Source organism: Caretta caretta, chromosome 3, assembly GCF_965140235.1.
Source record: "Caretta caretta isolate rCarCar2 chromosome 3, rCarCar1.hap1, whole genome shotgun sequence".
Classification (NCBI taxonomy): domain Eukaryota; kingdom Metazoa; phylum Chordata; order Testudines; family Cheloniidae; genus Caretta; species Caretta caretta.
In genome coordinates, this window is record NC_134208.1 from 180364669 (window position 1) to 180508847 (window position 144179).

Consider the following 144179-nt stretch of genomic DNA (forward strand, 5'->3'; position numbering starts at 1 on the left):
ACCTTTGTCTCATTAGTTATCTACTTTGCTACATTACTTCTGGCAGATTATACGAAAAAGCACCATAAAGGGAATGTTTACTTAAGCTATTGTTTGTAATGTTCACTTGTAATGTAACCAGTGCACCTTTGGCTGTTCATAGAATCATAGAATATCAGGGTTGGAAGGGACCTCAGGAGGTCATCTAGTCCAACCCCCTGCTCAAAGCAGGACCAATCCCCAACTAAATCATCCCAGCCAGGGCTTTGTCAAGCCTGACCTTAAAAATATCTAAGGAAGGAGATTCCACCACCTCCCTAGGTAACGCATTCCAGTGTTTCACCACCCTCCTAGTGAAATAGTGTTTCCTAATATCCAACCTAAACCTCCCCCACTGCAACTTGAGACCATTACTCCTTGTTCTGTCATCAGCTACCACCGAGAACAGCTCAGCTCCATCCTCTTTGGAACCACCTCTCAGGTAGTTGAAAGCAGCTATCAAATCCCCCCTCATTCTTCTCTTCTGCAGACTAAACAATCCCAGTTCCCTCACCTCTCCTCATAAGTCATGTGTTCCAGTCCCCTAATCATTTTTGTTGTCCTTCGCTGGACTCTTTCCAATTTTTCCACATCCTTCTTGTAGCGTGGGGCCCAAAACTGGACACAGTACTCCAGATGAGGCCTCACCAATGTCGAATAGAGGGGAACGATCACGTCCCTCGATCTGCTCGCTATGCCCCTACTTATACATCCCAAAATGCCATTTGCCTTCTTGGCAACAAGGGCACACTGTTGACTCATATCCTGCTTCTCGTCCACTGTAACCCCTAGGTCCTTTTCTGTAGAACTGCTGCCGAGCCATTCGGTCCCTAGTCTGTAGCGGTGCATGGGATTCTTCCATCCTAAGTGCAGGACTCTGCACTTGTCCTTGTTGAACCTCATCAGATTTCTTTTGTCCCAATCCTTTAATTTGTCTAGGTCCCTCTGTATCCTATCCCTACCCTCCAGCGTATCTACCTCTCCTCCCAGTTTAGCTCATGTGTCTGAAGCTCAGTGATGGGGACCCATTTCAAGCCACCCTTTGTAAAGGTCACTAATGTTGTCTACATGCAGTCCTAAGCAGTCCTTCATCGGTGTCTAAAACACTGTTTTTCTTCTCTTACTACAATATGGACAATAGCACCTTAAGAAAAAGAGAGAGATTTTACTGCAGTACCTGTACTTTCTCTGTCTCTTGTTTGTAGTGATTACCTGATGCGACTTTAGATCTCAAACAATACGAACATTTTATATACTAAGCACCAATGCCAGGGGTGAAAGTAACTTAAGGGACTTACCGGTATGCAGGGATGGGGTCCTGAGCAAGGGGTGAGGGCCTCAACCGGAAGGGGCGGGGCCTCGGGCAGAAGGGCGGGGCCTTTAATCCCCAGGCCCTTTATATTGCTGCCGCTACCCTGGGGCTCTGGCTGTGGTAGCGGTGGCTGGGAGCCCCAGGCCCTTTAAATCACCCCTGGAGCCCCATGGTAGCAGTAGCTGCAGTGGTAGTCAGGAGTCCCGCGGCTCTGGCGGTGATTTAAAGGGCCTGGGGTTCTGGCTGCAGTACCTTCCGGCTGTGGTACCACCTTCTACTCATATAAATTTCTATTTCTCACAGCCCACTGAGGATTATAATCTACAGAGAGGTCTGATTAGTGTTGTATTCTGATATTTCCTGACCTTTTTTTGCATAGCTTCCCTAGGTTAGTATATATTTTCAATTGTGAAGCAAGAGCAGGAAAACTTTGCATATAGTAACATGTTGTTATCTCTTACTTATTGTTATTCTCCAAATGCTAGAATATACAAGACCCAAGTTAAGATAAGGATTAGAGTTGCCTCTGTGCATTGGTCATTTTAAGTAATACTGTCCTGCAAAAAAGGGTAATTACAGCCCAGCACACATGTCAGTCATTTAGGAATGAGTGAATACTTTCACTAATAATTGTAATCTAGATTATAGGTGTAAACCAGCTCAACTCCATGGCATTTTCATTAATTCTGCAGGCATGAGTTGAGGCTGAATTTGGCCTATATTCTCTTTGTACCACACAGATCCTGCTCTGAGAGTTTATAATATATACAAATATATACATTTGCCTAAACCTTTTGGGAGGGAAACTCTTTCCCCAAATGGAAGGGAGGAGAGTTCCAGCTCTGTGCCTTGTTCTTTCCTCCACTCCCTGATAACCCAGGAAATGCTGCTCTAGTGGGGTTCCTAACGGAATGTGCTCTAGAAGGTTTTGTAGCTGGAAGAAGTAGACTGGCTGAACTCTGTGGACCCCTTCCAGATCCACTCCATCTTGTTCCCCTCTGTCACTCTTGCTGTGCAGCTGAAGTGGGGCTCAGCCAAAGCAGCTGTGTTGCTGTTGACTGGAGACCAGTCACTGGAGGTATGAGAAGGGGCAGCTGTCCATATCGATAACTTCCACCTAAGTGGACCTAGGAACCACAGGTTTGGGAGGCCTTGCCTCTTGCATACTTGGTGGTACCCACCTTATGGAAAGCTTTACAAAGTTAGCCTGGTGGAGTTTTAAGGCCTCCCTGTCCCCTTCCTTTGGTTTCTCGGTAGGGTGGGTCTATTGAAATTCCTCACAGGCGCTAAATGCCTATTGATGTCAACGGCAATTTTAATGAATCAATTTCTTGTGCAGCTATTTCTCCAGATATGAAGAATATTTCTTAAAAAATCCATACAAAAAGTGTTAGGCACCCTGACAATTAGTTAGTCTAACAAGAAATGATGACAAGTTTGGGCCCTGAGTTGCTAGCACAACCATGTAGTGGTTTTTATCTTGGTCTTTTTTACTAGCAACTTCATTGTTCTGCTGCATTGAGGTTCTAATAAAATTGGTCTATGAAGGCTGGAAGCTTAACCCAAAATCGATTTTTCTATTTAATTTCTATCAGAAATATAGAGGTTGACCTTGGCTATTATGTCTCCCGAGACTAGTTTAGTAATGCAGGTCTTCAAAGTCAGGAGTTGCAGATGCAGCCTACTAAGGTCACCAGATAACTACCTAAAAATGTATTAAACTCACATTTGGAGGCAGAAGGAAAAAAAGTAATAAACAAACTAAAGAATAGTTGCATTTAACCGGAGCAGGAAATATAGGTTTACACCACAAAAATATAAGTGAAAGTCATTTGAAATGGTACTTTAAGCTACAGTCAGGGATACTGACAATTCTATTTTAGGCTGACTATGTGTGTGTGCACATGTGTCCAACTTGTTGTTTTAATTTGATGGATAAAATCCCTGGATTGCAAATATCTGTTCTTGTGGTCATTTTGGGGGAATAATCCTTTTATAAAGTTTAAGGGAACTATTTGATGTGGGAACTGCCTTCCTAACGAAAAGAAGTTATCACGGAATTTAGGGTCTGTTTCCATCAGGATGAGATAGGGAGGAAGAAGAGAAAAGGCTGGAGTCTGAGCAGGTACAAACTCCTTTTTATGAAGGATTTTTTGAGGTATTTAATAGCTGGGTGGAGGCCAGGATAGACAAGGGTCCCGATAAATTGTACAGCAGATGGTCTGATCCTGGGAGGTGGTGCTGAGTGCCATCATCTCCCATTGACTTTAACAGGAGTTCAGGATAGTTAGCACCTCCTAAGAAGTGCTCAATACCTGCTGAGATTGGGCCCTTACTTAGGATCCACCCTTAACTATATTTATGACTTGTGAGCTACTTGCCCAGCAGGAAAAATGTCATTAGGATCTTTGAATAGAGTTGATATTGTGAATTGTTGGCCAGTATGTTCTGTATCATAGCAGAGGAAGAATTATCCAAGACGTGAAGGACAGGGAAGTCCTTGGTAGAAAGACATGCAAAGGGATCTATGGACAGCAGAACCTAGAAAGGGAAATTTTAGAGCAAGGCTCTGTTCTTTCTACCAAAGGACTTCCCTGTCCTTCACGTCTTGGATAATTCTTCCTCTGATATGATACATGGATGACTGGAGCTGCTGAGCAGGAGAGAGAGAGAGAGAGAGAGAGATATCATTTATGTATAAACACATAGAAAAAAGTAACTACCAAGTATCTACCTATGTGGTCCTATCTACCAAGTGAAAGAGAAACTCAAAATGATGAATAGCAAACTCTAAGTAATCTTGAGATTTTCAGTGTTTCTTTTTGGGAGCCCTTGACAAAGAAGTGCTCAGCTTTTTTATAGCTTTTTGTTTAAGCTTGATGCTCATCAAAGGTCCAGATCACTTTTTCCACATCTAATCCCGTCAGATAGATAGATTTCCCCCTTTCCGCCCAGGTCAAATATTTGCCAGAACTTTACTTGTTTTCTTTTCTTTCCTTTATTAGTATAAAGAATTTCTTGGTGCTGTTTGTACCTTGGCTGACTGTCCCTCTTATTCACTACTGCCATGGCTTTTATTTATTGCCTCTAGTGATTTCTAGTAGTTCTGGATATTCTCTTTTTTTTTCTCTCCTCTTGACAAAATGGAGCACCTTCAGTGAGCTCATCTGCTGTGGAACTCATTTTAACATCTAAATTTTCCATATGGCTCCAAGGTGTCAGTAAATTATTGTGGACCACATAGACTCAGTTACTTTGAAAGTAATGGTGTGTAACTATCCAAATAGTTATCCTGAAACTGTTGAGTCTCTAGATAGAATAAAGCTAAACTGAAATATCTCTGTGGAACACAAACAGGTTCCACAGCTGTAACATGGCAATTTATGACAATGCAGGGCATATTAGGTTTTCTTATTTACCAGTGCAGGAGAAGGTACACAAACTGAATAACTGTAATTACAATAGGACTTTTGTTACAAAAGTCTTGGGCTACAAAAACCTTCATAAAATGGGGATGCTGGGGAGGAGAACGGGGGATGGGAAATAACCTCCATGGACAGCAATATTCCGGACAGTATTTTGAATTAGCTTTCTAAGTGCAAGTACAACTGTAGTACAATGATGAATACCAAGGGTATTGCATGCAAATGGTCTCTCTAGTCTATCTGTCATAAATAGAAACACTTCATAGAGTGGTATTTCATAGAATATCAGGGTTGGAAGAGACCTCAGGAGGTCATCTAGTCCAACCCCCTGCTCAAAGCAGGACCAACCCCAACTAAATCATCCCTGCCAGGGCTTTGTCAAGCCTGACCTTAAAAACCTCTAAGGATGGAGATTCCACCACCTCCCTAGGTAACCCATTCCAGTACTTCACCACCCTCCTAGTGAAATATTGTCTCCTAATATCCAACCTAGACCTCCCCCACTGCAACTTGAGACCATTGCTTCTTGTTCTATCATCTGCCACTACTGAGAACAGCCAAGCTCCATCCTCTTTGGAACCCTCCTTCAGGTAGTATGATCCAATAAGGCAATACCTCTATATAGGATTTAAATTGAACTTGAAAATCATTTGCTCTCCAGGGACCATCTGTCAAATTACTAAGGAGGGCTTTCTCCAGCCACTAGGAGAACCATACACTCGCATTACGTAACTTATTACATAACTACCAAAGCAACCTGCTAAGTAAAAACATTTAATGAAATTTTGTTTTAAAAAATGCCTAGTCTTCCACTACAGAGATCTCTAACACAGATCGCTAACTTTTGGTCTTTTTATTATTAGAACTGCTTGGTTTAGGCCCTTTTGGGTAGGGTGAGGAGGCAAAAGTAATTAATACTATTTTTTCTTGTATAAGAAACTAATTGTAAATAATACTACAGGCCATGATATTCATATTCAGTATGATTGTGCATAAATAGTATTTGCATGCACAAATGTTCAGCTAGTGTTTGTTCATGTGCAGGTATCACTATTGTGCATGCTCTCTCACTAGGGCCCTGCAAGAATTAAGCAAACATGCAATTGTTGTTTGAAATACTAGTTAGTATACATTACTAACAGTCTTCCAAACACTCTTGTAACAGGTTTCAGAGTAGCAGCCATGTTAGTCTGTATTCACAAAAAGAAAAGGAGTACTTGTGGCACCTTAGAGACTAAAATTTATTTGAGCATAAGCTTTCGTGAGCTACAGCTTACTTCATCGGTTGCACTCTTGTAACAAGCTAGATGGGTTCCCTTTTAGCAAGTGCTGGAACCATTTTGGGAGATGCCACCTGGCAGGTGCAGTTCTTGAGCACATCTTGGATATATGGGAACCAATCCTGGGAAGTAGACTTGAGCTGGAGTTTGTTGTTTGTTCCCTTGTTAATAAAGCCAAACCCCAGGAAAGGCGTGAGTTTGGGAGAGAAGTGGGAATGCCATATGTTCACAACTCTCATCTAGGATACTGAAGCAAATCCTGGCCATGACTGTTCTGATGGCTCGGAAGCAGTTCCATCATTCTGAGACCACATGGCATAGGCACTCCAACCGGTATTTATACCTTGGGAGAAAAAATCTTGTCCAGCAGCTGGGGGTATAACTATCAGTAGTGAGTACCCTTCCTCACCCATTGTCAAGAGAACAGCCCAAACTGCTGGGAGGGGGCGATTCTGCTGGGAAGGGGCAAATAGTGGCTATGTTACATGACTGCAGTGATGTCATTGCAATTACAGAAAGAAAACAATTGCAACAATAGCTGTGCCATACAGCTGGAGCTTCTTTCCTAAAATAGGGATACAGCTGGCTTCCTAAGTGGGACATAAATGGCTGCCATTGGAAGGCATAACTTGCATATGTGTGGAATAGCAAGTGGTTAAAATATACAATAGTAAGAGTACTGTACAATGAACATAAAGTAATTGTTTATGAATAAATATTGATGTCCAAAGAGACCCATTTATGGTATCTGTGATTTGGAATTTATACATAGCCTCTCTCTAACTTACCGCAGTGTTATTTTTAAATGTTATCTTTTATTTACATAGCAAAAAAAAAAGTTAAAAGATTGTCACTGATTTCTGAAGAACATCATGTTCTTGTGAAAATTTTCAATTGTCTGCTGCAATCATAGGGATCCCAAGCTGTAGGGAACCCTAAGAAAATGCCAGCATTGTTTTTAAGGCATTTCCTCAATATTTTCTTTTTCTCCCCACAATTTACAGCATAATCTGTTTTATACATTCATTCACATGTTAAGATGACTGTAAATACTGATGAAACAGATATTCTACCATTCTGAAATTTTATGATGATTATGTTACATACAGGCTTATAACACCTCCAGTTAAATTTGAAATGTAATCTTTCTATAATTTTGTCATTGGGTTGTATAACAAGTTGCTCATCATATAATGAGATTTATTCTTAGATGGTGGAAGACAGTAAAACCACTCTCTCTATTTTTGTCTCTCTAAAGAATTTTCTCTTCTTAGGAAAGCTGGCAATGCAGGTTAATGTTGCCCTGGGAAGCTGACTCTAGAAGTGGTGGGATGCATTATATAGACCCCAGAATCATCAAGAAGGAGTTAATGAGAGCCTGTGGGTTCAATCATCCCTGAGCTGCTACACCTGCGGGAGGTTTTAAACCTGGAGGGAGTCATTAAAATAGGGAAAGTGCAGCGCACTTGGAGCTTATTAGGAAAGGAAGTGGGACCTTTTGAGCTAGCTTCCTAAAAGAAGACTTGGCTGGGGCTAGCTTCTAGCCAAAGACTGCTAGATACCAGAGCCTCCCTAGGGTATGTAGGTTTGGCATGGGACTCCTATATTTCCTTTGTTTCTCATGGCTAATGTAGTCTTTTCCTTTTTATACCAGAAAGGTTGAGTTTGTTGCCTTGTCTGGGCCCTATGTAAGGTCAGAGTCTGACTGTGATAACCAACAGCTACCAGTAATAAACCTGTGTTGATTTGACCCTATCAGAGCCCACATAGTAATCTGCTACTTGGGGCCAGCAACACTTTAGAAAGATAGGAAATGGAGAAGTGAGGGACAAGAGTAGGTTATAATAATCAAGGTGAGAGATGATCAATGTGTTTAAGAAGCTAGAGGACTTACAAGCATCTGGATGTGGGAGGAGAAGAGACAAGTAAAGGTGATCCAGAAGCTGAGAGCCTCAGAGATGGGAAGAATAGTGGAGGTAGAGAAGGAATGAGGGAGATAAAATAAGAAAAGTAGTTCTGGGTAGACAGAACTTAATATGGGTGGTGTACAAAATCAGGTATCAGAGAGGCTTGTGAGGCTGGATGGAGGGTGAGAGTTAAGGTGGAAGAGGTAAATTTAGGAGCCATTGCTATAGAGGTATTAGATTTGAAACCACAAGCACAGATGAACCTCTAAAGAAAAAGGGTACACAGAAAGAAGAGAACTATGAATGGAACCATGGGAAATAGTATAGGAGAAGAGAGAAAGATGAGGAACCATTAAAGATGGTGCTGTGGGAGCAATAAGTGATGCAGGAGGAGAATCAGGAGAACTCAGAGTTAGAGAAGTCAAGTGAGCAGAGGTAGCAGAGTACGAGGCTTAAGAAGGTTGAAGGGAAATGGATAAAGAAGTATCTCTTTGATTCAGTTGGGTGGAGGTCATTAATGACCTTGGGGAGGGTGGTTTTGATGCAGGGCAGCGGGCAGAAGCCAGAGTGGAAACAGTCCAAGAAAAAAACTGAAGGAAAGGAAATTGAGTTACAATGAACAGTGAGACATTTACTGAAGAAAAGCACATGAAAATGCATATTATGTTAAATATACATTAATAAGCCCAAGATGTAAAAAGCTATTCTGTATAACAAATGATCACTTATTTAACAGTACTTAAACTGTCTATGATCCTGTAGATATGTGGACTGCCTTCAGCTAGAGCTACTGTAGAGCAGCAGCAGAAGTGAATGTAGGCAAGTAATCAGACAAACTTTGAGTTTTTCCTGTGGAGTAAATATAAACTGTGACTTAACGTGATGAAGTATAGCGCCTGTGCAGCAGCAGCCACCAATGGGTTAATATGGCCAGAGAAGCTGCTTCCCACCTGTGGCTAATTATTTGACCAGCAGTAGCTAGAATAAAAGGCTGCAGCTCCGCTAGAGAGGGGTAGCTACCAAGGACCCTGAGGGGAACTCTGCAACAGCTGCTTGCTGGGAGCAAGCAGAGAAAGAAGCCAGAACCTTCAAGGACACAGCCCTGGAACTAGATTCTTTTAAAGAGGGGTTTGGAGGCACATGAAGGTAGGAAGTAGCCCTGGGAAGCAACAGTGAGTCTGAGGTAGCAGACCATAGCTGCTTACTACAGGGTCCTAGGCTAGAACTCAAAGGAGAGGGAGGGCCTGGGTTCCCCTACCTGCCTTAAGGAAGGGGATGTAAAGCCCTCCTGAGTCAAGAGGGCAAGGACTATTGAGTCCAGGGTGGGGATGAAGACATGGCATAAGATTATTGGACTGTGTGTTTGACTCTTTTTATTACCCTGGAAGGGATGGGAACTATAAGCAACCTAGCTGGAGAGCTGAGTTATGAGAAGGGGCAAACTACCACAGGCTCGGAGTGGCTATTGACAGGAGGTGTCAGAATTGAAGAGGCTGTTACACTAGGCCTGGCCATGATGGGTGCTGTGGCTGGTGACGGACTCTCCTACACCTAATTAATAAGCTATGTTGGAAACTGTATAAAATAAAAGTGTATCCCGAAGCCTGTTTGTACTTCTAGCACTTTTTTGTCTATTCATTCCACTTCTCTCTGATGTGAATACAAAATGAGAGCATTAGTGTTGTCTCAGCTGCATGAAATGTGCCATGTTTATTTGTTATGGTGCAATAAATTGTAAAGGCAGTTATGACCAGTCCATGTACCATGTTATTAAACAAAGACCTAACTAAACATAGGTAAAGCCATTAATGAAGACACAGTAGATGGGATATATAAACTTGAGAGACAAATTACAAACACATGCTATTTATTAGTGTATGAAGATCCAAGAGGTGTGCAAGACCCATTGAAAATCAATAGGGATGAAATGTACATCTTGTTTGAAACAAAGACCTATTTGTTAAATAGAACAGCTCCATTATATGTTTAACATTAATTTCTTTGGAACATTAGAAGAGCCTTCAGGAGCTAAAATTGTGTTTGCATGTGTAAATATATAGTGTAATGCTTGCCACTCTCACATTAGCTGGGCAGCAGCTGGCTGTGGTTTGGAAGAGGCTGGAAGAATAGAAATTGACAGTGAAAGTTTTGGGCATAAGGCTGTCCACAGCCAGTTCTACAAGTGATAGGCCCTGCTACATGAGGACCCGGAGTGCATTAAAGCCATGTTAGATTTTAAGATAATGTGGCCTCACCTCATTCATTTATATAATACTGATGTTACACTATATACACGGTGTATGTGTATACAGGATAACTGTTTTCAGAGTAGCAGCCGTGTTAGTCTGTATCCGCAAAAGGAAAAGGAGTACTTGTGGCACCTTAGAGACTAACAAATTTATTTGAGCATAAGCTTTCGTGAGCTACAGCTCACTTCATCAGATGCATTCAGTGGAAAATACAGTGGGGATATTTATGTACACAGAGAACATGAAACAATGGGTGTTACCATACACACTGTAATGAGAGCTATCAGGTGAGGTGAGCTATTACCAGCAGGAGCGGGGGGGAACCTTTTGTAGTGATAATCAAGGTGGGCCATTTCCAGCAGTTGACAAGAGCGTCTGAACGGAGGGGGGGGGAAGGAAGGGGGGGAATAAACATGGGGAAATATTTTTACTTTGTGTAATGACCCATCCACTCCCAGTCTTTGTTCAAGCCTAACTTAATTGTATCCAGTTTGCAAATTAATTCCAATTCAGCAGTCTCTTGTTGGAGTCTGTTTTTGAAGTTTTTTTGTTGAATTGCCAATTTTAGGTCTGTAATGGAGTGACCAAAGAGATTGACGTGTTCTCCGACTGGTTTTTGACTGTTATAATTCCTGACGTCTGATTTGTGTCCATTTATTCTTTTACGTAGAGACTGTCCAGTTTGGCCAATGTACATGGGAGAGGGGCATTGCTGGCACATGATGGCATATATCACATTGGTAGATGTGCAGGTGAACGAGCATCTGATAGTGTGGCTGATGTGATTAGGCCCTATGATGGTGTCCCCTGAATAGATATGTGGACACAGTTGGCAAAGGGCTTTGTTGCAAGGATAGGTTCCTGAGTTAGTGGTTCTGTTGTGTGGTGTGTGGTTGCTGGTGAGTATTTTCTTCAGGTTGGGGGGCTGTCTGTAAGCAAGGACTGGCCTGTCTCCCAAGATCTGTGAGAGTGATGGGTCATCCTTCAGGATAGGTTGTAGATCCTTAATGCATTGGAGAGGTTTTAGTTGGGGGCTGAAGGTGATGGCTAGTGGCGTTCTGTTACTTTCTTTGTTGGGCCTGTCCTGTAGTAGGTAACTTCTGGGTACTCTTCTGGCTCTGTCAATCTGTTTCTTCACTTAAGCAGGTGGGTACTGTAGTTGTAAGAACGCTTGATAGAGATCTTGCAGGTGTTTGCCTCTGTCTGAGGGGTTGGAGCAAATGCAGAGCTTGGCTGTAAACAATGGATTCTGTGGTGTGGTCTGGATTAAACCTGGAGACATGTAGGTAGGCATAGCGGTCAGTAGGTTTCCTGTATAGGGTTATGTTTGTGACCATCGCTTATTAGCACCATAGTGTCCAGGAAGTGGATCTCTTGTGTGTACTGTTCCAGCCTGAGGTTGATAGTGGGATGGAAATTGTTGAAATCATGGTGGAATTCCTCAAGGGCTTCTTTTCCAGGGGTCCAGATGATGAAGATGTCATCAATGTAGTGCAAGTAGAGTAGGGGCATTAGGGGACGAGAGCTGAGAAAGCGTTGTTCTAAGTCATCCATAAAAATTTTGGCATACTGTGGGGCCATGCGGGTACCCATAGCAGTGCCGCTGATTTGAAGGTATACATTGTCCCCAAATGTGAAATAGTTATGAGTGAGGACAAAGTCACAAAGTTCAGCCACCAGGTTAGCCGTGACATTATTGGGGATTCTGTTCCTGACAGCTTGTAGTCCATTTTTGTGTGGAATGTTGGTGTAGAGGGCTTCTACATCCATAGTGGCTAAGATGGTGTTTTCAGGAAGATCACTGATGGATTGTAGTTTCCTCAGGAAGTCAGTGGTGTCTCGAAGATAGCTGGGAGTGCTGGTAGCGTAGGGCCTGAGGAGGGAGTCTACATAGCCAGACAATCCTGCTGTCAGGGTGCCAATACCGGAGATGATGGGGTGTCCAGGATTTCCAGGTTTATGGATCTTGGGTAGCAGGTAGAATACCCCAGGGCGGGTTTCCAGGGGTGTGTCTGTGCGGATTTGTTCTTGTGCTTTTTCAGGGAGTTTCTTGAGCAAATGCTGTAGTTTCTTTTGGTAACCCGCAGTGGGATCAGAGGGTAATGGCTTGTAGAAAGTGGTTTTGGAGAGCTGCCAGCAGCCTCTTGTTCATATTCCAACCTATTCATGATGACGACAGTACCTCCTTTGTCAGCCTTTTTGATTATGATGTCAGAGTTGTTTCTGAGGCTGTGGATGGGATTTTGTTCTGCACAGCTGAGGTTATGGGGCAAGTGATGCTGCTTTTCCACAATTTCAGCCCGTGCACATCGGCGGAAGTCCAGTCTGTTTCGACCTTCAGGAGGAGTCCACCCAGAATCCTTCTTTTTGTAGTCCTGGTAGGAAGGTCTCTGTGGGTTAGTATGTTGTTCAGAGGTGTGTTGGAAATATTCCTTGAGTCGGAGACGTCGAAAATAGGATTCTAGGTCACCACAGAACTGTATCATGTTCGTGGGGGTGGAGGGGCAGAAGGAGAGGCCCCGAGATAGGACAGATTCTTCTGCTGGGCTAAGAGTATAGTTGGATAGATTAACAATATTGCTGTGTGGGTTAAGGGAACCACTATTGTGGCCCCTTGTGGCATGTAGTAGTTTAGATAGCTTAGTGTCCTTTTTCTTTTGTAGAGAAGCAAAGTGTGTGTTGTAAATGGCTTTGTCTAGTTTTTGTAATGTCCAGCCACAAGGAAGTTTGTGTGGAAGGTTGTTTTTTTGAGAGTATCCAGTTTTGAGAGCTCATTCTTAAAGTAAAACTATTTCCCCATGTTTATTCCCACCCTCCCCCCCCCCGACACTGTTCCTCAGATGTTCTTGTCAACTGCTGGAAATGGCCCACCCTGATTATCACTACAAAAGGTTCCCCGCCCCCCCCGCTGGTAATAGCTCAGCTTACCTGATCACTCTCGTTACAGTGTGTATGGTAACACCCATTATTTCATGTTCTCTGTGTATATAAATCTCCCCACTGTATTTTCCATAGCATGCATCCGATGAAGTGAGCTGTAGCTCACGAAAGCTTATGCTCAAATAAATTTGTTAGTCTCTAAGGTGCCACAAGTCCTCCTTTTCTTTTTGAGGATAACTGTTTATCACCAGTTTATTTCCACTTCTACAGTGTGTCAGTGTAATGTACGAAATAGCAATACCACTAATGTGTAATTTAAGGTTCTTAAATATATGAAGAATTCTGTATCATTCATGGAAAGGTATTGGATTAAATTTTCCAAAACACTTAACTCTTATTTTCAAAAGGGGCTTAGGCTGCTAGTCCAAGATTTTTAAATGTATTTTGGCATTGCTCTGCTCAGTAAGTGACTTAGGCATTGATTTTTCCATGAGACTTAGGCTCACAGTTGTCTCAGGGTATGGCTACAGTACAGCAGCACAGCTATGGTGCTGTAGCTCAGCTATTGTCACACTGTAGAGTAGACGCTTCCAACACTGACAGAAGGATTTTTTCCAGAGATGTAGTCAAACCACCTCTGAGAGTTATTTCATCCACCTAGCTGCGTCTACCATGGGGGTTAGATCAACCTAATTGTGTCACACACTGTACGAAACATTCCACAGCCCTGAGTGATGTAGCTTGGTCAATCTAATTTTTTGGTATAACCAGGCCCACCTCACTTTTTTGGAAAATTATATGTAGGGTACATCTGCAGTGCTGAAAATCAAACCAAACAACCAACCCTTGGCAACAAGTTTCAGGGCTTAAGTCAACAGGCTCGCAGGTCTCGCATTACGGGTCTAAAAACAGCAGTGTAGGTGTTCCTGCTCAGGCTCGACCATGGGCTCTGAACTGAGCCAGGTGGATTTCAGAGCCCAGGCACCAACCAGCCTGAGCAGGAATGTCTGCACTGCTGTTTTAAGCCCAATAGTGTGAGCCCTAGTCAGCTGACCCAAGCTCCGAGACTTACTGCCAAGGGTTGTGTGGTTGTTTTCGTTTTTTTTTTGCTGTGTAGACATACCCTTAGGCTTCTAAATCAATCAGACCTTGAAATACGGAGTGGAACAATGGCTAAATACATTTAAGAATCTGGGCCTTGGCCTGTGTCTCACTGAAAGTCATTGGGACTTAGACTTCAAAGAGATTAAGGATTTAGGAGTCCAGGAAATTTGTACTCTGTGTCTGAACGGCATATACAGAGCTTTTGACAGTTTAGCTGGAAACTTTTTTGCTTTCTTAAACTATTTTTGGTTCACACATACATAAGCAATCTTATGTCAATATTGCCAAAGGGCAGGTGAACTAAAATTAATAGTACTTTCTCTTCAAAACCACTGTTGCTTTAATACATTTTATATGTTGTTGGCATGGAAACATGATACTGGAGCTTTGAGAGCTCATCTGTGTAGGCAGACTTTCCCAGCTTTCCCTCCCCTTCCCCTATTTTATCTGCAGTCTGCAACTACATCCTAATTAGTGACAGATTGGGGCTGGTTTCAGCAACGAAACTCTCCAAGCTTTGTAATAAGTAATACAGTAGGTAATAAGGGAGAAAAGCTGGGGTTTGTACAGGAAACAATGATCTAGAATATAGAATAACACCTTCTTTTCTCAACTACTGTTATTTGGCTACATCAACAGCAGTTTCTACCCAGTTTCCATGTCATTATGGCAACAATATATATTTGACTCATATATGCTTTCAGTGCTTCAATTACTACAATAATAATCTGCCTAAGCTAAGAATTGATTTATCTGGGTTCTTTGGTCTCAAATAAATTGGTATTTGTATATTTTGCAAAGTGAGTTAGAGGCTGTTGAGAGCAATGCTAATGGACTTGCAGATATTCGTTGATTCTTTGTATTGCAAAAAGCCTTTGACTGGATATTTTTATTAGATCTTATTGCAATGCTTTAATTTACAGTTTAAAGTCACTTTCCCTCTAAGGACCTGATCCAGAAAAACACTTACGACTAGTCACATGATTAAATGTAATAACCTAGAGTTAAGCATGTTCTTAAGTGCTTTTCTGGACCTTGAGGCCTGAAAGAAGTAAAGCTAAATGCAGTTCACAGTACATCCTTAAAAGATTTCTCTCCATCCATAATATTATCTTGCTCTTTTCACCTTCTGTATTATCATCTCTTTTCTGTGAAATAATAGCAAAACAATTCTGAATAAAGCTGATTTCCTCTGCTTTGCGCACTTCACTTTTCATAAGGTCTTTAGCAAGAGATTGTTAGCATATTTGTGTGAAATATTTGCCCAAATATTTCAAATTATTCTTTGTCCAAAAACCTTATCCCAGGAGCTCATTTCTTGGTCAAGTTTCAAGAAGACAGTCACATCATGTAATCCACTACACATTTGATGCAAATCAGTGCAATTGACAGTCTTAGTTTCAAACTGGCCCTTAGTGGCAGAAATAGCCTTTCATTCTAGCGGAATAGTGTGATTATAAGGACACAGCCCTGGAACTGTATAACTCCGTTGGCCCCATTCTGACGATAAAATAGATGTTCAGCTTGCAATGGGTTCTGTACACCTCATTAAATGTAACCCTTTTCTCATAGCTGAAGTGTGGTTTGAAATGCACTTTTACTGTATATTAGTACATGACTATTTTTCAGTGTGAGATAACTGTCATTTTGAAAATTCAGATTGGTATGTGAGCTACTTCATTTCTCTCTTAGCCTTCTCCAATGTCCTCCTATATCTGGAACAGGCATTGAAGCCAGTTGGCAATATCATGGAAAAATGGATATAAACATCTGGCCCCAGCCCTACGTGCTTTACAAAGGCTAACTCTTCAAGGATTTATTATTTTGTGCCTATGTAACATAAATACTTGTGTCTTTGTGACTGAGAAGCATTAAAATCACAAAAGAGAAATTTGAAATGAGTATACATATAAAACATGAGGGGCTTATATGTGCAATAAGAACAAGGTTTAAAATATGTAGCCTTTCACTCGCATTCAGGTCGGGTTTGCCTGAGAGTGCACATTTAATGTATGTGCAAATGATTCTATCTCTTCAAGCTAATTTTAGCAGGGAAGTGCTAAAGACTGACCACAAATGAACACTTGCAGTCAGATTCTGACATCATTACACTGATATAAATCAGAAATAACTTAATTGGCTGAAGAGGAGATATTTCAGATGGACACTGGTGTAATGAAATCAGAATCCAGCCTTTCGTATTCAGCAGCAAGAACAGAAAAAGCAACTTCCTTCAAGTGGTTGGCTTAATAGACCAGGACAGGGCTGTCTCACCCCAGTCCACTCGCACTGATGCTTCTGATGCTGCCATTTCAGATGCTTAAATGGCTCTCACTGTTGTCACTGCACATTGCTGAGAGTTGGGTCAACTGTCATGCTCTGAATTTTTTTATGCCAAGAAACTGGAAACAAATGTAGACTTGATGGAAGAGGTGGTGGCGGATAACAAGGGAGGCTTGAAGCAAAGCTCTATTAAAAAAATACACTGATGTAGAAAGCAATATTTTAAGGGAAACAAAATGCAGTTCTTAAATGAAATCAAACTTTACCTTTTATATTAATAAAAACAATTCTATGAGAACTTGCTGGTATGAGGAAAAATGCCCATCTGATAGCTATATAACATTGCTCAAGAACAACTGGTTCTTGTATAAAGATTTCCACTGTAACAGATTCAGTATTGGTCAGGCATCGGTTTATCTTCCAGGTAAGGTCTGGCTGAATGAATTAATGCTGCAGCTGGCCATCTTATGCTTGAGATCCAAACACTTTCAAAAACTGTAAAAGCTTGGGGGGGGGGGGAACAGGGAGAGGGACAGAGCAATTTACTTGGTAGGGTTGGATTCCTGCGTCTTTACAGGGTTTGTTGCTGTTGTGTATAAGATGAGTATCCCATTCCATCTCACAACCTGAAACTCTGCTTGTTTTTTCCACGTTAGGTGAAAATCAGATTCCTAAAGAAGGTAAAGACCATGGGTCTGATTTTGATCTCTCACCATGTAAATCAGAAATAAGTCTATTGATGTCAATGGACTCATACTAATGGAATACGAGTATAATGGGAGAACCTGGCCTTTTGTATCTGTTCTGATTTCGCTGCATGATGTTAAGCAAGCTAACCTTTCAGAAACTTGTAGCTGTGCTTTTGCACTGGACCAGTCTTGTGTAATTGCACTGCAGATTTTTAATTCCATATGGATCAGATCCTCAGCTGGTGTAAATGGAGCTGCATTGAAATTAATAGCGCTATGCCAATTAGGCTAGCTGAGGATCTGGCCCATAATGTCTGTCTGGACCTTTATAGATGTGTTCAATGTAAATACAGAAGCAAATAAATGGACAATATTTGTAAACAAAGTTTGAGTTCCTCATAGCCAGCAGGCTGAGCATTGAAGCTTCCAATTCAGCTCCTAGTTGTGTTTAAAACCTTAAAGCTTCAAGGCTTGACTAGGCATTAAGAAACCAATGAAACAGATGCCCTGATGTTTGAGAATAAGCATTGGATAGAACACCACAAATGTTTTCAGTTCCTTTTTAAGGTATATATCCCTTCAAAAATACCTAATACACCTTTGTTTGCCTAGTTTATTTGCTTCTGGGCCCAATGCAATTGCCTAATCAATACTCAATACTAAAAAAACAAACACCCCTTATCGTGCATACAATACCATTACTCCTAATATTTGGCCACATAAACCAAACAGACATAAAACAGTTAAACCATTTAACCCACAAACTGCAAGGAGGAAAAAAAAGGGAAGTATTATTAAATTCTCTGGGATTGATGCCCAGAATTTGTCTGTTACAAAGGAAACTGTTACCAGACTATGCCCAGTGACTAAGTCACACAGAGTTTGCTTTTTAACCTCTTAAGTAAGTGCTTGCCACACACACCTCGAGACTCCTGGCTGGCTCACCAATCTGTTGACCTGAATTTGATGGGTTAGTTGTTGTGGCTCATCACTGATCACATCCAACCAGAAGATTTGTAGGTTCTTATCCAACTCAGAGTTCTATATCGGAAGAGGATTCTTGGGGTGCTTGGTATTGATAAATTGATAAAATCTTTATTGAAATTAACAAAAAAATAAGAAATGTAATGAAACTTATAACTGCAAAACAGTAAAAGAATTCCAAAACTCCTGGTGGTACCATTTCTAATATAAGTAGCTTAACCTAACATACTCACAACCTTCCTTGCGGACCCGGTAATAGGAAGTGAAGGACCAGCCTCACCCCTGGCATGCCCTATTACATGATGGTGCTGGCTTTCCCAATGGTTAGGAATGTTGAGTAGTTGTACTATACTGCACAAGCTGAGCTGATAGTGTGATAGAAGATAGTTTATAGAGTATAGGAGAACTGGAAAAAGCACTCCAAGAAACTGAAGCTTCAGGAGTTAGAAGAGCTTAGAATTTAGAAGAGCTGAACCCAGCAGAACCAAACTACTAAGACCTCTCTTACAAGGTATTTTATAGGCTCCTGACCTATGTAATTCAGGCCCTACCTACTATACCCAAATCTTATTTCTGTACCCTAAGAAATTTATGGATACTGTGACAAAGTTCCTCCTCTACCTTGGTGGGTCCTGCACTTATTGGTGGATTTTGCTCGCCTTAGAGATTCACAGTAGCCCTCAGTTATCTGCCATTCACTCAGATAACCTCATCACTGGCCAGCATGGTGGAGAAGGAAGGAGAACAATCCACACAGTCTCTGCTGGTCCACTTAGTGGGTCAGGGGACAGGTCAGGGACCTTCCCCTCTGCTGGGACCCACAGTCCAAGTCAACTTCTTCTTTATCCAAAGGGGAGTTGGGGGGATGGGGGGAACCTGGGCCCACCCTCTACTCTGGGTTCCAGCCCAGAGCCCTGTGTATCACAGCTGTCTATAGTGTTTTGTGTAACACCTGTGTGACAGGTGCAACTCCCTGGGCTACTTCCCCATGGCCTCCTCCCAACACCTTCTGTATCCTCACCACAGGACCTTCCTCCTGATGCCAGATAGCATTTGTACTCCTCAGTCCTCCATCAGCATGCCCTCTCACTCTCAGCTCCTTGCGTGCACCTCACTAACTAGAGTGAGAGCCTTTTTAAACCAGGTGTCCTGATTAGCCTTAATTAATTCTAGCAGCTTCCCAATTGGCTACTGGTGTCCTAATTAGCCTGCCTGCCTTAATTAGTTCTAGAAAGTTCCTGAGTGTTCTGGAATAGTCCCTGTTATTTTACCCAGGGAAAAGGGACCTGCTTAACCTGGAACTAATGTATCTACCTTCGACCACTCTTTTGTAGCCATCTGGCCTGTCACAGTACCCTTCTCTTATAGGTTAGTGGATTATGACACTTACTTTCTAAATATATTAATAAGGATTATCACATTCCTAAACTGCCAACCTAGTCTCTCTTGATGACCTCCAAGTTGTGGTGTATGCTGCGGTTACCAACCAGTTGTAGAAGCCAGATAAACCTGTGATGTGATGTGGATAGTTCCTCCCTTTGGTTCCCCAATGTTCAGGGACCATTCTAATCTGTGCCAAAGGTTGCCAGCCTTTATGCTGACGTATTCTTAACTGATTATACTTTTTGCTATACAGCAGATCTTACCAGATTTTACAGGCCGGTAGGCTTCTTGCATTTCAGCAAAACTTCTTATTATGAAACACATGCCCCAACACATCCTAAATTCCAAGGAATTAATACTGATAAAATATAAGAATAAAATGGATTAATTTCAGAAAAAGAAACATATTAATTGATACTGCTGGCTGGATTAGTAGGATATAATAGCTAGCAAAATAATCCTATGGGCTACACCATATGGTGCTCCACTATCAACGTATAGCTCTTCATATATTTTTTTCAGAGCCGAAATATAAACATTTTCGGTAAAGAGTGCTTAAATGCTATTCTACAAAGTGATGTAACCACCTCTGGGTTACAGTTACAAGACAGCACCAAGTTTAAATGGAAAAAACACATGAATAGATTTCCTACTTCCTCTTCCCTATTGACCATATCTTCAGTTGGTGTAAATGGATACACACACACACAGAGTGAGTTATTGAGCTGTGTGTGTGTTTTTTAAATGTCCATTTAAATTGCAAATGTTTTTCTAATGTTGCCCTTTTTTACATGTGCAAATTTCTTTTTTTTCCCCTAGCTGGGCTTTTCTCTGATGTGAAGTGTTTTTTTACACTTCAAGTATATAGTTACATCAAAAACCTTTCATTTTGAAAAACAGCTTTAAATTTATAATGAGAACAGAGTGAATAGTTTGCAAAGAATAACTTATTAGAGTTTAGCCTCTTTGAACTAGCAGTGTATTTACAAGTACATTTTGACTTGGAAGCTTTCATTATTTGAATTTTTTTCAGTAAACATCTTTTTCAATGTTTATGGTGAATATTCGGCATTTGGGCTCTGTGCCTACATGCAGTTCATCAGAAGCATCACATGATCTTGTTTTTTCTCCTGGATTGAATGAATGCACAAGCACTTTGGCACAGATACTTGTGGGGGTGAATCGGAAGTTTGGTTTCTGTTAATGCTCTTGCATGTGTCTTTAAAATTTGCTTTCCACCAACATTTAAGACAGTAAGACTAGGTTGCTTGTTGTTTGCAGAAGGCCAAGAGCTCAAACATGACTGAAACTAATTTATTTAAAAAATCAAAACAAATAATTGTGGACATCTCTTCATAGCTCTAATTCACCCAGCACTATTTAGAACTAAGCAGACAACTGGAAACTATGCAGGACCAAGTTACTGTATCTACAAGAGCAATAGTATGAATTATCACTGTACGGCAACCAACATGAAAGCCAGTAATGAAACTAAATCCTTCTCTTTCAAATTAGATGTGTACTCTGGGACCTCAACCCTGCAATCTGATCCATGTGGGTGGAACTTTCAGCCCACAAGGAGTGTCACTGAAGTAAATGGGGTTCTGTACAGGTGTTGGTGATTCCTGCCTCACCCACCCCCAGGGGATCCGCTTTCAGGATTAAGATTTATAATTGTACATTCTTATGTTTCATTGTTATGTACAACAGAAAACACAGAATACTCTTGCTGGAAGGTTGGAATGCAACATGATTTATTTCTTACAGTGCAGAATGAAAACACACAAGACCCTCAAACCCATAGGTGCCAACTTTTGGATTTCAAAGGAGGTGTTTCACCCCCACTCCACCCCAAGCCCTGCCCCCACTCCACTCCTTCCCCCAAGGCCCCACTGTGGCTGTGCCTCTTCCCACCCTACTCCACCTCTTTCTACCCTCTCCCCGAGCACGCCCCACCCTCATTCTGCCTCTTCCTGCCCCTGCTTCTCCCCTCCAGTGCCTCCTACCCACTGCTAAACAGCCAATCAGTGGTGGGCGGGAGGCACTGGGATGGTGGGGAAGGAGCTGACTGGCAGGGCCTGCTGGTGGGTGCTGAGCACCCACTATTTTTTTTTGGTGGGCGCTCCAGCCTCAGAGCACCCACAGAGTCGGCACCTGTGCCCAAACCAGAGAGATACAAAGTAGGCTGTTCCTAAAACAGAGAGGCACAATCGCCCCACCTCACTTTAAGGTGGCTGGCTGAGTGCTCCTAGGCCCAAATTGCATTCACATTCTTCCCGTTAAAGACCCTGACCCTACAAGCAGGACCAGGAAATGCCCCTGAAACTTAGTCATCTAACACCTAGCACATTTGGACCCTAATCATGATTGGGGCCTGTAAGTAGTAAAAGTCTTATTTTTATGTATTAATTATGATGATATAATTAATTTCCTTGCCTAAGAAAAGGTCAGTAGGAGCTTTGAGACTAGCTTTCTGATGGGGATTTGCCACACAAAGAGGGAAATAAAGATGAAAATAAAATGTGGTATCACTGGGCTGGTAAAATGTGGTATCACTGTTACTTTTCAGGCTCAGCAATGATTCAAACTTGGAATCTGCTCCTTCAAGCTTGTCAGCTTTTTCTCCTGGAGCTCCCTATGTTCATCCATAGGGTTAGGAAGAAGAGTAAGAATTGCACTGCTGAGTCATTGTGCCACCAGGAAACGTCAAACTGATCTAACGGTGGGAGCCAAAATAGCTTCTGTAGTCATACAGTCTGAAATGAAATCTAATCGCTGCTACACATTGTTCTAAATATGATTTTAGTTATGATGATAAGCTGAGCATTGAGCCCCAGAGAGAGGCTGAGTATCAACAAATCACTGTCCACATGAGAGCATGACTACTTTTGGAGTCAGAAGGAAGGTCTGTTCTTTCCACCCCATCCCCAAGTTTTACACTGTGTGTGTGTGTGCGTGTGTGCGTGCGTGCGCGCACACGCACGCATATGCCCACATTAGGGACCTCTCTTACACGCTGCATAAAGTGGTTTGTATCAGCAGTAGAACTGGCTGAATTATGCATTGCAAATATTCTAATTAATGTAGCTGTCTTTTCTCTTCAGAAATTGTTTGGCAGAAATCTGAATCCGTTCTCAACGTTTTTGTTAAGAATTGTTTGCCTGAGTTTGGGTGAACAGTTCTCAACCTGTGTGATATTCACACAGCTTTCACTTTGACTGTTCACAGTGAGGTGGACTCCAGACCGCAGCGAAGTCAAGTGAGCGTTCTGCCACTGACCTCAAAAGGGCCAGGATTTAATTCCATATGACTGGTCATAAGTTGAGAGGTATTGTTTGGTCTCTGGGATTGGACGAATGCAGCATTTTGAAGAGAGGAAAAATTGATGATGAATAAAGACTCACAAACAGCACCTACTCTTTTTCTTGTATCAGATCTATATAGGCATCCCTCCTGTTCGCAGTGAAGTTCCTCTTAAAGACCTGTTTATGTTGTGCTGCTCACAGTGAATCCAGCTGGTTTGTATGTTTAAAGAGAGTCCTTCTGTTCTCTTCCCCTAACCTCTGGCTATGTGTCAGCCTGTCCTCAGAATGCTTGCTTTTTAGAGAGGGGCCATCCCTTCTTGAATATCTGGAAAGTGCCTAGCAAAAAATAATAGACAGCCATTCCCCAAACTGCCATGTGAATGTCTGTGAAGGGTGAGGAAAATGGATGATGAACCATGTCAAACTGAGCAGCCACTCAGAATATCAGATGTTGGAAGTGGATGATTGTTTTGCAGTATTCAACTCATGCTACTCTGTATGCTCTGCTGTCACATTTTATTGCTGCTACAGGCTGTTTTTGATATGGTGGGGCTGGTACAGCCGTCAGAAGAAGATGGGGAAGTCACCTGCCCCAGCTTTAGTGGCCCTTGTAGAAGATTCCAGGAGGAGACAATCATCCTTATATAGGTTTGCCTCAGCCACATATCCTCTCCCGTTTCCTTGGCTCACCCATCTGCTCCATGCTTAGAATGGTCAGAAAGGAGTCTGTCACAATGTAGGAGCAGCAGCTTTGGTAAAACAGTGCTTAAAGTTTGCCCCTCCGGGACCTGACTCAATTTTTTTGCAGTGTCTGTCACCTCTTGCGGACTCTCCCCTCCCCCCTATTCTAAGCACTGTTGCTTCTGTTGTGGTGGTCCACCTCCTGGCACAGGCAGCAGCTGGGAGCGCTCCTGGAGGTGTTGCAAAACTGGCTCTGTGTCTGCTCTATAGGTGCCATGCGCTGTTGCTATTCACTGAGGGAGGAGGTTGTGTAGCTTGCACCTGTCCCATGAGCTTACTTGGAACAAGGGGTACTAGGGATATGGTGAAAAAACTGGCTTCATGAACTTTGGCCTGATCATTCGACTTTGTGAGTTAATGCTTAGGTGTTAGTGCTCTAAAAGGTTGCATGAATGTCTTTGCACTTATTTAAAAGGAGGTTTGGATGAGGCCCCTCTGAAAAGCAGGCCCATTATTTTTTCTCTTGAGTTCATTTGCCAAATTGTGGCAGCTAAAATTGTCTTCCTCACCCATTGATCTGACCATAAAGTTTAAATTCTCATCCTTGGCTTAATAGCCCTCCATAACTCCAGGCCTGCCAGCCTAGCCAGTCTAGTTGCTTGAGTTAATTTCTCTATCACCCACTCTTCTACACTGCTAAGGATGCTAATTTCATGCCCAGTTTTTCCACCTCATGCACAACCATCTCTGTGCCTTTTCTTTTATCCCCTAGGCATATAATGCCTTCATACATTTGGTTTGACAAGCTACAGCACTCTCCTCTCCTCATTTACACCCCTCCTTAAGACTTGCACAATGGCAACCAGAAATGAGTTAACCGCAATGAAACCCAAGCTACTTACTGAACAACCAAAACTTGTGCATACCTAAACTGAGAAACTGAATGGCCTTGCTGCACACTTTGTCCTGCCTTCTCATCCATTTCCTACTGCTTCTTACCCCCACTAATTGCATCCCATCTAAAACTAGATGGTAAGCTTTTGGGAGCAAGTACCATGGGTTTTTTTTTGCACTGTAAAGCACCCAACGCACTTTTGGGACACTGCAGAAGCAATTGTATATACAGTGTTTTATTCTAAGGTATAATGCTAGGGTACAGTTCCCTGCCACTTCAGTACTGTTGCTATTCTAAGTGGAGCACATGAAAATTAAAACATAGTTAAAGAGTATATTTTCATATTAGGCATTAAAATATGCTTATTTAAAAAAATTAAATGATGTGGGAAAGAAGGCACTTATGCTTGTTGAATAAATAGTGCAGAAGAGAGACTCTCCAGAGGTACTTAATTTTTAGAGTGCAGTATATCATAATTATCCCAGTAAGGGTTATAGAAAGAGAAAGAGACCTTGGTTTGTCTGGATACATTCAACACACTAGGCTCCAATGTTTGTATCACCATCAAACAAACCTCTCTTGAATCTCAAGATTCTTAGTGCATTTTTAATTCAGCTTCATTCTTAATATGCTTGTGATTTAGAGTAAGCAGGGAATGAGAAGTGGGGGTTGGGGTGAACAGGTTCTCGGAAATTCAAACAGGCAGAGATGCAGTGTCAGTGGAATGGCTGAGAGGGAACTTGCTCAGAAACAAGGCCACTGAGTCAGAATGACATCTCATTCTAACCGTGAACATTTATGGGGCATGCGAGATTCTGTACGAGCCTCTGGCTGAACAAGGGGCGGGGATGGGGAGGTGGCAAGGATATGCAGCTAATATTTGAACAAGGGGTTCCCCCAAAATATTTCCCCAGAAAGAAATTTCTTCCTTAGCCTGTGACAAACTCTGCAAGTATTTGCAAAGAGAAAGGGGCATCAGACTGTTGGTGTTTTCCCTTTTAATTAAAATGTTTACTCATAGCCAAAGAGGAAACAGCACCTGGCAAGTATGAGCTAGATTCTGCCTTGCCCTTTGGGTGGGTGTGGTGGGGAAGAAGGGAACATTGTCTCTTGGCCTCTTTCCTCTCCCAGCCCCACTCCTGCATTCCTGGGAGCCTGGCGGCTACTCCCTCCATGCATCTCCAGAACAAGGCCCGGCATGGCCCCATCCCCTATCTGTACTAGCTGGGCAGATGTGTAGAGGAGAGCACACTGAACCATTGGGCAGCATGCACAATCTTCCTGTGTGCCTGGCACAATCCCTCCCACAGCATCAGTGCAGCTCTGTGTATCTCCAAGTGTGGGCTTATGTGTACATTACACAATCTGTCTCTATGCTGAGACTATGCCTCCACTAACAAAAAAGGGGAGTTTTACAGCAAGATAGCTAATTCAAGACAGGCATCTCTCTGTAAAACCCTAGCAGGGACAAGGACTGGTACTTCTTACATCAATGTAGCAAAGTAAGGTCAAATTTATACCCCCGCCAATGCCCACAGATGATGATCTCTAGCTACATCGAGGTAATAACTACACAGCCTTGTTTCCCCTAGGATTTTACAATGAGATAATGAATGTGAGTTGGCTATCTTACTGTAAAAACACACCTTTTCTGTCAGCAAAGACATAGTCTCAATATATTGATCTTGTTAGGACTTATCTCTGCCACCCTAATTCCATGTGATAAAGTCCTGTGTTCCTATGTGCAGGATAGCAACCATCTTCCTTGGTTTTATGCTGGGATTTCTATTTTTTGTTGGGTTGATTCTGGGCTCTTGAATATTTTTATATACCCTTTGTTTCCATGATCCTAGGAGACATGCTTGGCATGGGATGATATCAAATTCAGAATTCCGGATAAATACTAGCTGGGCACTTATTCTATAAGCTTTTTCCCACTGGAAATATTTTAAATCTTCTAAAAATCAGGAAAGTACACCTGGTATTTCAAAACTTTCTCAGGGAAGCCCTCGTTTTCTAATGTCTCACTGTAGCACCATACAGCCCCTCACATTGGTTTGGGTGGCTGCTTAGCTATCTAATTTATTTTAGGGTTGTCATAAATATAAAGGGAAGGATAACCACCTTTCTGTATACAGAACTATAAAATCCCTCCTGTCCAGAGGCAAAACCCTTTCACCTGTAAAGGGTTAAGAAGCTAGGATAACCTCGCTGGCACGTGACCAAAATGACCAATGAGGAGACAAGTTACTTTCAAAGCTGGAGGGGGCGGGAGGAAACAAAGGGTCTATCTGTCTGTGTGATGCTTTTGCTGGGAACAGAAAAGGAATGAAGTCTTAGAACTTAGTAAGTAATCTAGCTAGATATGCGTTAGATTTCTGTTTTGTTTAAATGGCTGGTAAATAAGCTGTACTGAATGGACTGTATATTCCTGTTTTTGTGTCTTTTTGTAACTTAAGGTTTTGCCTAGAGGAATTCTCTATGTTTTGAATCTGATTACCCTGTAAGGTATTTACCATCCTGATTTTACAGAGGTGATTCTTTTACTTTAATTAAAATTCTTCTTTTAAGAACCTGATTGTTTTTTCATTGTTCTTAAGATCCAAGGGTTTGGGTCTGTGTTCACCTATGCAAATTGGTGAGGATTTTACTCAAGTCTTCCCAAGGAAAGGGGGTGTAGGGCTTGAGGGATATGTGTGTGTGTGTGGGGGGGGGGAAGATGTCTCCAAGTGGTCTCTTTCCTTGTTTTTTGTTTAACAAGCTTGGTGGTGGCAGCATAGAGTTCAAGGACAAGGCAAAGTTTGTACCTTGGGAAAGTTTTTAACCTAAGCTGGTAAGAATAAGCTCAGGGGGTCTTTCATGCAGGTCCCCTCATCTGTACCCTAGAGTTCAGAGTGGGGAAGGAACAAGGACAAAGGGTTGTCTTTGGTACTCGTCACCTTAGTATCTGTGGACTTGTCCACATGACAATTTCTAATGTTTCAACACACATTCCTTAGCACATGTCAATTGTAATGGTGTCTAGGAACACTAGTTCCTTGACTACAGTTCCATTTTACAATCCTGTTAGTGACCATGTATTAAAATACAACCTCTATGTGGTGTACTAACCCTTTAAGGGACAGTCTTGAGCTTAGAGCCAAGACAGCTTGGGTACAATCATGGGGCATTCTGTCAACCTCTTAGGCTGGGCTATATAAACAGGAAAAAGAAACTGAGCAAGGAAGGAGGGGACCAGAAGCCATGCTGACTGCTACAGATTGAACCTACAAGTCACTAACCTGACCTGAGCCTAAGAGAGACTGTTTATCTGACTATATATTTAGTTGCTCTCATTCAAGGCACTGATGCAAACCTTCTATCTACTGGTCTAAGTGGCTCCTCCCTGACCTGATGCCTAAGGGAAAAGGAGAAAAGCCTCTTAGATCAATATGTGACTAGGAACTCTGCCAAGTATGGTGCCCTTTTTAAAGGCAGCATTTATTTTTCCTTAATTTGGTTTTAGTCTTCCTCTTCTTGGATCCTCGACACCCCTCCAAAGTTTGATTTATCAGAGGGATTGAACGCCCACAGCTCTGACAGCCTGTGCCTGGCTACCTTGTAATAAATGTTTGAACCAAATTGTAATAACTAGCTTCATGACAGAAGCTTTCACTTATTCTTAATACATGGGGCTCTGCTCTGGCATAGAGGGTATGTCTACACTGCAGCTGGGAGAGAGCCTCCCAGCTTGTGTAAACAGCCTTGGGCTAGCTTTATTTGATCTGGTGTACCAAAAATAGCAGTGTGGATGTTGCAGCTCTGGTGAAGAGTTGGGCTACGCACCAGAGCTCAGATTTAGGGAGTCTGGTGGGCTTGAGAGCCTGAGCTGCTGCCCAAGCCTTACTGCTCACAAGCCTTAGTGCTATTTTTAGCACACTGTTGCAGTGAGGCCACGGCTAAGCTATGCCTACTGTGAGGAGAGACTGATGGAAACCAAACCAAGAAAAAAAACCCAGAAATGTGGTGAGAGAAGGGGACCATAGGTTCCCTATTTATGTGATTTGCAAGAAGTGTTACCATTACTCAGGGGTCCAAGTGTGTTTAAATGATATACGTTCCTTGTAAAATCCCAAAGCAAGCTCATTTTCATTTCTCATGTAATAATCTCATATACAGTATACACACATTTTTCATTAATTATATGAGTTGAATTTATTATTATTGTTATTATTAGCTAGGTTACTGGTTTTTTTCAGAGTGGAAAATTGTGCTATTTTCAGTGTTGAATGACTAAATGACATAATACTCCCCCAATGTCTGTCACTATGTCCGGTAATTTTGTTAAATGTCCATTGTGCAACATGGTGGTGCCCGTGCTTCAGGGGGACACAGGGTCCAAGGCGGCCTGGGGGGGTTAGTGGTTAGTGAATGACCCGGCCCCAGCCCACTCGGCCCCACCAGCTCCTGGCATTGCTCAGGGGCGGGGGCTTGGGGAAAGAAGCTGAGTGGGGGGGTGGGTGGGAAGAGGCAGGGTAGAGAGGGGTGGGCTTGGGCTGGGTTGCTTGCTGTTGCTGGCGCCAGGCCCCTCACTAATCATCCAGGCCACCCTGGACCCCGTGTCCCCCTGAAGCAAGGGGCCCCCAAAAGCGCAGGGCCCAGGGCGGTTGCCCCAGTCTGACCTATGAACGGGATGGCTCTGCTTGGGCACCACCAGAAATTATAGAAACCTGGCACCCATGCAAGGTCATACATAAAGTCAAGAACTGAACCCAGATCTTCCAAGTCCATCTTATTGATGCTATTGGATAGATCTTGCATGCATTCAGAAGATTTCTTTATTCTCATTTAGTTCAAGACCCTGCTCGTCACATAAGTCACAATTTGTGATGGGGGTAGCTTGAACATATTGTATCCATTTACTATACAGTGCAAATGACTTTTTGAATCAGTGGCTTTTTTGTTTATTTGGAAAAGATCTTTTCTTATCCCCCTGCCACCTGCTTTATATGTGTATCTGTGTGTCCTAGACCGGAAAAGTGTCCTGTTGTACAATGAAATGAGAATTCATTTGTATAATTGCTCAATTATTTAAAGGGGGGAAAATAGCCTTCAAATTACTACTTCCACAAGCAGGAATAGTTTGTGCACCTACATTTAAACAAAATTAAACTTTCCCCTCTTTTGTATGAAATGAAAAGTTTGAGGCTTGGAGAACATAAAATAAATTGTTTACATAATTGATTTGTAAAAGATAACTTCATTGTAACACATTGATTCCTTTCTGTTTCTGCCCAATGATCACACACAACGTGCAGAAAAAAAAGTGACATATGGCACCTATGGAATTTTTGTTTAATACCAAATATGTAGTATCAGAAACATTGCTTACAAAGGGACAGATATAAATAATTCAGAATAACTCATTCAGAGTACACTTGGCTGGGTAGAAGCCATTTTTAGAAAGTTGTTCCTATTTAAGCACTCTTGCATATTGTAGATAGTTACCTAAAGAAAAAAAGGCTAAGATTTCTTGCTGACGATCTAAGGACTGTGAGTAAGGTTGCTGACAGATGGCTTACAGATATCATTCTGAAATAACTTATACTGACAAATAACAGTATGTATAATTAGTACTATGCAGATGGTATGCAAAATGTTCTTCTCCATCCTAGCACAGACCTTTTTTTTTTTTTTTTTTGGTGACAAAGACTATTTTAAGAGTTGAGTTTGGAAAACACTGCAACTCCATTAAGGATTGATCCAATTGCTAGCTGACTGCCAGCACAGTGTACAGTGAGCTCCTTGGGGTGGGGGCTGTCTTTTCATTCTGTGTTTGTACAGTGCCTAGAACTATGAGGCCCCTGGTTTATGACTAGGCCTCCTGGGTGCTACCACAAAACAAACAATATATAAAGGAGGCAAAAGTGAACCAATCTTTGAGTTTTCAGATCTTTAAACAGAGGAGAGTTCAGAGGTAGGACAGTGAAAAGAATTAGTTTTTCTTTCTCTGAATTTAGGAAATTATGTAACAAACTAGCAAAAAACATTTTTGGACTTAATATCCCACCTTTCCCACACTAAGGACTCTACTGGGGTTTTTATGCTGGACCCCCACTGGTGATCCTTGCTGATGTGTTTTTGACCAGGCTGATGGCAATGTCCACTTCTGATACATTCTTTGTGAGATGCTGAGTGGTTAAGGTGCTTAACTATAATCGCAAAGGCTGTAGGATTGTGTTGTGCTTGATCTCATGCCGAAGGACCACCTGTAGTTCACCCAAGTGCAAAATGGGTACCTGATCCATTGGGTTACAGCAGTCAAAGGTGATTGGACTTGATGCTGGCCACACCACTTCCTGGGGCACCATTGGCTATGAAAATTACATGCCTTAACTACAACAGCCAAATGGCTTATAGGCATGGAGAACTTTGATGGCAAAGAATGAACTCCAGTAGTGAGTTTGTATGATTTGTTTATGATTGTATTACCATCACATCTAGAGGCCCCAGTCATGGATGAGGACCCTATTGTGTTAGGCACTGTGTAAACATGGAACAAAAAGAGCTCATAATCTTGACCAATGGTCCATCTAGCCCAGTATCCTGTCTTCCGACAGTGGCCAGTGCCAGGTGATTCAGAGGGAATGAACAGAACAGGGCAATTATTGAGTGAGCCATTCCCTGCCGTCCAGTCCCAGCTTCTGGCAGAAGATAGATACAGATAGATGGGGGAGTATAAGGAAACAATGTGACAGTATTGGTCAGCATGATGAGCAATGGTCTCAGCGCACCAGTAGCCTGGTCAGTGTTAAGTTTTTTGTAGACATCACAGCAAAGGAGAGCTCTAAGGAGAGTTTTGAAGAAGGACTATGAGTTAGTTTTGTGGATGTCTATAGGGAGCTCCTCGAAATGTGAGGGACAGGTTGGGAGAAAGCACGAAGGTACTTGTTTGGAAGATGTTTCAAAGAGGTTGGCATTACTGGCTGATTGGAGGCAGGAGTGGATGTCCTGATAGACGAGCCTTGAAAGTGAAGACCAGCATCTTATGTTTGATGTAATAGAGCAGTGGTTCCCAAACTTGTTCCGCCACTTGTGCAGGGAAAGCCCCTGGTGGGCTGGGCGGGTTTGTTTACCTGCCGTGTGCACAGGTTCGGCTGATCATGGCTCCCAGTGGCTGCAGTTCGCTGCTCCAGGCCAATGGGAGCTGCTGGAAGCCGCGGCCAGTACGTCCCTCGGCCCGCGCCACTTCCAGAAGCTCCCATTGGCCTGATCAATGAACCGTGGCCACTGGGAGCTGCGATCTGCTGAACCTGCAGACGTGGCAGGTAAACAAACCACCCTGGCCCGCCAGGGGCTTTCCCTGCACAAGCGGTGGAACAAGTTTGGGAATCACTGCAATAGAGAAAGGAGAGCCAGTGGAGGAATGTGGAGAGAGGGGTGAAATGGCTAACATTGACAGGTTAGGAAAATGATCCTTGAAGCTGCATTCTAAAAGGATAAGAATAGTGTAAGATTGCATTTGTCAAGGCCAGAGAAAAGGATGTTGCAGTAACTGACATGCAAGATGAAAGCCTGGACGAGAGTTTTAGCTGTGTGGAGGGATTTAAAAAGGCTGCATCTTAGAGATGCTATGCAGAAGGATGTAACATGATGTGAGAACTGAGAGAGAGGTCTGAGTTGATGGTGATGCCCAATATATGGACCTGAGTGACCGTTAAAATGTGTGTGTTGGGGGGTTCTGTTCACTGTGGGGATGACTTGGGTGCGGGTGGGGGAGAATATTAAGACCTCTTTGTTTTAACCATGTTGACTTTTAGCTGACCACTAGACACCCATGAGGAAATGTCAGAGAGACAAGCTAAGATTTTAACTTGGCCAGAAGGAGACAGGTTTGGAATAGAGAGCTATATCTGAATAGTCCTCATAAAGATGGTGGTTACATTTGTGTTTTTGGTGGAGATTACCAAGAGCAGGTATAGAGGGAGAAGAGAAGGAATCAGAACCTCCATAAAAAGTTGGGGCGGGGGTAGATGAGGAGGATTCTCTGAAGGATATACTGAAGGAGGGATTATAGATAGATAGGAGAATCATGAGAGGACAGTAAGGGAAGCCAATGAAGCTCAAGATTTCAAGAGGAAGATAATAGTGACATTGTCAAATGCAGCTGACTACTCAAGGAAGATGAGGATAGAGTGCTGGTTCTAAACTTTGTCTAAGGCCTTCATAGACTTTGGAAAGTGTGGTTTAATTGGAGTCCAAGAAAAGGAAGCCAGATTGGTAAAAGGCTAGGATGGAATTGGAGAGGAAGAATTCTAGTCAGCAATTGTAGAAAGTGTATTCAACTAATTTAGAGATAAATAGGAGAAGAGTGCTGGGGCAGTAGTTGGAGGAGAGGCAAATGGGGTCAAGAGTGTTTTTTTTTTTAAGATGGGAGAGACTAAATCATGTTCCTGTTGTGAGGGGCAGGAGCCAGAGGGGTGTGAGAGGTTAAGGGAAAGTGGGTGCAAGGGAGATCAGTAAGTGGGATGAAATGGGGTCACTGAGGGAAGTGTAGGGTTTAGAGGAGAGGAGACAAGGACGTTCTGTGTCTGTGACAGGGAAGATGGAGGGAGAGTGTTGGAGGAAAAGTGAAGGGATGGGAGGGTGGAGGGCAAGTGACATTTTGACATTTTTTTCTCTCTCTGCACAGGATCTTGGTGACTTCTTTCAAAAGAAGTGGAGGAAGGAGGAGGGGAGTGTTTTGAGGATGGCGTGGCAAAGGGTGGCAAAAGGCATCTGGAATTGTGGGTGTGAGATTCAGTTAAGTGGAGAAGTAGAGTTGTTTAGCTAGTGAGATGGAGAACTGAAAGAGGAGAGAACGAATTGGTAGTGGAGGATGTCAGTGTAGCTATAGAATTTCCATCACAGATGCTCTGCAATGAGAGAGCAGAAGCATAGGAGGTGGATGCTGGGGTATGAGTCAGTGCTGGGAGTTAGCATGGTGAACCTAGATGTAGGAGAGAGGGTCAGAAGAGTAAAGGGTGGAGGAGAGTGAATCAACAACCATTATCAGTGGAAGAAAGGGAAGAGATGGGTGGACCACAGATGACAACAACATTGAGAGGGAGAGGAGAGAGGAATTGGATGGGGTGCAGTTCAGAGGAGGAAGAAGAGGTTGGAAGAGAAGCCAAACACCTCCACCCCAGTCTGATCTACGATGGGGAGTGCAAAAAAAGGAGGGCCTTTGTACGAGGGCTGCTGCAGAGGCAGCATCAGACAAAGGGATCCAAGTGTCTCTGAGAGCCAGAAGCTGGAGGTATGAAGAGGTCAGGAATGGCTAAGATCTTTGAGAGGGAGTGAATGTTCCAAAGAGAGTAAGAGAAGGAGAGGAGATGGAGGAGGATGGTGTGATGGGGTGGACTAGACCCTGCTGGAGGCCTCAGTGTTCTGCCACACCCATCCCAGTAAAGGAGCAATGGAGAGGTCCTCCAAGCGGGCCAGAGTGGCTTCAGAGAAAGCAGCCAATCAGGACCCAAAAGGGCCTGATAAAAGGAGCTGCAGAGCAGAGCAGTAGTTAGTTGCTGCTTGGAGCTGGAGAAGAAAGGACTGAAGGTCTGGCTGCCTGGAAGAGCAGCAGGGCAACAGACAATCTGCTACCAGGGACCGGGGGAGCATGGAGGGTGCTCCTGGCTGGTTGCTAGGACTGAGTAGGGACTGAGCTCTGGGGAGGGCTGGGGGAAGTTAGTGTCTTCAGGGAGGAAGCCCTGGGGATACAGCCCCATAGCAGGGCTGGGCTACTTAAAGACCAAAGCCTAGGGAGGACTAGAGAGAGACACCACCAGAGGGGTACTGAGATCAGTCCACCGGGGCCTTATATCCCAGAAGGGGTTTGAGCTGGTTAACATGCAGTGCGACTCAGCCGGAGTGCTGTGTCACTGACAAACCCATCTGAGAGACACTGAAAGAGGTCACCAGAACTAAAGAACACAGACATGCCCAACTAGAAGGGGGCACTCACAAGAGGTGGGTGTCAACCCTGTTAAAGATGGGTATGAGTCTTCGACTTCAGGGGTTCTCAAACTTCATTGTACCACAACCCCCTTCTGACAACAAATTACTTCATGACCCCAGGAGGGGGGGACTGAAGCCTGAGCCCACCCAAGCCCTACTGTCACAGGCAGCGGGGGCTAAAGCCCCAGGCTGGGGGCCTGTAACCTGAGCCCTGTCACCCAGCGCTGAAGCCCTTGGGCTTTGGCTTCAGTGCTGGGTAGTGGGGCTCAGGCTTTGGCCTCAGCAAGGCTAAGACAGCCCTGCTGACCCCATTCAAAGGGGGTCGTGACCCACTTTGGGGTCCCGACCCACAGTTTGAGAACTGCTGTTCTACTGTATTACCTTGAACTACAGTTTCCCAATGCCAAATTTATTAAACTCACAGTGATGCACCACCTAGTGACCAGCAGGAAATTGTACCTCACCACTTGCGTAAGAATGGAAGCATTAGATAAATCTTTATTCTCTGTGGGCTTCAGTAAGAGTTCTCCCATCATAGGTTTGTTGTGTAGACCACGTCTAAAAGTGCCAGCGATCTGCCAAAATACCTGTGTGTGTGCTACAAATCTCATAAACACGGGCGGATTTGGTTCTTCATCTTACTCAATGCCTACCTTATTGTCTACCTCCCCAAAACCTAGTTCATCAGGGAGCAGTAGGACGAGTAGTTAGTGAATGTGAGAGCTCATGAAAATGAGACTGGAAACAAGGCACTAGAGCAAGGTATAGCATGGATCTGTCTGGCTTGTACTTTAGCATGCAGACAGTTCTAATATTTTATTTCAATATTATCTTGTAACCATATGAGGTTATGTTTAATTTTCACTTCCGAGTGGCCAGGACTGATCGATTTAATTAAATGAGTGCTCAGACCCAGGATATCCTTTTTTGGTCTATTTTTATATCTATTATGCACAGCATTCTTCTTATTGAATACAAGAATGAAGAGAAGCAGCAGCAAAGCTTGTACAGATCTAGTGCCACTTTCAGAATACCAGCAAAACAGCTTGGAGTTCACATTCCCAGCTAGAATCTTGGGCTGTCAGTCAAAATCAGCACCTCTGCAGGTGGGTGGCATGTGCTGCTCATCCTTCCAGAGATTCAAATAGAGCGATTCATTTCATCCCGGTTGTACAGCTGTTAAATGTGGCCTTTCTTCTGAAGCACACTCTATTATGCTGGAGCTGGAGGGATAAGTGATGGAGCAAGTTTGTGGGGAGCCTGAAGGCTGTCTCTGGGCCGAAGGAAATGGGTGACAACCTCAAAACTTTTGAATAAGTTTTGTATACTTACCCACACTTTGAGGTTCACCCAATGCTATTTTTGCATTGTTTGTGAAGCATATTTCTTTATACAGGAATAGCTCCAGGCCTCTAAATGCTGCTGGAGTTATCCAGTTCCATAATAAAGAATAATCATTTATGTTGTATGATTCCAACTTTACAGAAGGTCACTTTAACAATTCAGGGGCTAATATTGGTTGTGTTAAGAAGAGGAATCTGTTCATTGCTGGTTCTACCGGTTTAGTTTGGATTTATATCTAATCTATTAATGTTGATTTCAGTAGCCATGATCTCTCTCTAGGGTAAATTGTAACCAGCTGCTGAAAAGTAATCGATAAAGGAATCAGAACACAGTCTTAGTGAGACACTGTACTTCTGGGATGATCTCAAACTGTTGCAGTTAGGCTAAGATACAAGTACAACTGTTAAACTCTCTTTGCCATGTTCAAATGCATCCAAATCTTCACACTTCTCTAAAATGCAAAATAAAAACCTTTCAACCAAGTAGATGACATTACAATACCCTGTGTATAATGTCAGATATACCTCCACAGAACATTTATTGAGTTTCACTTTGTTAGCAGTTGTGCCGTTGTCAAACTTATCTCTGTTGTTAATAATACCTGCTATTGTGCCTGTTGGTGATGCTGTCATTGTACCTGCTGCCATGTCTGTCCACTTGGTCCCTCATAAATGCTTGACACGCGGCTTTTCAGAAAGCATGTCCAACTTCAGAACTATGACCTTTCTCTTCTAGTAGTTCTGCACTACACAGAAATGCTCCCCCCTCACAATTCACCAGCCAGACCCCCATCCCCACGTCCTGGCCTGTGCTGCTATCTGGCTTTGATGACACCAAGCTGTGCCAGGGAACAAATATGCAAATTATCTTCCCTACTCCCTCCTTCAGAAAGTTTCACTTCAGTTCACCTCCCACCTTCCTTTGTAGATGAGTCACCAGAGGCTGCAGAACCTCAAAGAGGTGAAGAGAAAGGGGTCACCATACCCACAGTGGGTGTGTCACAGTCAGTGCCTATTGCCACAGGAAGCGGTGGCATGGTTACTGTGGTGTTTAGATGCTGCTTGTAATTATTAGAACTGGGAGCACTGGCTGTTGGGAGTCTGAAAGGACAGGAAACAGGAAGGAGTACGGGGGGGGGGAAGGGGAGTTGAGGAGGCAGAGTCAGAGCTACCAAGGGTGCAGCATCTTGGTAAAGAGGTTTCCACTTTAAAAATAAAGTCCTGTTGAAGTTTGTTAGTATCTTGCCTGGTTGCTACAACATTTTGGTGATGAGGAGGGATCTTCTGCCTGTGAACCCACCTGCACCCTTTCTGCAAAGCCCATGTGAGCCTCCAATTGCTTTACTGCCTGTATCCATATGTTTGAGACTTATCTGCTTGCAATCACTGCTACAGAGATTTCTGAAGTAAGAAAGCATGCTCTGCTAATCTACTGCCTTGGAGCAGAAGGGCAGCGTATATTTTACACTTTTTCCCCTTGAAGATGATAAATATGAGATTGCACTCACTGCATTAAAGAACTTTTTTGTGCCAAAAGTGAATGTAGTAGCTAATCGCTACAGATTTCACCAGCATGAGCAAAAAACAGGGGAGACTATAATGCAGTATATTGCTTCCCTGAGGAGTCTGATTGTAACTTGTGACTTTGGGAATATGACAAATGAGATGATTAGAGACCAGTTCATTGAGAAAACAACCATTCTTCATGTAAGAGAACACTTACTTCTAGAACCACAACTTACACTAGAAAAAGCAATAACCATTGCTACTCAGATTGAGTCAGCTACAGCTGAAGCCAAAATAATGAGCATGGATACAGGAGGCATAGTCCAGGCTGTGACTCCTTTGCAGAAAAGTTCACTATCGCTGCAGACAAACAATTACACGAGGAAAACTAATGGAAAACCACCAAATCAGCAAATTCAAAATACAGTAAAAGCATGCTTTCGCTGTGGATCCCCACAACACCTTGCAAGCTACACAGGATGTCCGGCAAAAGTAGCTCAGTGCAATCATTGCAAAAAGGTTGGGCATTTTGCTAAAGTTTGTCGCAGCAGCCAGTTCAGTCAACAGGTGCATGCAGTTATAATACCAGATGTTACTGTGCTGAGCGTGGACAAAATCACTACTGCACATATTCCAGAACAAATAATGTGTACTGTAAATGTTTCCGCCATACCCTCAAGCAAATCACACTCTATTCAGCTAATGTTGGACACTGGCTCAGCAGTATCTAAACTACCTGACGCCATCTATTTGCATTACTTTAAAGATGTGCCTCTTACTGAACCCAAACTTCACTTGGTGTGCTATTTGAAAAACCATATTCCAGTACATGCCTGCCTGCCAGCAATAGTTACTTTTGGTGATTGCTGTGTAACTGCAGAGTTCTACATTGTCCACAAAGGCACTCCTATCCTTGGCAGAGATTTATTGGCTGCTTTAAATCTCAGGGTAGTTAATGAACGAATCGATCTTCCACAGCAAAGCACTCTTGCAGTACACACACCAGTTTCAGCTGGGACCCAACACCAGGTTGAGGAGAAACTTGGCTGTGCTTATGGGTTTCTGCATAAAGTTAAAATGCAGAACAATGTAATGCCTGTATGACAGAAGTTACGGTGCTTACCATTTTCAGTCAGGGAAGCTGTTTCAGAGGAACTTAGAAAACTTGTTAAAAAGGACATTATTGAAGAGATTGACTCCTCGGAATGGGTTTCACCTATAGTAGTGATGCAGAAGAAGGGTGGAGGTATTCGGCTTTGTGTGGACTTAAGGGAGCCAAATAAAGCTGTTGTGATTGACAGCCATCCTCTTCCTCACATAGAAGAAGTATTTGCAGAACTCCATGGAGCAAAGATGTTTTCTACTCTTGATTTGCAACCGCATACTACCAGGTTATATTGCATGAAGATAGCAGAGACAGCATTTATTACGCACTTAGGGGGAGAGGGGTAGCTCAGTGGTTTGAACATTGGCCTACTAAACCCAGGGTTGTGAGTTCAATCCTTGAGGAGGCCATTTGGGATCTGAGGCAAAAATTCAGGATTGGTCCCGCTTTGAGCAGGGGGTTGGACTAGATGACCTCCTGAGGTCCCTTCCAACCCTGATATTCTATGAGGGACTATTTAATTTTAAACATGTTCCATACGGTCTCGCATCTGCCCCAAGTGCCTTCCAAAAATGATGTCGTTGATTCTGAAGAATCAACATGGAGTTCAGTGCTATCTGGATGATATTATTAGAAATACTTCTGAGGAGCATGACAATAACCTGCAGTCTGTACTAAACTGCATCAGCAAAGCAGGCCTCAAGCTCAATAGGTCCAAATGCAAATTTAGACAAACTGAACTCTCCTTTCTGGGGCATACAATTTCACAGGCTGGACTAAAATCTGATTCAGATCATATCCTGGCAATTTCAAATGCTCCTCCTCCAACAGATTTGCAAATCTTATGTTCCTTCTTGGGTCTTACCTCCTGGTATGCAAAATTCATTCCCAATTATGCTTCTGTAATTGAACCATTACAAGAATTACTTCGGAGAAGTTCAACCTTAGTGTGGACAATGGATGCACAAGATAGTTTTGAAATGGTGAAAGACTTGATTGTACATAGTCCAGTACTTGCACTATTCACTCCTGCATTGCCCACAATTGTAACTACTGATTCTTCTGATTATGGACTTGGGGCTGTCCTCAAACAATTTCATGAGGACAATACAAAGAGGACTGTTGCATTTGCTTCAAGGACACTAAGTAATGCTGAAAGAAAATATTCTACAGTTGAAAAAGAAGCACTTGCTTGCGTCTGGGCTACTGAAAAATGGAGAACTTACCTGTGGGGCCGCATGTTCAAATTGTGCACAGACCACAGTCCTTTGACGACATTGCTCACCACGAAAGGACTGGGAAGAGTAGGATATCGTATTGTTAGATAGTCTGCAAGACTACTCTCTTTCAATTGTGAACTGGAATATAAATCTGGAAACCAAAATGTGGTAGCTGATTGCCTTTCTCGCCTGTCTTTGCCTTCACCAGATGGTCCACCGGAGGATGAGGATGTAGTAGTTGCGCTTATTACAAGCACTCTTACTGCAGTTACAAGAGAACAATTTCAAGCTGCTTGTTCAGCATGTCCAATTCAACAAAAACTATGGGAATTTCTGACAAAGTGATGGCCCAATAACAGTAAAAACCTTGACCTAGTTTTGCTGCCTTATTTTAGAGTTCGGGATGAACTTTCTTTGCTTGATGGCTGTGTGCTACGAGGTACAGACCGGCTACTTGTACCAGAAGAATTACAGTCAAAACTCATACACCTGGCACACGATACTCCATCAAGGAGTTGTTGGAACCAAACAACGACTACGGGATCTGTATTGATGGCCAGGGATGGACTCTCAAACTGAAGCGCTCATAAAATCCTGGGTCACTTGCCAAATGCATGGTAAGACAGCAGTGACATGTACCCCTCCATTACAGCCTGTTCCTCTTCCTTAATCTGCATGGGAAAAAGTGTCGATTGACATTGTAGGACCCTTTGATACTGCTCCAAGTGACTGCCGTTATGCCATCACTTCAATAGACTATTTCAGTAAATGGCCTGAGGTCGTGTTTACATCGCAAATCTCTTCTGCTACAGTAATTAAGTTCCTTTCTCCAGTTTTTAGCAGGGAAGGTAACCCCAAAGAACTGGTTTCAGATAATGGTAGTCAATTTACTTCCCTGGAGTTTGAAACTTTTCTAGCAGAGAGGAACATTTTACACAGAAGGTCATCCCTATATTACCCTCAAGCCAATGGGGAAATCGAATGGTTTAACAGAAGTTTGAAAGAGAGTTTGCAAATGGCTAAACTGGAAGGGCGATTATGGATAATCTTCACTACCGATTTCTTGCAAGCATACCAGGCTACACGACATGCCACAACACAAAGATCACCCGCAGAGTTACTGCATGGGAAACAGATGAATACTAAACTGAACATTGCTGGATTGTTAAAGGCATGACCTGATGCCCCAACCGAGGATGATGTGAGGAAAACGGTTGAACAGAACCAAGCAAAGTATAAGGCTTTCACAGACAAGTGGCAGGGTGCAAAGGAAACAAAGTTTGAGTGTGGTTCCTTCGTTAGAACATGAAAACCTGGAATTTTATACAAAGGGGACCATAAATTCACAGCTCCTCTTAAAATCATCGAGAAGAAGGGACCTTACACCTATCGACTTTCTGATGGGCCAGTATGGAAAGCTTCTTATCTTGCACCTGCCTATGCACCAAGAGGAGATTATGCCAACCATCCATTCTGCACTGGATGACTTCACCATAGTATCAACACAACAAGACATTGCACTGGAACCGGGATTTGAGAGACGGCCTGTCAGACCCACCTGTCTGGACTAGAGACTATGTTATGTCGTATCTACAGTGTTTTCAGTGTAATAGTTCTGCCAACAGTATAGTGTCTTGTTTCATATTTGTTCCCATGGTTAGAACAACAATGTTTGTTTTAATTGGGAGAGTTTCTTAAGAGAGGAGGGAATGTGGTGTTTAGATGCTGCTTGTAATTATTAGAACTGGGAGCACTGGCTGTTGGGAGTATGAAAGGACAGGAGGGGAGGGAAGTTGAGGAGGCAGAGTGAAAGCTAATGAGGGTGCAGCAGCAGCTTGGTAAAGAGGTTTCCACTTTAAAAATAAAGTCCTGTTGAAGTTTGTTAGTACCTTGCGTGGTTGCTACAACAGTTACATGACGGGGAGGGGAAATGTGCCTGGATACAGAGGAGGAGGATAGTTGGGTTCCTGATGCCTACACATATTATATACAAGAGCTTATATAACTTAAGTTTGCCCCTGACAGGACGTGCTGGCTCTGAACAGCAAAGATGGCCATTCAGCCCTGGTCTGTGACCACTTTACACTCTCTACACAGGTGCAAGGGGACCACAAGGACCTCGCCAAGAGAATATCTTTGGTTCAGGGGGCCTTCCTGACAGGTGCGGCTTGACAAAGCCCTGGCTGGGATGATTCAGTCGGGGTTGGTCCTGCTCTGAGCAGGGGGTTGGACTAGATGACCTCCTGAGGTCTCTTCCAACCCTAATATTCTATGATTCTGTGACATAGCTGGCTCTACACCACCCTCTTCAGGATGCACAGCTGGGGTGTGCAGGGGCTTGCTGAAGGGGTGGGGATGTCTGGGATTTCTATGCCCAATGTGCCAAAGGGGTCCTTTTGCCTAGATTGCAAATTAGAACAGCCTTCAGGAAGGTGTTCTCTCTCTCTCTCTGTCCCTGTGTCAGGCTTGGTATCAGCTCAGGGCTGAACTGGTCCCAAAGAGACTAAGCAAAGTCAATTGTATAGTAATAACAGCTCAGTGCTCTGACAGCAATCCCACAAAAAATTTGGAAAGCTCATTTTTTTCCCTGTACTAATTTTTCTGCAGCTGAGTCAGTACAGTAATAACATGAGGACAACTTTGTGGACTGGAAAGTGAATGCAGGGCATAAAGGACCTGGGAGTGTGCAACATATCCCAAAACAAAAATAGCTGCATTTTAAAAAATATAGGAATATACTGGAGCATAGCAGAAGCCCAGCTGAGGAGCTCATTACATTTTATGGATACTCAGTCTAAAGACTTTAAATTTAACAATTAAAAAGACACTGGGGAAGAAGGTAATATTCCATTTTGGTACATTAAATGTCTTGTTTGTGTTTCACTTACTGGGCTCTCAATGTCTGCAGTGGCTGCAGCTTAAAAATTGAGGGTTTCCTTCATTTTAGAGGGGAGAAAACAACTGAGGACAAAGCCCTTTAATTGGGGAGCAGGCCAAAATACTTTGTGCAAAAAATGTTAATCCCAGTTGGGCATGGGTAAGAACTTGCACTCATTTGCAAGTGATTCATATCTATTATCATGCAGAAAGTAACTAGTGTGCTATTGAAATAAGGCAAATTCTGCAGTCCTGAATCAGGCAAAATCTCTATTAATTTCAATGGCTTTTGATTGAGTCAGGACTGCAGGATCTGTTCTCTTCTAAAACCATTCATAAAGCAGAATGGATATTGCTAATGACCAAATGTAAAATGGAGGCATAGGACCATTTAATTTCCTCTCATTGGGCTTGATTCTTATCTCATTAAAACCAGTGTAAATCAGGAGTAACTCTGTGGTAATACTCTCTGTCTTGTGGTATGATGGTATAAGTGGGAGGAGAATCAAATCCATAGATCTTGACATCTCTCAGAACCAGGAAATGTCCTCTGTTGTGTTACACCTCTAATCGCCCCTGATTTGAGGGTAAAAAACTGTCTTCTGTGTAATTAGTGTCTTCTAATTTTATTATTTGTATATATTCAGGTGCATCATTGTATGACAGGCCCTGCCACAAAAAGGTTACAATTTAAACTGACAAAGTGAGGGTTTGGGACAAGGTACATAGTATACAACTAGGCTACAGGCACTTGTGGTGACATGTAGTGTATAAGTAGTTACATGCTGCAGTGAAAAACAGGCCGCATCTACTCGGTGGTGCATAGCTATGCACATCAATGAAAGGCTCTGTTACTTTGAGAGCTCATGTTTGCTGATTATCCATTATGACCCCCAAATCTCTGTGAGTCACTGCTTCTTGGTATAGGTCCACTATTCTGTAAGTAGAGTCTGGATTCTTTGTTCCTAGATGTAGGACTTCACATCTGGTTGTATTGAAACCCATATTGTTTGCTTAGTCTCAGTTTATCAGGCAATCCAGAATGCTCTGTATCAGTGCCATGTCCTCTTCATTATTTACCACTCCCCCAAACTTTGTGCTGCCTGTAAACTTTATCAGTAATTGGTTTTCTTTCTTCCAGCTCCTGGATAAAAATATTAAATAGCATAGGACCAAGAACTGATCCTGTAGGACTTCACTAGAAACACTCCTGCTAGATGACAGGTTTCAGAGGAACAGCCGTGTCAGTCTGTATTTGCAAAAAGAAAAGGAGTACTTGTGGCACCTTAGAGACTAACCAATTTATTTGAGCATGAGCTTTCGTGAGCTACAGCTCACTTCATCAGATGTCTCACATCTGATGAAGTGAGCTGTAGCTCACGAAAGCTCATGCTCAAATAAATTGGTTAGTCTCTAAGGTGCCACAAGTACTCCTTTTCTTCCTGCTAGATGGTGATTCTTCTTTCACAATTACATTTTGAGACCTATTAGTTAACCAGTTTTTAATCCATTTAACATATACTATTGTTGATTTTGTAGTGTTCTAGTTATTAATTAAAATGTCATTCAGTGGCAGGTCAACTGCCTTGCAAAAATTTCTACAATTTCTAGCTCCTAATTTATATTCATTACTATCTACTTGCCCTTTATGAATGTCTGAGTGTTTAGTATTGTTATTTATGTACCATAATTTTGATTGATGGTAAAGACTGTCATCCATGGAGGTGATGTTATCCATACATAAAATATGTCAGGCAGGCTTCTTTGCTGACATGACTTGCCAGTGGCAATCCATTTCAACTGAGTTATGCTAGGATAACACCATAAAAGCTGCAGATAACAGTGATTGCATGTCATTCACCAGGGCTAGTTGAGCAGAAGCATACCCACTTCCTGCTGCCTACTTGACCATCTAATTGCCCATTACATTTTAGACTGAAAACTATTGTCTCCTTTTACACTCTTTAAATGCTGTTCTCTTTATTGGAAACAAATTAAACCCCTTTCATGAATTTTTTAAATGCTTTAGCTAGTGTACTCTACTGTTTGCAGTCAAAAGGACTGATCCATTAGATGCAATGAAGCAACCTCCATTATTAAAAAAGAAAATACACAGAACACTATAGTATTATAATGGTATGATGCAGTGATTTGGACCATTACTACTGTAGCATGTTTTATGTATGGGCTGGTGTATCTTTCATTTTGAATTAATTACCTTTTCCCTTATGGGGAAACATATTTTCAGCTGGAACTCTGAGCATTCATGAGAAGAAATCCGATACAAACAGGATCTTCTGATGTTTTTTCTAACCACCTCTTTACCCTTTCCATCATTGCTTTCAAATATGAGAACATATTTCTTGTGTTTGACTTCAGAATGCTATCTGCAAATATGAAGGATAATTTTTCTGACCAAAAAGAGATGGGAAGCACAATACATCTAGAAATCATTTAATTCTAAAATGTGAAGGAAAAATTTCCGCTTTTCACTAGGGGAGGTAGACTGGATATAGTGGATTTTACTGTGGTTGTTCAGATTACAGGTAGGAGGGGAAAATCATCACAAACCATTGGATAGAGAAGAAGGTTTCTTAATTGACCTAATCAACTCATGAAGGCTCTGCCTAACTTAAATTGTTTAAAGCTTTTTTTTAAGATATAGTATATGAGATGCTGTTAGTATTCACCTGACCAGAATTCAATATGAGGGGGAAAAGGACAATTATTTGGATATTGGTAGTAACCTGGAAATATATGGAATTAGACAAATAACAATGGTGATCATTGTCCAAGGTGAATTTACAACTGAATCTGGAGCAGGGGAAGAAACTTTCCCCCATTGACTGGATTGTAGGTGGTGGTCTGTGGTGCACTGATCAAGTGTCAAAATGAGGTAGTGTTATCCCATATGATCTGGGATATGACTATGGGTATGAACAGGCAAGCAGAGGTGGACCACATTTATCTAGCTGCTATCACTAGAGTGTGTAAATATTTCCCAATTCAGTAAACTAGAAATGACAATAGTGTTTCTCTCTTTCTTCCCACCCTGCAGGAGAAATACCCCTATTAGTTCATAGCTGTCCCACAACAAGTTCTATGCACACATCCCTCCCCAGGTCAAAGTAACTATTTTTCTATCTATTTCTTAAAGGGGTTAGTTTCATGGGTGACTTTTTCATCTTGCAGAAGTGAGTTCTGTAGTGCAGATCTGCCTCATGAAAACTATTTTCAATTCTCAGCGGTAGAGTGATGGGGAGACAGTTTTTCCTTCCCATGAAAACTTTCATTAGGTCCAAATTTTGTTCCTATTCTGAATCACAATGAAAAGCCACAATCTTGAAAATTTTAATGAACCAAAAAAAAAACAATTTTTGGAGGGGAAGGGGCAGAGCGGGTGGGAGGAGGCGGTATTGGGTCAATCAAAATGTTTTGTTTCAACTTTGACTTTTTTCTTATTTAACCTTTTAGTCTAATTAGCTTAAGTTTTTAAATGAAAAGTAATTTTGAATTGTAAAAATGCAAATTTTCTTTAGAAAGCATCAAAACAAAACCTTTTGGTGATTTCAAAACTTTTTTTCCTGACTTTTTTTTTGTCAGGAAATTGTCAAAATCAATCCTGTTTTGCAAACAGTGTCAATAAATCATCTTTTTTTTCCCCCCAGCAAAAAATTCCCAACCAGTTTTACTGAGGAGCCCCTTATGTTGATCAATGATTGCCTTGTTCCAGTGGGGATCTTTCAGGTAGCTTGGATCAGTTCCACGCAGGGTTTTGATTATCAAGGTAAAGACTCTGAACTGGACTCTGTATGCCGTGGGGAACCAGCGCAGAGCATAGAGCGTGCTAGCATGATGTGTTCACAGCTGCCTATCTTGTTGATCAGATGTGCTGATGCATTTTGTACAACATGGGGCTATGTTAGGCAGTGTGGCTCCATTCTTAGGTTTTGTTGAATGAACTGCAATTTTCGCTGTATTCTTATGTGTCTTATGACAGAAAGAAGGGGAAACCATCCTCCGTTCTTTAGTGCTTTTGTTCACTCTTTTCCATTGCTGCTTTTACAATGGTCTTTAATCTGTGAATTAGTCAGCATGGCTTTGGTAAAACTCGCATTGATTTTAAGGGGAGCAGAAAGAAGCTGACAATGAGCACTTCTGAAAATCCCGCTATATGCCACTGTGGCAGCATTGATTGCAGCAGAGTTTACGAGTCTATATTTGTATATTTTTTTAATAAAAGTTGCAAAATCTGTATGCTACATTAACCATCTACACTGGACAAACAGGAAGGGGAGTGAACCAAAAAACCTCTTGGAAATTGCTGTAGTCATTCAACCCATGTCAAACACACGCCATTTAAATTCTTTTAGTTAGAATACTTATTCCAATGCTATTACAAGCCACAGTAACTCATTTTACTGTATGTTTTCTCATTCATTTTGAGATACATAGAATTCCTCTTCATCATAGCATTTTGAATGTAAGATCCTTTTATCCATGGAAGAGTTTTCAATTCAAAGGAACTTCCTTTTAGTTGTAAGTTTTGTGCATGCAACCTGCAGTTTGATTCTCAATAGACTGAGAAGAAGGAAACTTGTTGCCTGAAGCAAAGGCAAATGCCAACTGTGGTTTTCATATGCTCTGTATATCACAAACAATTGAGACTTTATGGAAGCTATTCCTAAATATTTACACATGATGATCATTAGCTATTACGTACCTGCAGTGTATCTGCCTTATGTTTATGAAACACTCTCTCTGGAGACGAGTGAGCATTTCAGGGAATCCCAGCTACTAGGGAAGAAGTATTTCGTATGTGCCCAAGCCAAGTCAAAAAGAGAACGTATTCTTTGAAAGAGCTGGCAATAGGGAAAACAAAAGGAAGCTAAAGGATTGAGATGGGGTTGGGAAGGAAGAGTGCAAGCAACAAAGGATGAGGCTGGAAAAAGGTGGGAAGAAGCAAGAAGAAGTGTAGAAGGAAACAAAGTAAGGGTGTAGAAGTGAAGAAAGGAAAGAGAAACAGAAGTGCAAAAAAGAAAGGTATGAGGAGGGCCAAGAACCAATTGCAAAATGGGATGGATGGAGAAAAAAGGGAAAGGATGCAGTGGAGAAGGCTAAATCTTTCTAGTCACTCTGTCTGTAAAGAAGGCTACAGATGAAACAATTAAATGACAACCAAAGCTTCCTGATCATTGCCATTTCCCCCCGACTGTTATTGATAACTCCGATCTACTTGGCTCTGAGAACATGTAATTATACAGTTAGCACCACACTGTCTGCAAAGCATTCATTTGCATTCACAGGGAATACTAATTTCATTTTGATTCAATCACATGATAGCAAACTTCCCCATGTTTCAGTTACTTTTATAGTCGTCTCTTCTCTTCCCAATCTTTGCAGACCTCTGTTTGCTTTTCTGTAGACTGAACTCAGTTGATGAAGATAAAAGAAGTATTAGAAAGATTAGGCAAAAATAATAGGAAAAAATAATTTCAAATATTGGATGGCAAGCTGTCGTCTAAGACCATGATTCTCACTGCAGGTGTGTAAAAGCTTGAAAGAATAATAAATGCCCACACCACACCTAGCTCAGTCAACCATATTCTTTCAAAGTATCACCTGATACTACAGTATCTGTTTTCTCTCAGGCCTGAATGGAAGTAGCACATGGGAAAGTACACATTCATAGCATCTTCTTTTTCCTCTGCATACTATGTGTATGTGGGTTTCTATGAGGTGCTAGTAAGAAATACTATAGTACATTGATTTCATCTGGTTTTTTAGATGGGCAAATTTGGAAAAGTCGCATTCTGGAAAATTGTGGGTATTTTTGAGTTTCTCTGAGCCAAGGAAGTGTTCTGGCCATCCAGTATGGGCTGATTGCTGTTCAGTTATGCCAGTGTGAGAGCCTGATCATGTTGCCTACTAAAGGCAATGACAAAATTCCCATAGACTTCAAGAAGGTCAGGATTGGGCCTCCATTGGCTTCACACTTCAGTAGAGTCATTCTAGACTTACAAGTATGAAACTGAGAGGAAAATTTGGCCCTCTGACTCCACATGGATGTTTCTCCACATGTGAGTGGTTTCTCCAAAGTTAGAGTGAGCAGGATCAAAACTTCAGAGCCAAACTCCATGAACTTTGGATATATTCAGAATCTGAAACCAGATCCAAATGTTGCACCTTGCACCTGTCTCTGTCCAAAAGAAGTGCTTCTGCATTGCACCAACAATAATTGGCTATCATACTCTGATATCACATTCAATAGTTACCTTCACTGGCAGCAAAATTTCAAAAAAATGGAAATTGGCCATAACTTACTGATAACCTGAGCTTTGGAATGTACGGTGGGTGCACTTAAAAACTTTATTATGGTTTTAGGTTGTGACTTCAGCACCTATAGACATACCTGAGTTAGCTTTGATCTAGCTAGCTTGAGTATAAAAATAGCAGTGAAGCTGCAGTTGCCCAATCTAGCTGCTTGAGGTGGTCCTAGTTGGGCTTGCACAGTCCATATTGCCATGGCTTCGCTGCTGCTGCTGTTCGAGCTGGATCAAAGATAGCCTGGTATGTCTACACATGTTGCAGTCACACCTCTGATTGGAGAAAAGACATACTTTATTGCCAAGAAGGCTAATGGCATATTGAGCTGCATTAGTAGGAGCATTGCTAGCAGATCGAGGGAAGTGATTATTCCCCTCTATTCGGCACTTGTGAGGCCACATATGGAGTATTGCCCAGTTGTGGGCCCCCCACTGCAGAAAGGATGTGGACAAATTGGAGCGAGTCCAGCAGAGGGCAAAGGAAATGATCAGGGAGCTGGGGCACATGACTTATGAGGAGAGGTTGAGGGAACTGGGCTTGTTTAGTCTGCAGAAGAGAAGAGTGAGGGGAGATCTGATAGCAGCCTTCAACTACCTGAAGGGAGGTTCCAAAGAATCATAGAATATTAGGATTGGAAGAGACCTCAGGAGGTCATCTCATCCAATCCCCTGCTAAAAGCAGGACCTATACTAACAAAGAGGATGGAGCTCGGCTGTTCTCCGTGGTGGCAGATGACAGAACAAGGACCAATGGTCTCAAGTTGCAGTGGGGGAGGTCTAGGTTGGATATTAGGAAACACTATTTCACTAGGATGGTGGTGAAGCACTGGAATGGATTACCTAGGGAGGTGGTGGAATCTCCATCCTTAGAGGCTTGACAAAGCCCTGGCTGGGATGATTTAGTTGGTGTTGGTCCTGCTTTGAGCAGGGGATTGGACTAGATGACCTCCTGAGGTCTGATCCAATCCCAATCCTCTACAATTCTGTGATTCTATGTAGGGATTTTACTTGTTACATAAATATACCTTTATATTTAAAATGGGGAAAATACATAATGTATCTAGAACTGGAATTAGTTTCTTCACGTGTACTTACTGAATTGAAGGGTAAACAAAAGGTATTCACATAATACTCATCTGCTTCTGCTCTTTTCCTCCTTAAGAGTTCTCCAGTAGCATTAGTTCTGAAAATTACATATTGGATTTCTAGGTTTAATGATATATGTGATGTGCTCTTTACACTGATTGTTTTATTTTTAAAAAGCTAACGGACTCTCTTAGCATTATTTTTACCCCTTTACTTTCTATGTACATTTGAAGTATTACCTCACGTGCTTGAAAACTACCAATTTTAGAAAGCAATATCACACATTTGAAATACTATCATATAATAATGAATTCCTGTAAATAAACCATGCACCTATTCCTTTAATGATTAATTTACTTTTAATTGCAATTTCACTTTGAAATATTAATTCTGTTTACTTCCCGCACTGCGAGACTGCCAAAAGAGAGCATGAAACCTTCAGTTTTACACAAAATATATTGACCAAGGTCCAAAGCACCATGCATCCCTATGTTCAAGGTATTTTCCATGCTATGCTTGTAACTGGGCATTGGCTTATCCTCTACTATAACTTGAAAGGGCAATGGAGTACCAAAACTGAGGAACATAATATATGCTTAGTTACTTTACAGTGCACTATTAAATTGATTATTGACTTTCAGCTTTGCATAAAGACTGTAAAGGATATAAATTTATCTAATGGGAAATAGTAGAGTATGTAATAAAACATGGGAAACTAATGAGTAACATGGTTAATGAATATAACATTTTGATGTGTTTTATGTATCTAGTAAATTACTTGTGTAAAGATATAAAAAGGACAAGTGTTATATATCACATCTCAACTGATGTGTGCTGTTTGTGGCTAACACTAAGATGTTTAGCAGCCCTTTCCTTTAGCTACTAGCAAGATAAATTAAACAAACATTATAAATCTAGTTTGACGTTCATGACAGTCAGGGCTGGAAAGTGGCCGGGAGTGTGTGGTCTCATGGATTATACTTAAGGACACTCTCTCTTCTAAAGCTGCAGGGAAACAAAAACACATTGTGGATTATCTGGCTTTAGGTTAATTTTCACACATTTCCTGTGAAATGTAAGATTTACTTAACTGAATTTTTTTCTGGTGTGGAGGTAACCTTCCTGTCAATAGCATGAACAGAGGTTACGTTATTTTGTTATTCCAGACTCACAGAAAAATGTCACCAGCTAACATACAGCAGTGGCAGAAATGTGTCCTTCGCTGTACCTCATTCATTATTGACTTAGGCTCTGATCCAGGATCCAGCAAAGCAACTTAAGCATGTGTCTAACTTTAAGCAGGGGACTACTCACATGCTTAAACTTAGGCAAGTACGTAAGTGTTTTGGTGGCTCATGGCCTTAATTGAAATGTTAACCTCAAATCTTAGGGACAGAGGACCTAATCCATAGCCCACTGAAGTCAAAGGGAGTCTCCTCACTTGGAGGATGAAAATCAGTTCGAGGCACAGAGAGAAGGGTGCCATCTCCATAGCATCTTTCCTAACCTACTCACTCTCTCCAGTGTGAGATGACTATACTCATTTGGGAATATGCTGTTGAAATGTGCTATAACATGATCACCAGGACTTGTGATATAAAATCTTTGACTATGAAATACCAAGTGGCACATAACACTTCCTGGAGGTTTCGGTTCAGTGATCCTATGGGTGAATCATACTGCTCCTACAAAGTAATATTTTCATTTGTGAGCTATATAATCATAAGGTGCTTATGGTTTCTATTCAAAGCTTCCCATAGCTTTCAATGGCTAGTTTTGCTTTAAAAAAAAATCATTGGCATGATATGGCCCATTGTTCATCTTCTATTTCAAAATCAGTATGTAAGAGAATGTATCCACATAAAATTGCTTAGAAGGAATGGTTCAAATAAATATTCATCAGGCATAGAGCACAATTATCATATGCTTAATCTGGACTGCAAGCAAACTTGAATAAAATGGATAAATTTAGAACTATGATTCTACATATTCAGTTTCTGGTAAGATATCTAGATATAGATATAAATAAAATATGTTGTCTCCAAAAAGTCATTAGGGTAACATGGACTGTATTGATATTTGTTGTCCTGCAGTTAATCAAATGTGATTTTTTTTTGTGTGTGTTAAGATAATTGTTATTTAACAAGAGAAATATTTACCTACAGTAGCATTGGAGCCCTTACTAAATGCATGTGTCGCATCATTGGAAGAATGATCGATGTTCTGCTGAAATGCCAAGGTCTTAATGGCTAATCCTAAACCACATTACCAGATGTAAAATACTGAATAAAATTTATGTGATTGCTTCCTGTTTTCAAAAATAAGACACTTAGTCTCACCCTCATTCTTACTGTCCAATGGGTAACATGGCTTAGTATTAGCTGTTGGCACACAGGAGAACAGTGATTACTCTTTCAAAGCCAGTCACTCTTTAACAGATGGACAATGCTTGTGTGGGTCAACATGACATGACATGGAGACCTGTTCCATATTTGTAAGCCTTTCTGTGAACAAAGGCAAACAAGTAGAGTGCTAAACTAACAACAAAAGGGCAGGGTAAAAGAGGGAAGAAATGAACTTTCATTTAGAGCAAAATCATGGTGTGGAGAACAAAAGTAATCAAGGCACCAAGGGATGTGAAGAGAAGAAATTATTTAATTACCTTTACACCATTGTTAGAAGCCTGGGTAATAAACAAGAGCTAGTGGAATTGCTCATATAGTAGCATATATTCAACATAGCAGGCATAACTGAAACCTGTGGGAAGATTTGCATGAGTAGAATGTTAAAATTAATGGTTATAACCTATTTAGGAAGGATTGATTGGGCAAGAGGGGAGGAGCAGTGGCATTCTATCAAAAAATGGCTTTACTTGCTTCTGAGTCACTGACAACTTGGAAGAAAATGATCTTGAATGCTTTATGGATCAATGTCCTAACAGCTAAAGCACATGATGGGGTACTAGTTGGTATGTGCTACAAACCACCAAATCTTATTGAAGAATAGAATGATGGGCTCCTTGAGCACCTACCTGTAATATGCAAGGAGAGGGGAAAGCTGCTATCATGGGGGAGTTCAATCTGAGTGATATATGCTGGAGGTCTTTGGCTGTCAGTTTCTAAAAATTATAGATGACAATTTCCTAAGTCAGAGTTGCATTGGACTTGGGGAAATTTATATTAGACTTCATCCTGACAAGTAAAGAGGAACTGATCAAAGAACTAAAATTAGAAGTTGCTTAGTTGCAAGTGATCATGACTTAATTACAGTTGTATGCAAACAGAAAAAAAAGTCCAAACCAGTTTATATATTCTTGTTGCTTTAAAGGGGCCAATTTCACAAAACTGAAAACAATTATGAGCCAAACTAGCTGGGGGAAAGAATTTGAACAGAAAAATGTGAATAACTGGGAACTGGTTAAGAATATGTAGTATATGCCCCAAAATCCAATTCCATAATTGAGAAAAAAAACCTGGGTATAGAGGAAGTGAAAACTTCTATAAAAGTAAACAAAATATGTTAAAATGTGAAGAGATATAGGGAAATTAACAGGAATTAAAATATATTACAAGTTAGGAACTGTAAAAAATTGATAAGGGAAGCAAAAGGACATGAGGAGAAATTAATGGCAAGTTGAGTTAAAGACAATAAGAAAGAGTTTTAAAGTATATTAGGAACAAAAGGAATCCTAACTATGATATTTGTCCAGTGGAAATGGCAGAATTGCCAATACTGCAAAAGAAAAGTCAGGAGTTTTTATTACATATTTCTGTTCTGTAAATGGGGGGAAAAAGCCAGATCTGATAGTAACTCAGGAGGATGTTAAACAGCAGCGATTAAATTTAAACATTTTCAGATGACTAGGTGCAGATAACTGGAATCTCTGAGCTTTAAAAGAGATGGCTGAGGAGTTCACTGGACCATTAATACTGAAATTTTTAATAAGTCTTGGAACACTGGGAAAGTTCCACAGGACTGACAGAAAACGGATTTTGTGCCAATAATTAAAACTGATAAACAGGATAACCTGAGTAATGATATGCCTGTCAGCCTCACATCAGTCCCAGGTAATGGAATGGTTGAACATAAGCTCCTAGTGTGACACTGTAGCCAGAAGGACTAATGTGATTCTTGGACATATAAACTGGAATCTAGAGTAAGAGTAGAGGGGTAATATCACCCCTTTATTTGGCACTGCTGAGACCTTTACTAGAATACTGTGTCCAGTTCTGGTGTGCACATTTTTAAAAGGATGTTGATAAACTGGAGAGAATTCACAGAAGAGCTACAAGAATGATTAACAGACTGGAAAACATTCCTTTATAAAGAAAGATTCAAGGAGCTGAATTCATTAGTTTATTTAAGAGAAGGTAACAGGGTAATTTGATCAATCTATAACAGTGGTGGGCAACCTGTGGCCCATCAGGGTAATCTGCTGGTTGGCCGCGAGACAGTGTTTACGTTGATCGTCTGCAGGCATGGCTGCCCGCAGCTCCCAGTGGCCGTGGTTTGCCATTCCCGGCCATTGGGAGCTGCAGCTCTTTAATCTAGCAGACAAGGTATAACAAGATACAATGCCTGGAAGCTGAACCTAGATGTATCAGACTCAAAATAAATTGCAGATTATTAACGTCGAAGGTAATTAAACATTGTAACAATTTACCAAGGATTGTGGCCAATTTTCCAGCAATTGAAAGTTTAAAATCAAGATAGAATGCTTTTCTAAAAGATACGCTTTTGTTCAAACAGGCCTTCGTTCAGGGAAATCCTTTGGCCTGTGTTATATGGGTGGTCACACTAGCTGATCACTGTGGTCCTTTCTGGCCTATGAAAAAGCAATGGCAAAAGCAAGGGTTGAAAAAAATCACTATTTTTGGATTGACATATAAAATATATGGAAAAAGAAAGCCACCATCAAATGAATCACTGTGAACCTTCTGAAAAGTAAGAGCATCACACAAGGTAAGTTATGCCATGAATTGACACCTCTGAAAATTTTCCACTTATGTGAAAGAATCCTGTGAGAAAGTTGAATTTTGGTTCTTGATTAGCTCCAAAACCTTAATCAGTGACAAAATTAGGAAAAGGTGATAGTACATCACGTGCATGCTATTACTGTACTTTCTCCAAATGGGTTCCATTTAGAAGGTTAATATACAATAGAAGGCGACCCTGAGAGCACAGTATTATATCATAGTACATCATCAAATGCCAGGCTTGGCAGTGAATGAGCTGAAGGTCAAGAATTCATCATCCTTTCATTAAATAATCAAAATGGAAATCAAAGAACAATGAAAGAAAATAAGGAAAATCAACAGCAATAGTGGCAGCAGTATTAGAGCTAACGCTTGCAGAGGGATTACTATTAAAGCCTGCTCGATTTTAAATGGCAAGATTGTTAGGGTTGAAGACCATGAGCTATTTTCTTCCAGTGCAGTGACCTTTTGTAGTAATTTTCCTTTCGGCAAACTGAAAGCGGGGAAAAAAGGAGGGGAAGAACCTCAGCCAGTTTGTTGTGACTATTTATATTCTTATTAGAAGCTCAAGATTCTGTTTCATTGATAATCCTTTTTTTATACTTTATTTGGAAACTCATGAGCTATTTAAACTTAATGCTCAGGGAAAACACCAACTTCAATGAGTCCAGTAGTTTGCGTTCTGTGAATAATTGTGTTCTTTCTAAGCAAATATGTAACTATTACCTGACTTATTATGTTGCTGCTTTATTCAAAGAGAGGCTTGAAATGTTAAGCCCTATTGCAAGGATGGGATTTTCATTGACCATATTTTTTAAAAAGTGTTTTAGTTATTTTAATAACACAAGTATGCTGTTTTGGGCTGAAACACACTGAGATACAAAAGAAAGAACAAATCTCTTCCTCTTTGGATCATATAGTGACTAAAATAAACAGATACATTTAATCTGCTGTAGACCTTTTAGCCATGCCTGTATGTGTAATATATACTAAACTTCCTTCCTCATTGCTGAAGTCAGCAATGAGTCCACTTTCTATATAATCTAATCTCTGTGTGAATAAATATACTGGTCATACCATCAATTGGTAGCATAGATGTGTCTAAGAACATATTTACAGCAGAGTCCTAGCTAATCTGGCCAGCAATCCAGTATCCAAATAATTATTGAATATTCTTCTTTCACTGTGTGTTTATTCTATTTCGGGGAACTAACATATTCTTCTTTCTTCTGCACAGTGACAGACCAAGTTAAGAAATATTCTATTAGCTGAGCTAATGGACTGGCTCTTTCTGATAAACTTATGTAGCTCTTTGGAAGTGACATGTTTTGCTTGTTCAATTTCAGTCTGCTTCCTCGACACGTTATCAACTAAAACCAGGTCCCTTCCTCTTATTGTCGTACATTGCAGTCTAGAAGCCTCGCTTGCTGATAATTTATTGTGATTGCACCCACGTAGACACTGGCACTGAAAGGAAATCTGTAAAGGTTTATTTGAGTATGTAAACAAATCAGTTGTGACTGTATTTGGACCCCTTCTAGGATGGGTTTCTCTAGAAAAGTTTTACCAAAGAAATGCTCGTAAAGCACTACATTTGAAGCAAATATTGAATATTTTTGGAAAACAAATTTCAAAATGATGACCAGAAGTATTGCCACTGAAAACCTGGTTCATAAGAAAGCTATTGCAATGATTCAAGTTGGTGCATTACCTTGTGGATTAAAGAGTTCACGAGTTTCCAAAGGCTAAAAAACGTTGGGCAGTGAAACAGTGCCTATTTACACCTTCAGAGAACTTGGCCTGTGTTTATATTGATAGAGCCATCTAGGTGTCATTACTTGGGATGTGCACCATTTGCCCTCAGGGAAATGAGGGACTTAAATGACAAAATAAATGTACTATGCCACAATTTTAAATATATATTGAATTGTTTTAGCACTCCTGTCTTTCTCTCTTTCCTGAGGCTATAGAAGCCCTGCAGTGCTCAAATTATCTGTGAACCTTTGTGAAAATGCATGCTCAAAGCCTCACTATTACTTTTTGTATTAATCTCCTCTTTAATTTTACAGATGCTTTTCTTAAAGGATTTCTCATTCTCAGCCCAGAGTACTCCAGAACATACAATAAGAGAATTGCTAATTGGGGTTGGAAGAGAAGAAAGGTGTAGATCAAGACACAGCAAATGAGGAAGGAAATAACCCTCATTGCTAAAATCCTTTGTACAGCATTCGGTCTCTAGTTGGAGATGAGAGAGACGGAGAGATGCATTAATCATTTTTGACTGGTAAATTTCATCCTTGTTTATTTATGTGCAAGAGAGGGGCAAGGTTTGACTGAGGTGAGGGGAAGCGACCAAGGTGAACTAAAAAATAGCATAAAACCACACAGTCTAGTTTTGGCAACTTTTTGCCCCTAATTATTCTCACATAAGTGAATAGGACTGTAAATGTCTGAATAACATGCACTATTCATCAAAACTATTACATGAGAACTAAGCATACTTTCGCTAACCTTTAATACCTACATGACCGTTTATGGAGCAAAACTGAATAAATGGAACATAAATTGACTATTTTATGGAGTAAAATCGAGAGGACAGATGGTTCAATGGGTAGAATGCCAGCCTAGGTTGTGGAGACATAGGGACAGAGGATTGGAAGGGACATCCTGTGTCACTGAGTCCAGTCCCCTGCTATTGAAGGCAACCCCTTCATATAATCCAGTTAATAAATTTATCAAGATGCGCTTAAAACTAGTTGAGGAGTTTACCCCACTACTCTTATTGTTGTTCCCGAACTGCACTCCTGGAGACCAAGGTTCCATTCCCTGTGTCATTCTGAGTAGGTCATTCACTTTGTCTGTGCCCCATCTGTAAAATGGAGATACCAGCACTTCCCTTCCTCATAGGGGTGTTGAGGATAAATACACCAGAACTGCTCAGGTACTATGGTGATGGGGGCCACATAAGTGCTTAAGAAAGGCAGACAGAATAATAGAAAATTCAGTGGTCACTGGGCGGCCAAAGTTGTCGCACTTTATTGTGCATTTCTTTAGAATAATTTACTGGGTCATATTAGCACTATAAGTATTTTTTTTTTTTTTAAAATAGAATGATAAAAATGTGCTAATGCTTGAATCTACATTAGCTAAATTTCACGCTTGCAAAATCATGTCTCTCATTGATATGGGTGAAAAATGTAAGAGGTTGACAATGCTTTAGATGGAAATTAAGGCAAGCAGAAGAACTATATTCCTTTGGGAAATAATATAGTTTCCCCAGTTCCACATCCTGCTTCTAAATGTACTTTTTATTGTTAGATAAGTTCTTAGACTAGTTTATAGTAACAGTATAAGCAGAAATAGAGCTTCTGGAGAAATTCTGGTAAAAAGAAACAAAATCAGTTACGTGTAATGATTGTAAAGCAATTTAGTTTTGCTCTGTTTATATGTAGTAACTGACAAAATGCAGTTAATTGGTTTAATTGTTTATTTGACAGACTCTGAAAATTCAGCCACATCACAATTAGGTTAGTTTAACTCTGAACTCATTACACAGCAACCAAAAGATGCTGTAGCCGAATCACTGTTTGTAGTGATCACTACTTGCATCTGGTGTATAGCTGAACTAACATCACACAGGGGCTTGGAGGTTGGACTTAATAGTATGAGCAAAATTCTCAGAAAGCCATCAAGCTGGCCCTAGGTTTGTGTCAACAAGGATCTATATACTCTCTATAAAGAGTAGAATCTCCAACTGATATTGGGTCTCCACTATTCATAGGCGCACTGTGAGAGGCTCTGCTGTGAAGAGCTTACAGTCTAAATAGATGAGCTAGGTGAAAGGTGGCAGAAAGGTGTTTTACAGGTGGGAAACTGAAACACAAAGAAATTAAGTGATGTATCCAACATCACACAGGATGTCTGTGAGAGAACTAGGAGTTGAACCCAGATCTCCTGAGACCCAGCCTTAACCATTCATCTGTACCAGATTTGTTTACATAAATCTTGGAGGGGAGATGATCATGCCCCCCAGATCTGCAGATAGAGAGGATAGTCCATGTACAGGTCTCCATTGAAACTGATGTTAGGCTGAGATGGAGATTACAAAGCAAAGATGATACACGTGAGGTGGTTTTACCTTTTCCATGGAGTCATCTCTGTGGTAATCCTCTCTGTCTTTAAAGGGTGTGCCAGTTGTAGCCAGGGGAGGCCCTGCAAGCATGGTCACATCACAGACACTGTCAGGCACTGGGGCTAGAACTTCTGCAATCACAGGATTGGTGTGGAAGCACAAGGCCCAGGTCTTGGATGGCCCAGGTCTTCCACGATATCAGATTATGGTGCATGGAGACAAGATCCAGCCCCTCCAGTGGAACTCCACATGGGATTCTTGTAGACTGTTCTCCTTTGTGGTATCTTACTATGGCATTGGGCAGTGAGGCCTCTTGTATGCAAAGGGATCATCATTTGATTTTGGGCCTGATCCTCTATGCCCAGTGCACCCAAATTCCCATTAATTTACATCACATTTCTGTGTCTCAGGAATGTAGGATCAAGCTGTGTGTGCAAAAGTGAGTTCAAATTTTACGGTTTTTTTGTTTGTTTGTTTGTTTTTTAAAGATGGTCTGTTATATATTTAGGCAAACATACATATTGCTGAGTTTATTCATTTTCATTGTTATACTTTTATATGTCTCTCATAATCTGTACAGAGATACCTAATATTTTTCTTTAATTGGTCCATGTTATAATCCAAGTCAATTAATTAATTATTTTTTCTTTTTGCACTTTTTTTTACAAACTTGCAATTGTTTCTTTAATAGAAAACAAATGCAGAGCATTTCGATTGCCACTTTGATTTTTGATATGCTGTTTTTCAATTTAAACCCTGTGTCTGAAAAAATTAACAAAGCAAAAGCTATACATTACTCATTTCAGCCACAATTTATATTTCAGTCTTTGGCCTCGATTCTCAAACAGTTACAGACACGTTTAACTGTAAGCACATGAGTAGTCCCATGCTTAAAATTAATGCCTTCATGAGTAAGTGTTTGCAGGAGTGGGATTTTTGTATGCTTCAGTGTGTTCACAAAGTGATAGCAAATATGTAGTCATTTTAGGAAGCTTTGAAATCACTTTCATTGCATGAAATACTTAACAATAGCCATTATCTTTGAAAATTCATGGCTATCGGGGGAGGTCCCGGAGGATTAGAAAAAGCAAATATAGTGCCCATATTTTAAAAAGGGAAGAAAGAGAACATGGGGAACTACAGACTGCTCAGCCTCACTTCAGTCCCTGGCAAAATTATGGAGCAGGTCCTCAACAAATCCATTTTGAAGCACTTGGAGGAGAGGAAGGTGATCAGGAACAGTCAACATGGATTCACCAAGGGCAAGTCATTCCTGACCAACCTGATTGCCTTCTATGATGAGATAACTGGCTCTGTGGATATGGGAAAAGCAGTGGATGTGATATACCTTGACTTTAGCAAAGCTTTTGATACAGTCTCCCATAGTATTTTTGCCAGCAAGTTAAAAAAGTATGGATTGGATGAATGGACTATAAGGTGGATAGAAAGTTGGCTAGATTGTTGGGCTCAATGGGTAATGATCAATGGCTCAATGTGTAGTTGGCAGCCAGTATCAAGCGGAGTGCCCCGGGGTCAGTTGGGTGCTGATTTTGTTCAATGTCTTTATCAATGATCTGGATGATGGGATTAATTGCACCCTCAGGAAGTTCGCAGATGACACGAAGCTGGAGCGAGAGGTAGGGATAGGATCCAGAGTAACCTAGACAAATTGGAGGATTGAATAAAAATAAATCTGATGAGGTTCAATAAGGACAAGTGCCGAGTCCTGCACATAGGAAGGAAGAATCTCATGCAATGCTACAGGCTGGGGACCAACTGGCTAAGCAGGAGTTCTGCAGAAAAGGACCTGGGGATTACAGTGGACGAGAAGCTGGATATGAGTCAGCAGTGTGCCCTTGTTGCCAAGAAGGCCAATGGTATATTGGACTATATTAATAGGAACATTGCCAGCAGTTTGATTGTTCCCCTCTATTCGGCACTGTTGAGGCCACACCTGGAGTATTGCATCCAGTTTTGGTCTCTCCACTGCAGAAGGGATGTGGACAAATTGGAGAGAGTGCAGTAGAGGGCAAAGAAAATTATTATGGGGCTGGAGCACATGACTTACGAGGAGAGACTGAGGGAACTGGGGTTATTTAGTCTGCAGAAGAGAACAGTGTGTGTGGGGGGTTTTGATAGCAGCCTTCAACTACCTGAAGTGGGGTTCCAAAGAGGATGGAGCTAGGCTGTTCTCAGTGTTGGCAGATGAGAGAATGAGAAGCAATGGTATCAAGTTTCAGTGTGGGTGGTCTAGGTTGGATATTAGGAAACACTATTTCACAAGGAGGGTGGTGAAGCACTGGAATGGGTTACCTAGGGAGGTGGTGGAATCTCCATCATTAGAGGTTTTTAAGGCCTGGCTTGACAAAACCCTGGCTGGGATGATTTAGCTGGTGTTGACTTCACGCTCATACAAATAAGTAAAATGGGCCTTTGATGGTGGATCCTGAGCATGAGCAAACTTCTCCCTGTGACCCAGGATTTGGATGCATGATTTGTGTAGGGAGCAGACATGCAAAGTCTCTTTCTTTGGGTGTGAGACTTGCACATTGACATGCTATCTCCCTGGCACACAGATTCCTAAGCTTATCTCACTAGTTTTGAGTAAATATATAAAGATTTAAAATATTTTTACTCTGGTGCTGAAAGAGACAACAAACAGTGTTTATAAGTTTGGTCATAAAACAGTTTGTACAGATGTTGGAAGACCAAGGGGGTATTAGATCTCTTGCAAAATGGAAGTTCTTCTGTGCAGCCAGCACATTCTATACTCATGTAGCCAAGCATGCATGTGAGAACCTACCTTTGAATGATGAAATGTTAAAGAGGGCAGCATTTGTGAATTTTGAGATTAGGGAAAACTGCACTTTTGCAAAGGTTGAGCACTTTGTTGGCAGATACCAGCACATGTTCAATCTCTCGCCAACTGAGGTAGAGAAGCTGCAAAATGAGTTTGCTGATTACCAGTTCATTGCAGAAATCATCTATCCCTCCGTGTGTATGGGATGAGGCAGCATTACAAACTGATACAGATAACCCTACCGTGCAATACAGGAGGGACACTGTGTGGGCATATTTTAGCAAGGTCAAAATCCTTAGTGGTCTTTTCAAGTTCCCATTATTGCCAGGGTTGCCAGGCTTGTCTTAGTTTTACCCCACTCAAATTCAGGAGAAGAGAAAGTGTTCAATCTTGTTTAAAAGATTGAGACCCATTCAGACCAAACCTTGGACTAGATGGGACACGATCCTCTATTATCCAAGTGGAGCTGGCAAATCCTGAGCCATGGTTCAAGTTTGAGCCACCAAAAGGAGTTATAAAAGCAACAAAAGGGGCTATGTGGTAATATAACAAAGCACACGAATAAAATGTAAAACCAAATTAGATATTAAAAGGAATGTGGAAACTGAATCCTTATGGTTTGTTAGTTTCAAATTAATTAAATTCCTTTATTTATTTTTACATTCATTTAATGGATCGTTTGGTTATGTTTTATTTTAATTATTTGATTTTAATTTATTTTGCATTTATTTATTTTGGAATCTGATTATTTTAGTTTGCTGTAAATGTAATATGAGAAATAATATACAGAACAAATAGTATTTGTCCTGTAAAGTGTTTTCCAAATAGAGGATCACTAAGACAATGTGATATTCAAAACAAACGTATTGTTGTATTGATAAAACAGTTTTCTTTTTTGTTAGGTTTATATAAAAACAGTTTATTTTTTAATATTTCTCTTCTGGGGGCCTAAAACACCGGTTGTTAACTCTAGTCCTCAGGGATCTCCAACCATTCAGGTTTTTGTTCCAACCAGCAAATAATTGTTTTTATTAAAATCCACTGGTTTGCACTGCATATAGAATTCTCACATGCCCTAGACTTCAGTGTGAATTAGGACATTTAAGTGTTTCATATGTAATATTAAACAGTGTAAAGCAAAACTATTAAAACAAACTATTAAATGTTGGTTGGATTAAAAACCTGGACTATTGGATGTCGCCAAGGACCAAAGATGAGAGTCCCTGTCTTAAACAGTGACCTAACACGCCACCTGGAAAGTCTCACTCTTTTGGCCTTGAATCTCCCTATTTGGGTCTATAAATCTCACTCTTAAGGAGAGACAACCCTTGGCATCTCTGAGTGAGCTGATCTGCCCTTGGACAGTGAGTCTCCTGCCTGTCCAGCCACTCTGCAGTATAGGAATGTTGGGGGTGGGGGGGGACTGATGTTCTAACCTTGAAGTGGGCTCTTCCTCATGAGAGTCAGAAAAGGAAGAACTGAGTTTTGACATATGACTCCTTTTAATCAACTCTCTTCTGGGTATCACCAGAGAAAGGGCCCTGTGGCTTGAAAAAAAATCAACCCTCCGTTGTCTCTTCTCAATACTATGCCTACTTTTCAAGGTCTGTTGCCCTATAAATCTTCTCTTGGACAAGCAGTTTTCACTGGCAGCAGTGGCCTTTCTCTCATTCTGTGGACCTTGCCAAAGTCCCTAGCTATTCTGTCTTTTTGAGTGGGTGAGGTGTTTTGGTCCAGCAGCACTGCAGCTACGGACATGTTTTTTACTGTACATTTTCTTGTCCTCCCCCCCCCCTTTTTCTTTTTTCAATCTCATGTTTCTGCAGTAACTTGCTCAGAGTGGGAGTAAGAACACATTCATTTTCTTGAAGTGTAGCTATGATCTGTATCGCAGGAGGAGAGAGAATATGAGAGGATCTCCATTTCTGTGTTTATAGTCACCTGTCACTATTGATCATTAACTAATCTTGCTAGCAGTATGGCTTCAATTTTCTTTTTTTCACTGTGAATTAAGCAATGTTACCAACATATATTTTTCTCTGTCAGCTATTACAATAAATGTGTGGTGCACAAAAAGGTCAAAAACCATCCCCCTCAGGCACTGTTTAAGACAGACTTTTATTTTAAATGGATTAAAACTTGCATATAGAAACCCTTTAATGGCATTAAAATGAAAATATTACACTTTCAGCTGTCTTAAATGCCTGCATAAAGGCTACAAAATGAACAACATAATTCTTGTGTGAAGATCAGTGGGAGAGCAGTGGTGAGAGCTGAGGAAAGGCAGATATTTGCTTTGGAAAAGGCTGGTGATCCTGCTTGCCGTTTAGACACTGACTGAGGGAACATAGGAAATTGGTGCAGAGGACACTGGAGGAAAGGAAGGTGAAAATGACTTCAGAAAATGGTAGAAAGAAACAGGAAAGCTTTGAAGGCTCCACATTTGGAAGTGAAACTGAACAGTGGTCTACATAAAATGTCTAGAATGAAGGGTATTTTCTACCTGAAAACAAATGTAAGCAATCGTAAGTGTTAGTGGCTCATAGATGAGGAAGTCATGAGACAGTTTGTAACTGTGAATGCCCTTTCCGCTGAGGAATCCAGTCAGTCTCTTATTTTTAGTGTTTTCAAGACTAGCCATATTAAGGGCCAATGCACCCCTCTTCAGTAACCGGCCCGTTGGAAAAATTGCTGCAGGTAAATACGAAGATAATGCTTTTACCTACGAATAATAGATGAAGGATCTACACCAGGGATTGGCAACCTTTGGCATGCAGCCTGCCAGAGTAAGCCCCCTGGCGGGCTGGGCCGGTTTGTTTACCTGCCGTATTCACAGGTTCGGTCAATTGCAGCTCCCACTGGCTGCGGTTCGCTGCTCCAGGCCAATGGGGGCTGTGGGAAACTGCATGGGCCAAGGGATGTGCTGGCTGCTGCTTCCCACAGCACCTATTGGCCTGGAGTGGCGAACCGCGGCCAGCGAGAGCTGTGATTGGCCAAACCTATGGATGCGGCAGGTAAACAAACTGGCCCGGCCCCCAGGGGGCTTACTTTGGTGGGCCATGGGCCAAAGGTTGCCGATCCCCGATCTACATCCTCTTTAACTCATGTGACTTTCCAGCACTATCCAGACAGGAGCTGGAAGAACTTATTAGATCAAAATGTATCACAAAGTGAACTCTCAAGAACCATGGTGTACATGAGCCAGAACATTTCACAATGATTTGTTATGGTCTAATAATTAAGCTTGTAATTGTTCTGAATTTACAGTGTTATGAGGCAGAGGGATTGTAACTAAGACTGTATAAAAAAGTTAGGAAAAAAAAACATTGGGCCCTCTGCTCCCCTCCCTGACAATAATGTGCACAGGGCAGTGAAAGCTGTGTAGGTGTTAATTTGTTGAGTTTCCATGGAGTTTTTCAAGGACTGGGTGTGAAAGAAACCAGAAGTTTCATGTCCAGCACCTGTATATCTGTCCCAGGCAGCACAGATGCACAAACTGCTCACTGCTCCCCCAGCATGCTACAGACCCTGGATAGCATAGCTGCTTTTATGATTTTTCCCAAACTGCCAGCTGCCCCAAGAATCCTCCTAAAGGAGAAGTGAACAGCATAAATTATTCCAGACTGCAGCAACTCATGCTGCGGTGGATTGTGTGTGTGTGGGGGGAGAATCTAGCTAGCCCTCAGATGGGAGCCACAGGCATAGACTTGTGCATGGGAGTCATTGCGACACAGGAAGTAAGGCTAAAAGCAATACTGCAATAATTCTTTGGACTAAGAGTTCAGGCATGGGGTAAGTGTGTGGCAGGCATATTTGTGCCTTGTGTTTGCCCTAGGAGTATGTCCTTTATACTCTGATCTAATCAGTGAAAGTAGTGAAATTTATGATGATACCAAAGCCTTAATTCCATTGTCCCAAGCAGTGCTGAATGGTACACATACTTGTGTCCTCATAATGGCTGTAAAATGTAGGTCCCTTGGCAGAATTAACTATATCGAGAGCAGTGATATGCTGTGACATTTTTAGTAAGGCACGCAATTCTATAGTTGTATGCAAGGTAACCTCACATGTATGGCACATGCAAGGTGAAGCTGTGTGGAGGATACCATTTTGTTTTACAAAATGGCATCCTCCGTGAGTGTTCGGGGACTGGAAAGAATCGTCCCATAGGCACAGCAAGTCTGGAAGTCCTAGTCAGGGCTTTCATAGCATCCAGTGCTTGAGTTGCACACCACTGCTCAAGAGGATGGTTTATGGTCTACACTAAAAAAAAAAAATGTAACCCAGTCCTCTCCCACCTATCCCCACATCCCTCAGCTGATATTTGTTTGTGATTTGTACTCTATAGCAGCTGTGACTCAGCTAAGAGCTGCAGCACTGTCATCAACTGAAATAAAGGGGGAGCACCTTTCTGAGAACTAAGCTCCTTACAGCTGGAATTTGCTTTTCTAGCCTTCAGATTATGCAACCTGAACAAGGAGCTAATGTTTCAACAGCATTTTAGCATAAATGTATAGAGCTAGTAGAAATTCTCACACAGCTGTATTAGTGCCTGGGAACAGACATAAGAAACTGTATGTCAAAGATGAGGGAAAACACTAGATAAATAGAAGATAAATCATGCCCCCAAATAAATAGCATTATAGGGCTGTTACCCAATGGTGAGAAACTGAAATTTGCATATATGAACACAGATCATGTCAAGCTGTTGAAAATTATGGTGAAGTAGATATTATGGTAGACATATCGTTTTGCAACAAGCTATGTTGTAGAGTCAGGATAGACAGATGTCAGGTGTATTGAAAGAATGAACAAGGGAGACCAGAGGTGTAGGATCAATGGCAGTTATGCGATGTACTGAAAAAATGAGAGAGGGAAGATAGAGATGTGGAAGCAAAGCACATCGTTGATAAAGAAGCTGCACTTGCCATTTCTCATAAAGAAACATGAGTCGGCAGAAGTTCAGACAGGAGTAAAATACATCTGAAAGGGGATCACATTAGAAGCAAGCTACATATTGTGTTTCCTCAACATCAGAGGATGCAATAGTTAATAATCAGATAAAGGCATCATTCAAGTGCCAGTGTGAGAACAGGTGGCTTTAGCTCCCAAACTATACATTGAAAATTCTTCAAGGGACATGGTACAAAAGAAGTAGCAGTGGCTGGTGGTTTCATTACTGAGCATGGCATACATAGCCTTGCCAAGAATGTTTCCAGTTGATGGCCAACTGTAAGCAAATTAGAAATGGTGTTTTTTTTTCTCAGGAACAGTGGCAGAAATATTAACTTTCCATTAATCTGGAAAGTAAGACCAGTTGCTGACAAACTTATTGATTGGCCTAAAAATCTAGGTGACATATCAATAAAAGATACTTTAAAGCCAGGCTGGTAGATGTTTATAGCACACCTAAGTAAAGATCTCAAATACAGTCAGTTAGAATAAGTAGGAAATTACTAGCAATAATACTATTTAGTATTTATATAGCATTCTTCACCCATAGAGATCAAGCTTTTAAAAAACTTGGTGTTATTCCTGTTTTGCTGATAAGGAAGATGAGGCACAGATTCATTAAGGTCCTGTCCTGCTCTATAGAATAAGTGACATACTAAGAATTACACAGCAAGACTGCAGCAGAGCTGTCAACATAAACCTGTCATTGAGACCCACTAGACCAGAGAGAGGAGGTGCTTAAGTTATTTTAGACCATTCACAATGGTGCCCTATAGTTAGTCTGTAGGAGAGCACTGTAGGTCAGTGCTTAAAATGGTGTTTATGTGTATGTGTGTAGAGGGGGCAGTGACCAGTGATTGTAAATGCTACTAGCTCAGAAAATGATGGTACAAATTTTATATATCTCCCTCTCCCAGCCATCCTTATTTACAGCTGTCATAAATATAAAGGGAAGGGTACCCACACTTTTGTCCTGGCCAGAGGCAAACCCCTTTCACCTCTAAAGGGTTAAGAAGCTAAGGTAACCTCGCTGGCACCTGACCAAAATGACCAATGAGGAGACAAGATACTTTCAAAGCTGGATGGGGGGAACAAAGGGTCTGTCTGTCTGTGTGATGCTTTTGCTGGGAACAGATCAGAAATGCAGCTCAGAACTCCTGTAAAAAGTTAGTAAGTAATCTAGCTAGAAATGCGTTAGATTTTCTTTTGTTAAATGGCTGGTAAAATAGGCTGTGCTGAATGGAATGTATATTCCTGTTTTTTGTGGGTCTTTTTGTAACTTAAGGTTTTGCCTAGAGGGATTCTCTATGTTTTGAATCTGATTACCCTGTAAGGTATTTACCATCCTGATTTTACAGAGGTGATTCTTTACTTTTTCTTCTATTAAAATTATTCTTTTAAGAACCTGATTGCTTTTTCATTGTTCTTAAGATCCAAGGGTTTGGGTCTGTGTTCACCTGTACAAATTGGTGAGGATTTTTACCAAGCTTTCCCCAGGAAAGGGGGTGTAGGGCTTGGGGGGAAGATGTCTCCGACTGGGCTCTTTCCCTGTTCTTTGTTTTAAAACTTTTGGTGGTGGCAGCATAGGGTCCAAGGACAAGGCAAAGTTTGTACCTTGGGGAAGTTTTTAACCTAAGCTGGTAAGAATAAGCTTAGGGAGTCTTTCATGCAGGTCCCCACATCTGTACTCTAGAGTTCAGAGTGGGGACGGAACCTTGACAGCAGCAAAGCAAAGGGCAGGTATGGTAAAACCAATGCTCCTTAGAGCATGCTAAAGATGGGAAAACTCTCTTGAAAATCAAACATTATTTTGTGAAATAATATCCATGGGATCTCTCACCCCAGGATGTGCAGGATGGGTGCTCCCAGAATCAGTCTCATAGTATAGCTTCCTTCATGGGTCTTTATCCTACACATGAATACACAGGTGTGAAAGTATCTGAGAGATCAGGGACTAAATGTGTACCTCAATGCATTGGGACAGATCCTTCTTCAGTGAAGCTACATGCTTTATACCAGCTGAGGACCAGGGCCACCATCTTTTGCTATCTTCTATTTAATCTTTAGGAGTTACTTCAGTGAATTAAATGTGCCCTTTTTCAAACTATTCCTTGAGTAGTTGCTCAGTGTGTCTAGTTTTTCAGCATTCTATTACCACTGCTCTGGATATGCCCTCAAGATTATTTTAAATCTGATATTATAAATCACTGAACATTGGGTCTTCATCACTTTCTACCCTATTTGTGGTAGGGGGAAGGTGACTTTGTCAGTCGCATCAGGATTGCCAACTACTGGACCAAACATTCTTGTTGTGCACCAGCTCTCATATCATCTATTGCTGGTGGGCTGTGATCTGCTGTAATAGATGTGTCTGCTGCTGCTGCTGTTGTGTTGTCTGCTGCTGCTGGCTCTTCAGGAGCCACTTCAGGATCTTGTATGTTTTCATCCAAGACTGGCGTGACTGACAAGCAGGAGAAGGGAGTTATTCCCCCATCAAGTTTCCCCTGGTCGGGCCTTTCAACATGTCCCTGTTGCTGCCCGCATTCTCCACCACATGCTGTGGGGCAAGTACACCCATCCTCCTTTTGGGGCAGGGTAGGAGTGTGGTAGCCCCACATAAAGTTTGCTGGTCATCCCCAGCCTCGGGGTAGTGGATCTGACTGGCCAAAGTCTATGCAGTCACTGTTCCCAGTAGGGCTATGAGGCCATGTACCAGCCCTCTCCCTCAGGGCTGTGGGGCCCAATGGCCAGTCAATGAGGCTGCCCTTCTCCACAGGGCTGTATAGCTTAGTGGCCAGTTGGGGAAGTGGGACGGCACCCGGGAGTAGGTGGTAGCCGGGGAAGGCCCTCCCTACTCCACCAGGACCCAGCTAGGGCCTTGGCAGTGGTGTGTGTGCACATGTCACTGAGTCAGCGAGGATCCAACAAAAACACACTGACACCACTTGGGACAATGGCTAGCTCCCTGGGCTGCTTCCAGCCCTGTCTCCTGAAGCAGTGATCCAGACATCCTCTGGGTCTCTGAGTTCCTTGGCCTGTGAAGCCTCCCGGCAGCTGAAACCTCCGTGGGTCATCCACAGGTACCTGGGTATCTGCTTGGGTCTCAATGTCTCTGGCCTCTGTGGTCTGGGGCTTCAGCAGCTTCCTGGCTGGAGAATCATAGAATATTAGGGTTGGAAGAGACCTCAGGAGGTCATCTAGTCCAATCCCCTGCTCAAAGCAGGATCAACACCAACTAAATCATCCCAGCCAAGGCTTTGTCAAGCCGGGCCTTAAAAACCTCTAAAGATGGAGATTCCACCACCTCCCTAGGTAACCCATTCCAGTGCTTCACCACCCTCCTAGTGAAATACTGTTTCCTAATATCCAACCTAGACCTCCCAAACTGAAACTTGAGACCACAGCTTCTTGTTCTGTCGTCTGCTACCACTGAGAACAGCTGAGCTCCATCCTTTTTGGAACCCCCCCTTCAGGTAATTGAAAGCTGCTATCAAATCCCCTCTCACTCCTCTCTTCTGCAGACTAAATAACCCCAGGTCCCTCAGCCTCTCCTCATAAGCCATGTGCCCCATCCCCCTGATCATTTTCGTTGCCCTCTGCTGCACTCTCTCCAATTTTTCCACATCCCTTCTGTAGTGGGGGGGACCAAAACTGGATGCAGTACTCCAGGTGTCACCTCACCAGTGTAGAATAGAGGGGAATAAACACTTGATCTGCTGGCAATACTGCTACTAATACAGCCCAATATGCCTTTGGCCTTCCTGGCAACAAGGACACACTGCTGACTCATATTCAGCTTATCGTCCACTGTAATCCCCAGGTCCTTTTCTGCAGAACTGCTGCTTAGCCAGTCGGTCCCCATCTTGTAGCGGTGCATGGGATTCTTCCTTCCTAAGTGCAGAACTCCTTGTTGAACCTCATCAGATTTCTTTTTACCCAGTCCTCCAATTTGTCTAGGTCGCTCTGGACCCTATCCCTACGCCCCAGCATATCTACCTCTCCCCCCAGTTTAGTGTCATCTGCGAACTTCCTGAGGGTGCAATTAATCCCATCATCCAGATCATTGATAAAGATGTTGAACAAAACTGGCCCCAGGACCAACCCCTGGAGCACTCCACTTTATACCAGCTGCCAACTAGACATTGAGCTGTTGACCACTACCCGTTGAGCCGGACAATCTAGCCAGCTTTCCATCCACCTTATAGTCCTTTCATCCAATCCATACTTTTTTAACTTGCTGGCAAGAATACTATGGGAGACAGTATCAAAAGCTTTGCTAAAGTCAAGATATATCACATCCACTGCTTTTCCCATGTCCACAGAGCCAGTTATCTCATCATAGAAAGCAATTAGTTTGGTCAGGCATGACTTGCCCTTGGTGAATCCATGTTGACTGTTCCTGATCACTTTCCTGTCCTCCAAGTTCTTCAAAATGGATTCCTTGAGGACCTGCTCCATGATTTTGCTGGGGACTGAAGTGAGGCTGACTGGTCTGCAGTTCCCAGGGTTCTCTTTTTCCCCCTTTTTTAAAGATTGGCACTATATTTGCCTTTTCCAATAGTCTGGAACCTCCCCCGATTGCCACGAATTTTCAAAGATAATAGCGAATGACTCTGGAATCACATCAGCCAGCTCCCTCAACACCCTTGGATGCATTAGATCTGAACCCACGGACTTGTGCATGTCCAGCTTTTCTAAATAGTCCTTAACTTGTTCTTTCACCACTGAGGGCTGCTCACCTGCTCCCCATGCTGTGTGGCCCAGTGCAGCAGTCTGGGAGCTGACCTTGTCTGTGAAGACCGAGGCAAAAAAAGCATTGAGTACTTCAGCTTTTTCCCACATCACCTGTCACTAGGTTGCCTCCCCTATTCAGTAAGGGTCCCACACTTCCCCTGACCTTCTTCTTGTTAACATACCTGTAGAAACCCTTCTTGTTACCCTTCACATCCCCTACTAGCTGCAACTCCAGTTGTGCCTTGGCCTTCCTGATTACATCCCTGCATGCTCTAGCAATATTTTTATACTTTTCCCTAGTCATCTGTCAAAGTTTCCACTTCTGGTAAGCTTCCTTTCTGAGTTTAAGCTCACCGAAGATTTCACTGTTAAGCCAAGCTGGTCGCCTGCCATATTTGCTTTTCTTTCTGCACTTTCTGCACTTTGGGATGGTGTGTTCCTGTAACCTCAATAAGGATTCTTTAAAATACAGCCAGCTCTCCTGGACTCCTTGCCACCTCATGTTATTCTCCCAGGGAGTCCTGCCCATCAGTTCCCTGAGGGAGTCAAAGTCTGCTTTTCCGAAGTCCAGGGGCCATATTTTGCTACTCTCCTTTCTTCCTTTTGTCAGGATCCTGAACTCAACCATCTCATGGCCACTGTTGCCTAGCTTGCCACCCACATCTACTTCCCCTACCTCGTATACTTCATGCTTCTGATCGGGTGGTCTATAGCACACGTCCACCACGCCATCACCCTTGTTGCTCTCACCTCTAAACTTAACCCAAAGACTCTCAACAGGCTTTTCTCCAGTTTCAAAATGGAGCTCTAATCAATCATACCGCTTTCTTACATACAATTCAACTCCTCCACCTTTCCTCCCGTACTTGTCCTTCCTGAACACTTTATACCCACCCATGACAGTGCTCCAGTCATGTGAACTGCCAATCACATCATAGTTCCTTGACTGTGCCAGGACTTCCAATTCTTCCTGCTTGTTTCCCAGGCTTCTTGTGTTTGTGTACATGCACCTAAGAAAACTAGCCGATTGCCCTACTTTCTCAGTATGAATCAGGAGGCTTCCAGTCTTGTACTCAGGGCCAGCTCTAGGATTTTGGCATCCTCTTTTGGATGATTGGTTCATCTGTCTAATTTATTTCCAATATTTGCAAATGATTGTAGTTTCTGAGCACCAGAATTCCCCTATAACACATTGTTTGTGAGCCCAGTGTTCTAATACCTGAAATAGGGAATCCCACCTGTGCTACCAGTTGTGCCCTTTCCCTAGTTTTCCCATCCAGGTTCATATCCTCCATCCAGAGCTATATTGGTCAATGACTGGACTGACCTGAATATGGAGACAGTATGGTGTAACTCCCATGACAGGATTCAGCTGTGAGCAATTTAGCCCTGGAAAGAAAAGAATACAACACTAACCACTAAGGAAAGCAGGTAACCACAGATGATTCATCCTGCTAAAAGCCCTGGTATCTGCTTTCAATGCTTTGTGGTGGGATGTGAGACATAAAACTGACTATATAGCAAATGCCCAAGTGAAGTATAATTTGTCTCTGATGCATCTAACTTTGCCAGCGTAAACTGAGATGTTGAGTAATGGATTTGGTTAATGTGACTGTCAAAATGCTAAATGACACCACAGTGTTAGCCTATAATTAAATTGTAATTGGAAAAGGGTTTAAATCAACTGTAGAAGAGGCTTAACAGTTAAAACCATGAGAAGAGTTATAATTTAATGGTATAAATTTATTTACTTATCTTGTGCTGCCTATTTGCATTGCTTGATTATAAAGTATTTCAGGGTGGAACTGATTTGTTGTTACTCAATTATAACTGCATTGTGTCATGTGATCTAATGACTGCTTGTCAGCAAACAAATCTCAACCTGTACTGCCAGCATTCTTGAGCTAAAATGGTTAGCAGATCAGCTCTAGTTATCCCAAATCCAGGTGACTTAAAACAACAACATTTAAATTGCAAGCAGAAAGTCAAAACGGAGGGGGAGAGGGATAGGTAATTTGAATTTTTGCATTATTGCACTTAAAAAAGATATATATATATTAGCAGAGAAATATGTACATACACTAATTATACAGATACATCATGTTTGTATAACAGCCAGTTCTGGTAGTGGACGAGATTATGTTTATCCTTATAGATGTACATGTACATTTTGGAGTCCCTTGTTTACAAGAATTTGCATGGACTTTTAAAAAGAGAATGTAACTTGCTCCCTGAGTAAATGGGATCATCAATCTTCCGTCCAATCCAGTACGGCAGGAGCAGTCTCTGTTATCTATTGTTTGAGTATAGCCTTTTTTGCCTTTACTAACATCAAGTGACATTCTAATTAATAAAAAGAAAAGGAGTACTTGTGGCACCTTAGAGACTAACCAATTTATTTGAGCATAAGCTTTCGTGAGCTACATCCGATGAAGTGAGCTGTAGCTCACGAAAGCTTATGCTCAAATAAATTGGTTAGTCTCTAAGGTACCGCAAGTACTCCTTTTCTTTTTGCGAATACAGACTAACACGGCTGTTACTCTGAAACCATTCTAATTAATGAATTTTACTCAAATACCTATCCATATACTTTGCTGCATGTTCAGATTTAATGAGTCAAATACATAACTCAGTTGAAGTTTTATTTAAGCAAGACAATCTAGCACTACTTAATGCAGCACTATACAGAATACAAAAAAGGAACCATACATACCAAATTTGAGACTGGAAAAAAAAAAAAAAGGCAGCCTGCTTGAGTTCACTTCTGACTAACTCCCTAAAACTCACCTTTTATCTACTGTTGAGAACAAAGAAAAATCCTTTCTTATGCTTGATCTTATTTTGAATCAATAAGTCAATGATATTTGTAACTAATTTATCACTGTTAGGACTATCTGTGATGAAAATTAGCTCTTAATGCATAGACATTAATTCATACATTAATGTTTTGCTAATACATTGATTATAGAACACAGCTGCTATTCCTTGTCTATTTTGTTAATTACTAAGGTTAACAATTACAGAGCATTTATGAGCATCTTTGTCAATTACACTGTTTTATCCATTACAACATACATGAATAATAACAGACATATCTTTATATACTATGTATATTCATGGAAAAGAAACAAAGAAAATGAACTATGGACTATGGATTTCTTTCATGGCATTTGGTACACATAATTGATAAGCTAAAGACATCAGTTCAACCATATACTATTTTATCAATTACAAAAAAAATTATAACCAAGTAATTATGACAGAAATCATGTTAGCCTATCAGGAATTATTCTAAAATCATCCTTCAATAGATTATTATTTTATTAATTACAAAAACCACCTGCTCTATATCAGTTACAAGTAATTCCTTTCTGGATGTCTGGACATTTCTCTAAGGGTCAAAACTTTAGAGTACAAAGGACACACAATCTGCAATTTAATAACATGGTAAAAGTCAGCTTATTGATGCCACAACATTAGGGTCAGCTAAAGTTCAGAATAAAACAGAGTGGATAATAAACTGCAGGCTTCCAGGACAAAAGCATTCATTAACATTAGAGTTTAGCCAGCACCTTTGTCGAACACAGAAAAGATTCTGAGATGTTTGGTCAAGAAAAATAATGAGTTTTAATATAAAAAGAATAACAAAAGATTAATATTTGCTGAGAATCTAAAACACACAATCTAAACAAGTTAGTTGTACTGGCATAATATGCAGGAAACAAAATACTGGACGACTTTGTCCAGTACATTTTTATTACAGGAATTGCCCAGAACGTCTGTAATGTCAGCAAAATTGCCATGTTAGATTTGGCACAACAGTTTGTTTGTTTTTGTGTTATATAGTTTTGGGGGATATAAATTTTTATTTAAAACAAAACAAAAACATTTGTCTCTGTGCATTACATAGAGCAGGTTTATACTCTTTCTGCATAACATTCTTTTTCAAATATTACTTTTGCATCTTTTTGCCATCTTCCATAATTAGTTGCTTTTCCCTTATTGCCCTGTAAAATATCCTGATCAAGATGTAGCTTATTGAATAATAGAGAAGAGTTTCATAATAGTTTTCCTTTTTTATATAAATGGTTCTGAATGGAATACATAGCTTGCACATTGTGTGTGTATATCTGTGTGAAAATATATTATATAGTCAAAAGATGAGAGCTTGATGTGAAAGTTTCAGTTTCAGATTCCTGTTTCCCATATTCCAAATACATCTCCCACCAATCTTGATTTAAAGAATAATTTCTCTTTGAGGAAAGAATTTCAACAATTTGACCTCTTAAATCTGTATTTTTCTGCGTAGCTTTTCTAATTTTTAATGCATGTCCAGTTGTATCAATTTTCCCTAAGATCAGTTTCAGAGCAATAAAACATATTAACCAAAAGATACAGGTACTGCAAACTTCTTCAGTTGGACCCATTGGGGAATCGTATTCTTAATCCAGTAACACTGATATTCTAATTGATAGGTCCAAAAGTTGTGCTTTAAATGGGGAAGTTTACTCCTGTTTCTCAAAATAACTGGAGACTTTAAACACAATTTTCCATTTATTCTTTATTCCATATACATTTAAGGAAATTTTTGTAAATTTTCATTTTGAAATTTTTGTAAATTTATACTTTAACAAAATAAAACAAATCAGAATGCAAACAAAACATTCTGATTAATCTGAACTGATTTTTTTCTATATTGTTGGTTTCCAAAAAGTTTTGAGATTTCAACTTTTCATCCTGTTTTGAGATGGAAAAACTTCAAAAGGTCAAATTCTTGTGGGGCAGAAAAACTGTTTTGCTGCTCAGCCCCACATAGTTTCACTTTTTCAACACTGAATTGGCTCACCATAATCTTTCGTTGTAATTGTTGTTCCTAATATTAAAGCAGAGTTTGATGACAACTGTATATTAACTCCAATTATTATTAACCTATTAACCTCTGAGTTCTTGAGTCTAGTCAGGCAGTCTCTTTTTCAAGAGAAAGATCTCCATAATAAATAGCACTCCCTGAAATATTATTTTACCTCTGTTCTCTTTAAAAGGCTAAAAGTTTGGCTTAAGATCACATTAGTTGATTCTGCTGCTGAATGTCAGAGTTTATCCTTAAAAACAATTCTAATAAATTTAAATTGTTAACATTTGAAATATCTTTAAAAGAGTAATTTATGTTGAGAGTCTGAGAAAGTATATAGTGAATAATAGAGCAAGTTATTGGTGGTAGAATTAAAGAAAGTGAATTCTTCTTTCACCTCCATATCTAAAGTGACATTAAGGGAAAGTTTATTGAAATCTTGGACTCACCAACTTAAGAAGGAATTAATCTCTTTCTTACTCTAATTTATGCACTCTTTATCCAAAGTCCTCACCAGGCTAAAATAAGTTTTTTTTCCCCCTTTTCTTTGCAGTGTTGTTGAAGCTGTGTTGGTCCCAGGATATTAGAGAGATAAGGTGTGTGAGGTAATCTCTTTTATTGGACTAGCTTTTACATAGCTTTCTTGAAAGCTTATCTCTTTCACCAACAGAAGTTGGTCTAACGAAAGACATTACCTCACCCACCTTGTCTCTCTGATTTTTTCACCACACGTTCAATACAGAACATTCATAGATCTGGTGGGAAAAGATACTGAAAACTTATTAAAAGTACTTTTAGAAGTAAAAAGATCTTGAAATCTTCAGCACTCCAAACAGCTGTATAGTTGGTCAATAATAGGGGTGTTTTTTACATAGAGGTATAGTCAAAATTTCTCCCTTAAAAAATCAGACTTATAGTAGAAAATTTGAAATTAATCTAGTTCTATCAACTAGTTCTGAGACTTCAACTTTAATATCCCTACATAAGTGCAGTTACTGAGCTTATAAACTATTTCCTAGGAGGGAAATAAACATAGAATCATAGAAATGTTAGGCTGGAAGGGATCCTGAAGTTATCAAGTCCAGCCCCCTGTGTTGTGACAGGACCAAGTAAACTTAGAGACCATCTCTGACAGGTGTTTGTCCAACCTGTTCTTAAAAAACTTCAGTGATGGGGATTCTGTAGTCTCCCTGGGATGCTATTCCAGATCTTAACTACCCTTACAGTTAGAATTTTTTCCCTAATATTTAACCTGAATCTCCCTTGCTGCAGATTAAGCCCATTATTTCTTGTCCTACCTTCAGTGGACCTGTGGAACAATTGTCCACTGTCCTCTTTTTATAACAGCCCTTAGCATATTGAAGATTGTGATCAGGTTCCTCCCTCAGTCTTCTTTTCTCAAGACTACATATGCCCCGTTTTTTAAACCTTTTTTTATAGGTCATGTTTTCTTTTATCATTTTTGTTCCTCTACAGTGGAGTCTCTTCAATTTATCTGCCTCTTTCCTGAAGTGTGGTTCTTAGAATGGGACACTATAATCCAGCTGATGTCTCACCAGTGCCGAGTACAGTGGGACAATTACCTCCCATGACTTACATATGAGACTCCTGTTAATACACCCCAAAATGATGTTAGCCTTTTTCACAGCTGCAATATTTCGTTGACTCATATTCAATTTATGGTCCACTGCAACCCCCACATCCTTTTCAGCAGTATGACCCTTTAGTCAGTTATTTCCTGTTTTGTAGCTGTGTATTTGATTTTTCCTTCCTATGGCAAGTACTTTGCTCTTGTCTTTTATTGAATTTCTTGTTGAATTCAGATCAATTCTCCAATTTGTGAAGGTTATTTTGCTTTCTAATTCTGTCCTCCAAAGTTCTAGAAACCCCACCCAGTTTGGTGTCTTCTGCAAATTTTATAAGCATACTCTGTCCTCCATTATCTCCATCATTAATTAAAACATTGAATAGTACTGGACCAAAGATTGACCCCCGTGGGACCTCACTATTTATGCCTTCCCAGTTTGACAGTGAACCACTGATAACTATTCTTTCAGTATTCTCTTTCAACCAGTTGTGCTCTCACCTTCTAGTTATTTCATCTAAACCACCATTCTCTAGTTTGCTTCTGAGAACATCATGTGGGACTCTGTCAAAAGCCTTACCAAAATCAAGATATGTCACAGTTCTGACTTAAGTCAAAAATAACATACATTCCCAAGGTTTTCCTATTTGTGGGTCATTATTAAAAATCAAAGTATAATGGAAATATGAAGAGGTTTAATGCACTGAAGTCCTGGGCTTTTAGTACTCTGGAGATTAACCATAGATGAGTCTATTTATGGCAATAATCATTTTCCTCCTTTTTAAAAGGCTTATCCTGGCAATTCTAGCTCAACGTCTCTAAATTATGTAACATTAGCCGGGAAGCTGGCCTACCTTCTGAATCATCCAAAGGGAGGGAGTTTCTTCCTTCCATGGTTTTATTCTTTAAATTTAATCCCTTCTTGCCTGCAGCCTGAGTTCCTTAGCAATTTTTCTTATAGAGCAGGAGAATTGTTAGAAACTCAGAAGCCTCTCCACTTCTGCCAGTCAGACCTTAAAATGAAAAGTGAACTCTGTCGTATAGTTTAATAGGAGCTTCCGAAGGGCTCCAGAAGTTGAAAGTAATTCATATCTCTTCTGAGTGAAGTCTTTACTAACTGGTGAAATATTTTGATTATTATCCCAGATAATAATGATCATTATATCTGATTAAATCTGACTAGTGAAGATGACACTAAGAAGAGTCAAGGAATCAGCCTGAAACCCCTTTTGAGAGGAGAATGCAAACAGCAGCAAGAAAATCACTGGTTCTCATCTGATTTATAATTGATGGATAAATGGATTCCAACAAGTGCTGACCAGTGCCCATCCCCAAGTGCTAGTCCTCATTTGATTTAGGCTAAACACATACACACACACATATATATATATATATATAGAGAGAGAGAGAGTAAAGATAAAAATTAAAACTTATCAACATTCTAAGTCGGCCCAACTATATAGCTCAAATCCTGGTCACATAAACAGAAAAGGGGTCAGGGTCTCAGAAGTTCTCTACCACATTGGTAACAGCATCCCATTATATGAGGAGTGAGTATATAAAACTCTGCTTCTGTCTCATGAGCAGAAACTGGGCCATGTCTTCTGCCACTGCTGCATTATGCTGCTTTAGTGGGGCACTTTGTACCCCCATCTTTCTTTAGAGTGGCCCTTAAAAGGAGTAACAACGAGCAGGAAGGGGATGCATTTGATATATTTGTGATGCTTCAATTACACTGAAGTAATGATTTCTACCTTGTGCCTCTCATTTTGCTTTGCGGTTGGCATGCAGCGTTACTGATTTGGAGGCAGTACACAGGGGCATAGTGGGGTTCTGTCACTATGTGGATAGTTATGAGATGTACAATTAAGTGTGCTCCAAAGCAATTTTTGGTGTTATTTAGACACTGCAGTCTAGACTCTAAATCAAGCTTAGTTTCTTCAAAGATTGGAACACATAAGAGTCAGAAGTTTGAGACACCTGTTTTCATCCACTGAAGTAAAAGTAAAATTGTGTGTGAAATATAATATGAGAATCATTGGCATCTCTGAGCTCGCAAAACAAGTCACATTTTGGAAGAAATTTCTCTTAAAACTCCATTGTTAAATATGAACATTCTTCTCATACTTTGCAGATATTTCTTATTACATGTAAATCTCTTTTTACCTTTTCCATGTCTTATTCATCTCTACCTGCAATAAAAGCTTTTGTAACTGCCATCAGAATGGGACAAGGAACAGAGCATGTCCATTGGCTGTAAAATGAATGGAAATATCCAATTTTAGGAAAAGAGGATTTTGACATTTGCAACTACTAGTAATGTTCACCAGTGTTGAATTTTTGTCACTAGATTGAGTTTCAGAATTGTTTTCTGCAAAACTTAAGTTGATTTTAAGATAACCTAAAAGTGGGGCTTAAATTCAGCTGGAGCTGTCCGGAGCGGAGCTCCAGTAAATATTTTCAATCCCCTTGGAGTGTTTATAGTATTTAGGGGGTGGGAAGGGTCTGAGAAATACTCTATAAGAATTTAAGCCCTGCCCCAAACAGTTGTATTTAAAAAAACAAACAAAAAAAATGGGACATAAGCTCTTAAATCACTTGGGTGTTTTTGAAAATCCCACATCAAAAGTCTACCATGATTGGTATATGTCTGTGTCAGATTATGAACTCTGTGGTATACTACATGTGGAAATACTGACACAGTGACTACACAAATCTGGACAAGGGTAGCCTGTTCCACTGCATTCCAGAAAACTGTCCTGTCTGGGAGAGGGGTTTGACAGCTCAGCGAATCACTGTCAGTGAGACCCATCAGGACTCTAATCTGGGGCCACTGATTTTGGATGATTCTCAACTACTGGCTCACCCACAAAGCACAATGGTTTCTTTACACAGGAGCCTGCATGGAGTTGGGAGGACAAGCATGACTGCAGTCAGAGTACATGGCATGGAGACAGAAGTTCCGTTCTGTGCAGGAGGCAGACTATTGTCATATGCAAGAAGGATTTGCAGGAGAGAGAGACCAGGAGGGACTCTCTGCCCAGCCTGGAATACAGATGAACCATGTCCCCACACAAGGAGAGAGATCATACTGGGTAGGACTTGTGGTGTTTTCAAAGCTCTGCAACTCTAATTACTTTAAGAATAAAAGTGTCTCTGGCTAAGAAATTCCTTTGCTAAGCCTGTGTTTCTTGCTTTCCTGTTGCATTGTTTCCAAAGGGGTTAAACTAGAAACCCAGAGGTCCCACAGCCTAAGTGGAATTCTGAGGGAGTATGTGTAAGTGACTGAGGAGCACTTGGAAGGTGTCACACTGGTTTTAGGATCAAGGCTGAATGAAAGCATCTCAAAGAAGGATGTCAGCCAAGAGGTCTGAGCCTGGGAGTGCGCCCTAAAGTCCCAGAGCTAGAAACAGTGACTAATCTCTACCCAGATCAAGGTCAATTGGAAGGATGTGGGATCCAGCAACAGACTGGTCACTTTACCGTGGGGTACTAGTCAGGTTGTAAAAATGATGACTAAGCTTCACTGTCAGCACAACTTTTAAAAAGAGTACATGCCCCCAACCTTAGCTTTTGCTGAATATCTGTGGAAAAATTATGCACAGTACTTTAAACATAAGGTAATGGCTAATGTTAACCAATAGTCCTTGATACACACAGTTGAATCCTGAAATAAGTACACAAAGGGTGAGATCCTCGTCCCTGCTCCAGCTCCTTGTATGTTATGTGAAAGATCCAGAGTGGCATAAAGGGGCCCTAAAAAGACAGTCTCTAGCTGAGGGAAGGTTTCCCCTGGTGCAGACATTGTGGAAAACAGCCATAAGCCTGACATCTGAGGACCTCTTTGCAAGCCTGAGGTAAGCAGCATGCTGGGGTTGGGGCTGGGTACAGGAGGAATGTGTTGCCGGTAGGGATGCAGCACTCAGTGCTGTGGAAATTCCAGGGAGTGCTGCAACACAGAGGGCAGCCCCACAATGCTGCTATATCATAGGCAAGCCACCAGGGCTGTCAAAGTTACACTGGGGCCTTCTCAGCTCCCAGAGCAACCCAGGACTGGGAGGGGGCAAAGGTTACTTAAATCCCCTTCTCCTGGGCATCAAGTTCTGTGCTGTATCTCTGAGAAACACAACACAAAATCTCATCCATGATAATTTGTACAGTGTGTAAGTTTGAATACAAATTCCAGTTTGCATTCTGATAGGCTACTACACAAAACTCTTCATTGTGAAACACTTAGGTTAGGAAAAGTAGGACTACCAAGAAAAGATTTCAGATGGAGACCAATTTAAAAGGCCAAGTGTGAAACATTCATGAATAGAAACCAAACAACACTACAAAGAAAATGCAAATGGCCAAAAACTTAACCTTCTGTGATATTTCACACCAAAAGGCCACCTACTTTTAGAGGAAAACAAGAATTTGTGCCCCATTCTATGATTATTTTAGGATGGAACCCTAACTATGGAGTCCCTACAGATAATATTGCATTTAATAAATAATATGAAAAGAAACTGTATTTTAAGGCATCTACATATGGATCTAGAGTTAAGGCTGAACATCTAACCTTCTCTTTCATAGTTTTGCTGAATTTTGAATGCATGATTCTCCAGCGTTAACATTGCATTAACTTTTAAAAATGGAATATAGTCTATATCTCATCATTTTAAAATTGAATATTTAAATATTAGTCTTTTTCAAGTAGCTGTATAGTTTAAAAGACTGAGATTTCATTTTAATTTAAGCATGTGCATGTCCTTTCTTATTTTTAAAAGAATACATGTTAAGTAATATGTATGCTATCTGTTGTGGTCTTTGATTAGATATAAGCATTCATCTATGATTCTATGATCCTTAGAGTATTCATGGGTACTTGTGCTGGTATGGAGGAGATTTGTCTTCTAATAAATAATCTGCCTGTCTTGAATTATGATGTCTATAAGTGGATATTTCTGTCCTGTCACATTCTTCTATTGTATTATCTCTTGTCAATATATTTCTGCTACTCCTGCTGTTGGTTTGGTAATTATTCAGGGCTTTACAAAATTTAGGTCTTTTTATTTTAACATCAATAAATCTGACTTCATAATAGATATGGAGCCAATAAACATTAAATGTTTAACAACCGTTATTATGTCAACAGCATATTAATCCTGAATGCAATTCATTACTAAATGGTTATTTGTTGTTCTGTAGCTACCTCCACCCCTTGAGGGAAGGAAATATATTGCTCACACCACTCTTTCCACACCCTCCAGCCCAGGTAGAGTGTCCATCTTAGCTAAAGTGAAACCATTCACTGTGTCCCAGTATTTTAAATGGAACTATTAGAGCTGGTTGAACTATTTTTGATTAAACTTCTGTTCATCAAAAAAACGTAATTTTATCTAAATCAAAATGTCACAGAACCATATCAGTTTCAATGACAATTTTGATAGGAAGGTTTCTTAGGCCCACAATGGACTCTGAGCTAGAAAGAGACTGGTGGTTAGAGTGCTGGCCCGAGAGATCCAGATTCAAGTTCCTGAACTGTCTGACCAGGGTGGTCTGGGATGAAAAACTACTCTGAATCAGGCTGAGCAGGGACTTGAATGTGGATTTCCCAGGTCAGTGCCCTGACCACTCAGTTATTCTGGGGTCACTTTCTCTTTTTCTTTCTCATTTTGTGAAACCTTTTGAAAGAACTCATTTTGTTGTTCCATACTGGAAGAAAACCAAATATGGAAAACTTTAAATGTTTCATGAAATAGAATTGTTGTCCTTTCACCAGTTTTTACCAACTATGTATCTAAGTGTGATAGATATGGCAATTTTCTGCAATATTTTTGGGAGAACTTCCTGTATTAAGTTTATGTATCATTGTGGACCTGGGATTGTATGTAATTCCATGAACAAGAGTACTCCAGGAACTAAGAACAGTAGTGGGTGATTAGGCAAATTCATTGATTATAACACCTACAGAGAGGTACCTCCCCAGGTGAGACTTGCATATACTAGTTCAAACTGGATTCTCCAGAGGCCAATAGACAAAAAAATTGCTTTTGGGTAAATGGCCTCAGTTTAAACTGACTCAGGGCTGTCGTTCTGATCAAGCAAATGGACAGGAACTTCTGTCCAAAGGGAGGCCCCCATCCTTAGGGAAGTGTTGGCGGGACTCACACTGACCAGATCCCTTGTGGAGAAAGGGCTCGGGGAGATGTCTAGTAAGTTTATTAGCAAGTGGTTAGGTTTTTATTGCTTTTAATATGTTTTCTCTGGAATACATTTACCTGAAAATAAAGGTGCTTGCTTTAAAAAGCTGTGTGGTAACTCATAACTCTGGGCAATTACCCTGTTCATAGCACTCAGAGAGAAAGCAAAGTGCAGGCTCTGGCGTGTTTAGGCACACTATCTTGCTGGGGATATCACAGTGTAGGCAGGGAACTATGCAGGCTGGAAAAAACCCAGGTCAGGAGGGATAGAGAGCTGCGGGTCTCTTCCTGCTTCTCAGCTGTCAGCTCTCTTGGGAATTCTGAGTCTGAAGCCTTTGCTGGAGCACAAGGGGCAATAGTTGCCCCAAATTGTGACACCAAGTATCTTTTAGACACCTAGATTGAGTTTAACATGGACTTCACAATGAATATACTTTATGCATGAGTGGGTTAACTAGGGAGAGCTAGAAGCAGCGGCAGTGCAGCATAATGGAGGAATCCAAGTGTGTGAGCTAAGTGTGCAATACTGCTGAAGGGCAAGGTAGTGGAACATGAAGGTAAAATGTGAGGGAATGAATACGGAGCAAATGACAAAGCGTATGTGGGTGTCTCTACAGCTGTATTAGGATATGGCTTTAGAATACTAACTACAACCATATATCTCCTGTTCCTCTGAGTAATTCTCAGTGCATGGGTACATATAACTTCATTTTATTTCCTTATTTTCCCTTCTATGTTCCATCTCATAATAAGATATTCTGCTGGAAATTTTTTTACCTGATGATTGAAATCATGGGCACCATATACCTTTTAGTTCTGTGTGAAACTCATGACAATTTTTTTAAGGTGAAATTTCACATGGAAGTTTTTGCTTGTTCATTCTGTGTGGTATTAAGACCTCATTTTACTTCTTGGGAGCATTTTGTTTTTAGAACCCAAACAATTTTAACCGATCAATTTGAAAAACCTATTTCTGATTCAACATTTTGTAGCTTTGTAGTTTCACTCATTTGAAATCTGATTTTTACCAGGGTGGAAATTTTGGCCTGTGGAGAGAAGTAAAGGTGGAATCACACATGTATAGTATGTTAAAGGAATAGGTACATACACACTCCAAGACAGCCAGGTTGGAAGCATCCTAGGATGTATGCACCTCTTTTCTAAAACTAGAAGAAGCATGGGGATCTATGCTCCTGGTATTGTCCCAGCCTGTGTCCAACAGGAGCAGAGAGCCAAGCTGAGCTAATGAGACATTGACTGCTGCAATACATCTTTCCTCTGAGTGGGATCAGGTAGTGGTGTGTATGACAGTTCTCACTGGTTCCTCTGGGGCCGCTCTCACTCAGAAAGACTGGGCACTGAGGGACCTTAAATAGGTCCTGGATGACTAATAGTGGTGGCTGCTGCTCAGCAGAAGACACAAATCCATGCTCTCATTGTGCAGTCAAAGATCATTCTACTGGAGCTATTGATGCAGGTGGGGACTGAAGCAGTCAACGTAGGCACTTCCTTTGCTTCCTTATCAGTAATTGGTTTCTTTTCTGATTCTACTAATCATCCTGCCTTCTTAAATTTCTCATTCCCTTCTCCCTCTGCTGTCCATGGGGATAGATGGAGCTGGCTTCCAAGAGGGAAACCGGCCAAAGAGGAGTGTGACTTTAAAACAGAATCTGGGGCAGCAAGAGTGATGGAAGTGAGTCTGGAGGGTGCATCTGTTGCTGCTGCCGCTGTTTATTATAGCGGGAGATAAAATCCAGCATGTTTTGTTCCAGGACCTCATAGGGTACCCAAAGAATTACTGGTTCTCATGACACTTACACTGTGGCTACCTGGGGCATAGAACAGAACATACAAATCCCAATGTTATTTGACCAAGCTACATTTAAAAGCAACCTATAAGCCAAACTTCATACCAATCCAGTGAAGGGAAAAAGGACCAGGGTTTGAACGCTTACTTTGGAATCCTCCCCACCAGACCACACGGTCCTCTGTCCCCACACAACCCTCCTTCATCCTTAGCAAGCGGTGTCCTTGTGTAGGGAAGGACTGGAAGCCTGCTACACCTGTTGATGTCTTTGGGGAAATGACTGTCTACTCCTGCATCACCAGACATGGTTGCTCTCCCTATAAAATCCTGTACATAACTTGAGGGGCAGGGCAATAAGCAGACCTCACCCCAGACAGCAGCAAGAAGCACAGAGTCACTCCAGCTGCCAGTCTTTTTCCCCCTGATTGTGTCAGAGTGAACATACAAAATGCTGTCTGCAAATCTTGCGTGTTCTGGGGTTTGAAACTAATGTATTTGTGTGGAGAGAGCATCAGACCACAGGTTCCACATGGCGTATAGCAAAGATAGGAAATGTCTCAGGCATTTAGGGAATGAGGAACCTGCATGCCAGTTGTTGGGAATCAGAGAAGGAGCTAGCGACATGGTTAGAACCCCCCCCCACACACAATTGTCTTGAGAGGAGGATGTAGGAAGGAGGGAGAATTGAAATTACAATAGGTGCTGAAAAATTTGTGTAAGCTTTGTGCATTAGTATACTGATACTAGAAGAGAAATCAGATGAAAAGTCTAAATTAATCACAAGATCAAAGCATTCAGAAATGATTTCACTGGATAGTGTATGTTCGTCTATTCAGTAGTTGTTTTGGAAAGGGTTTACTTACCATTGGGGTAGGATCAATAGCAGTTCTCTGGCAAAACCTCCATTCTCCCCAGGGACTAAAAAGAGACATCTATTGTGTACTTTGTGGCTGATGACTAATCACATACAGCAAGAACCTGCAGTGTCTACATTGTCTGTGTTCTGATATTCTTGAAGTAAAGTTTACATAGAGAAAACATGTTAATGTTCAAGGAATTAGGACACATGACCCCAAAGTGATCTGAAACAATTCTTTACTGAAATTCAATCTCTGATTTCATTAGATTTGTCTTCCAGTTGACCATTATGCTAAAGGCTCTTTTGAGTCTCTGCATACAAGGAGGTGTTGAATGTTGCCAAGTTTAAATATATTTAATCCATGATCTTTTTGGCTCATTGATTTATGATGTTTGCACTGCACAGCATGTGTAATACATGATGCCAGTTTTAGAGATTGCTGCATGATCTGTATGGTTCAAATGCATGGAAATGGGAAGTACTCAGTTATCTGAGTCTAACCGGTGCGTTATGTTTGAAGTCCTTCACTGTTCTCTCTTTCCTCAACCCTCTGCACAGCATCTGTGAGCCTTGTGATCTCCCTTCAGCTACTCTGGGCTTCTTTTCAGTCTCATCTCCTCATCAGTTTAGGTTTCAGAGTAGCAGCCGTGTTAGTCTGTATTCACAAAAAGAAAAGAAGTATTTGTGGCACCTTAGAGACTAACAAATTTATTTGAGCATAAGCTTTCGTGATGAAGTGAGCTGTAGGTCACGAAAGCTTATGCTCAAATAAATTTGTTAGTCTCTAAGGTGCCACAAGTACTCCTTTTTATCAGTTTAGGTCGTTTCTAATCTTACCACTTTGCCGTTCCTTCCATCTGCTCCAGTCGTTCTAAAGGTGTGATCTCACTCTGATTACTACTGCCCTCATGAAAAATCCCTCCACCAGCTATTACATATTTTGTGTATTCCTGCCCTCACATACACATATAAGTAAAGCTTTTCCTGGCACCCGTCTGGGTTATTCAATGTGATTATATTTTCCTCCCAGTCAGGATTTTCCATGTTCTCTCAGCTCAGCTTTTATATTCATTAGTCATTTCTTGGCCATGATGTTCAGCCCGAAAACTCCTCAAACAAGACAAATAGCTCTCTCAAACCTCAGTGCAGAAACCATTTTAAACCTATTTTTAAAATGATTATGTTTCATACCATGCCTCCCCACCGTCCAAGAAAAACAACAAGGAGTCCGGACTCCGTGTTGTTTTTGTGGATACGGACTAACACGGCTACCCCCTGATACTTGTCCCCACTGTCCCTCATTTCAAGGCACATCACTGTCTCTTATCCCAGAATTCCCTATGTTCCACACTAATTTGGGGTTCACTTTATATCTGAGGCAAATACTTTTTAAAAATAAAACAGTCATGAAACTGAGGCTCTAGAAAGAGGTTTTTACACTAAAAGGATGACTCCCACAGCACTTCATCCCTGGATGGACCTTTTATTTTGTCCTTAATTTTAGGTCTTTCTCATGCACTGTGTCAGATGGTTGGATATCGGCAGGTTGATGGGTGTCTTGAACAATGGCCTTGTCAGCAATTTTCTGGGAAAAGTCACAACATGTGACCCATATATGCTATCTACTAAGGATTTCTGCTGTCTGTCATCTTAAGCTGTATCCAAACTAATTCTATGAACAGTCAATCATAATTTAGATTTTCCTTTTATTTGCCACCTATCTGTTTGACCAGCTGTCAAGGTTCCTTCCCCACTCTGAACTCTAGGGTACAGATGTGGGGACCTGCATGAAAACCTCCTAAGCTTACTTTTACCAGCTTAGGATAAAACTTCCCCAAGGTACAAACTATTTTACCTTTTGCCCTTGGACTTCCACTGCTACCGCCAAACGTTTATCTGGGTTTATTATTGGGAAAGAGTCATTTGGAAATGTCTTTCCCGCAAAAATCCTCACCAAAACCTTGCACCCCCCTTCCTGGGGAAGGTTTGATACAAATCCTCCCCAATTTGTGTAGGTGACCACAAACCCAAACCCTTGGATTTTAAGAACAATGAAAAAAGCATTCAGTTTCTTACAAGAAGAATTTTAATAGAAGAAAAAGTAAAAAAGGATCACCTCTGTAAAAATCAGGGTGGTAAATACCTTACAGGGTAATTAGATTCAAGACGTAGAGAATCCCTCTAGGCAAAACCTTAAGTTACAAAAAGACACAAAGACAGGAATATCCATTCCATTCAGCACAGCTTATTTTCTCAGCCATTTAAAGAAATCATAATCTAACACATACCTAGCTAGATTACTTACTAAGTTCCAAGACTCCATTCCTGTTCTGTCCCCGGCAAAAGCATCACACAGACAGACCCAGACCCTTTGTTCCCCCCCCCCCCAGCTTTGAAAGTATCTTGTCTCCTCATTGGTCATTGTGGTCAGGTGCCAGTGAGGTTATCCTAGCTTCTTAACCCTTTACAGGTGAAAGGTTTTTTCCTCTGGCCAGGAGGGATTTTAAAGGTGTTTAACCTTCCCTTTATATTTATGACACCAGCCATTCCTCCTATCAAGGGAAAGAGTACAGCATGAAAGAATACCCGGAAAGATAATGGAGCAAATAATTAAGCAATCAATTTGAAAACATCTAGAAGATAAAAAGGTGATAAGTAACAAATCAGCATGGATTTATCAAGAACAAATCATGTCAAACCAACCTGATAGCTTTCTTTGACAGGGTAACAAGTCTTATGGATGGGGGGAATTGGTAGATGTGCAATATGTTGACTTCAGTAAGGCTTTTGATACTGTCTTGCATGACCTTCTCATAAACAAACTAGGGAAATACAACCTAGATGGAGCTACTATAAGGTGGGTGTATAACTGGTTGAAAAACCATTCCCAGAAAGTAGTTATCAGTGGTTCACAGTCATGCGGGAAGGGCATAATGAGTGGGGTCCCACAGGGATCAGTTCTGGGTCTGGTTCTGTTCAACATCTTCATCAATGATTTAGATAATGGCATAGAGAGTGCACTTATAAAGTTTGCAGATGATACCAAGTTGGGAGGGGTTGCAAGTGCTTTGAAGGATAAGATTATAATTCAAAATGGTCTGGACAAACTGGAGAAATGGTCTGAAGTAAATAGGAGGAAATTCAATAAGGACAAATGCAAAGTACTGCACTCAGGAAGGAACAATCAGTTGCACACATACAGAATGGGAAATGACTGTCTACGAAGGAGTACTGCGGAAAGGGATCTGAGGGTCACAGTGGACCACAAGTTAAATATGAGTCAACATTGTAACACTGTTGAAAAAAAAGTGAACATCATTCTGGGATATATTAGCAGGAGTGTTTCAAGTAAGACACAAGAAGTAAATCTTCCACTCTACTCCACACTGATTAGGCCTCAATTGGAATATTGTGTCCAGTTCTGGGCGCCACTATTCAGGAAAGATGTGGACAAATTGGAGAAAGTCCAGAGAAGAGCAACATAAATGATTAAAGGTCAAGAAAACATGACCTATGAGGGAAGATTGAAAAAATTGGGTTTGTTTAGTCTGGAAAAGAGAAGACTTAGAGGGGATAACAGTTTTCAAGTACATAAAAGGTTGTTACAAGGAGGGAGAAAAATTGTTCTTAACCTCTGAGGATAGGACAAGAAGCAATGAGCTTAAATTGCAGCAAGGGAGGTTTAGGTTAGACATTAGGAAAAACTTCATAATTGTCAGGGTTAAGCACTGGAATAAATTGCCTAGGGAGGTTGTGTAATCTCCATCACTGGAGATTTTTAAGAGCAGGTTAGGCAAATACCTGTCAGGGATGGTCTAGAATCTAGATAATACTCTAGATAATACTTAGTCCTGCCATAAGTGCAGGGGACTGGTCTAGATGACCTCTCAAGGTCCCTTCCAGTCCTACAATTCTATGATTCCATGAAATGTTATCTATCACAGTGGTTCTCACCTGATTCCATATCTGGAACCTCCCATTTATCGATATAAGAATGGTGCAGCCCCGACACCTGTTTGTGAGTGATGCCCATGTTGTGAACCCACGGATTAGCACTATGTCAGAAATACAGAGCTTTGACAGCTCCCATTGATTTCAACTGGAGTTTCCCAGCACTTCTGTACCTAACTGTTGTTTAGCCTAGTTCACATTTTTTTTAAAGTGAAGATTATCATTCCAGGACCCACATGGTATTAGCACAGCTGCTAGTAAAACAGGGAAGGGAAAGTGCTCAATGTTGACATCATGGGGTGTTTTGCACATGTGCACAGAGTCCACCTCTTCAGATCCACACCCCCTAAGCATGTGACTAATGTTAGCGTCATGGAGGTGTTCTGGGTGTCTCATGCTCCCTTATGATGGCAGCTGTTCAAGCTGCCTAGCACAGCAGCAGGTGCTATAAAATAATAATAATCCTAGGATTACTCTGCCTCACCCTTAACTCCGCTAGAGAGTAGGCTGCATTGTAGCACATTCTAGTTTAGAGCTTAAAGTCACCCAGGAATAGTAGACAGTCATTTTCTTGTAAAAAGAAAAGGAGGACTTTTGGCACCTTAGAGACTAACAAATTTATTTGAGCATAAGGTTTCGTGAGCTACAGCTCATGAAAGCTTATGCTCAAATAAATTTGTTAGTCTCTAAGGTGCCAAAAGACCTCCTTTTCTTTTTGCGGATACAGACCAACACGGCTGCTACTCTGAAACCTGTCATTTTCTCGTTGCAATGCTGTACCTCAGCTGATGTTCAAAAGGCAAGATGGATACCATAAGAGAGAAAAAAATCTTTATTTCTCTTCAGTATATACAGAATACCCTGTTAATCTGTCTTCATACCCCCACATCATGCTGTGTGAAGAAAAAGACCCTCCCCTCCCCTTTCTGTAATCCACCCAAATGGTAGATGCCTTAAGAAAACCGTTAACAGCAGCAAAAATTGACTTATTCACTAAAGTTCCCTGTAAACACCAATTACTTTCCATACCTAATATCACCACTGGACACCTGCAAGTATAAAGAGCTGCTGCAGAAGATGTGTTGAGGCAGCAATTCTCCAGCAAACTAAAGTGCTTGTGTATCAGAATGAGTCAACTGTTAGAGATGTTTCCCCAAGTCTTTGCTATCAAAACTGCCTGTTTTATTTACTGTGTACTGATGGGGGCTGTGTTTGGCTGTTTTCTATATTAATGAAATGCAGAGACCTGTAATGTTACTTTCTGTACTCTCGGATCAAGCCATTTTCTAGGCTCTTATTCACAGTGCAGATTGCAGTTGGGAGCCAGACAACACCCCCCGCCCCCCCAGATGTTAGCTAGCTGTATATTTTCTATTGTTTTGGCTGCTATAAATTTACATGGCACACCCATGAAGCTGTGTAGGAAAAGAAATCGCTTACAAATTAAAAATTATTTCACGCGCTTCTGAAGAAAATGTCAAGAAAATAGCTTCCCTCCCTCCAATATAATTAGAGCTTAAAATCACCAGGAAATACCAGGCAACCATTTTTTGCAAGGGCACATATGCAAGCTTTACACATCTGTGGCCACAATGCTGTATATTTCTAAGATGGAAGAAGCTCAAAAGAACAGCACTGTTTCTTGCTTTAAAATGTTCAGGTGACCTCTTTACCTGAAAATTTCAGGTTTCAGAGGAACAGCCTTGTTAGTCTGTATTCGCAAAAAGAAAAGGAGTACTTGTGGCACCTTAGAGACTAACCAATTTATTTGAGCATGAGCTTTCGTGTCATCTGTGAAGCCAGTGATGAATCCCAGGATCATTTCAGCTAGCTATCACATGTCTGTTGAAATGTTTTCATTATTGTTTTTCCTTCATTTATTTCACAGTTACAGTATTTCTTTAGCAATAATTATCATTCCACCAAGGTTCTATCAAAGACAGCAGAACCATCTGAAAAAATCAGCATTGTTTCATTCAGTTTCAAATGGAATTAAAATGATTTGCTCTTTAAAAGAAAAAAAAACCCTTGTCATAGGAATCCATCAGGGCTACAAACCAATATCTACAGTTAGACCTGAAAAGGTGTTTAGTTGATCAAAAATTTATTGAAAACACTGACCTAACAAAAGAAATAGGGACTGGTGATGTTCCCCCCATTTTTAACACATTCAGTCTTGAAGTTAACATGCATGCATACCTCCCACTGAAGTCAGTGAGATTTTTTTTTTTTTTTTTTTTGTACATAAAGACTGCTGGAGAAATTCAATGTGCATTAATAAGCAACCTGGCGTGTTAGTTTCTGTTCCTGGAAAATGGCTTCATATTCTCAGGCCTACATAGAGGAAAGAAGTACAATAGATTAGAGTCATAGCCTTTCACTTCTAAATTCAAAGCCTACTCAGATGAGAGACTGAAAATGAATTTCCTCTGATCCTAGTCTCCTTTGTATATTTATTGATATCACAAAACTGCTTTGGCATCTGGCACAACTTGACATGATTAACAATCTCTGTTCCAAAGAGGAGTGGAAGAACAGGAGTAAAGCAGGTCAGGGTTGGGGTGAATAATACTGTCTGGAAGTTTTTAGTGGCTGGATTCCCTGCGCTAGGCTCAGGCTGCTGCTGCTATCAGGCCTTCACTTTCATGAGCATTAATTTCAGACACATTACAAAAAAAATTTTGAGTCCAGCATCAGGATGGTCTTTAGAATTCTTCTAAACCTCCCAATGAGAAGGAATATGACAGCAGATAACATCTCTTTAGCCTACCCTGAACATACTAACGAGTGAAAATGTACACTTGCTTTTTAATGGCTTAATCCTAGATTTACTGAAGATAAGTTTGTTTTACCATTGCCTTCAGTGTGAGTAGGGTCAGTTCCTAAAAAGACAAATGAAATCAATACTGATGTGTACATGTTGTCAACAGTCAAGAATTTTGCCATTTAAACTACTATGTATAGCAGAAAGAGAAATGGCCTTATAGAATAATACCAATATGCATTCAACAGATAAAAATAGTTCTTTTTATATACTGTGTCCTGAAATAAACTGTTGGGGCCAAATCTTTGGCCAAAGAGCCAATGGGGATGGCTTCAAAAATGCAGCAGTATCCACTGAGCCCCAAAAGCCCTAATTTACTATTTGCAAATTTGGTAATTACAAATGGAGATTGTATTTAGATGTATAATGTGTGCGGTTTTGCAGAGACAATGGGTCTTTTTCTATGGTCAGACTGGTTTTACATGGGTGTAACTTAATTGATTTCAGTGGATTATTACCTAATTTAGATGGGCATAAGTGAGAGTTCAATCAGGTTGGTGGGTATGTGTGCATCCCTGGAAAATTTGGCCCTAATGTTCATGAAATATTGATTTATTATGCTGTAACTTGATAATCATTTTAATAAGAATAACCACAATTTTTTCATGACTGCAGAAAATAACTACTTAGTTACACCCTGTTTTTGCAACAGAAGGCTGCAGACATCAGAGCGTGAGTTTTCCCTTCCTTTTGTGTATATTACCAGTTCATCCATGTGCACTGCCATTCTATTTATCAAATCCTTATGCAGCCAACTTGGCTCCCCTTTGGGACAACTACAGTGGTGGCAATTAAAAACATTGTTATGTAACATTTCCTTGTTAATGGCAATATTACCTGAATGGAATTCTAGAGAATACTGCAAATACTTAAGGTAAGTGATCTGGTTATTTATGGCAACTGAAAAGTTCTGAAGCACTGCCAACATGCACCTGCTACATACTGCAGACAGTAGGGAGCATTGTGGGGGTCACAAGTTTAGATGCTGAGTGCTTTCAATTCTCACTGACTTCAGTGGGAGTCAGTTTACACAAGTGCTCAACACAATGCAAGATAGAATCCTTCTTGTCTCCCATCATTTGACAGAGCAATGGCATTGTCCAGTAGATAGAGCACTGGACGTGGACTCAGAAGACCTCAGGTTCTATTCCTTATTCTGTCAGTGACCTGCTGTGTGACTTAAGTGGGCAAGTCACTTAAATTCTCTGTGTTTTTGTCTCCTTTCCATTCTGCCTTATCTATTGTAAGACATTTGGGGCTGGGACCATCTCTTACTATGGATTTGTACTATGCTTATCATACGGGCCCCTACTGTCAGTTGGGGTTGCTAGGCACTACTGTAATACAAATACATACTAAACAATAATAAACTCCCAGTCCACTGAAGGTGCAATAAGAATCCTGATACTGTTTTCAAGTCTGGCTTGTTTTAATGGTGCACATCGCATGACCGTCCAAAGTATCAGACTGAGCCATTAGCTTCACAAGGGAAAGGGTGGTGGGCATGTTTCAGAGAGAGAGAGAGAATAAAACAAACACGTTAGTGGTGTACTAATTTGCTCTGAACAGCATGTTAGTTTGTGTATTCAGAAAATAAATTTATAGGAATAATTTAACACCAATGTTTTATTAACCTGATATAAACTGCTCATAATTCTAATTCACTGGACAATATAATCACAGGAAGAGTATCAATTTATATGATTCTCAAATGTGTCAGAATTAAAACTATGCCACAAAATAATCTCAAAATATCATTCAAGAATTACAATAGTTACTCATAAATGTATTGGTTTGGTGTTTTTTTAATAAATTGGAGAAGGATAAATAGCCATCTTCATCTGTCTCTGGAAGACAATATAAAGCTAATTCATATTAGGGCCTACATCACTGCTACTAGCAACTATTAGAAAAGAAAGGAGTTTAACCTCTGAGTAAATGAAGTATGGAAGGAAGTATTATGCCCCCAAAAATAAGTTTAGGATTTTTATTTATTTGTTTTCTGTACTTTGATGTCTGATTTAGATCTGGAAGGAGATTGCTATGTTTCACTGAACTAGGTCAGAAAGGTCTCTGAAATTGTCGGAAAAGTATGGATATGGAGTTAGTCTTCTTCTCCATCAAATTTTAGAGCTGTGGGGCATAGCTCTTGAGAAATGTAAGCTGAAAATCTTCTAGAATAGCTTTTCTCTGCCAAAAGTGCCAGCTATCTGGCTACTTCCAGTGGGTGTTTCTTATGGATGAAGAGAAAGAAGGGGAGGTGGAGGGGTTAAAACAGTAAATAAATATTAATAGGATGTATTGTTTATTTAGGGCTTTGGCTTTTGTGGCTGTGTTCATGCTTGACATTTTTACAGTGGGAGGACTTAAAAGCTTGTGCTGTTTCTGCAGCTGAATCTTTCTATCTTGCTACTGATGCTACTGCATTCTATGAAAAGCTCACTATTCTTTCTACTGCTATTCCACTTTTGTGCTCCAGGTGGCTTCACATGACCATTTCATGTATAAACATACGCCTCTCTATAAATGTATTCTAGGCACCCTGCTTTTCAGTCACTGTGGCACAGGAATTCATTATTATTAATTAGATATTACATAGGGATGTATTAGCAGGAGTGTTGTAAGCAAGACATGAGAAGTAATTCTTCCACTCTACTCCACACTGATTAGGCCTCATCTGGAGTATTGTGTCCAGTTCTGGGTGCCACATTTCAGGAAGGATGTGGACAAATTGGAGAGAGTCCAGAGAAGAGTGGGGAAAAAATGATTAAAGATTTAGAAAACATGACCTATAAGGGAAGATTGAAAAAAAATTGGGTTTGTTTAGTTTGGAAAGAAGAAGACAGAGAGGGGACATAACAGTTTTCAAGTACATAAAAGGTTGTTACAAGGAGGAGGAAGAAAATTGTTTTTCTTAACCTCTGAGGATAGGACAAGAAGCAATGGGCTTAAAGTGCAGCAAGGGAGGTTTAGGTTGGACATTAGGAAAAACTTCCTGTCAGGGTGGTTAAGCACTGGAATACATTGCCTAGGGAGGTTGTGGAGTCTCCATCATTGGAGATTTTTAAGAGCAGGCTAGGCAAACACCTGTCAGGGATGATCTAGATAATACTTAGTCCTGAAATGAGTGCAGGGAACTGGTCTAGATGACCTCTTGAGGTCCCTTCCAGTTCTATGATTCTATGATTAATTGTAATGTGGTAGCAGCTTGCTTCCAAATCAAACATTGGAGCCAATCATGCTAAGTAATGGTCAAATACATAACAATAAAAATGGTCCCCACCCTGAAGAGTTTACAGTCTGTGTAAGGTATACAATCAGATTTAGCTACAGCCCAGACAGGAGGCCTGTGGCCTGGACATGCAAAGGGACTTGGCATTGCCATACTGAGCATGGCAATGCTTGACTTTTAGGCACCTAGAAAATCACAGGAACAACACTGTGATCCAGAAAACCTGAGTTAGGCATTTAGGGTCCCTATACAATGGTTGGGGAGAGATAGGCACTGTAGAATGCAATCAACAAAAGCTAGCAGAGAAGCGGCAGGGCAAGGGTGTTTGGTTGTGTGCAATTGGAAAGCTGGCAACCCTACCAGCTCAAGTCCCCCCACTGTACCTCATGAGGAGAAGGGATTTGAACAGGGATCTGCCACCTCTCAGGTGAGTGCCCTAATCACTGAGTTAAGGGATATTTTGATGTTAGGCTTCCTCAGTCTCTCCTATTGAACTTGTTCTACTTTAATTGAAGAATTTTAATATTAATTGGGCCAGTAAAAGTGTGAGAATCACTCTATAGTCCAATGGCTAGTGAACTCACCTCAGTAGTGGTAAATCCCTTTGCTTCATGACACTGGACGAGAAACAGAAAGATGGGCCCCTCCCTCAAATTTTAATGTGTAACACTTACTTATACACATCAGACATGCCAATTCAGCTGTTCTGTCATGTGTGAGAGAGTCTCCAAAATTCAATCCCTCTCCCCCGGCATTCTTGGGAGACAGTTGCCATCACAGTCTGGAGCATATGAACCTGTGACCCAGCATAGGCTCCCCATCCCTCCACCACACTGCAGTTCCCTGCCAGGCCTGCATGCCAGGGGCCCATTTGAGCATCACCAGCCCATGAATGCTGCTGCCAACAGCAGGGACCAGCTTCTCCACAGTCAGCTCTTTGCACTCCAGGAGAGGGCCATGAAAACTTTGTAATACCATATATTAACAAGAATGTTGTAAGCAAGATATGAGAAGTAATTCTTCCACTGTATTCCACATTGATTAGGCCTCAACTGGAGTCTTGTGTCTAGTTCTGGATACTACATTTCAGTAGGGTGACCAGACATCCCGTTTTTAAAGGGACAGTCCCATATTAAGCCCTCCTGCATGTGTCCCGACTTTTTCTTAAAAACAGGCAAATTGTCCCATATTTTCTGTCTTCCCCCATCAGTACTGGCAGGTCTTGCTGCTGGCCGGATCCCTGCTCGCCAGCCGCTCGCTCACCAGCAGTGAGTGGGGGGTGGTCCAGTGGCTGACGATAGGGGTGTGCAAGGCTGGTGGTGGGGCAGATCTACCACCCACAGGGCCGGCCACTCCCCCTGCTTGTCCATCAACACAGCCCCTGCTGCATGCCAGCTCTCGCGCAGCCCTGTTCCGTTTCCAGATGGCACTGGCTGCGCGCTGCAAGGGCTGGTGAGTGTGGGCAGGTGCCAGGCAGTGGCCAGTAACATGTTGCCTCTGCTGCCCACCCATTGGCCCTTTTACATGCTCCCCCTCTTGCTGTCCTCTCCCTGCTTTGCACCTTCATCCCCCCAGGCTCACTACTTCTCCATATCCACTGCAGCATGGCACGCCCGGTCCCAGCGCTGTACAGAGAACCAGCCCCTGGTCAGAGTGCTCAGCTCACCAGCAGCCTGGCCAGCAGGCCCCTTCCTTCCCCCTCTGCCTCTGGCTAGGCCAGAGCCCTGGGAAAGCCCAAGACCCTCCGAGCCAGGGTGCTAGCCAGGAGGAGATGAGCCCTACATGCCAAAGCCTCACACAGTGCTGGCACGGGGAAGCCTCTCCGCCCCACAGCTAAGCTCTGGAGTGGTGAGGGAAGCAATTTCCACTCTGTTCCCACCCCGACCTTGCAGGCTCCACAGCAGTACCCCAGGAAAGGGCTTAGCACCCTCTTCACCTGTTCTCCGCCCCCCCCAACCCCCCCCCCCCCGTCCTGGGTCCTGCCCCTGGGAGTGTGGGGCTGCTCTGTCCCCTAGGCACCCTCCCCTGCTGAGCCACCTCTCTGGCTGGGTTCACTGAAGCCCCTGCAGTCAGGTTCCCTGGTCCCTAGTGCACAATGCATCTTTAGGGCTTAACCCCTTCCTGCCCACGCTGTAGTTGAGGGACAGGTGGTGGAGGTGTTAGCTACCTTTCGGCACTATGAGGGCAGGAAGGGACAAGCTGCTTCCATCCACAGGGGAGCAAGGGTGTGGGAAGGGATGAGTTCTGCAAAGACATGGGCCAGGTCATCCTTTCCCCCCGCCCCGCAGCTGGAAGCAACTCCCATCCCTTCCCTCCCACACAGTGCCGAAAGGCTGCTGCTGGCCACATTCTGGTGTGAACCCTGACAGAAATCTGGGAAGGGAGGGCATGTGACCCTGTGTGCCCCCCACATGTTTCCCAAGGAAGACGCAGCGCCAGGTACCAGGAGAGGTGGGTCTGTCCCAGGGGCCCAGCCAGGCATGGAGGACAGAGAGCACCAGGCAGGGAGGGTCAGGTTAGTTGGTCAAGCCCCCCGCCCCGCCCCAGGTAAGAGAGGTGTATGGGAGTGTGCGTGTGTGTCACCTTTCCCAGTGTGAACCCTAAATCTTTAAAGGTAAGATGGTAAATAAAAAGAATCTAACTACTCAGGATTTCTTTTTAACGGGGATTCAGTCAACTTGATAGGTTTCAGAGTAGCAGCCGTGTTAGTCTGTATCCGCAAAAAGAAAAGGAGTACTTGTGGCACCTTAGAGACTAACAAATTTATTAGAGCATAAGCTTTCATGGGCTACAGCTCACTTCATCGGATACATAGAATGGAACACAACTTGATGTTAATTTGAATATTTGTACTGCATAGTTCTGATTGACTGTCTTTGAACTTGCTTGAATATCAGTAATTTTATCAAGTGACCAGTATTCAGCATAGGGAAATATGGTCACCCCACATTTCAGGAAAGATGTGGACAAATTGGAGAAAGTCCAGAGGAGAGCAACAAAAATTATTAAAGGTTTAGAAAACATGACCTATGAGGGAATTTTGAAAAAATTGGGATTGTTTAGTCTGGAGAAGAACAGATTGAGAGGGGCCATGATAACAGTTTTCAAGTGCATAAAAGGTTGTTACAAGGGGAAAAATTGTTCTCATTAACCTCTTAGGATAGGACAAGAAGCAATGGTCTTAAATTGAAGCAAGGGCAGTTTACATTGGACCGTAGGAAAAACTTCTTAACTGTCAGGGTAGTTAAGCACTCGAACAAATTGTCTTGGGAGGCTGTGGAATCTCTGTCCCTGGAGGTTTTTAAGAAGAGGTTAGACAAACACCTCTTCTGTCAGGGATGGTCAAGTTATTACATAGTCCTTCCATGAGTGCAAGGGACTGGACTAGATGGCCTCTTGAGGTCTCTTCTAATCCTACACTTCTGTGAACAGCTTCTCTGCCCTGCTCCCTCCCTACCTAAATGATGCCCCTTGCCCCGGCCTCCCCTATCTTGCTCCTTACCCCTCTCTGCTAGCTTGAGGGTTCCTGCCTGTCCCCAGTGTTGAGAGGAGCTGCTGCAGGTTCCAGCATGAGTGCCTGGCAGGTGCAGTTGGATGGTCTGCACTCCCTCCCATCACAGAAGGAGCCTCTGTGCCTTCCCCAATCCTTCTCCACTCCTTAGCCCTCAGCTCACGTCTTCCCTTGGCTTGGAGAGGAACTGCCACATTCTGCCAGGAGGACCTGGCAGGTGACATGGGATAGGATTCCACCTGTGCTCCCAGTTCTATAAGGTAGTTAGTGCTGCACAGCCATGTGTGTGTAGAGCAAAGTAAATATTGGTATGTAAGAGAGTAGTATGATTGCTCAGAGCTCCAGTATGAAACTGGAGAAAAGCCTGTTGAGAGTCTTTGGGTTAAGTTTAGAGGTGAGAGCAACAAAGGTGATGTCATGGTGGGCGTCTGCTATAGACCACCATACCAGAAGGATGAGGTAGATGAGGCTTTCTTCGGACAACTGACAGAAGTTTCCAGATCACAGGCCCTGGTTCTCATGGGGGAAATCAATCACCCTGACATCTGCTGGGAAAGCAATACAGCAGTGATCAGACAATCCAGGAAGTTTTTGGAGAGTGTTGGGGACAACTTCCTGGTGCAAGTGCTGGAGGAACTGACTAGAGGCCATGCTCCTCTTGACCTGTTGCTCACAAACAGGGAAGAATTGGTAGGGGAAGTAGAAGTGGGTGGCAACCTAGGCAGCAGTGACCATGAGATGGTTGAGTTCAGGATCCTGAAAAAAGGAAGAAAGGAGAGCAGCAGAATACGTACCCTGGACTTCAGAAAAGCAGACTTTGACTCCCTCTGGGAACTGATGGGTAGGATCCCCAGAGAGGCTAATATGAGGGGGAAAGGAGTCTAGAAGAGCTGGCTGTAATTTAAATGACCCTTACTGAGGACAGAGGAACAAACCATCTCAATGTGCAGAAAGAATAGCAAATATGACAGGCAACCAGCTTGGCTTAACAGTGAAATCTTCGGTGAGCTTAAAAACAAAAAGGAAGCTTACTAGAAGTGGTAACTTGGACAGATGACTAGGGAGGAGTATAAAAATATTGCTTGAGCATGCAGGGATGTAATCAGATAGATGTGCAGATAGAAAGGGATGTGAAGGGTAACAAGAAGGTTTTCTACAGGTATGTTAGCAACAAGAAGAAGGTCAGGGAAAGTGTGGGGCCCTCATTGAATGGGGGAGGCAACCTAGTGACAGATGATGTGGGAAAAAACTGAAGTACTCAATGCTTTTTTTGCCTTCGTCTTCACAGACAAGGTCAGCTCCTGGACTGCTGCACTGTGCAGCATAGTATGGGTGGGAGGTGAACAGCCCTCAATGGTAAAAGAACAGATTAAGGACTATTTAGAAAAGCTGGACATGCACAAGTACATGGTGCTGGATGCAATGCATCCGAGGGTGCTGAGGGAGTTGGCTGATGTGATTGCAGAGCCATTGGCCATTATCTTTGAAAACTCATGGTGACTGGGGGAAATCCCGGACGATTGGAAAAAGGCAAATATAGCGACCATCTTTAAAAAAGGGAAGAAGGAGAATCTGGGGAATGACAGCCTCACCTCTATCCCTGGCAAAATCATGGAGCAGGTCCTCAAGGAATCCATTTTGAAGCACTTGGAGGAGAGGAAGGTGATCAGCAACAGTCAACATGGATTCACCAATGGCAAGTCATGCCTGACCAACCTAATTGCCTTCTATGATGAGATAACTGGCTCTGTGGATATGGGGAAAGCAGTGGATGTGATATACCTTGACTTTAGCAAAGCTTTTGATATGGTCTCCCACAGTATTCTCGCCAGCAAGTTAAAAAAGTATGGGTTGGATGAATGGACTATAAGGTGGGTTGAAAGCTGTCTTGATTGTCAGGCTCAGTGGGTAGTGATGAACCGCTTAATGTCTAGTTGGCAACCGGTATCAAGTGGTATGCCCCAGGGGTCGGTCCTGAGGACGGTTTTGTTCAACATCTTCATTAATGATCTGCATGATGGGATGGATTGCACCCTGAGCAAGTTCGCATATGACTCTAAGCTGGGGGGAGAGGTAGTTACACTGGAGGGTAGGGGTAGGGTCCAGAGTAACCTAGACAAATTGGATTATTGGGCCAAAAGAAATCTGAAGAGGTTCAACAAGGACAAGTGCAGAGTCCTTCACTTAGGATGGAAGAATCCCATACAGTGCTACAGGCTGGAGACCGACAGGCTAAGTGGCAGCTCTGCAAAAAAGGACCTGAGGATTACAGTGGACAAGAAGCTGGGTATGAGTCAGCAGTGTGCTCTCGTTGCCAAGAATGTCAACGACATATTGGGCTGTATTAGTAGGAGCAATGCCAGCAGATTGAGGGAAGTGATTATTCCCCTCTATTCAGCACTGGTGAGGCCACAGCTAGAGTATTGCGTCCAGTTTTGGGCCCTCCACTACAGAAAGGATGTGGACAAATTGCAGAGGGAAATGAATATGATTAGGGGGCTGGGCATATGACTTATGAGGAGAGGCTGACGGAACTGAGCTTATTTAGTCTGCAGAAGAGAAGAATGAGGGGGATTTGATAGCAGCCTTCAACTACCTGAAGGGGGGTTCCAAAGAGGATGGAGCTAGGCCAGTGGTGGGCAACCTGAGGCCTGTGGGCCACACGCGGACCATCAGGGTAATCCATTGGTGGGCCGCGAGAAAGTTTGTTTAGTCTTGAAATTAGATGAAGGTTTCTAACCATCAGAGGAGTGAAGTTCTGGAACAGCCTTCCAAGGGAAGAGTGGGGACAAAAGACCTGTCTGGCTTCAAGATTAAGCTTGATAAATTTATGGAGGAGATGGTATGATGGGATAACATGATTTTGGTAATCAGTTGATCATTGACTATTAATGATAAATAGGCCCAGTGGCCTGTGATGGGATGCTAGATGGGATGGGAGTTACTACAGAGAATTCTTTCCTAGGTATCTGGCTGGTGAATCTTGCCCACATGCTCAGGGTTCAGTTGATCGCCATATTGGGGTCGGTCGGGAAGGAATTTTCCTCCAGGGCAGATTGGCAGAGGCCCTGGGGGTTTTTCGCCTTCCTCTGCAGCATGGGGCCTGGGTCACTTGCTGGAGGATTCTCTGCACCTTGAAGTCTTTAAACCATGATTTGAGGACTTCAATAGCTCAGACATAGATGAGAGGTTTATTGCAGGAGTGGGTGGGTGAGATTCTGTGGCCTGCGTTGTGCAGGAGGTCGGACTAGATGATCATAATGGTCCCTTCTGCCCCTAAAGTCTGAGTCTATGAGTCTGCAGACATGGCCGCCTGCAGCTACCAGTGGCTGCAGTTCGCTGTTCCCAGCCAGTGGGAGCTGCAGGAAGCAGCTTGGCATATGCTGGCTTTTTAATGGGACCTATTTGAGTTCTAGCTGCTCCTCACAGCAATAATCTGTCCTGTATCCTAAAACTAACTGGATTCAAACCCCACTTTTATGGCACATCTTACAGTGCAACGTTAATTTACTACCATTTCAAATGAAATCTGTCATACGTCCACCCATTAGTATAAAACCCATATTGTGGGAATTAGCGCTTACCTAATTATCACAGCTATTTTCAGTATTGTTACTAATTCCTCTAGATGAGTTATGTAAAGTACAGCGCAAATTATACAGATATAATGCTAACAAATATTGTATATAATACACATTTACCTCCTGACTCCGTGCCATTTCTTCTTCCAACCACAATCAGGGCGATTATTTTTAACTGAACATCAAAAGTTATATAGAATGTAAGTGCTACTTCAGAGAGGCAAGAGGTTGAAAACATAATCCTATTGAGAAAAGTATTCTGTAAATATGATATAAAATGAGAGCTGGGCAAAACTTTTTGAATTAATAGTTTATTTGCTGAATAATGCAGTTTCACGTCAACTGAAACTATCTGATAATTCAACGTGAATTCATGGAATAGTTTGGCTAAAATCTCTTTTTAAAGCTAAATTCACAAGGGGACTTAGACATTATTCATAAAACCAGAGGATGAAGCCATGCCTAAGCCCAGTATTTAGAACACTCACACAGGCTGTGGGAGACCCAGGTTGTTGACGTTCATGCTCTATCTGATTTGGAGAAGGGATTTGAACTTGGGTCTCCTATATTACAGGTGAGTGCTCTAAGTACGAGGCTCTAGGCTGTTCTGTGGTGGGTGGCCCTCAATCTCTCCAGTTGAAACTGCTCCACTTTGTATAAATATTTAAATAATCATTAGCCAGAATGAAAGAGTGATAATGACTCTATAGCTGAGGACTATGCACTCATTTGAGAGAGCAGGCATGTGGGTTCTGGTTCTCCTGCTCTACTGAATATTTAATTATCTATACAAGGTAAATACACACATCCCTGGTAAGTGCTTTAATCATGGGACCATAAGGTATAAAGGAGACACCACTTCATCTGGGTTTCTGCTTTTTGCAGAAATGTTGATTATTCACACATCTCTACATCTAATCTACGGAAACATAAGTGACCCACAGAACACAAACTATTTGTAAAATGAATATGGGGTTGGAGGGGATGGTTTTTGTTTTTGGAATGCAAACACCTGTATCAGCATCATTTTTATTATCTGTCATTGTTATTGATTGTCCAAATAGCCTCGCACAGTCTTGTTGGCTGCTTGTATTTCTGAATGACAAACACCATCACTCAGCTAGTTTTTTCCAATTGTATCTCTCATGCTAATTTATGGCCTGATAGTGCTAATTTATGGCCTGATAGATTGTGGTTGGAAGAAGAAATGGCACGGAGTCAGGAGGTAAATGTGTATTATATACAATATTTGTTAGCATTATATGAAGAGCAGAACCTTACCTATACTCTTTGGGACAACATATGACATAAGACACTAATGTGCATGAGGAGGAGGGAACCAGGCCCACAGTGAATAAAGCAGTGGTGTCAAAACACGTTAGTGAGGATAACACCATGCAGCCTCAGACTAACTGTTAACACTACTGCCCTCTTACATACAGTTTACTTTTAAAACATGTCATATTTAGGAATACCATCAGCGTGATTGCTAGAATGGTGCTCAGATCAAATGTACAGTTCAAATGTCCTCTGTATGTTAACATATATCTTGCACTGGGAGGATAATGGGCCATCCCCTTTGTGATGAACCCTATGGGATGGGCCCTTGACTGGAAATCTGCTTGAGGTTTGCCTAGTGTCAGTCATTGCACTGGGGAGGATAACTGCAAAAAATTCCCCTGAACTTTGAGTCCCCAGGAATCTGCACAGATCCCGGTGATGTACAGGTTGTCAAGGTCATCTGTACAGAGACCCAGGATCCCCACCCTGGCTGCACTGCTGCTGTACTAGGGACTTCCCTTAGCCATGTACGCCCCAGGAACTCTGGGAGCATAAAGGTAGATGTTGGGACTTGGGGACTATGCAGAAAAGATAACAGAGCCCTAGGCTGCATTATCTCTTTGGACTAAGCTCTGTGGGTGGTGAGCGTATATCCCCCAGGGCCTTCCTAGCCATGCACCTTGCACCACAGAGTGCCCACTTGCAGGTCAAGAGGCAGATTGGGATGGGCTGCAGAGGTTACTATGCCCCTACCCCCTTCTGTGTGGGGTGGGTGAACATCCATGAGCAGAGGGTTCCTCTCACATGAAGATCTCAGGTTGCATGACAGAGTCAAGAATATGAAATAGTTTATTTTCCTACTTTGCCAAAAGCAGGAGGGTTTCCCACATGGCTTTACTCACTGTATGAAATTCAAGGTCCCAGCTACAGCTCTAATCCAACCGTGTTTGAGCACGTATCACCTCATCTTCTAACAGTTTAATGAACTGCAGCTTTTCCTGCAGCAATATAGATGCTGTTGCCAAAGAATCTAATTTGACATCCCACACTGAAGACTGTTGATGGCTCTGCCTTTGTTATTCAGCTAGCTGAACACCCTACTTTGCTGTCAGATCATGAAAACCCTTCAGTAACTGCTCACATAGATTGGAGTCACCCGGAGCCGATGAATAAGAAATCAACCACATAATGCTGGATATACACTAAAAGCATCAAAGTCTGTGCAGGAAATTAAATAGCCCATGGGCTTAGCTGTAGAAAAATTTAACTTGTGCCAGGAAACAAAAACATACTGATTTCGAAATCAGCTGTGTTTACCAGCAAAGAGAAATGACAAGCCAAAGTGTATTTGCTTTTTTTCTTCCGTGCCCCCCGCCCCCAACAGCAAACTGCAGCTTACCCACAACACTGCACTAGGTGTTTACTTAGCCCCTTCAAAGTGACATACGAGAGAAAGTAAAGTCCGTATAACCATTTGCCAGTTCTGCCTTTGAACTTAATAAATGCTGTTTGAGCATGTATTCCCTAGGTGGCTTATTTTGGGGAATTGCCCACAACTGTGAAATCTGAAAGTTCAAGAGAAGAAATTATGAAAGGGAATATCTAATTCTTTAGCCAAGCTTATGTTTCATTACTTAAATTAATCTACAGTTTCAAGGCCTACAAAATTATGAAAAAATATTGAAGTGGCAATCTATACCAGTGGTTCTCAACTTTTCTGGGCTCAGGACCAATTTGTAAACCTTAAGGGCCCATAGATAATCACATCCCTAGATAACCCCTCCCACAGGGGTTCATCAGGGGCCAGGAAGGTCAGAGCTAAGATTCCATATACTCTGGCCATCTCGGGAACACCCTTAAGAACAACTGGGGGGAGGGGTAGTGACTGACAACCCCCCCCCTAAAACACACATCATCCCCCATGGCTCATGAGAGCAGATTGCAAGGGGTAGGGAGCTTGGGGGGCTGGAGGAGAAGTGGGGAGAGCAGGGGCCTGCGGTGCAGAGTAGAAAGAGATGGGGAATTAGAGGGGGGCCTGGGGAAAGAAGGGAGGGCAGAAGGGTCTGGGGGAGGGGATAGCACCCACATGCTGCCCCTGGTGGTAGATGATAAAGAGGTAGAGGGGATTTGGCATCCTGGAAGTAAAGGGGTCATGGCTGGGGGAAGTTGCTGAGGGTAGATCTGGGAAATTGGGGGCCGGGATAGTTGGTAGGGCAGAGAGGGAGTCGCCCAGTTCTGGGGAAGGGATATGTTGAGTGGCCTGGGCTGGGGGCAGACAGGGGATACGGAAGATGGAGTGTCACTTAGCTGAAGGATAGGAGGTACAATCAGGGGGCCAGCACTTATTGGAGAAAATGACACCAGTTGCTTGCTCCTGGCTTCTGTCCCATGGGGCTGGCTGGGCTCAGCTCCCCTTTCAAGGTATAGCTACCTCAGTGCTGCTCAGATTTGGGCACGTGGGGTCACAGTGCCTCTTGCTCAAATTTGGCACGTCTGGCCCCTGTCATCATGATGACAATGCCTGAAGTGGGGAGCTGAGCCCAGCCAGTTCCCTAACGCTTTGGCTCACTCTGGCAACCCAATTTTGGGTTGAGACCCCAGGCTGAGAAAATCTGTGCTATACTATGGGCAATTAAAAGCTGGGTGTAAAAAATGTGTTGGGGTGCAGAGCTTTAGCATTCAGACATGTGCGCTCCTTTGGAATCTAGGTAAGCTCATCCTCTCTGCATTGGATAATTTCAGAAGTGATGGTGAATATTAGTTAAAAGTACTACCTGATATTCGATCTGTACACTACTATGCCAATTTGCATTTGGCACAGCAAATATGATATGGGGATTGTTCAAAGTCCCTTAATTTTTCTGAACTTTGGCCCCTTGTGTAGACTGATTCTGTGTGTATGCTAGTATGATACGTCGGCTGGAATATACAATTTAAAAATCCATTTAACTTTTGATTTGTCATGAACCTTTATGAGTTGAAAAATAATCATTTAAATTAAACAGATGTTTATAGGTAAACATCAAAGATGAATCTCATACCACTTACCTTGGGTCCAATTCTCATCCCTGTTCACTGATGTACATCTGGAGAATACAAAAAAAATGTCTCTGAGGACCTGTTTGCACTTCAGATTCTTATTAAGTTTTTAACTAGGTTATAATGTGGTTGTCTGCACACACAGTTGATGTCCAAAGCACCAGAATTACTTAGCACATGGTTCCTAGCGCTGTGGTTATACCTTATTCCAAAACTTCTGTTGAGCAGGGTGGTAACATGATTCTCAGGCTGTAATCTGGTTCTTACATTGTTCTTCTGCTATGCACAGGGGACTGGTTTATCATGTCTGCGTAAAAGGGTTAGCCAATATTCTTCTTTCTTCTGCTGTCTATGGGAGAGGGCATCCCATCGTGCACTGCACTATGTGAAAAATGCCCAGGGCTCAATTATCCTTCGTGTAACTCCCACTAACGTGAATGTGAGTTACATTTGCATGAGGGGTGGGATAATGAGTTTCCTGTATCTCTTTGTATATTTCTGCTTGAAGTAGCGATCAGTTTCTTGGGGCATGCATTTTCAGGGACAGATTCTGTAGCACCCACTCACTCTGGTGTGACAATTCTCTTAAGCCCTAATTTAGCATTTTACTGAAGCATGTGCTTAACTATATGTATGTGAGTAATTCCATTGAATAGTAATAATAATACCTAGCTCTTACATAGTTCTTTTTGGCTGTAGATCTCAAAGTACTTTACAAAATAAGTCAGTATCATTATTCCCATTTTACAGATGGGGAAACTGAGGCACAAATAGATTGAAATTATTTGCCCAAGGTCACCCAGAAGGCTAGTGGCCAAGCTAGAACTAGGATGCAGGTCTCCTGAGTCCACATCCAGGGCTCTATAAAGCCAATACATTATTACATATCTTGCAGAATTGGGGCCTCAAAGAGTCCCATTGATGCCAGTAGGATTACTTTCATTCGTAAATGCTCCCCACTGTGAGTGCTTCCCAATCTAGCCCTGAAAAAGCATTCAGCAAGAAACTGATCACTGCTTCAAGGAGAAACATAGGAATGGGCAGAATTGACCCAGAATGAAAAATAAAAGGGCATGTGTGTGAGAGAGAGCTCTAATTAAATATTGCTAAGGGAATGTACTTTGAGATATTGCAGCCAAAATAGCTATAAATAATCAATAAAATATATTTCTCATAAAACCATTTATTTATTGCACTTACGGTTTTTCTTATTTAAAAAGGTAATGACTTTGGATACAGTGTTTGCAGTAAGAAACCTTTTGGCTAAACAACAAGAATATTTCTATTAATTTTTCCAACCCCCAAATCACTCATACTTCTGCCTTTCTATTTTCTTTTCATTCTATTGATATGCTGTTTGTTTTTTCTTCCTGAATAAAGGTGGCTGTTTATTTTTAAACAAAGAAAAGGATGATAAAAATCTGATTTCACTTTAGGATTTGCAGGTTTTCATTCAGCTGAACATGAAATAAAATTAATTTTATTCCAAAGCAGGAAGACTTTGCCTAGTGTTGAACTGAGGAGTTCTTTGGGTTGTATCCATAGCAACCAATGTTCACAGAACTCCGCTGGAGAATGTATGTCCTCCATCACTGACAGGTTACAAATCCACAGTAGACTGTGCAGGCAGCTTCACTGTCACAAACACCAACCCAGTTCCTCCCTGTCAATCACTTAATTTTTCATGTGATGATAAAGGAAAGAGTGCAGTGCGGCCATCCTCAGATATTCACCCAGGCTCTGCAAATAGGAAGTGATTGTGCTGAAATAAAACCAATTGCACATTATCATCTGGAGATTCCTTTGTTAATTCCTATATCTAACAGCCTGCCGCTTGTATCAAAAACATTCCCTCATCCTCTGTGTCTTCAGTAGAGGCATCTTGTTTTAAATGGCCCTCTGAATCCCTTGCTATATTTGGACTACTAGGCCTAGCCGACTGCAACAGAATTTGCTCATGTTTCATCAAGAGATTACTTTACTCTCTTACCCTGGCAGGGGCGATTGGCCGGAGAACCTTGGGCATGGGCCCCATGGACCCAGGGGTTAATCTGCCACTGCCCCTGCTAGGACTGATCAGGCTAGTGCACTAAAAATAGAAGTGTAGTCACAGTAGCACAAGTAGCTGGATGAGCTAGCCTTTCTGAGCACAAAGTTGGGGTTTCAGATGGGATTGTATTCGGCGTGTGAGCTTGTCCCTCTGCTTGCACCACAGTGGCTAAGCTTCTATTTTTAGTGTGCTAACTTGATCAGAGATAGCACAGGTATGTCTCCTCAAGATGGAAATTATACTTTCATGTCCAGTAAGAGAGGCAGAATGTGGCCCTGAGTGATTTAGCCCATGAAGGATTGTATGGAGATGAGCGGCTTCTAAAGCTAATATTAATCATCATAGCATGGCCTACTCAAAAGGGAGCATTGTATAAAAACCAAACCCGGCCAGGCTCCCCTCCTCTGCCAGCAGGAGAGTGAAATGACTGACCCTGCTCCTGAACCTGGGGCTTTCTGTACTGGAGAACAGCATGCTGCCTGACGTTCTGTTAGGTCAGCTCAACAAGATTAATCATTGACCAGCCATATTAAATTGTTCTCCAAATTGTAAAATTGCTTGCTTATAATTTACCAGTTATCTGTAAAACCTCTATTAACCTATATCAAGAGGCATTGGTTTTTTGGATGTATGAGAGACAATTTTAGTCGATCAACCACAGCCAGTAATTGTCATTTATTTAAATTGGCTTACTTCCCCCTACCCCCAACCCAACCCACATTTTGTTGTTGGGTCTGACTAATAATAAAACCTGACCTGTATTACTCTGATAACTTGACAACAACATTGCCAAAATTGCACTTTAGCAGCCCCCCATAAATAAAACAAACTTTATTTTTGTTTCCATTTTCAGTCAGATTTAATGGTTGAAATGTCAGCTCATGACTCATTAAGTCCTTTAAGTGTACACAGCTTGTAGGGAAAAGATCATTTTCCTGATAAAGATGAACTATTTCAGCCTTGGGATCTGCTCCCCAATTAGAAAACATGTATTAGTGCAAGGAAATCATACTAAATGTGCACCAGGATGAGCTGATGATATTTTTCTAAAAAATTATACTTATTGTATCATTTTATTACCTTAAGCATCAACAAAAATTTCAGTGAGAAGGGAAGAAAATCAAAAGTAACCTTAAAGCATGCTAAGTCTTTGTCCAGACTGTAGTCACCCTAATTCCTATAAAAGAGTAAGAGTATATCTTACCTCCGTGTATGTTGCCACTTAATGTTTTTATTATATGGAATGTCACACACATACACATTAAAGATTATTTTCTACCACCTTTTAGCTACTATTCTATAATACATTTTGAATATAGCATTAAGTCTTCATGTACTAAGAACTGCCTATACTGAGACAGAATTTACATTAGGTCATACTATAGCTGCTAATGTAGCTACTGTACATTCAGGGGTTGGTCCTGATTGCATAATACAATATTTATCTCTTCTCTTTAAGAAATATTGGACCGTACAGTCCAAGAATAAGATGATATTCAGGATGTATGCTGGTATGACCATATGCATACATGCACTCATAGTAATTTTCCAGTGGTTCATTCAGGTAGAATTTTGAGGATTGTTCAAAATACTTTGCCCCAGGTATCTAAGCCTGCCATTGTGTACAGGCAAGAGGATTCAGAGGAAGATGAAATATAAGTTATGCAGGCAAATTGGAGAATTTCATTTTTTAATGGTTTGAAAAGTCATGTTGTGAAAAAACTCTGACACAGAGTAGAACGCCATTTATCTGAATTGAACAAGGGATGTGGAATTTATTCAGATAAGTGAGGTTATACAGAGGACTTGTCAATGCAAATGATACAGATCAGCGGACATAACCCAATTGTGCATAATATGAGGTTTTGTATAGTAGGAATCCAGACAAACAAGTATCCAATGTACTGTGTATTGTATTTAAATATAAACCTGTCACTTATTTTAAATAATTGCCACTTATACTAATTATCAAAGAGACAGCATTTGAATGTAAGCAAGGGTTTTCTCACTCCCTAGTCTTCTGCTTTATTATGCCAAAAAGTTATCATTATCAACATTTACGATGATACAGGTGTTTCCATGGCATCTGATAGTGAAGTCATAAATTCCATATTCTAACATCAATGCAGGATTAAGAACAAAGCAAATCTGGGATGTGAAGGAGGAAGCTCCTGTTCTTGTAATCTTCCATAATTAGCAGTTGCAAGAAGGATACAGAAAAAATTACAAGGTAAATTGATTTTGTGTTGTAACGTTCTCTTTGTTGATGTTTGCCTCGGTGTGAAAGTCAGTCCTTAAGTGTGAAGTGTCACTACTGATAGACAGAGACTTCAAGTCAGTTAGATGTGACCATGGGACAAAAACTTTAAGCTCTCCAAATCTTGGAACCTGATCTTTAACCCTTTGAAATTAAGTCAACTGAAAGCAGAATTTTTGACCATTCTGTTCTTAATAAGAGTAGATTGTCTTGACTTCTGTAATGGCATCAGGTTGGTAAGAGGGACAATGTAATGCTTATATAAGCCTTGCACATATTGTAATAAGTGAGAAATTGTAGTGGTAGGACTGAGTTCTGTGTTGCATGAAAAGAGACATTTTTCCATTAAAAATTATATAAAGAAAATGAGTTTTACTGCTGAGTAAAGTGGGAACTGACTATTACTGATAAGTGAGGCATAAGTATATGTATAGCAGAACACTGCGGAAGCCTCCTCCAACAGTTTTGCCAATGAATCTGAGTTCGGAGTCTAGGAATATTAGTAATAGCACGCTGGTCATGTTGGCATCAGAAAAAACTCAGGATCAGAGGCCATGAGGCTACATCCCATTTCCTTTGCCAAGTCTGCATAAATGGACTTGGGATAGGAGAATTCCATCGGGCTGGAGTGGACAGAATCCGCCATCTCACAATTAGCAGAGCCATTTCCCCACCTTCACTGCGGCTTCATGATCAAGTGTCCTTAGTGGCTAGTCCCACTACATTGTGGAAGGAGGTTGGCCAGTGGATGACTAGAAATATGGATGCACCAACCCATCTCCAATATTCTCCTCAGTACTTGCCTCCACACTTGAAATTATAGTGGAGCATAGCTTTGCAATGGGTTGTGTGCTGTGTATACAAGCTCCCCATATCTTCTCCACCATCACACAGCTGGACCACACCATTTCCAAGGCATTAAAGGTTCCATGGAAATGTGAAACTCTGTAGGGAGAGGGAGACTTTTTCCCTATTGATAGCAATGGGAAGAATAGTAAGTTTGCAAAAGGTGGAAAGGAATCTGAAGAAGAGAGAGAAGGGGAAAGAATTTGGAGCCGAAAGAATGAGTGAGAGCTATAAGCTCCAGTGGAAGGCATTGAGTTAGAAAGGCCTTGGGACAAATGGATGACAATAATAATTAATGATAAATCAGACAAATTCATAATCGAAGTGACATTTTGGAAGAAACCTACTAGAATGATAGGAAACATAGAAGACTCCTGTATTCTGGGGGTTGGAAAATTATTGTGCAGTTTTCAAAGGAGCTGAATTGACCAGCTCATCCAACACCCAACATAGTACATGGTACATCTATATCTGTGTAGCTGTGCTGAAAGTTACCATCTGCCACAAGGCTTTAGTGACATTCCCACAAATATCACCTGTTCATAGGGCTGTTTGTAATTTCAAATTTTCCAAAGTGACTGAGCCCATCTCTGCCTTTTATCTCCTGTAATATAGTCGCCACTCTAGTGCATGAATGAATGTTTTACAGAAAAGAGTGCCTTTACAATAGCAGGAGTATGATGAAGATTTTCTACAGCATCTATTTTTAAGACTGACAGTTTGACTCCATGTTATCACTGTGGCAGGAGATTTTAATTGTGTTCTAGTTGGGTAATAATTAGCTCCTCCTGTAAACTGCTTAAGCAGTTCTGAGTCTGAACTCAAATCTCTGTATTGTCTGATTGAAAACAAATGGCTGGATATCTGAAGGATAATGAATCCTGCATTGCCTGATACCTTTCATGGAATTGAGGCAAATATTCTATGTGATCTGTATGGTGTTAAATTACATTTTTATATCAATAAAACTAACTCAGCAGTTTATCCTCTGACACATTTGTTATATCAGCTAAGTCCCCCTTCTTATTTGTAACTTCAGTGCTTTGCAGGTCTGGAATGGGTCACTCATACTCCATACAGCAAACTGATTTTTCTGTTTTGTATCTGTACACTGATACCTGTAGACACAGGGTGAAATCCTATTGAAATCAATGGCAAAACTCTGATTGAAATCAATTCAACCCCAGTATCTGTATGATATTGGGAGTTGTAGCAACTTCTCTAGCTAAGCTTGGTATTTCCATTCTCATCTCCTGGTTTCATTTGGTTATAACTTTCTGAACCTTTCACCTTAGGGGGTGAAATTTTTCCAGTCTCTTCCAAAATGTCTTAGCTAGTCATTTCAGAGTACAGAGTACTTTGAAAAACAAACAAAAAAAATCCCAACTTTCTCCATTATAAAATATAGATGCATATTTTTTTAAACATTGTTAATGCTGCAACAGCGGGGGATAGAAAACTGAAATATGTCTTGGAAATACCTGTCTTTGAGTGTCGGAGTGAATATTTGCTTTGATATGAATGACCTATTAAAAATTGTATTTTGTGTGTACACTGCATGAATAATAGAATTTGTTAGTATTGTTTTAGCACTGTTAGGAGAGATGGTGGACTGCAGTGCACACACAGGTCTGAGTAATATAGCTGTATAGTGAAAAACTTGGTGCAGTGAATGAGGCATGCCTCCACAGTAGTGCCAGCCTCAGTCAGACCCCAGTATGGCTCACATTGAATCCACGGCAAAGCTCAGACTGTCTTCTGTGTTGCAGAATCAAAGCCTCCAAATGCAGCATTTGAGCAGTGAATGAGACAGGAGTCCTTGCTTCACACAGTATACATCTTGTAAGGATAAAAGTTGAGGCAGCTCCATTCATGAGTGAGGATCTTTCTCCTGCAGACTTCCTAAGGAAGGGACTGTTAACCATAAAAGGTCTATTATGGAATTGTCTAACCATTGAAGTTACATATTATGGTTATGTCTTCATTCTTCCAGTAAGAGAGGGGACATGCCAGGAGAAAAAACAGTCTGTACTCTTAAGCACTTAAAATGACAAAAGTTCAGAAATGAGAAAGTTCAGGTTGCACATGGAAGCTTAGCTCTGCCCTGTAATAAAGGTGTGACACATAGGAGTTCTGGTAAAACAAATCTTTAAATCCCTTGATCCCCGTCACCTGATATGCGTTAGGGTTTCAAAAAGCTAATGCCCCAATCATATGGATCCAGTGGCTAATTTTTCATTGTGCCCTTTGCATGTATGACCATTGCGTCCCATTGTTTTGAGAGGGACTGAAAGGAGGCAGAGAGCAACCTTCCTTGCTAAGGGCAGATTGTGGCCACAGTTCCATTGATAATAATATGAGATGGTAGCCATTTTGAAAGAGGACACTTTTTCCATGAGTTTCCTGAAAAAGAACGTTATTCTTCATTACAGAAGCAGCAGCTTTTATTTATGGAGAATAATGAAAAATAAAAAAGACCATTAACACTAAACATTTCTTTTCAAAAACTATCCAAGATTCATGTTTCTACCATTTTTGTGCTTCTTGACTGATTGAAAGCATTTGGCTTTGAGACATACACTACCCCCAAAGTTTCCTGGTATCTACTGTAACTGTGCCATTTGTTACTGCTTACATATAGGGAAAGCATTATTAAAGATGTGGAGAATTCACTCCCAAATTACTTCATCTTATTCCCACTCTAAACTGTTGATTCTGACTCCTTTGGAGACTGCACTTTGAGAGCACATAAAATGTATGCTGCGCCAGGGGTTCTCAACCTTTTTCTTTCTGAGGCCCCCTCAACATGCTATAAAAACTCCACGGCCCACCTGTGCCACAACAATGGGTTTTCTACATATAAAAGACAGTGATGGCATTAGGGGATAGCAAGCAGGGCAATTGCCTGGGGCCTCATTGCTCAGGCTTCAGCTTCAGCCCTGAGTGGCAGGGATCAGGGCCCAAGCTTCAACCCCATGTGGTGGGGCTTCGGCTTTCTACCCTGAGCCCCAGTGAGTCTAATGCTGGCTCTGTATGGCGGCCCTCCTGAAACCTGCTCATGGCCCCCCAGGGGGCCTTGGACCCCTGGTTGAGAACCACTATGCTGCACAGCATTTAGTTGCTTGCTCCTTTGAAAATCATAATATAGTCTTGCTTTCCTATTCATTATATTTAAATTATGTTCCCTTTAATTTTGAAAAGGCTGTTTTATCATAATTCAAACAGTCCCTCAGTATGTGAATTGATGGTCCCAGGTACTAATGATAAAGAGTGACCCTTGGATCCTATTCACTTAACTGTCCACAGCATTTCACTGCTTGAGGTTTTAATTGCTGGTCAGCACTGACATAGCTGATGATTTATGAACAAGAAGGCAACCAGTTCTGCTTGGCACAGCTGCTATTCACATTTGAGCTAATTCAGTCTCCCTTTATAAATATATTAAAATTCATTTTTACTGGCACATGGAATTTTGTTAAACCATCTCCTTAAACTACTGGGATTACTATTATTTTCTATGAGCCCCACTGTGATAATGTTCAAGGTAATTTATGCATGCACAGTATTCATTTTATACAGGACCTTAACACAGAATAGAGGCAAATCTTACAACAACATTAGTCAGCTAAGTATAATGAAGACAATTATTTACATGAGATACCAAACTATACATTTGAACATACAGTAGCTTTCTCCATGGTTTGTTTTTACCCCCAACTGAAAATTCACAGGGTAAACCACCGCATAAACATTTGTTGTGACTTAGCTGCAATGTGACAGAGCAATGTTTCTTGTATACTATTTTATTGATGGAACAATTTGGTTGATGTCTATAGGGAAATTCTGCCTATGAAAGGAATGATTGCAATGTTAGAATAATATCCAAGGGAACTGGATGCACTCACAGCCTTTTCAGCTGTAGCCAGATAACATGTGATATGAAGAACATTTAGCTATGGAGACATAGTATTCCTCCATTTTGATACTCTCAGTTGTATTTCTGCTCTCTCTTAGTAGTTTAGGGAATTTATCAATATTCCTCTTCTTGCTTTTCAACAAGTCTAAAATTGTCTACACAAGTTTCCATGAGCTAAATAAGCATTTCTTCCATAGAATTTGTTTCAGTTTTATGCATCCTTCCCCAACAAATCTGTCTGAAGTTTAAAATCAAAATGTCTCACTGATGAATGAAAATCAGAATGCTTAGATCCTTCTCTCTTTGCTTAGTGCAAACTATGGACAAGAAGATGATAGATGATTTTTTTTCATTTTTTGGTCATCCCCTCAAATTTATTTCAGTAAATATGTGGATACTGCAAAATATGAGGGTGAATAGTCTAGTGGTTAGGCCAAAGTATTGGGATTCAGAATTTTCCAGGGGTCTCTCCTTAGCTCTGCCACTGATCACCTAGATAATTCTGTCGAAATCATTTAGCCTCCCTCTAGTTTCAATTTACCCGGCTGTTGCATTAGTATAATAATATAATACTTCTTTACCATTGTTGTGAGTCATAATTAATTAATCCATGCTCATAAAGGGTTCTGGGATTATTGAATGAAAGTTACTATATTAATACAAAGGTCCAGATCCTAATTTGATACAAATCAGCTTCAATGGAGCTACACCAACTTACACCATCTGAATATCAGATCCAAAGTGTTGCATAGCAAATCACACAGGTTTATTTCCTTATGTATCATAGATTAGAATGTTTTCATTTCCCTAAAGCTAGGGATCATAGAATCATAGACTATCAGCGTTGGAAGGGACCTCGGGAGGTCATCCAGTCCATGTCTGCTGTAACCAAATCCTGATGCATTTTCTTCTACTATATCCATAAAATTAACTCCTTTCTTTCTGTCCCTATGGCCAAATAACTCTGGTAAACATTTCCTAACTAAACTGCTACGATCGCCTCATCTTGTGTCATTTTGATCTAATCTTTCTATGCCCCACCTCAACCAAGATGCTGTTGCCAAAAATAATCTTTCTCACTGGTCACTTTGACCATGTACCTCCTCTCCCCCCAAGCCCTATCTTTGACTCACTTCATTGGATTCCCATTATGCTGGACAACAAATGCAATAATGTCGACAGACCCCAGTCGCCAGCGAGCAGGATCAAAGCTGGGACCTCTAGATCTCAGCGCATGAGCTAAAAGCCATATGGCTGTTAGCTAAGGCTGTAGAACAGACTCTCTCTCTCTCTCTCTCTTTCGGAGTGGTCTCAGTGCCACTATATGGGACAGAACATCAGACCCAGAAGGTGTGTGGGTTACACTTGCTGTTATGACCCTATACTGCTTAGCCCTGCCTACAACTCTGGCCTGTTCTTTCATGTTCCTGACCCCCTACAATCAGCCATTGATGCCATCCTTGATTATCCCTTTCTGTTTCCTTTTGTCACAAGTGTATCTGAGCCAAACCCTTTGCTGGTCCTTACATTTGGAAAACTCCTCTCTTCACCAACTGGTTTGTCACCTCACCTTCCTCACCATCTTTAAGTCCCTTCTAAACAATTACTCCTGCTATGATGCCTAACAATAGGTGGAGGAGGGGGGATGTATTTACATCCTATGCTGGCTATTTGGGGCTCTTACTTTCAGTGTCATTAAATCAAGACTGTACACAGAGGAACAATGACTATACCTGTTTGTGAAGCACTTAGCACATTTTCAGGTGCCTAAAAAATAAGTAGATCCTGAGGAATGTCTCCACATCTTGTAGGGAGGGCACCTACCTTCTCAAGCTGGGTGCTGGCTAAGGATTTGGGTGTAAGGATTAAGTGAGGTAACACCTCTTCACTGGGTTTAGCTTTTCCCTTGGTACCAGAAAAAAAACCAACCAAACAACCCCAAAACACCCACCCCACAAACCCAAAATCAAAACAAAGAAACATTTGCAGGCCTTCTTCATATATGAAAAAGCTTAACAGGGCACACACCCATTTTTTTCACCTTGTGCAGGTGACCTGCAATTAGAGTGACCAGATGTCCTGATTTTATGTGGGCAGTCCTGATATTTGGGGCTTAGTGTTATATGGGTGCCTATTTCCCCCCACCCCTTGTCCTGATTTTTCATACTTGCTGTCTCGTCACCCTACCTGTAATGTCAAAAGAAGGAAAGAAAGAAAGAAAACATTGATTTGCCTGATGTAATTTTCAGGTGTGGGGTGTCCCCAAGCAGCTAAAAAGAAAAATCAGGACATTCATTTAGGTTGGAAGAGGAAGATCAAGAACCAGCCACGCTTCATAGATAAACTGTTAAAATACTTCTCATAGAAAGATTACTCTGGCCTAAAATGCCACTTAATAGCATCTGGTCAAAGGATAGAATGGGCAATAAATGGCTAATTTGCAAACTGCTTGTAAATGGAGATCCTCTATTTTTGGTCAGGTTGTATTTACGTATCAGTAGAATGACTTTGAAATCATGAGGGCAGAGGTTTAACGGGAGATATAAGAATGTGCTCAATTTCTCATGCAGTACAGCTATTTAGTATCCTTGTTATTTACAATGTGACAATGTGCTCAGCTCTCTACAAAACCCAAGGGAGATATGATCCCTTCCCCACACAGCTTGCTGTCTATTTGGACAGCAGAAGAATGCAGACTCAAACTGACTAGAGAAAGATTATCACACAGCACTGCAATATTTTTAAATAGGTGTGTAACAACAGCATTTCTAACTGAGGGGTGTTGGCATTGGGTGGCATTGTGGAAGGAAGCAATAAAGGGAGGGCTGAGATAGGAGGTGTGCAACAAAAGGAGAAGTAGGAGGAAATGAGAGTAGAGAGGCAGGAAGGGAGTGGTATAGGGCCTTGCGGGTAGGGTCTGCAATCCAGTCTGGCTTGAGCCTAGAAACAAAGTGATATCTATGAAAAATAGTGAGAAATTAAAGTTAGTCCAACTTTTGGGCTCTGTAAAAATATTGGTTTAGTTAAATATTTTAATTTTGGTTAGTAGATTTGGGGCTGGGAGGGTCTTACTGTTTTTAATAGCTCTTTGTGCTCATAATACAACTAATTAATTAATCTTTTCAAAACAACCGTGAGGTAGGTAAATGTTTACGGATGGGTAAACTGAGGCACAACCAAGTGAAGTGACTTGCCCTAGGGTACCTAACATCTGTTACCATATCATCCTTTCTCCCAATTTTATGGTCTAATTATAAGTCCAGTTTCTCTCCTGTTTCTTTCTCTTTATCTAAACTGATTCATCCATCCCTATCAGAAAATGACTGACATCTGAGATTTCTATTGTCCCCCTATTTAGATCTATCCTTTATTCCCTGACTAGTATTGTAATAATAAATGTTGGGGAAATGGAAAGATGCACTGATTGCTCAGAACTTCCAATACAATAATCCAAATACTAAAACTCTCTTAGGTTCCTCTATCAGATTCCATGGCATAACCGATAATCTGGCCTTGTTGCAATGAAGAATAGAACTCAGATAACAGGATCAGCCCTTTCTGTGTTATCCAGGGATGAGTCATTGACAAGTAAAGACATTATAGAAGTGAAAGGTCTCCAGAGCTGCAAGGATGATTGCTTTCACATGTATATCCTGGATGTGAGTACCTTAAGTACCCAAGAGAAGATTTTTTTGTGCTCATGTAAGACATGATATTATGGGGTACATTTTCAAAGTGATACATTAGGAACTGGCTGCATGATTTCCATGGGTACTAACAGGAATTGTGTGGCTAAATCCACAGCACAACATGCTGAAATATTTTCCATTATGTAACAGCCAATTTAATAATTGATGTACATGCCTGTTCTGGTGTTGATACATACATTCTTTCCCAAATCTGTTGGCTAGATTTAAGAAGACCCTTTTCTGCAATAAGAAGTATACTATATGGGTAATTTGGTTTCTGATTTCGGCTATCTTTCTTAGGCTAATTTGCCTGGAAAGTGGGTCCACCAATCGAGATAGGCCTGCTTTGGATAATGCTGTAGGGTTTTCTGAGACTTGGTGGTGAGTTGCTTTTTTCCCAGCCCAAAGCACATGGGACCATTATAAGATCTCTGACGTCTCCTCTAGATTCTGGTCACAGCATGACAGAAGGAACAGGGGAAGACTGAAAAGGTTGAAAATCACCCTGTACAGATGTTTGTAGAAGATTATAATTTAGAGACACTGCCTCATAAGGTTTCAGAGTAGCAGCCGTGTTAGTCTGTATTCGCAAAAAGAAAAGGAGTACTTGTGGCACCTTAGAGACTAACAAATTTATTAAAGCATAAGCTTTCGTGAGCTGTAGCTCACGAAAGCTTATGCTCAAATAAATTTGCTAGTCTCTAAGGTGCTGCAAGTACTTTTCTTTTTGCCTCATAAAGGACAGTATTATGAACATAGAAATTTGGAGATGTATCCTGGAGGCCAGGACTGGAAACACCACATGGCTGTGTGCTGCACTTTACCACATTAGCTCTCCATGTTGTTTTATTAAATATTTATTCCTTTCTCATTCACCACTTTGTTATTTAATAAATCTCAAGATTGTTTCACATCCATTGAGTAATTTGCCTAAACACACGGTTTTGACCTTCAGAATGTCCTTGATGCTGTGATGAAAAGGGTTAGAATCATAGAATATCAGGGTTGGAAGGGACCTCAGGAGGTCATCTAGTCCAACCCCCTGCTCAAAGCAGGACCAATCCCCAACTAAATCATCCCAGCCAGGGCTTTGTCAAGCTTGACCTTGAAAACCTCAAAGGAAGGAGATTCCACCACCTCCCTAGGTAACCCATTCCAGTGCTTCACCACCCTCCTAGTGAAAAAGTTTTTCCTAACATCCAACCTAAACCTCCCCCACTGCAACTTGAGACCATTACTCCTTGTTCTGGGGTGGATAAAGCATTCAGAATGAAATAATCACCTCTTGGGTTTGTTGAGAATGAGTCTAACCTCAGATCCGCTAGAGATATTTGAGTCAATCCCATTATCCTTGCAAGGATGGAACATTAACAGGAAATGCTGATATATTCTTCCTGCAGATCATCCATGGTTACTGCAAAGATCACTGCAAATACTTTAGGCAGAGCTGACCTCTGGGCTCTGAGAAGCCTGCAGCCCTGTGTCTTCCTGGGTGAGGCAACATTAAAGAAGAAACTCAGCTTTCGTCTAATAATAGTCATTTGCCTTTTTTCTTGTGAAGACAGTGTTGGAAAAGCCTGCTGCTGTAACCCAGTCAATAGGAATGACAGGAGCAAGCAACACAGCCCCATTCTTTAGCAGCTGGTAAGAGAACCTTTTTTTCCTAAAACAAGATGGTTCTCATCTGTGATTGTAAATACATGGGTAATGATAGGTATCAGATAACAAGTATGGGAGTGACTATGGTAATATCTGTGTTAACAAGCCTCTGAACGTGCTCAGTGTGAATGAGCTCTTTACAGAAGCAGGAGAAGGTTCTCATGGAGCGAAGTGTACTTACAAAGTGTGACTTTTCCCCCCATCAGTCTGAGTACTTACTAATTGTAGAGATAAGTGTGTTTGTCTTTCCAGGTCCCTGTGTAACTCCCCACGGAGGTTCAGAATATCTTTGGTTGTCTCACTTGTACTTTTGAGACACTTACTTGCCTGGCAGCTGGAGGCAGGTAACTCATGTCGTGTAGTGAAGATGTGGTCAGGCTCTGTGGCATCTCTAGGGCCAATGGATTTCCTAGTTCTGTTTTTCCTCTTCTTTCCTACATCTTTCCTGAGCTGGTAAGTGTGTACTGTTGCAACAGAACTAAGCAGCCAGTGAATTCCTATTGCGTTTTGTTTTCCTCTGACTGCAGTGTAAAGTGGCTGGTCTAGTGAATCCGTGCAGGGCAGCTGATGTGGAATTAGCACCTGGTGGAGGCATTGCCCGGTAGAATTTATGGCACAGATTTTTGGAGCAGCAAGCACTATTGTGCCCTTTGAAAATGCTATTTCATGGTGGGAGCATTTTACACCCCACATCTCAAACCTGCCCCTCCTGCCAGATGTAATTTTTAGGCAGGCATAGCACAGCTGTGGCTTCAGGGCGTTCCCCTTCAAAAATGGTTAGTAGGCATAAACATCATGTGTGCTAGATACTGCCAATTCAAGTATCTAATTCAGTGGTGCAAACCTTTTGACCATTTAGCCTTCACAGTTGAGGAAAGACAGAAGGGAAAAGAAAAGATCAGGTCATGTTTGGGATATTTTTTCTCTCTCTCTTTGATATGGTTCCTAATACAAAGTCAAAGAAGCATCTGTGTGAGATGCTGTGTAGTCCTTCTGCAGCTCACTTAAAGGTAAATAATCCATTCATCCACATATATATGCCAGAGTCAATTTCTTCTGAAATTTAGTTTTTGTAAGGCTGGTTCAGAAAAGTTAAACCTAAGACAGAAACTTGCTTCTTTTTAAAAATAGGTATTTTGATGCCAGTCCATATCTTCCCGTATGCAACACACAAATACACTAAATGTGAAATGCTAACTTTCAGCAAGAGGGCTGCTGTATTTAAAGTAGTGTCTCATAAAAAGATTAATTTCTCAGAGGCAAAAAGCAAAGCTTGCTGAAAAGAACTGTGATGTTGATCTAATTCCATTACTTTCAAGCCTGTGATGCCCACTGAAGCATAATGATGCCTTAGAAGGAAAAGGAAGGAACTGTTTCACAGATTGTAAAGAAGTTGTGACATTTCTTAGATTCATAATAACCTCTCAGAAGTTCCAGCATTAACTCTTCTATGCTATCATACGTCTGAACTAAAAATAGCCTTTGTTCCTGCACCAATTATCTTTCTGGAGCTGTTCAGTGGCTATGATTCATGCTTGCCAGAAGCTCTTGAATCTTGGGAATATGATTAGTTGGATTGCGCTCCCTCTCCTTAAAACTTTCAAATCAACCTTGTCCCATTTTAACTGTTATATTCTTCTCCAAGGAATGTATACTACAGTAGCAATCATTAAGGAAGTTAATTAAACTTCAGCACAAAGACGGTGATATTCCAGAAAAAAATCAGTTTCTGTACGTGTGATGGGATCCCTAGGGTGCAACGTAGATGGTGGGACCATTGAGCCCTCCAAATGCACCAACCTGGGCTGCCTCTCACACTGTGATGCTGATGTCAGGCTACAAACTTCGGGAAGGTACTGCGCTTACACAGTCATCCACAGGCTGGGACCCACCGAATTGAGTTACTGAGTGGTCTCCCAGCCACTCATGAACAAGCAATAGAGAAGCTCCAACCAGTTCCCCGCACCTCCAGGCCTACACCCCGGAACTGTACCATCTTGCACTGGTCAGAAGCCTGACCAGTGTAAGTTCATTACTTAGTTCGCCACTTCTTCATAGGAAAGTGGGCATGTACCAGCCTTTATAACCTGAGCAGATTTCTCAAGCACTTTAGACAAACTCACTGGTAAGAATAAAACATTAAAATAAGTTTATTAACTACAGAAAGAGAGATTTAAAGTGAAATGGTAGGCATAAAGGTCAGAGACAGTTACCTTAAGAAAATAAAAAGTAAATACAACTTTCTAAATCCTAAACTTTTAATCTAAGCAAGAGCTGAAACAAACATTTTTTCTCACCCTGACAGATGGTACAAGCAGGTTACAGTTTCTCAATACTCAGAATAGACTCCCTTTCCAGCCTGGGACCCCTACTCCCCAGTTCAAAGTCTTTTCCCTCCAGACATCCCTCCAGGTGTTGAGAAGGGGAAAGAGCCGAAGGGATGATGTCACTTCCCCCTCCTTTTATATATTCTTCCAGCTGCTAGAAAGATCCTTAATGTGATGTGCTGGTCAGGCAGTCCCCATTGGTCAAGCAGTCTCCTCTGAGAAGTCTTCTCTGAGAAGCCTTTGGAATAGTGGATTGTATGTTGATGAGCCATTAACAACTGTCTTGCTATTGATGGCTACTCCTTTGTTGTAAATGAAAGGCTGGTTGTAGGTGTTACCAACCTCACAACTTATTTCAGTAACACATATGATAATCACAAAAACAACGAGGAGTCTGGTGGTACCTTAAAGACTAACAGATTTATTTGGGCGTTGCTGATGGGCAGTGACTGGTGTCTTGGGCCCCTAGTATGAGACTTAACCTTGTTTTTTTGTACAGCAGTTTTAAAACAGTCTCTTAGTTCTTTGAAAAATTGCTCTGAAAGTTATACAGTAGTTCAGTTGTGTGAACCTCACTAGCATTTATGTAAATAATCTCATGTAGAGTCACTTCCAGGAAGTCCTGGTATGAGGGGCAAAGTAGGGCAATGGATGAAAAACTGACTAAGAGATAGAAAACAAAGAGTAAGAATAAATGGTCAGTTTTCATCATGGGAAAAGGTTAACATCAGGGTCACTCAAGGTTCCCTGCCACACTAGAGGTTTTGAATCTATTTATTAATGATCTGGAAAAGAGGTTGAGCAGTGAAGTTGCAAAATCTGTAGATAACTTAAATGATTTAATGTTAGCCAACTCCAGAGAAGTCTGTGAGGAATTTCAAAGGTCACCAAAACTAGATGAATAGGCAACATGATGGCAGATGAAATTCAGTGTTTGTAAGTGCTAATGCACTATGGAGGGAATAATTTGAACTGCTTAAAAGAACATAAGAACTGCCATACTGGGTCAGACAAAAGGTCCATCTAGCCCAGTATCCTGTCTTCTGACTATGGCCAATGCCAGGTGCCCCAGAGGGAATGAACAGAACATCATCAAGTGATCCATTCCTGTCGCCCATTCCCACCTTGTGGCAAACAGAGGCTAGGGACACCATCCCTACCCATCCTGGCTAATAGCCATTGAAGGACCTATCGCCATGAACTTATCTAGTTCTTTTTTGAACCCTGTTATAGTCGGGCTTCACAACATCCTCTGGCAATGAGTTCATAGAATCATAGAATATCAGGGTTGGAAGGGACCTCAGGAGGTCATCTAGTCCAACCCCCTGTTCAAAGCAGGACCAATCCCCAACTAAATCATCCCAGCCAGGGCTTTGTCAAGCCTGACTTTAAGAATCTCAAAGGAAGGAGATTCCACCACCTCTGACGGTAACCCATTCCAGTGCTTCACCACACTCTTAGTGAAAAGGTTTTTCCTAATAGCTAACCGAACCTCCCCCACTGCAACTTGAGACCATTACTCCTTGTTCTGTCATCAGCTACCACTGAGAATAGTCTAGATCCATCCTCTTTGGAACCCCCTTTCAGGTAGTTGAAAGCAGCTATCAAATCCCCCCTCATTCTTCTCTTCTGCAGACTAAATAATCCCAGTTTGCTCAGTCTCTCCTCATAAGTCATGTGCTCCAGCCCCCTAATCATTTTTGTTGCCCTCTGCTGGACTCTTTCCAATTTTTCCACATCCTTCTTGTAGTGTGGGGCCCCAAACTGGACACAGTACTCCAGATGAGGCCTCACCAATACTGAATAGAGGGGAATGATCACATCCCTCGATCTGCTGGCAATGCTCCTGCTTATACAGCCCAAAATGCCATTAGCCTTCTTGGCAACAAGGGCACACTGTTGACTCATATCCAGCTTCTCGTCCACTGTAACCCCTAGGTCCTTTTCTGCAGAACTGTTGCCTAGCCGATTGGTCCCTAGTCCCTAGTGCATGCCTTTGGAATAGTGGATTGTATGTTGATGAGCCATTAACAACTGCCTTGTTAATTAACAGGACTCTGCACTTGTCCTTGTTGAACCCCATCAGATTTCTTTTGGCCCAATCCTCTAATTTGTCTAGGTCCCTCTGTATCCTATGAGTTCCATAGGTTGACTGTGCATTGTGTGAAAAAATACTTCCTTTTGTTTGCTTTAAACTTGCTGCCTATTCATTTCATTTGATGACCCCTAGTTCTTGTATTATGAGGAGTAAATAACACTTCTTTATTTACTTTCTCCATACCAGTTATGATTTATAGATCTCTATCATATCCCCCCTTAGTCGTCTCTTTTCCAAGCTGAAAAGTCCCAGTCTTATTAATCGCTCCTCATATGGAAGCTGTTCCATACACCTAATCATTTTTGTTGCCCTTTTCTGAACCTTTTCCAATTCCAATATATCTTTTTTGAGATGGGTGACCACATCTGAATGCAATATTCAAGTTGTGGGCATACCATGGGTTTATATAGAGGCAATATGATATTTTCTGTCTTATTATCTATCCATTTCTTAATGATTCCCAAAATTCTGTTCTCTTTTTTGACTGCTGCTGCACACTAAGTGGATGTTTTCAGAGAACTATCCACAATGACTCCAAGATCTCTTTCTTGAGTGGTAACAGCTAATTTAGACCCCATCATTTTATATGTGTCATTGGGATTATGTTTTTCAATGTGCATTACTTTGCATTTATCAGCATTGAATTTCATCTGCCATTTTGTTGCCCCGTGACCCATTTTTGTGAGATCCTTTTTTAGCTCTTCACAGTCTTCTTGGAACTTAACTATCTTGAGTAGTTTTGTATCGTCTGCAAATTTTGCCACTTCACTGTTTACCCCTTTTTCAGATCATTTATGAATATGTTGAATAGGACTGGTCCCAGTATAGACCCCTGGGGGACACCACTATTTACCATTCTCCATTCTGAAAACTAAACATTTATTCCTACCCTTTGTTTCCTATCTTTTAACCAGTTACCAACCCATAAGAGGACCTTCCCTCTTATCCCATGTCAGCTTATTTTGCTTAAGAGCCTTTGGTGAGGGACCTTTGTCAACGACTTTCTGAAAAACTAAGTAGACTATGTTCACTGGATCCCCCTTGTCCACACGCTTATTAATCCCCTCAAAGAATTCTAGTTGATTGTTGAGGCATGATTTCCCTTTACAGAAACCATGTTGACTCTTCCCCAACAAATTATGTTCATCGATGTGTCTGACAGTTCTGTTCTTTGCTATAGTTTCCACCAGTTTGCCTGGTACTGAAGTCAGCCTTCAATTGCAGGGATCACTTCTGGTGCCCTTTTTAAAAATTGGTATCACATTAGTTATCCTCCAGTCATCTGGTACAGAAGCTGATTTAAATGATAGGTTAGAAACTACCATTAGTAGTTCTGCAATTTCACATTTGAGTTCCGTGAGAAGTCTTGGGTGAATACCATCTGGTCCTGGTGACTTATTCCTGTTTAGTTTATCAATTTGTTCCAAAACCTCCTCTAATGACACCTCGATCTGCGACAGTTTCTCAGATTTGTCACCTGAAAAGAATGGCTCACGTTTGGGAATTTCCCCCATATCCTCAGCCATGAAGACTGATGTAAAGAATTCATTTAGTTTCTCTGCAAGGGCCTTATCATCCCTGAGTGCTTTGTTGTTTAGCCATGGTCACTTTTTTTTGGTTCTCTTACTACGTTTTTAAATTTGGGGTATACATTTAAGTTGATCCTCTATTATGGTGTCTTTAAAAGTTTCCATGCAGCTTGCACGGATTTCAGTTTTGGTACTGTTTCAGAATAGCAGCCGTGTTAGTCTGTATTTGCAAAAAGAAAAGGAGTACTTGTGGCACCTTAGAGACTAACACATTTATTTGAGCATAAGCTTTCATGAGCTACAGCTCACTTTATCGGATGTATTCAGTGGAAAATACAGTGGGGAGATTTATATACATAGAGAACATGAAACAATGGGTGTTACCATACACACTGTAATGAGAGTGATCAGGTAAGGTGAGCTATTACCATCAGGAGAGGTTGCGGGGGAGCAGGGGAGAAGAGAACCTTTTGTAGTGATAATCAAGGTGCCATTTCCAGCAGTTGACAAGAACGTCTGAGGAACAGTGGGCGGGGCGGGGGAGGGGAATAAACATGGGTAAATAGTTTTACTTTGTGTAATGACCCATCCACTCCCAGTCTTTATTCAAGCCTAAGTTAATTGTATCCAGTTTGCAAATTAATTCCAATTCAGCAGTCTCTTGTTGGAGTCTGTTTTTGAAGTTTTTTTGTTGAAGAATTGCAACTTTTAGGTCTGTAATCGAGTGACCAAAGAGATTGAAGTGTTCTCTGACTGGTTTTTGAATGTTATAATTCTTGACATCTGATTTGTGTCCATTTATTCTTTTATGTAGAGACTGTGCAGTTTGACCAATGTACATGGCAGAGGGACATTGCTGGCACATGGTGGCATATATCACATTGGTAGTTTTGATACTGTACCCTTTAATTTCGGATTAGCTAACTTCCTCATTTTTGTGTAGTCTCCCTTTCTGAAATTAAATGCTACAATGTTGGGCTGCTGTGATGTTTTCTTTGCCACAGGGATGTTAAATTTAATTATGGTCACTATTACCAAGAGGTCCAGCTATAGTCACCTCTTGGATCAGATCCTGTGCTGCACTTAGGACTAAATCAAGAATTGCCTCACCTCTTGTGGATTACAGGACTAGCTGCTTCAGGAAGCAGTCATTTAAGGTGTTAAGAAACTTTATTTCTGCATCCCATCCTGAGGTGACATGTACCCAGTCAATATGGGGATAGTTGAAATCCCCTGTTATTACTGAGGTTTTTCTTATTAGATATGGGGACAGACAATACAACAGGGTTTGTTACAGGAATTGGTTCCTGATTATTTGCTTCAGGTTGGGGGGCTTTCTGTAAGTGAGAATTGGGCTGCTTCCCAAGGCCTGTGAGAGTCAGGGATTGTTTTACATGATAGGTTGTAGATTGATTATCCTCATTCCACCAAGTTTCTGTGATGCCTATTATATCAATATCCTCATTTAATATGAGGTGCTCTAGTTCACCCATCTTATTCTTTAGACTTCTGGTATTTGTATATAAGCACTTTAAAAATTTGTCACTTTTTAGCTGTCTGCCATTAATTGATGTAATTGAATGGGACTCTTTCATTTGACTGTTTCTCATCAGATCCTACCTGTATTTTATCATCTTCCATTTGCTCCTCTTTAGTAGGATATAGTAATCTCCATTAATAGATCCTCCCCTAAGGGATATCTCTGTCCAAACCATGTGCTCCTCCACATCTGTTGGCTTTCCCCCAGCCCTTAGTTTAAAAACTGCTCTACAACTTTTTAAATTTTAAGTGACAGCAATCTGGTTCCATTTTGGTTTAGGTGGAGCCCATCCTTCCTGTATAGGTTCCCCCTTTCCTCATAAATTTAAACCCCTCCTCCCTACACCATTGTCTCATCCACTGCATTGAGACCCTGCAGTTCTGCCTGTCTAACTGGCCCTGCATATATGGAACTGGAAGCATTTCAGAGAATGCTACCATGGAGGTCCTGGACTTCAATCTCTTACCTAACAGACTAAATTTGGCCTCCAGGATCTCTCTCCTATCCTTCACTATGTCATTAGTACCTACATGTACCATGACCACTGGCTTCTCCATAGCACTACACATAAATCTAGATGTCTCAAGAGATCTGCAACTTTTGCACCAGCCAGGCAAGTCACCATGCGGTTCTCCTGGTCATCGCAAACCCAGCTATCTATGTTTCTAATGATCCAATCCCGCATAACTATTATCTGTCTCTTCCTAATAACTGGAGTTCCCACCCCCAGAGAGTATCCTCTTACATTGAGGATACCTGTGACATCATCTGGAAGGAAGATCCCAACTATGGGATCATTTCCTTCTGTTCCAGTTGGATGTTTTCCTTCCCTGAGACTTTCATCCTCCTCAGCAGCACACGGGCTGTCAGACTGGGGTGGACTGTTCTACTGAATCCTGGAAAGTCTCATCTCTGTACCTCTCTGTCCTTTAGCTCCTCCAGTTCCACCACCCTGGCCTCCAAAGCCTGTACACGGTCTCTGAGGGCCAGGAGCTCCTTGCACTGAATGCACACATATGCATCTGCCCATAGGGCAGTAAATCATACATGCTGCATTTGGTGCAATAAACTGGATAGCCCCACTCTGTTGCTGGACTTCTGCCTGCATTCTCTTTTTACTCCTGCAGCTCGTTCCTTTATTGATGTTTTGTTTCCATCAGGGGGTGTTTTTGGCTTTAAGTTTAAAGAATATTAAGTGTATCTAGCCCCACTCTCAGACTTCCTCTCCAAACTCCTTCACAAAACTCCCCTGTTAGTTGCACCTGGTTGCTAGCTCCTCTGGTTGCTTAGGAGCGGGCTTTTTAAAGCCCTGGTCATACAGAGTAGCCCCACCCCCTGGTTAAGGGTTGATGGGTGCTAAAGGGCTTAATGGTCAAAGCCTCATTAAGAAGCTCTCAGCCTTGCCTTGCAGGCTGCTAGGCTCAGCACATGGCCCCCCAAATAAACAGACCACATGGTATATTTCAGTTAAGCAGCAAGCACACCACAAACACAAAGACATGAACTACAGACAACAAATTTACCCCAAGGGTCATGTAATCGCTCCTCCTTCACCTGGAGCACTCCCTTGCAAAACTCCCATTAGCCGCTCCTGGTCACCTTACTTGTTTCTAAATTAACTGTATTCATTCAGGAAATGATCATTGCGGACAGCTCAGTGAACACCTCTGCTCAGCATGCACCAGCTATCAAAACAGCTAGCAAAATGTTAGGATGCATAAGGAACAGGACAGTGAATAAAGAAAATACTAGAATGCCATTATTTACATCAGTGGTTCACCCTGATCTGGAATGTGGTGTTCATTTCTGGTCACCCTCTCTGAAAGAATATAGCAGCATTAGAGGGGATTTAGAGGTTGGTGATGAGAATTATGAGGTGCATTGGAAAAACTCTTACATGAAGAGAAAGTGAATAGATTGGAATTGATTACTTTAGAGAGGAAACGAATGAGAGGAGGCATTAAACTGTGTGAAACAATGAAAATTTTTGGAGAAGGTAGGTTGGGAGTTTCTGTTCTCCCACTCTCTCATAACACAAACAAGAGGACATTCAATGGAATTAAAAGGTGGCAACTTCAAAATGAATAAGAGGAAATACTTTTTCATACACACACAATTAGAGTGCAAAAAGGAAATATTGCAATAGACGAGCTTCAGAATCAATATAAACCCCTCATACTTCAGACCTTAACCAATGTCTAACTATTGAGGGTTTAGAGGAAACTTTCCCTGGGAGCAATTTATTCCACTACTCCCTAATGCCAGGTTTCTTGTACCTTTTTCTGAGGCATCTGGTGCTGGCCACTGTAGGTGACAGGATACTGCACTTGATGGAGCACTGGTCTCATCCAGTATGGCAGTTTCTATGTTCACTTTTCTTTTTTCCTTGTGGTTCTCACAACTGAGTTTAACATGGTCAAAACAACTGAAAAAATGGGAAGGCATGAATTTCTTATGATTATTTTGATGAAAATGTATACATTGGTGCTTTTTTGGGGAAGAGAGGCTGGGCCTGGGATTGATTGAAAGCTTTATGCACCCCAGCAAACCTTTTGACAAAGCTGTCTTGTGTTTTAAATTTGTAATGAGATTTGAAGCTATGTGAATGTTTGGTAATTTGAAATTTCAATGCAATAACTTGGCACAGCTGTACTTAAGAAAAAACGTATGTAGGTTGTGAGCCGTCTAGTAATCTGCTATTTTAGATTATAGCCCTTAGATCCTCTCACATGGACTCCATTCTTACTCAGGGAAAAGTCCTGTTGACTTCAATTGGAGTTCTCTGGACAAGACATTCAGGATTGAGTCAAATTTGCATTCAGAATTGTAGGTGTCAGGTTAAGCTATGCTGAACACTGTCAGTTTCCCCAGTGTTAAAATTCTTGGAGCAGCTGTGAAAAATAATTTATGTGGGTCTAATTGAAAATTCCTCCAAAATGAGGAGTCAAGTACTTCGGGCCTCATTATGCAGGCAACCATTTCAGAATCCTCTAAAGGATTTCATTTCTACACTGCCTTCCACATAAACCTATAATCTATATTACATATCTTTAGTTCTGCATTTACATTGATTTAAAAGGTGAAATAGTTCCAAGAGCAAATAATTAAGACAGAGAAACTGGGGGGAAAAGGCAGGTAAAAATACCCCAACAAGTGTCTCTTTGAACCTAGAAGAAGCCCACACGGTGATATATAAATTGTAGTATATGACTAGTGTACGGCAACTGAAAAAATATTTTATGATTACAAGATGTGGTGTGTGTACAATTCTATGTCTTTAATGTGTCCATCCACCTTTTAGAGATTTGCTGTATTTTAATGGTTGTGGGTTTTTTGATCACCAATATATGAACTTCAGTGCAATTGAATCTGCATAAATCAGGTCTAATTTAAGACCGTATTTTCCCAAGGAGCAGTAGATGGCATGAAAAGGATAGAGAACAGAACTGATGTAAGAATTATTGAATTAAGGGTCAAGGCAGTTTTTTTTTTCTTTTTTACATAATTTTTCAAGTCCGGATGCTTGTGGGGAGTTTCATGGAAGTTGGTGAGGAAATCTGAGACAAAAATATATAAGGTGCCTATGAGACTCTTTCTCTGCCACATTTGGTCTAACTTCCAGAAAAAATAACTGAGTTCAAAGTTTTAAGTATTGGCAGCTTGTGCAATTGTTTTTCTCCATGGTCCTGTTCTGAAGACTATATCCAGGGGATTTTCCCAAGTGTGCTGAAAAGGGCTGGTTTACCAGAGTTTAAAAGAAAAGTAACCAAATTTCAATATGGTTCAATACTTGTGATATGTCTGACATAACTTGGATTGCTTTGATATGAATTCATGTACTCTACCAAGATTCCAGAATCCCCACACCACATGCACACTCTTTTGCCACCAAGTGACTACCAATCCAATGGGTTTTCAGTTAATGTCATCTTTTGAAGGACAAATTAAAGGGATGAAATATAGCCCAATGATTTCTAGAAGAGTCAGATTTTTGAAAGAATTTTACTAGCAAATAGGCCCCTTACAGCATTTAACATGTACTATATAAATAAGATTTAAACCTTTAGGTGAGTAAGTCAAGAACAGACCATGTTGTTGGAATTGTCTGTGCTTCAGATAATGTTTGTTCAAATGCTGGAGTACTGGAGTCGACCAGAGAGTGCTCTGCAATGATTTACTGGGTCTTCACTAGATTGATGCTGCTGCAATCTCCCCAATAGTGAAGACAAGTCCTGGGTCTCCTGCGGTTTCCCTATTCACCCAATAGAGGCTATGTCACACAGGCTGCAGACAGCCACAAAAGCTGCCTGCAATACCTGTGTGTTCTGAATAAAGGTAGGTGAGATTTTTTTTTGGATGAATAGTTTATTTTCTAAAATAAATGAAGTTTTGGTTGATCCAAAACTCTTTGAAAATTTTATAATGAATTTACTGAATAGTTTTGGTCATTTTTTACAGGATTTAGGTGCTATTCACAGAGGAGTAAGAGGTGATGGTATCCCCCGTGCACTTTTAGCCCAGTGGTTAGGGCACTGGTCTGGGATATGAAAGACATTGGTTCAATTCCCCCCACTGTCTGTTGAAGCTGTTCCAAAGTGTATCAAGTGCTTGAGTATTTTAACAAGAGTGAGAGTGATTCAGTAGCTCGGTGTTTAAGGGTGTGCACCCAGGAGGCAGAAGGTCCATTTCATAACCCTGCTTCAAGGACTAGTCAAGTATTTTATATACCATGGGACAGCTTCAGCAGGAGAGATTGAGAAAGTATCAACCAGACTATCCAATAGCTTAGTGGTTAGGGTGCTTTCTTGCAATCTGGGATGCTCAAGTTCAAAGCCCTGCTCTATTTTAGGCAGAGGGGGACATCCCAGATGAGTTCAAGAACCACTGAAATACAAGTGATGGGGTGGTGGCACCACCTGGTTCTCCTACTACTCCTCTAGCTGATTTGTGAACCTAGCCCTTCATTTCCTTGCCTTTTATTTTATTTGCCCAGAACAAAACTTTTCATTTGATCCAACTTTGAAACTTTTGTTGACTTTTTCAATTCACTTAATTTGTTTGGAATTTACAGTTTTGGTTCAAACTTTTTTTTTTTGGAGTGGGGTGGGGAGGGGAACTTCCAATGAACCAAACCAATCAGTTATTCATCCTACTTGAATTAGAGCCTCAGAGCAGGTGTAGTACACGAGAGCTGCCCATTCCCTCCTACAGGGCAAGCTTGGCAGCAGTGGCCTCACCCCTCCACCACAATGCAGTTATTGAAGATAGGAGAGCAGGGCCAGGAGGGACCACATGGCAGTCCCATCCCCTGTAGGCTAAAGACAAGGGAATGTGCTGGAGCCATTGAGGGAGAAGACAGGGGCCCGGGGAGTGAGGCTTCTGGAGGCTGACCAGAGTGGTGGCGTGGCAGCTGATCCCGCTTGGGTGGTGGGTTAGGTGGGAATTGAACCTGCTGACATGAATGCAGGGCTGGGCTGTACCCGCGGGAAGCAGAGCAAAACTGGAGGAAGCTCTTGGGCAGCCCATGAAGGAGGTGAAGAGGAGCCAGAGAGGGAAAGGTGGCCAGGCTAGGGGCTGAAATAGAGAAGTATGGATTCCATGTCATAGGGAGTCTCTCCCACATTTGTGTGTATGCACTGTGTGGGTTTTTCAGGCTGAGCTTTCAGTGGGGGATAGGATGTTTTCAGAGAAAAGTTTAGCAACCAGGATTGGACCTGAAAAAGTGAGGGGGTTATTGTATTAGAGGGGTAGCCATGTTAGTCTGTATCCACAAAAACAACAAGGAGTCTGGTGGCACCTTAAGGACTAACAGATTTATATGGGCATAAGCTTTTGTGGGTAAAAAAACACTTCTTCAGATGTCAGATGAGGGGGTTATTAAAATTTTTTTGTTAGTCTCAAGCAGATTTGGTAATCTTGGAGGCTTTTTTTCTGACTTTTAAAGTCCTGGGGTTGGTAATACTGCATTTATAAACATTTCTCTGCAGGGTCAGTATAGCCAGCTCTGAGTATTCAGAATTCATAAGTCAGGTTCCCCAGAAATCTGAGATTGACTTAAATGTCATGAGATTAAAAAATAAATTAGATTCTTTTTCTTTGCCTTCTGGTTTCTGAGCCTTTGGAGTTCACATTCTCAATGTTTTTCCATGACATTCAGGGCTAGAAAATACCTTTGTTTAAAAATGAAAACTGAGAGTCTCATATAATCACCTGACTCTTGGACCTGAGACTTCAAGACAAACACCAAATATTGCAGGAGTGAAAGTGCTGCAGGGCTACACAAGCAAACAAGTGGCTGTTTGAGGTCCTTCTCTGTAAGCGCTTTCCATGCAATATATGATGTCCCACATGATAGAAAAGATGGGACTCAGGTCTAATAAACACAAAACAGATTATTATTGATACTGGACCCACACATGTAGCACTGCTCCCTGGCTCTGTTTACTGCTGAATGGCTGGAGAATAGAGTTTGTGGTGCACAGAGTTAGCACACAAGGTCTGCCTAAGTCCTGGCTGGGATCAGTCCATAATGGAATGGACTACTGACTGACTGTTGTTTTCAGCCTTGATTGTGTGTGTGGAGAAAGGTAGAGATCTGTTGTTGGCACTTGTCAACAAAGTCTTTTTTTAATAGAGATGCAGTATAAATTATTTTTCACTACTGTCAGACAGACCACACAGTGGGAGTGGGGAAGAGAGAGAAAGATTTCCCAAGGGACAACATTCCTTTCATAGGACTATGTATAACAAAGTAAAATTGACTGTAGCTTGGATTAGGGTGGCTGGAAAACTAGAATTCTGTTTAGCAAAAACTGCTGAGGTTTCAAAATCTGGTTTAATTATGCTTTGGAACAAATATATAAAATATTAATTACTTTCCACTTTCAGTACCTCTTCCCCTAGAGTGAACCCAGGAGAGAGAGAGAGAGAGAGAGAGAGAGATCCTCCACATGACAAAATCCCTGGTAGTTTTGTATAAGTTCAACTGAAAAAATTTTTTCAAACTTTCTGTAGTATCACTCACTTAATGAAGCATACGAGGGATAGGGGATTTTAATATTTTATTCCCTCATCCATTTTACTCAAATTACACCATGGTCTGCACTCTGACAGTGAAGCTCCAAATGAGACAGACATCTGGCTGAAATAAGTACCAGGGTAATGTTCCAGAGGTGGCCCAAACATATGCAGTAGAGCCAATCTCTGCTCACCAGCAAGGCAGAAGCAACATGATCAGCCTGTGGTAGAAGGGAATACCTCCGCTCACTCTCAATAATGTTGCATGGAGCAGCCCTAATGGACTGCATAGATAACCAAACCATATCCTGCCCTTCTCAGACACAAGGAATATCTATGTGAGGTGGTAACCTTAGTCGAGTAGTTACAGATGGAAGAATTAAAGGAAAAATTGAATGATCCCAGTGAAACTTCAGAGTAATAAATCTTTCAGCTGAGAATATTCTCCCTTTCTGTGTCTTTTCTTCTCTCTTTTCTCCCTTTACTTCTCTCTTCTTCCTTTTTCTCTCTCTCTTTCCATCTCTCTTTCAATTGAATTTATGGTTTTGGGTGTCAGCAGTATGGATCTAATGTGATGGTTTATACACTCTGTATGTAAATGAATGGATGCCCGCTCTGAGTGAACCTGGCTGGCTGTTGAACAGTCCCCTGTCAACTTCTATTTATAAATTCAGGTTGTGTTTTCACCCTCAACTTTCACTGTAATGCTTAAATTATACAAGTGTTTAGAGAGACAATTATTATTTAAATTGCAATAGTGCCTAAAAGGCTCTAGAAGAGGTTGAGGCTTCATTGTGTTAGGTGCTGTAGAAACACCTAGGCAGGACCTGCCCCAAGAACTTACATTCTGAGTGGGTCAGAGACCAACTCTGATGCTGGGCCAAAATGGGTTAAGCAACTAGCAGGCTAGTTGACCCAGATTCAACCTTTAGAGACATATTAGTAGTTAGATTGTGTTTTTTGTGTGTTGACACATATATATTGTTAGAGTTTGACAATGTAACCAAATAGTTCCTGTCTATCACTGTATTCTGTTAATTCAGAGATCAAAAGAGAATATTAACATTTAAATGTGCTGATATCACGGTCTTAATTTCTCTTTGAAGTTTGTGGTAAATCACCTGCAAATGTTGGGAGATAGGTAATTGCCTTATTTTAATCCATGTAGCTAATTACCGGTGACGCTCAGGAAATAGAAGGTTATTTCAAAAGCCTATTGTTCACCCAAGGATTGGTGCTGTCAAGAGTCTGCAAAAATCTCTATGAAAAACTCTTGGGACCTGATCCTTTCATCTCAGATCTGCTTATGCTTTATCAGGGTAAGCACTGAGCTACAAGATGGAGGTCTCCAATTTCATTTGGATCACCTTGATATTGAACACTGAACTAAACCTATGGACTAATTCTAAAAGAACTCTTTGCGGCTCCAAAGTTCACAATCTCTACTGTGAAACTGATCGCAAAACAGTACTCATGTCTTTATGCATAATGATCTTTTAACCAATACTCTCTGTCTTGTCTTTTTAAATAAATGTTGATTTCATTAATAAAAATTGGTTGTAAGCGTGTATTTAGGTAAGTTCGGAAATATTCATTAACCTGGGAGGTAATGTGTCTGATCCTTTGGGATTGGTAAAACTTTTTTATATGATGAACAAGATTTTCGGAAATCCCAATCGTATTTGACTTGGCTGTCTGGAAGGAAGCCCAAGGCTGGGTTGCTTTACGGGAACTCGGGTCTCCTGATTCCCAGTATAGTGCCACATCCATTAGACCTCACTGCCTCCCAGTAAAAGAATTTAACTCAAACTATTTTAGTCTAATCTAATAATATCAGATGTTTGCATCCCAGTAATACTCTGTTAATTGAATATTACAGAAGATTTTTTTAGTTAGCTCAAAATGAAACCATTCTAATACCAACACAGTGACCAACAGTATAGAACCAAGTTTCCAGAATGTTCACAGTAGTCATTTTAAAGTCCTGAAAGCAACTAAAAATGTTATATATGTCTTTGGTCTGTAGACATTCATTGTTCATAAAGAATTCAGACAGTACAGTAGCCCTCTCTTTGAAGCAGACCAGTAGCAGCTACCTGTGATCTTTTTTCTGGTCAATACCACTAATGCTGGTTATGTAATAGCACTGAAGTATTTCTTTAGTTCCTGTTTTGACATTTTGTGGCTTTGTTTCGCTTTTTATGCTTGAGAAAAATGTTTTAAATGCTGGTTTCAGAGTAGCAGCTGTGTTAGTCTGTATCTGCAAAAAGAAAAGGAGGACTTGTGGCACCTTAGAGACTAACAAATTTATTTGAGCATAAGCTTTCGTGAGCATCTGATGAAGTGAGCTGTAGCTCACGAAAGCTTATGCTCAAATAAATTTGTTAGTCTCTAAGGTGCCACAAGTCCTCCTTTTAGTTTTAAATGCTGTTTCCTACAAGACTTATTTTTGTTCTGCCCTGGTTGCTGTTTCAATGCTGCCTTTAGTAGCAGAAAAAACATGTGTGTTAACTTTTTAGTATGAGATGCAAGTAACTTAGCTGTGAATGGCTCCTAAAACTGCCTTAAGTCTGTTAAAAAAAATCTGGCTGTGGGAGGAGGACAGGAAAAGGATGAAAAATTCCCATATAACACACACACGGGAAATAATGATTACATAAATGTCATCCATGTCATTTTTAATGGAAGAAAATTCCATTACTTTGACTTACATTGATTAGTGTTTTTTAAAAAGGGTACGCATCATGAGACTGGTTATTCACAGGTTTTCTTGGTTTGTTTTTCTTCTAACTGGAATTGAAAGGTGATAGAGTTCTGTGACTTCTCATGCCCTGCTCTCTTGTTCTTGCACTTTGGCAAAAAGCATTTCTCTCTCCATTAACAGCAGCTCCCAATGTGGATTGGGTCTCATAATTACAACACTATAAACTGAGATGGAAACACTAATGATCACCTGACAGCCCAGAATAAGATTAATGCTAAACATTTATGAGGTAGCAGCTATAAACAGGATAAGGTTCTTCAGAACAGGTTTTAAATATTAATTAGAACTCTAAAATTGCACAAAAACAGTAAAATCTTTTGTTTGTTATAATTCTTTAAGTGTTAAGACACATTGTAATTTCTATGACAGATTTCAGAGTAGCAGCTGTGTTAGTCTGTATCCACAAAAAGAAAAAGAGGTCTTGTGGCACCTTAGAGACTAACCAATTTATTTGAGCATAAGCTTTCATGAGCTACAGTGGAAGTGAGCTGAATTTTAGAATTTTGTCCATAGAATGCTGCACCACAAGCCTTGCAGAGATGTGTACTTTTTTCCCCATGTGGAGCACACACACACCCCTCCCAGCCAACACTCACCATGCCTTGGCTATTTGTGGAGATCTGTGCCTGGCTAGGGTCAGTGAGAAAGTGATGGCAATGTTGCAAAAGAAGTATTTAACTGAAATGTTTCAATGCTGTACGTGAATTTAACAATCCCGCTTCTGTGCATTGTCCCCTGTACTTCACCAGATGTGGCCTTCAGGAACACCCGATGCACCCCTGCCGAGTGTTTCCTCCAGATAAGAGAGCACCCAAGACGCTGCAAAGAAGACATGTTCTGGGAGGTACTGCAGTGCTCCAATGCAATAAAAAGCGAACGAGAGGACTGCTGGGAAGTCGAACAGCAGGATTGAAAAGAGAATCAAGTGTTTGTTAAGGACAAAACTGAAAGGATGATTAAAGTAATGGAGGAGCAAATGCAGAGTGTTAGCTCTTCATGGGATTGGGTTCCATGTGGAAGGAGAGAGTGGAAATTACATTGACAGCCATCTTGGCCCCATGAAATGGATTCATATTGTTTGTGCAGCGGGGCTTCTCCACACTCAAGAATCTTCCTTAAGAAGGCAGCTGCAGGCAGAGAAGGTCCCAGCAACATGTCTGCAAGGCAGTGGGGGGTGAGACCCCAGAGCCAGCATGGTGGCACAAGGCTGTGTGGGGAAGCCTGGAATCCCCAGGCTTTAGTACCTAGCACCGTGGGTTCTTTAACACTTGGAGAAGTGAGATGCAAACCCTACCCCCAAGATGGGACAGTATGAGAGTAATTCTGTGAGGGAATATTTGCATTCTTTTCCCATGGACTTTTATTGCAAGATGGTAATATGGCCCATTATTAACATGGTTAATCTCATGAGTAAGGATTTGAAGCGCCGGCCTAAGTAAACAGTGCCCTGATAGTGTCTCTTCTGTCTAAAGCTGTACCAATGTTCTTGTTGTAAATTACAGTTGATAATTTGGGGATTGAAACTGCAGACATCTATTGTGCATTGCCATGCACAGTTGCAGTGCTATATAAATAAGTGATAAGAATTATAACAGGGGATGTTGGCAAAGTACTGCTACTATTCGCTGCTATTACTGGTATTTCCCTTACTACTTTCAAATAAAGCACTGTGTACTGTGGCTATTCTGTCAGCTGTTAGGGGTACTATAGGCAATGCCAGGGTTTTGCCATCAGCTGGTTAGCTGTCAGTGTATTGCTGTCTGTCTTGAGGAGGGAAGGTTACTTACAGTGTAATTACAGCAATAACGCTAGCCTGGTTGTATCAGGTTGACATCTCCCAGAGCAATTGCAGCAGCAGCACTGCTCCACTCAGCGTTAAATAATATTTTAGGAAACCCCAAATGAGTGCTGCCTAGAAAGATGATATCATGAGAGTGGGCTGGATCCATAGCTGGTGTAAATTAGCATAACTCCATTGACTTCAATGACATGACTCATGCCAGCTGAGGGTCTGGCGGCCCTGCATTGTGTATCGGTGAATTTAGCAGTTTTAAAAAGTGGCCTACTGCCCTGCTAATTAATGCTTTTCTGTTTACTCTGGCCAGGGCTGTAGCAGCTATTGAAGACCCTTCTCTCTCCATGACAGGGTAGTCCATAGCTCAGGTATGGGAGCCTTCACTAAATTTTCGATCTAAATGAATGGCCTGTTTTTTGTATGTGAGGAGTACCCAGAAGCTCTCTATGGCAGGTCTGGCACCTTACCACCCCCTTGCAGCCTTCTCTACCAGGTCCCAAACCAGGGCCCAGGTAGTGGCAAGCTCCCCTTGCCATCAGCTCGGCGAGGACCCACCCAAAACATGCTGAGTCCCTGCATGGCTGTAACACCATATTCCTCTAAAGTTCCCCTGGGTCACTTCCTACCAGAACCTCCGGGCCTTCTGTGTCAAGGCATCCTTTGGTATGTGCCCCTGCGGCGACATGCTCCATCTGGGCATCAGGGCACGTTCCGGCTTGGCTGGCTTCTGGATCCTGGAGTGCAGCCTGTCCCTCCTCGGGAGCTGGCGGCATGCCTCCTTCCCCTCCGGTGGTTAGCTCCAACTGAGCAGCTTCGCAGGCTTTTATACCTGTTCTCCAGCTGGAGCATGCCCAGCAGAGCCTCAAGGGCGGGGCTTCCTCTGCTAGGCATAGGCGCTGACTTCCCCTCTGTCTGGTGGGTGCTTGACCTCCTGCTCCCTGCCTCTTCCCACCCCTGCACCGCCTAGTGTGACCAGAGGGCAAGTGTGAAAAATCAGGACAGGGGGTGTGGGGTAATAGGTGCCTATATAAGAAAAAGTCCCCAAAATCAGGACTGTCCCTATAAAATTGGGACATCTGGTCACCCTATGGGGGCTCAGCACTTGATTCATGAGCCACTGGAAGGTACCTGCAGCCCCATGCAACCTAAAAGGCATCATCGTGAATTGGTAGAGGCCAAATGGTGTTGGAAAAACTGTCTTTTCTCTGGAGATGGGTGTCAAAGGGATTTGTCAATATCCCTTGGTCAGGTCTAGGGTGGAGATGAATTCTGCCTTGGCTAGTCACTCCAGGAGCTCGTCCACCTTGAGGCATGGGATAGGCATCAAAGCGAGAGACCGTGTTCACCTTATGGAAATCAATGCAGAACCTGACCGTTCTGTCCAGCTTGGGAACTAGCACTATTGGGCCCCGCCATTCGCTCCTTGACTCTTCGACCACTCCCAGGGCCAACATCACTTCAAATTCTTTCCGCACGGTCTCCCACATTTTCTTGGGGAGCAGGTGGTGGTTCTCCCTCACTTTGTGGCCGGGGATGGTGGCAATATGATGGTGGTCAATGTGGTTTTCCCTAGCTGGGCTGACAAGACAGCGGGGAAGGCTGATATCAACTGTCGTACCTGTTCCTGCTGTACCGGCTCGAGCTCCTGGTCTATGGCTGCTGCCCCTGGCTCCGCTGGTTTGCCAGCCAACGGCCCCAGTTCAGGTTCTGGAGAGTTCGGGGTGATCATCAGGCCTTCCCGGTCTCTCCAGCCCTAGAGGAGGTTAATGTGGTATACCTGAGTGTCTTTCCTTCGCCCCAACACCCAAACTTAGCAGTTGACAGGCCCTATTTGTCTAGTCACCTCAAAGGACCCTTGCCACTTTGCTAACAGCTTAGATTCAGAGGAAGGTAACAACAAGAGGACACAGTCCCCAGGCTCAAAACTCCTCATCTTCGCCCCCTTATTATACTGAGCCTCTTGATGATGTTGGGCCTGCACCAGGTTCTCTCGTGCCAAGGCTCTCAACTCCCGGAGTTGCTCTCGTAGGTGGAGGATATATTGAATGGATCCTCTGACCCGGGTCTCCTGTTCTTCCCAAGTTTCTCTTAGGAGATCTAAGATTCCCAGAGGTTTCCTCCCATAGATGAGTTGGAAGGGGGAAAATCCTGTGGAAACCTGTGGCACCTCTTGCATGGTGAAGAGGAGCACTGGGAGCAACTTATCCCAGTGCCGAGGGTCATCTTCCATGAACTTTCTCAGCATGCTTTCAGGGTGCCAATCTCTCTACCAACCCATCCATCTGAGGGTGGTAGACTGAGGTCTTAAGATCTGCTCTTTGCCAAGGGCCCCACCAAGTCCAGGCGAATCCACTCAAAGGGCATCCCAATCACCAGCAAGGGCACAAGGGGGGCTTTCATTACCCCTTTTGGACTGGCATTCTGGCACTTGGGGCAAGAGGCGCAGTAATCCTGCACCTCTTGATGGATGCCCAGCCAGAAGAACTCTGGGCCACCTGTTGCAGCATTTTCTCCCTCCCCAGATGCTCGGCCCAAGGCGCTGAGTAATCCAAGTGGA

At 41.6% G+C, this 144179-nt stretch overlaps 1 long non-coding RNA gene across 2 annotated transcripts; it reads left to right on the plus strand.

Annotated features, from left to right (window-relative positions):
- Positions 1 to 26668: 26668 nt before the first annotated feature.
- Positions 26669 to 82901, plus strand: LOC125633524 (uncharacterized). Of its 2 annotated transcripts, XR_012667486.1 has the most exons (5): positions 26669 to 26741; positions 54580 to 54792; positions 56876 to 57090; positions 80758 to 80957; positions 81523 to 82901. It is a non-coding gene; the product is annotated as an uncharacterized LOC125633524 (long non-coding RNA). The 2 variants fall into 2 exon arrangements; XR_007355639.2 differs by having other exon boundaries at positions 80758 to 82901.
- Positions 82902 to 144179: the final 61278 nt, after the last annotated feature.